This window comes from Hordeum vulgare, chromosome 2H (assembly GCF_904849725.1).
Source record: "Hordeum vulgare subsp. vulgare chromosome 2H, MorexV3_pseudomolecules_assembly, whole genome shotgun sequence".
NCBI lineage: Eukaryota > Viridiplantae > Streptophyta > Magnoliopsida > Poales > Poaceae > Hordeum > Hordeum vulgare.
Genome location: NC_058519.1, coordinates 75,548,968 through 75,693,146, shown reverse-complemented (window position 1 = coordinate 75,693,146; position 144,179 = coordinate 75,548,968). Strand labels below are relative to the sequence as shown.

Genomic DNA, 144,179 nt, shown 5'->3' with positions numbered 1-144,179 from the left:
TCAGGGAGCTACGACAATCATGAAATAGGGGACTACAGTAACACTAGCCATTATACTTGTAACTGTCCAGACAACTGGCTACTATAATGGACCTCACCCTGTGATGCGCTTCGACATCAGGCAAACGAGCTCCCCAGAGTAAGGACGTCCAATAGAGGAGTATCTCAATTTTTTCCTTGCCATTCTCCAGATCACACCCCTTCCTCACTCCAGCCGATCCTTCCAACCCGATGCCTAGATCCCCCATCCGTCAATGTCGAGGAAGATAACTCTGATCTTCAGGTATGATGTTGGATGTTCCGAAATCTATGCTACTATTGTGCGTTCTAGTTTTGATCCATCATACTCTTTATCTTAATTTTGTGAGATGTAGCTACTTCAGACTTCACATTTTTCACACGACGAGATGAAGGAGTCGGTTCGTTCAGTCTCCTTTAAATTGCTGACATGCCCAAGTGAAGGAATAGAAGCTTCAGACTTACATGTTTGAGAATACTATTATTAGGAAAAATGTCGGCATAAATCCATTGAATATCACTGGCTCACCATTTGGTAAGCTACATGTTACAATTTACTTTTTATTTCTGCAACAAGATCCTTTGTGTGGTCATATGTTGGTTTTGGATGATGAACAAATCCTTCAGTAATAGCATTTTCTATAAAAGTGAGCTTAAAAAAATTCAAAGACCCAAAGTGGATCTCACTTTTAGATCATTAGTACTACTTATATCAGGCTTGCCCCTAGAACAACATATTCTCATCCTCTGTGATAAACCCGAACAATAAAACCTGCATTACAAAAGAAACTATGATGAGAACAAATGACTACCAACTTGAGCACTAAAAAAGTTTGTGTCGCATCGAAACGTCAATTATATCAAGATATGAAGGATAGAGTTGCTATAGAATTTGTATTAGTAATCGCTTGTATGAATTTCACGTCAATCGTTTGTTCTAAGGAAACTCAACTCTGGACCCCATCCGATCATACACCTCTCATGAAAAAATAGTGATAGTAAAATTTCACCAACTTATGGCCTGATATTGTACGTGAGTTCCATGTTAGATTTGGTGAAGTGTCTCAACACCCATACATGGGTTCCCATAGGTTTTATATTGATATGGCGAGAGGACCTCTCAAGAGGTTACAGGGTTCGATAGAGATTACATGGAGATCAAGAGAGATAGAGGTAGAGAAGAAAAGATAGAAAGATAAAAGGAAATCTTAACTACCAACTCTATCCTATGCGTGATGCTCAAGGCATTCACGTCACGTTACAATATTTTCAACACTCCCCCTAAATCACAACTTTACTAAGTTGAGATTATGCCGAAATTCTTCAAACCCCTTTTTGGGCAATGCTTTGGTGAACCAATCTCTAATCTGGTCTTTGGAGGAGATAAATCTAACATCCAACTTCTTGTTTGCAACTCTTTCTCTCACAGAGTGAAACTCTATCTCAACATGTTTGGTCTTAACATGAAAACTACGTTAGCTGAAAGATAGGTAGCACCAAGGTTATCACACCATAAACATGGAGGATGTACTTCTGGAATTTTAAGTTCCTTCAACATGAACTGAATCGAGATAACCTCACCTCTTGCATTTGCTAATGCCTTGTATTCTACCTCTATACTTGGCCTTGCAACTATTGCATGTTTCTTTGAACACCATGATATTAAATTTGGACCATAAAATATAGCAAACGCACTAGTGGACCTTCTATCATCTAAGTGATCAGCCCAGTCCGCATGAGAGAATGCACTTATAAGGGTAGATGTTTACTTTCTGAATGTGAACCCAACAGTCAATGTATTTTTGATATACCTCAAAATTCTCTTGACTGCTGTCCAATGAGTGGTGGTGGGTGCATGAAGGAACTCACAAACCTTGTTGACAACAAAGGAAATATCAGGAAGAGTGAGGGTAAAGTACTGAAGATCACCAAGCATGCTCCTGTAACTGCTGATATCTTCTTGATGCAAAAGTTCTCTATCTGTTAATGATAAATGTGTTGAACTATACAATGGTGTAGGTGCGGATTTACAGTTTTGCATGCCAATTCTTGTTAAAAGCTCACTTGCATATTTAGCTTGAGATAAATGCAAAGTGTCATTATCTTTATTAGCCTCAATACCCAAGAAGAAATGTAAGTCCCCCAAGTCCTTGAGAGCAAACTCAGAACCCAAACTCTTTAGTAATTTTGTCACTTCATCATTGGAGGAGCTAGTAACAATAATATCATCAAAATATATAAGAACAAACACAAGAACCTTTGGCTTGGCAAAAATAATCAATGAGGTGTCAGACTTGGAGGGAGTGAAACAAAGTGCCTGAAGTTTCATACTTAGTCTTGAGTACCAAGCCCTTGGAGCGTGTTTGAGACCATATAGTGCTTTATCAAGTTTGCATACATGAAAAGGCTTCTTTTTGTCCTCAAATCCAGGAGGTTGTTTTATGTAAACATCTTCTTCCAGAATACCATTAAGAAACTCACTCTGCACATGTAGCTATCTCAAACACCATCCTCTAGAAACAACAATTGATAATACAAGTCAAATGGTGGCAGCTTTAACTATAGAGCTAAATGTATCCTCGTAATCCAACCCATACATTTGCTTAAAACCCTTTGCCACCAACCTGGCCTTGTAGCGATCTATAGTTCCATCGGACTTTCGTTTGATTCGGTACACCCACTTGCAATCTATCAAGTTTCTGCCTTGTTGAGGAGGGACCAAATGCGGGGTCTTATTTTCTGCAAGGCCATAAACTCATCATTCATGGCTGTTTTCCATATGTCATCACCAAGTGCATCCATGAGACTTTCAGGTTCTCCTGCCATGCAAGAAAAACCATATTTGGAGAAAATTTTGTAATTTATTCTGTTAGAAACTCCCTTTTGTAGGTGTGTACGTGGTTCTGCAGGGGTAACCACATGGCTGCTATCTGCCGTAGAAGATCCACCAGCCTATCCTCCCGTGGCTGCGGCAGGCCCGATGACAAGAGATCACAAGGGCGAGTTCATGGAGGTCCCGGGCGAATCAGTGGCGTCAGGGGATATTCTTGAGGGAGCGATGTCGGGGTCGTCGTGCGGAGGCGCAGAGGACGAGGCAGACCCGGCCTCATCCACACTGTCTGCACCAGGAGCTCCACGGGCGGATCCTGTTGTAGTCTGCGGCGGGCAGGATCTAGAGGCAGATCCTTCTTGGGTAGCGGTGTCACCCGGCGGGGGACACATAAAATGACCAACCACGGCGTGATTTTGAACCCTATTTTCGGTATCAATAATTGTTTCTACAGCAAATGACTTAGGCATAGTATGATGATTAGACATAAATAAGTCAGAACTACTGTTATTACCCTCATGATCAATACTAGAGAGAGAAGGTGGAAAAAGAAGGATTTCTTGGCGTAGAAGAGCACTGGCATTAGCATGAAGTTTAGCAAAGGGGAACCGAGTTTCAACGAAAACAACATCTCTGAAGATATAGACACGGCCAATAGCTACATCTAGAGACTTGAACCCTTGTGTCGAGCACTATAACCAAGAAAAACACATTGTTTCAAGCCGGACATGAGTTTACCATTATTATAAGGACGAAGGTTAGGCCAACACGCACAACATAAAACACGAAGGGGAGCATAATCTGGTTTTATGTGAAGAAGACGTTCTGTAGGTGTTTCATTGTCGATGACACGACTCGACGAATATTGATGAGATGAACGGCAGTTAAGAAAGCTTCATCCCAAAATTTTAATGGCATGTATGTAGTAGCAAGAAGAGCTAGGCCTCCTACAACGATATGACGATGCTTGCGTTCGACAGAGCCATTTTGTTGGTGAGCATGTGGGCAAGGAACATGATGAGAGATACCTCTCTTTTGTAAGAAAGAATTAAGTTTCTCATACTCACCACCCCAGTCTGATTGTATAGCAAGAATTTTACAATCAAATTGTCTTTCAACAAGAGCTTGAAAATTATGAAAGACTTGAAACACATCAGAACGCTTCTTTAGAAGGTAGATCCACATGTATTTACTATAGTCATCAATGAAGCTCACATAATAATTGTGTCTACCAACAGAAGAGGGTGCTGGACCCCAAACATTAGAAAAGATCAATTGCAAAGTTTTAACAGACATACTAGTAGAAACAGGGTAGGGTAATTGATGATTTTTTGCACGCTGGCATGAATCACAAATGGTTTCACAATTTTTCTCACCAACAAATGGGAGTTTATTCTTGCTAAGAATTTGATAAACAATGGAAAATGAGAGATGGCCTAAACGATTATGCCACCATTCTAAAGAAACTCTAAGAGCTCCGAAAGCTTGTTTATTGAACTTGCAAAGTGTGGGAATTAATGAGTAGAGACCGTCCACGCATCTACCGTGATAGAGAATCCTCCTCGTTGCCTAATCCTTGATCAAAAAGAAAACAAGTGAAATTCTATAAAGACACCATTATCAAGAGTAATTCTATGAACACATGTAAGGTTTTTTGATGCATGAGGCACAAGGAGGACATCATTGAGACGAATATCACGATGAAGGGTTTTAATAGTAGATTGACCAATATGGCTTATAAGCATACCTTGACCATTTGCTGCAGAGTTAACTTGGTCATGGCCATGATACTTCTCGTGCATGATTAACCTCTCCATGACGGAGATGATGTGTTCATTGGCACCGTTGTCGGCATACCAATTCGTGTCCACACCATAGGACACATCCACAGCGGCTGCAACCTTCTTTTTCTACTAATCTTCATAGCGCCACATACAATCTTTCGCTATGTGATTATTATTTTTTACAAATTTGGCACTTCCCTTCATACTCATCATAACCTTGGAAGTTATTGTTGCCACCGCCGGAGCCACGAACATAGACAACTTGGCGCCCCTGATTGTTGTTGTAGAAGGGGCGCCCATGATCGTTGTTGTTGTAGTGGTGACCACGACCACCATTGTTGTTGTAGTAGGCAGGGCCGCCACCATTGCTGCCGTTTTTGTTGGAGTTGTGGTAGCCGCCGTCGCCACCACAACACCCACCACCACCATTGGTGGGTTTAGGCGAGCCGCGGTTGTAGCTATTGCCGCCTTCCCCTCAATTCCTTGCAGCCATGTTGGCCGAGGATTTGAAGCCTCCCGCACCAGAGCCACGGAAGAGCTCGACCATCTGGTCAAAGTATGATACCATAGAAACAACTCATCAACGGAGACAGGCTCGACGCGAACATTCAGGGCCGATATGATGGATTGATAAACCATATCTAGCCCCACAATGATAAAGGATAGCAGCTTCAGTTCTTCAATGGGCTTACCTGCAACTTCAAGTTTATCCGACAATGATCTCATATAACCAGAATAGGCAGCAACCGATTGTGAGCCTTTGTGGGCATTGGAAAGAGAGATGCGGATGTTGTTCACTCAAGACTTGGAATGGTCTGCAAACATGTTGGAGAGGGCTGCCCAGATCACATGCGATGTCTCCATCGAGGCAACCTGGACTAGGATGTATTTGGAGAGGTTTCTGAGCAAATAGGCCACGATTTGCTGGTCTTAGATCACCCAAGGGGTATATGCATGACTGGGAACAATTTGTTCCTTCCCGTCAGAGTTTCTGGAGGAGATTATTTTGGTAGGCTCCGTAGTTGTCTGATCGATATACCCACAAAGACCGGCTCCCATGATCTGGGAATGAGCCTGGTCAGGCCATATGATGTAATTGGTGCGACTGAGTGGTTCAAAGGTGTTGTTTTTCAAGCCAGAGAAAAGGCTCGAGGTGGAGGAGGAGGCCGTGGATGCATGTTTTGGTTTGGATCTGAAGAGAGTTTTTGTCGCGTCTTGGTTTGATCTAATGGAGAGCTAGATGTGGAGGAAGAAGATGGCTGTGAATACCATGTTAGATTTGGTGAAGCGTCTCAACACCCATACATGGGTGCTCGCGGGTTTTATATTGATATGGCGAGAGGATCTTTCGAGAGGTTACACGGTTCGGCAGAGATTACATGGAGATCGAGAGAGATAGAGATAGAGAAGAAAAGATAGAAAGATAAAAGGAAATCTTAACTACCAACTCTATCCCATACGTGATGCTCAAGGCATTCACGTCAGTTACAATATTTACAACATTCCAAACAAATCCATCTACCTATTCAAGTACCTCGATGTGAAGTGTGTGTTGGGATAAGACCAAGATTCATCTATATGTCCCAATGTGTGTGACTTCACTAATTTCTCGGAGTCCCTATTTATTCGTTAGCACCAATTTTAGAACACTCTTTTCCTTAGTACATTTAAATGCATGTGCATTCGATTTTATTTTCTCTTCACTACTTTAGCATGAAATTATTTTTTAGGCTTAGTGCACCGCCGTTCTCATGAAAAGCCAAGTCTTAGTTGCTCGTGCATGGTAAATATAGCCAAGTCTTAGTCTTAGTGTACCGCCGCTCTCACGAAAAGCCAATTATTTTTTTAGGCTTAGTGTACCGCTGCTCTCATGAAATTATTTTTTTAGGCTTGGTGGACCGCCGCTCTCATGAAAGTATTGCTCTGAGTGCCGGGTAAACTACAACAATGTGACTTGGAGATGATGCCAACAAACTTCTCCATGGTATTTTCTTCATATATTTCTCATGTTCATATGTGCATGTCATGCGAATTCTGTAGTTAATCTTTGAATTTCTAATTACGTATGGGTCAACTTACGAGCCCGAGTGTGATGATAGCCTACAACCCTCAATTTTCATGCATTTTGATAGCTGGGAGGCGGGTTTGGTATTCTATAGAATCGTATGCCCATGAGGTTCGCTTCCCTGTATGCATATGGACACAACACAAAGGAGAGGGTGATGTAATAATTTGGAAGAAGTTTGTTTGCTTAAGAGAAGGTTGGAGGAAGGAAAAATCAGTGGAAATTTTCCAAGATACTCAAGAAATGCAGAGAAAAAAAGGTTAAAATAAATATCAAGATAACCAGATGCGCTTGTGAGGCTATGATCGGATTAAAAAGGCAAGATGACGTCAAGTATGAGGTTGTTCAGTTTGTTCAATCACACACACACACCAACTTATCTCGCCAAGTAAGAGACATCCCATTCGGTCCAATACAGAAGTAACTAGTGATTTGAGAAACAAACTATTTGTGAGACATCTCGCGTACCATCAAGAAATTGTACTCAGAAACATGCTCGTTGTTCAGCTCGGCATTGCATACAGCTAAAATTTGTGAGGAAAAGATGAAATACTTTAAAAAGTTTATTGGCGATGCTCTTGCACACTTGAGGCACACAGTGTCGTTTGACGAGCAAAGTGAAGTTCAAGAGTTCGAATCCTTCAATGGAACGACATTCCCAAGCATCATCAAAATTCATCCACCCGAGCAAACACAAAGGGCAGCGGTAAGAGATTGAAGAGGGGTTCAGAGGAGGCCATGAACAAAAGAAAAAGGTAAATGATATTTTATGTAGTTAGTATTTTTTTAGGTTTTGGTAGATTGCAGCTAAGGTTTTTTTTCCTTCTTTGCAGAGCAAGTAGCATCCAAAAAGATCTCTGATCTGTAGATTGTTCTAGGTACTAGGTTGGCCAAGACAGCTAAATGATTTATATATTTTGTTCCCTTTTAAATAAAGAATATTGAATGCTTCTATATTATATCTTGGAAAATCGCATAATACTACTACATGTATCATGTACCATGAGATTATATCCTGTACTCCCAAGCATGGAGTACTCCGATTCAATATCAACAAATTGTCCTAGTTACCTTCTAATTTGAATAGTATATCTTTTTTAATATTTCCCTAATTCGCTTTTCTTCTTATTTGCAGAGGAAGTAGCCTCTATGAAGATTCAACATCAACAGATTTTTCTATTTACCTCCTAATTTTACAAAGGTGATATGCTCCGCTATATGCTCCTGATGGTTGGCAACCACAGTGAAGTGCCTCTTCGTATCTGCAAGAATTGAAACCAGCAGGAGTCATTGATAGATTTGACTCTTGCGCATCTCTGCTTAACTATCTAAGTTGCTAGAATATATTGATCAACTAATAAGCTAATGTGCTTACCTTTATGGCTTGTGTGCCAATTGTCCTTCCTTGCTTAGTTGAATGTGGCACTATGTAAATGTGTTACTGGACACGTCAACTAATTCCGTTATGAAGTAAAACCTGGACCTATATATTTGCTACCAGTGATGTTCCATCTTAATGCCTGCTATGCTAAAGTTGCTCAATGTAATTAGTTTATCATGATGACACTTGAGTTTTTCAACATTTTGCTAAATTTTCACTCGGGTGTAGGTTATTTGGTAAACTTGTGGTCTGTGCAATGAGCATTTTGCTCCATCTGGAAGTGTTCTGAGATGATTCGTAATTTCAGATTTGGGAAAGAAATGTTGAATATAGTGTTGCCTTCTAATTTGACAAAGGTGGTTACTTGATGTTGTTGTCTTTGCATTTGTGCTGTTCTTTTTATCATTTCAAATCTTCGTTCATGGACTTACTAATTCTTTATATTCTTTAATCTTCGTTCATGGACTTACTAATTCCTTATATTCTTTGTGTTACATTTACCTTCTTAAAGTCAACTTGCTGAATGTTTGTGCTGAGCACCTCCTACGGAATATAGGTCTATTTTGCACATCATCTAAGACAATCCATGATACAATATGTACAATAGAGCCTCTATTGTTTATATTTATGTGTGTTCCATCAGCATGGAAGAACCAGCTAATGAGGTACATGATGTGCATGCTCTTTCTATTCTGAACCTCGGCCAACACATCTTTTGGAGCTACAATATGGGGCTGCTATTGTTATTTTTATATTTACATAGGGGTTTTCTGCAAAATTCACAATATGGGGACGCCCGTAGTCTATCATATACGTACATATTCCATTCAATGGCTGTGATGTTGTTGGTGCAGCCGAAGTACTCCATGATTGGGAGTAGAGGATATGCTCTCGGTGAGTGGTGAACGACTCCACATGTCTATGCTCAAACTAGAAAAAACACTATATAAATATTTTTTGAAAGTAACACTAGAGAATTTTTGTTTTTGGGATCACTGGAGAGTTTAGTAGAGTAGAGAACCCTTGTTTTTTGTTTTGGACATCACTAGACAGCGGCGCCGCACCCGCGTCTTGCGATGCGGCGGCTTAGTTAATCATTTTTCAATGCAAAAATTAAGACCCTATTAATCACTCATATAATGTAAAATTAGCGGTGTCATGGAGTATCTCTCTCATGCATGCATGCATGCAATGATATCATAATGTATAATAAAAACTCCTACATGCATGCAAGGATATCATCAAGATTCCCTTTCATGTTTGAAATTCAAAAAGTTTTATCTACAAAACCGTTAATTCTATCGATGATCCGCTTTCACCATTGACTTTCTCGCGACGAGTTCTTCAAAACTAGATCCCATGTTGACATGTTCCGTCAACTATTTTTTTTCGTTCATACTTGCCACATTTTTTGACCCACTTGTCATATTATTAACCACTTACTTGCCTGAGAAAAATAACTTAATTGACACTTTTTGATGTTGTTTCTTACAAAGTCTTGTAGCCGTTTTCATTATACGTGATACAAAAGCATGTCATAGGTTGTGTTTATCAATTTAAATGTGCTAACTTGTCATATTTACATACAACTTTACCAGAAAACTATTTTGTGTGTTTGTTAGTTTAGCTATGCCGAGTTGTCATATTTACAAATGATGACCAAAAACAATTTTTTGTGGTTACCGGTTTTAAATATGTTGAGTTGTCATATTTTTGCGCGTAATCGCCTAAAAAAAGTTGTTTGTGCTTGCCATTTTGATTATGTCGAGATGTCATATTTATACGTAATTTCTAAAATTTGATGATTAAGTTATTTTTTATCAGACAAGTAAGTACTTACTAATATGACAAATAAGTACAATAATTGTAGTAAGTATGAGAAAAAAAAAGTTGTCGAAACATATCGACATGGGATCTAGTTTTAAAGATTTCGTTGAAACAAAGTCAACAGCGAAAACGGATCATCGGTCGAATTAAGTTTTTAAAATCCAGTCATTTAGAACGAATTTAATGACATCATTGCATGCATGCATGCATGACGAAGAGAGCCGTTGCACGGGATGTCAATGATGCGGCTTTTCTCCATAGAATTTCACTTTTGTTTTTGAGAAGCACAAGAGTGAGCTTTTTTAGACACATCACAACAGTGAACTGATTGTAGGTTCTCCCATTTTGGGCTGCTATAGGGCCCGTTGACCTAAAGCCCACTCGCATCACACAGCCCTCTGCAGTAATTAGGTGACGCGCCGCCACCATCCGCCGTCGTCCTCCACGCCTCTCTTTCCCGCCGGCTGGCGCACTTTTCTTCCCAGGCGTCTCCTCCATCCGACGTCCTACTCCGGTGGCGCTGCTGCTTCTCCTCCACCCCCCTCCCCCGCCGTCGTTGCTCCTCTGCTGCTCCACCTCCGCAGGCCAAAACACTGAGAAGTCTCCCTGACGCAGCGATGCCCTAGCTCCCCGACTCTGACACCATTTCTCCGGTCAGCCACCACGACCTGACGCAAGAGCTGCCGGCACCCTGTGCGCTTTCTGCCGGCCCGCTCCATCCTGCAAAGCAGCCGTGCGTCCCGCGGCTGCAGCGTCGCCTGCGCGGCACCTCGTTTCCTGCTGGTGGTCAGCCCTTCCTCTGTTTATCTCCGTGTCTCCATTTACGATTGCATCAATTCGTTTCAACTGATCCTCATTTCTCAGGCGAATATGTTTTCATGTTGATGGCAGGTCAACACCCGAGAGAATAGGAGGCTGGGAGCATTGTAGCAATCAACTCGCGGCCTGTGGAAGGTGAATTTTCTCCTGATTTTTGTAACTGGACTAAATTAGTCTACACATTATTGCCATGGGTACAATTTGTTCTTTGATTGTCATTACCAAATTATTTTTTTATAACCGTAAAATCCTGCATCCAACAACATGTTTCTTTTATAATTTTAAATGGAAGTGTGTTAAATAGTTCGTTGTGCAGTTTCTGGGATAAAGCATGTATAAGTTTGTGCAGGACACACTCCATTTCTGGATCTGCCACTGGTAGATGGATGTAGACATTGTTGTGCATCTAGTATAATACAATCATAAAATGCTCTGTTAGCACTGAACTTTAACTTTACAATATACGGTGCTGATGTATGTCATGTTTAAGTACGTTTGAAGTTCTTTATATTATCCCATTATGGATTTTCTTGAATGTATTGTGTATGCTACATATTGAAGGTAGAAATAAGTGAAGGTTTGATTATGTTCCTGTTACATTTAATAGGTCTTCTTGTCAGTTGGCAGCACTCTGTTTGGTGCCAATGAGCAAGAAGAAGAACAAACCTGAGAAGTCAATCAAGTTGCTGAAAGATGCTGAACAAGCGTATGCTCTTTGCCTTGTTGTATTTTTAGTTATCTTTGTAGCTGTGTGTTTCTTGTTCTTCTTATTCAAGTTAAGCTACTTCAGTTCACTCATTGGTATTTCTCTCGAACAGAGTAACTTCAGATTACATCATAGGAGATTGTCTTGATGAACTATTGTCGAAACTTATCAGGTTAGTAGGTAAATTTCTTTACTGTCTCAACATTTCTTTGTGTTGCTTTATGCCAATATTGAAATGGGTTACCATTCTGTAGGAGTGTAGAGGTTGCCCAGGATTCAAGGGGAGGTTTGCCAGAAAAGATATGGATGAAGGTATTGCCATCCTTTCTTAATTTCATGGAGTTTATAGTTATTTACTACTCCCTCTGTAAACTAATATAAGAGCGTTTAGATTACTAAAGTAGTGTGCTAAATGCTCTTATATTAGTTTACGGAGGGAGTACAGGTCAAGTACTTCTGTTATCATGAGTGAATTCAGAATATTCTGATGTTCTTTTGCATTCATGATTTTCGCCCTTGTAGCAACAATTTTCCGTTGGGGTCAACGACGTGACAAGGGTTCTTGAGCGAATGCCTGTGGCCGCTGCTTCTCATTCTTGCTGTTCCAGTAAAGCACCGGCCAGCACAGCTAGGCGGAGAGCTCCTTTGGTGCCATTTCAGGTTACTTTTGTTTCTTAACTTGCTATAAGGCCTTAGAGTTTAGAGACTAGAGACAAGTGTTGTCTTCTTATGGACTTGGAGCTCCATTATGTACATCTGGTCTAACGATGTCTCTCTACATTTCAGTGTGCACCATGGATGTAAGGCATGGGCGCTTTACTGCTTATCTGGTCAAATACTCATGAAGGGCTAATATACTCTAGTCAGGATTACATACTGCGGAGAACACAAGTCCCCCTTTCCCTCCTGGGCCGCCCCCGCGCGGCGACCGGGGGGATCCCAGATCCGCCTCCCCCAGCCCCCTCCCCTCCCTCTCCTGCCTCCCCCGCTGCCGCCCCGTGGCTTGGCCGGGCAAAGCCCGACCGGAGCCGGCGGCGGCGGGGCCCTCATGTTCTCATGGTGGCAGGGGTCGGTGCGGTGTGACCCCTCCGCCCTGGGCGCGACGCGACGTTGCCTGGGGTTGTGGGCTTCGGGCGATGTGGTTGGTAGTGGGGTGTGCTGTGGCGCACGGGGGGGGGGGGGGGGGGGGGGATGGCGGCACCCAGATCTGCGTGACGGCAGTTGCTCGCAGCGAGGGCCGGGGGGCGGCCTGGCGCCTGGCTACAGAGGCTGTCCTGGCCGGCAGGCGGCACGAGCCTAGGTGGCGCGGGCTGGATGCCTCGGCTCGCGGGCGGGGAGGATGCGTCAGGGGGCTCTGCTAGGCCGGGACGTTGGTCTTGGTTGGGGCAGAGAGGCGGGGCACGCTTCGCACTGTGTGACTGTTGTGACGTTGCAGGCGGTGCAGGGTGGCGGTAGCGACCTCCTTCTCCTGGATCTGTGCCGGCGGCTCGTGCAAATCTAGGGTTTGTGCTCGAGCAGGCCAGGTCTAGGCCTAGGGCAGATCGAAGCGTGTGCTTCGGGTAGGAGAGGTTGGGCTTGTTCCGGGATGTGACCGCGGGTGGTGCTAATGCTCTCCTCGCGGGCACGGTGGTTAGTGGTGGTGGTCGGGTCTCCGCTATTCTGTCGGGCAGATTGGCACCGGTGACCATGATAGAGGCGTCGCGTGAGCGGGCTCGACGGCGACCATCGGTAGCCACGGGATTGTGTCCCTCCGGTCCACCGGGACTGGCTAGGGATGCAGGTGTGGACGCCCCCTGTTGTGGGGGCATCGACCCAGATCCCGTGGCTGATGCCGGGCAAGGAATGAAAGGAGAACCCTTTCTTTCTTCCTTCCATGGTTGGCGCTCCATGATGTGGATGGATGATGGTGGCTAGGACGTGGATGTTGGAGCGGCAACTCCGGCGGGCACCATGTTGGCGGTGGTGGCTCTCCCTCTTCTTTGTGTGGGCGATGGGACGGCAAAGGTGGGTGGCCCGTGCACTCTCCCTGTCTTTGGCAGTGGGTCGCCCCGATCCGGACCTGGGAAGCTGAACTTGTTACCCCGGTCCTAAGGACCTTGTGTGGCGCCCTTATCTTCATGAAGATGTCGCTGTGGTGCTCCTCTTCGCGCCAGGGTTCCGGGTAAAGACCCTAGTCCCTTCTGGACTCGGCAGCGGCGACACTTTGCGCCGTTTTCCCTCTTGGGGGTGTTGTCGTGGAGCTTGGGTGTTTAGGGCTTTGTGCGGCGTTGTACCCAGTTCTCCCAATGCTTTCTTTAGGTAGCGTCGTAGTGCCCAGCATGGGCCGATGATCTTGGGATCGGAATTGTATGAGGGCTACCTCACCATCTTGTATCGTTCGGCCGTGTACTTGGTTCGGTGTTTGCTTTATATATAAAACGGGGCGAAAGCCTGTTTCGAGGAGGATTACATACTGCAATGTAAGGCCTTAGTATCAAATCATGCTCTATAAGTCTATATATATGCGTCTTCTATAATAACACTAAGGTGAAAATAGACCGAGTTCTTAATTGACTTAGTTTTTAGGATATTTTACTGTCAGGTTTATTCGAGAGCAAAGAAAGAGAGGTGATTTTAAGTGTTAATTAAATACATTCCCTCAATACCTGTATGCCGAACACTAAATCTGACAAGCATTTCACATCTTGTTTCATGGTAGTGTAGGCCGTCATTATAGCCGCTGATTGCAATCCCAAATGGCTAACAAAGCACATTCCAACCCTGGCAAGCACAAGGCAAGTCCCCGTCCTGTGCCTGAAGGACAACAAAGGAAGCTCACTTAGGTTAGGTCAAGTGGTGAATGTCGGAACAGCGCTGGCCATCGGGATAAAGGTAACCTTTTTTTCTTCTCTTGCTGACCGCAGTGCTCTATACTGTCTCTCAAAGCCACTCATGAAATCTTTGTTTCAACTCATATCAGGCCAGAGACAGCATAATCAATAAGGCTATCGATGAAATACTGAAGGATTATAAGCCAGTGGCTGATGAACAGTAAATTAGTCCCCATTCCCAGTCCAGTAGCATGATGAGCTAGATCTTAATCTCTGTGTGCTGAACATTACAAGAACATCTCGAAGGGGGGAGGTTTCCTTTTTTTGCGGGGACACGATAGAGGTTTCCGAAGGTGATCAAGTGTGTTGTCGGATCGTAGCATATCAGTCTAATCTCTGACTTCTGGGTATCATTTTTCTTTTGCTGGAAAACTCATGGAGAATAGGCATGTGGTCTGTGGCTGGTCTGTCAGGTTGGTGCAATTCGGTTGAGAAGATGATGTTTTGCCTGGAACATCGTTTTCTATATCGCTGCACTCTGCCACAATGCTGGGGTCGTTGAAGCTGGGTTTTTCTTATGGATTACAGAAAAAACGCAAAAGGCCGACGTGGGCGGCGGACGAGCATACCCCGCAAAACGAACCCGTATTCTGCGAATATCCTTTTATACGGGTCATACGGTTCGTTTTGCGGGGTATAGAATATCCTTACGGGTCCGTTTTGCAAGGTCTGTTCGGCCGCCGCCCATGTCCGTAAAATCTGTTATTTGCATTACAATTTCAGGCATAAAACACATTTAGTTGCTTCTTTATTTTCTTCAAAGCATTGGATACATCATAATTTCTCAAATCTTTACAGCAAGACCAAAGAAAACAAGAATCACAATTAGGCATTTTATAAGATATCCAACTTTCATAACTGTTCTCACTAGTTGGATCAATATTTTTCTCCATGCATTCATTGTTGATCTGTGGATTCTTCATCTTGCATTCTTCATTTTTCGACTTTGGTTCTAAAAAGTTAGACGTTTCTTACCCTTTAATTTCTTATCTAATTGCACATGTAGCTGCATCGTTAGCCTCAATTATACTAAAGAGTGCACGAACATCTATTAAGTTTCTTTCTATCAATAAATTGATTTATTTTTCTTCTCAATACCAAAATGGACATCCATCTTCCTACACAGGTGAACACCTCAATAAACTATCGAAACTTAACCAAATAAATGACAAAGCCGAAGAGAAAGAAGAGCATACCCCGTCGTTATTGCATTTGAAGAATACCCATCCGAGGTGCTGCCGTGTGTTGGATGTGAGCCGCAGCACTGTCTCTAGGCAGTCGTCGCACTATATGAGCGGCATCGGCAAGCCGACGAAATGTTGCGTGACCACCAAGCCCGAGCGACATCCGGAAGAGTCCTTGCCGGCAAGCCGACGCCGGCGACTAGAGGATGAACCAGTACCTGCATGCGGCGTTGGCGCTTTGCCGGGGCTGTGCGAGGTGCTCCCCAACCAATCCATGGCTTTGGCGCAACCGTCGTTGGTCGGAAAAGCCAAATTCGGTGGCCGCGACAAAACAATCGTCGATCTGCAGCTTTTCGGCCAACCGAGGCACGAGGGCATGGGGGGAGGTCGATCTAGAGCGTGCGGCGGCCTGCTAGCGTGATCCCGGTGGCTAGTTTGGCCAGAATCGAAGGCGGGCCCGGAGGCGGTGGGTGGGGGAAAATGCGTGCTGAAATGTCCCACCAACCAACCGCTCTAGATATATACAAGGCGCCCATGTGGCCCCGCGGGGTGTGGGGTGTAGAAGTTAATCATGTTGTTCCTGTAGGATTAGGAAAGAAAGCCAAACCTAGTCCTAGTAGTATTAGGATACCTAGTCCTGGTCTATTTTCATAGTCCCCTGTGAACGTGTATAAAAGGCACATTAGAAGTGTTGATTATACCATCAGAAAAACGAAAAGCAATACAAAGTTAACACGCTCGATACGAGCTTGCGGCCACCGATTTGTTTGCTTCTGGCTGAGTTTCGTCGATACGTTTCGAGGTGCCGACGTACGTACGCATGCATGTACTCGCTAGACCATGCATCAATCATCCATCAACCTACTAGTTTGCTAGCTTGCTAGCTACACTGGATGTACAACTTTGGTGGTGATTTGATCTACGGTTCAAAAGCCAACAATTAGTATCTGGAGCCTCGACGATCTACAATCTATGATGACGGACAGCGACGTTGAGTCGGTCAAGTCCGGCAAAGGCGGTCCCAAGGCAAACAAGAACGGCGCCAAGGTGAAGAAGGATGGCAAGTCAGCAACCAATGGTGGAGGAACGGGCGGCGCCAACGTCCAGGCGCATCGCAACATCCCCATCCAGTATCCGATGCTCACCGACGCCAACTACGACGTGTGGGCGGTGAAGATGATTATTCTCCGATCTCTTCGAGTGTGGGAGGCCATCACGGACGACGACGTCGACGAGGAGCGCGACGAAGACGCCATGGCGCCATAGCCCAGTCTGTGTCGGATTCCGTGCTGATGACATTGGCGGAGTTGGAGACGGCAAGAGAGGCGTGGAACGTACTCAAGGAGATGAGGATCGGATAAGATCGCGTCACCAAGGCTCGGGCACAAGTGCTGAAGTGTCAATTTCACAAGTTGCAGATGAAGGAAACTGAACCTATGAACGACTATGCCATGCGTCTTACTACTTTGGTGGGAGAGATCCGCGCGCTTGGTGCAAAGCTCGATGAGACCGAGATTGTGGAGAAAATTTTCAGTTCGGTGACTGATAAATTCACGTCAACATCGGCACGCTCGAGGAGCTTTACGACATCGACGACATGACCATAACGGAGGCGATCGGACGCTTGCGGACATGGGAAGAGAATGCTCGTGGCTGTCGGAAAGGCAAAGGAGGAGGTAGTGACCAACTCATGTACTCGCGCGCAGATTGGGAGGCCCCAAGTAGCAAAGGAAGGCGTGATGGGGGCGAAGGCTCAAGCAACACGAAAGGCGATGGACAAACCAGAAAAGGCAAAGGAAAAGGCAAACCACAAGGTCGTGGTAAGGCAGGCCAATCTAAAGAGCAGAAGCCACGGAACTTGGACTTGTCCGAGGTCAAGTGCTACAACTGCAATAAGATGGGTCACTTTGCGAAGGATTGTCCAAAGCCTAACAAGCGGGAGATCAAGGAAAATTTGGCAAAGCAGGAAGGCGAAGGTCCAGGTCTTCTGATGGTCGTAGTTTGTGATCTCGGCGAAACGGTGGTTGTGAAACCAAGCCGGAAGGTGCTACTTCATGAGAAGAAAGTGACACCGAAGTTGTCCGGTGATCAGAACGTGTTGTGGTATCTCGACACGGGTGCCAGTAACCACATGACGGGGTGCCCCAAGTAGCAAAGGAAGGCGTGACGGGGGCGAAGGCTCAAGCAACACGAAAGGCGATGGACAAACCGGAAAAGGCAAAGGAAAAGGCAAACCACAAGGTCGTGATAAGGCGGGCCAATCTAAAGAGCAGAAGCCACGGAACTTGGACTTGTCTGAGGTCAAGTGCTATAACTGCAATAAGATGGGTCACTTTGCGAAGGATTGTCCGAAGCCTAACAAGCGGGAGATCAAGGCAAATTTGGCAAAGCAGGAAGGCGAAGGTCCAAGTCTTCTGATGGTCGAAGTTTGTGATCTCGCCGAAACGGTGGTTGTGAAACCAAGCTGGAAGGTGCTACTTCATGAGAAGAAAGTGACACCGAAGTTATCCGGTGATCAGAACGTGTCGTGGTATCTCAACACGGGTGCCGGTAACCACATGACCGTGTGCAAGGAGAAATTCCTCGAGCTGAAATACGATGTTGAAGGCTCGGTCAAGTTCGGTGATGGTTCAGCTGTGGAGATTTGCGGGAAAGGATCTGTCCTCTTCGAGGGTCTCACAGGCGAACATCGCATACTCACCGGAGTGTACTACATCCCATGGCTTTGCAAGAACATCATCTCTATTGGGAAGCTTGACGAGAATGGATGCAAGGTGAATATCGAGAACGGAGTGATGACGATCTTCGACAACCTCCGAAACGTGCTAGCTCGTGTTAATCGCACACGGAATAGGCTCTATATCCTCAACCTTGATCAATCTCAACCGGAGTGTTGGCTTGCTGATGACCCACAAGTATAGGGGATCAATCGTAGTCCTTTCGATAAGTAAGAGTGTCGAACCCAACGAGGAGCAGAAGGCTCTGATAAGCGGATTTCAGCAAGGTAATAACTGCAAGCACTGAAAGTAGCGGTAACAAGTGATTGTGTAGCGAGGTGAAACGTAGCGAGCAAAAAGTAACAAGTAACAAGTAGTAGCAACCGTGCAGCAAGTGGCCCAATCCCTTTTGTAGCAAGGGATAAGCCTGAACAAAGTCTTATAGGAGGAAAAACGCTCCCGAGGACACACGAGAATTTCTGTCATGCTAGTTTCATCATGTTCATATGATTCGCGTTCGTTACTTTGATAGTTTGATATGTGGGTGGACCGGCGCTTGGGTACTGCCCTTCCTTGGACAAGCATCCCACTTATGATTAACCTCTCTCGCAAGCATCCGCAACTACGAAAGAAGAATTAAGACAAAGTCTAACCATAGCATTAAACTAGTGGATCCAAATCAGCCCCTCACGAAGCAACGCATAGACTGGGGTTTAAGCTTCTGTCACTCCAGCAACCCATCATCTACTTACTACTTCCCAATGCCTTCCTCTAGGCCCAAATATGGTGAAGTGTTATGTAGTCGACGTTCACATAACACCACTAGAGGAAAAGACAACAATCAACATATCAAAATACCAACCGAATATCAAATTCACATGACTTATCCCATGTCCTCAGGAACAAAAGTAACTACTCACAAGACATAATCATAATCATGATCAAAGGTGTAATGAATAGCATCAAGGTTCTGAACATAAACTCTTCCACCAAGTAATCCAACTAGCATCAACTACAAAGAGTAATCAACACTACTAGCAACCTTACAAGTACCAATCGGAGTTGCGAGACGAAGATTGGTTACAAGAGATGAACTAGGGATTGAAGAGGACATGGTGCTGATGAAGATGTTGATGAAGATGCCTCCCCTCCGACGAGAGGAGTGTTGGTGATGACGATGGCGACGATTTCCCCCTCCGGGAGGGAAGTTTCCCCGACAGGATCGTCCTACCGGAGCTCTAGATTGGATCTGCTCAAGTTCCGCCTCATGGCGGCGGCGAAACCACGAAAAAGCTCCCACCTGGTTTTTTCCAGATCAAAACCCTTCATATAGCAAAAAAGGGGGGCTAGTGGGCCGCCAGGCAGCCCACAAGCTTGCCCTGCGCCACCAGGGGGTGGCGGCGGTGGCAGGGCTTGTGGAGTCCTTGTGGCCCCCCTCCGGTAATTCTTTCGCCCAATATTTTTTATATATTCCAGAAAAAATCCATGTAACTTTTCAGGGCATTTGGAGATGCGCAGAATAGTGGACTAGGATTTGCTCCTTTTCCAGTCCAGAATTCCAGCTGCGTGAATTCTCCCTCTTCAAATAAACCTTGCAAAACAAGAGAGAAAAGGCATAAATATGGTACCACAAGTAATATAACAGCCCAAAAAGCAATAAATATCAACATGAAAGCATGATGCAAAATGGACGTATCACTTGCCAAGAGTGATGATGATTTGTAGTTATGGCATGCTAGATTTGGACACGTTAACTTCTACGCCTTGAAGAAGATGTCAAAGATGGAGATGGTATCCGGGATGCCATTTATCGACCATGTTGATCGAGTATGTGATGGGTGCTTGGTTGGAAAACAACACCGCATGCCGTTCCCTGCTTAGTCTACCTATCGTGCAAGTGATGCACTCGAGCTGCTCCCTAGTGACCTATGTGGCCCTATCACCCCGGCAACTCACGCAGGAAAGAAGTACTTCTTCCTTGTAGTAGATGATTACTCGAGATATATGTGGGTCGTTCTCCTACGATCTAAAGATGAGGCGTTTGAAGCGTTCAAAAAGCTGAAGGCTGCAACAGAGATGGAACACAAGCTGAAGGTTCGCGCTCTACGGACAGATCGCGGCGGAGAGTTTACGTCGAATGAGTTCAACGACTACTGCAAGAAGATTGGCATAAAAAAGTTCCTCACGACACCTTACACGCCGTAGCAGAACGAGGTCGTTGAAAGGCGCAATCGAACCATCGTTGGCATGGCAAGGAGTTTACTGAAGAGCAAGAACCTACCGGGGACTTTTTGGGGAGAAGCTGTCTCGATGGCGGTCTATCTTCTCAACCGGGCTCCAACGAAGGCGGTGATCGGCAAGACTCCGTATGAAGCAATTTACGGACATAAGCCGATTGTGTCTCATCGACGGACGTTCGGGTGCGTGGAACATGTGAAGACGGCGGAGCCGCACCTCTCAAAGCTTGCCAATCGTAGCACCAAGATGGTGTTCATTGGATACGAGCGGAGTTCCGGCACCAAGGCATACCGCTTCTACGATCCACAAACCAAGCTTCTACGGATTTCACGTGATGTCGTGTTTGAAGAAAACCAAGCGTGCAATTGGAGCGCCGCAGCCGACGATGCTCCAAACGGTAACATATTCACGGTTGAATTTCCAACTGATGATGATGCAGGGGAGGATGTCCAGGTGGTTGGCAAGACGCCCAACCAAGGTGACCACAATGGTAGTGATCATGCTGCCGACACCAATGACGACGTGCATAGGTCGCAAGGAGATAGCAACAACGAAGCGCACGGCACAGGCGGAGATCTCGACGACAACATCGACAACAAGGCGCATAGTGACGACGGCAATCAAGATGATGGTCACGGTCACGACGACTACGCCGACGACGCGGATGTCGATGACACGCCCGAGACTCAGCCATCTTCCTCAAGTGCATCAACATCGACACAATTTGTGTCGCCTCCTTCGCAAGCCACAACGGACTCCTCAGGGCCTCGTCGCTACAAGACCCTCAAGAAAGTCTACAAGTACACAAAGCCAGTTACGCTCGAGTACTCCGGACTATGTCTGTTCGGAGTTGAGGAGCCAGCGAACTTCGTAGAGGCGAGCAAAAGCCGTAGTTGTACGCACGTCATGGATGAGGAGATGAAGGCGATTGAGAGCAATGACACGTGGACTTTGGTAACCCGACCTCCGAACCAAAAGGCGATTGGTTTGAAGTGGGTTTACAAGTTAAAGAAGGACACGGAGGGTGCCATTGTGAAGTACAAGGCAAGACTCGTTGCAAAGGGCTACGTACAACGTCAAGGAGTTGACTATGATGAGGTGTTTGCACCGGTAGCTCGACTTGAGACGGTGAGCGTGCTCCTAGCTTTGGCAGCACAAGAGGATTGGAAGGTTCATCATATGGATGTTAAATCCGCTTTCCTCAACGGTGATCTCACAGAAGAAGTGTACGTGGAACAACCCCTCGGCTACGAGAAGAAAGGCGAAGAAGGGAAAGTTTACAAGCTCAAGAAGGCACTTTACAGGTTGAAGCAAGCGCCAAGAGCTTGGAACTCAAAGTTAGACCGAAGTTTGGTCTCGCTCGGGTTCAAGAGATGTCCCCTCGAGCACGTAGTCTATACGAAGAACTCCAAAGGCTCAAACCTGCTAGTTGGAGTTTATGTCGACGATCTGATTATCACCGGAGATAGCGTACAAGAAATTGAACGTTTCAAGGCGCAAATGAAGAACAAGTTTAGCATGAGTGATCTGGGATTACTCAGCTATTATTTGGGCATCGAAGTGAAGCAAAGCTCCGGAGAGATTTCCCTATGTCATCGGCCTACGCGGTCAAGTAATTGGACAAGTGTGGCATCTCAGATTGCTACGAGACACAAGTTCCAATGGACCAACGTCACAAATTGAGCAAGCGTAGCTCAAATCCACCGGTGGACACCACAATGTATCGAAGCGTTGTGAGCAGCCTAAGATACTTGGTGCATACCTGACCTGACTTGGCTTATTCAGTCGGGATCGTGAGTCGTTTCATGGAGAATCCGACAACCGAGCACATGAGCGCGGTCAATCAAATCTTGCGCTATGTGAAAGGCACCATTAATCTTGGTTGCACGTACAGAAAGGGAAAGGAAGGATTGATCCTTCGTGGATATTCAGATAGTGACATGGCAGGTGATGTTGATGACCGAAAGAGCACAACGGGCATGGTTTTCTACCTTGGCCCGAATCCGATTAGCTGGAATTCTCAAAGGAAAAGGTGGTGGCACTGTCTTCATGCGAGGCAGAATACATAGCGGCAAGCACGGTGGCTTGTCAAGCAGTGTGGCCGAGAAGACTCCTGTGGCTGAGAAGACTCCTAGCTATTCTTGCAAAGCGGGAGGTGCAGAAGGTGTCACTGAAGATTGATAACCAAGCTGCAATCTCGTTGTGCAAAAATCCGGTTCATCACGAAAGGAGCAAGCACATAGATACCCGATTCCACCATATCCGGGAGTGCATTGAAGAAGGGTTGATCGAGGTTCAACATGTGAACACGAAAGACCAACTTGCCGATATTTTCACCAAGTCCCTCAGTCGACAGAAGTTCATCGAGATGAGGAAGAAAATCGGAGTGCAAGAAGTGAAGTCAAGCAACAAGATTAAGGAGGTGAATGTAGAAGTTAATCATGTTGTTTCTGTAGGATTAGAAAAGAAAGTCAAACCTAGTCCTAGTAGTATTAGGATACCTAGTCCTAGTCTATTTTCATAGTCTTCTGTGAACGTGTATAAAAGGCACCCTAGGGGTGTTGATTGTACCAGCAGAAAAACGAAAATGACTCGATACGAGCCTGCGGCCACCGATTCGTTTGCTTCGTTGAGTTTCGTCGATACGTTTCGAGTTGCCGACGTACCTATGCGTGCATGTATTGGCTAGACCATGCATCAATCATCCATCAACCTACTAGCTTGCTAGCTACACTGCGTGTACAACTTTGATGATGATTTGATCTACGGTTCAAAAGCCAACATGGGGAGGAAACCTGCGTTTTCGTGGGTTAGGATGGGCATTATACCACGCCCCGTTAAATTTTTTACAGATCAGACGTGGTTGCGAGGTCTGATCTAGCAGCATTTCCTGCCCCAACCCGTATTTTAACGATTATTTTATTGTTCAGGATATTATACGAGATGTGTGAGAGATGGTCTTATGCCATACCTAGCCAATCCCCTAAATTTCGTAAGGGAGGATAAAGTATCCTCCACCGACGAACCCCCTTCCCCTAAACTTCCTAAATATACTCACCACCATGCGCGGCAGGGAAAAACTCCTACCTTGTTTGTCCTGCTGCTGCATCCATCACGCCTCGCCATCCTTGCTGATGACCGTCCCTTCCCTCGGAATGGAGAGCCTGGACCATTCTGTCGCTGCCCGTGCCAAGAAGAGCTTGGGGACAAAAAGTCTGCCAGGTTCATGCTTCGGCTCCAACCGTGGCAAAGGCCGCCGAGGTGGCGAGCGCCTCTCCGGTGATGGCCCCCCGCCCTGATATATCAACACACCATTAGAATGTTCTAGCGATGAGGAAATGGTGATTCTGACTTCTGAGGTGAATGGGCTCAGTGTATTCCTCAGCAGGTGTGATTAGAGGATGGAGATGGACTATGGCATAGATGTCTAGTGTTTCATGACTTATATACGTAGACTATAGGTAGCTTAGGGTTATGATGCACGTGATCCACCTAGTTTGGACATACCATAGACACATATTTATACCAACTAGTAAAATGCCCGTGCTACGCTACGGAACCACATAAAAGTAGAGCCAAAAGTAATTTCTCCTTGCTCAGTTATTCGAAACATCCAATCAAGATCTTCTGAAGTTACATAAGAAATAACGGTTTATTTGTTTCCTTATCATATGTATTAATGGACATTATTGTACTTTGAAAGGTAAGCCAAAGCATTAACAATATGTTTTCTTTTGCATCATCATTTTATCGATACCCTATGTTCTGAACTTTAGTACATTCAATAGGTTACGAGAATCAGCATTTGATATTTCTTCACATTTTACTGCATCCCCATTTAAAATGGTATGCCACATTAACAACATTCCTTGAAAAAAACGCTTATAGATTTGAGAGGACTGAAAATCAACATGAGCCATGCTTACATACTATCAAAATGATGTCTGAATGTAGGTTAAATAATTCAAGGATGGATAGCATGAGATAATAACTGGAGTTCTATAAACGTATGAAGATTTGGTGTACGTGCTTGATGTCGCCACCCCATGCCCACTCGCCACCATGTCCCTCATCTACTCAATAGCCTTGTCAACCTTATTCACCGCACTATAATACCTCACAAACGAGTTGTATGTCACCCTGTTTGGCATGCACCCCTTCTTCACCATTCGTCAAACACCTCGTGCGCACGCTCCACGCGGTACGTCTTGCACAGACCATTGATATAGCAGTTGTAGGTCACAACGTCAGGCTCCAGCCCCTTCTCCCTCATCCTCCGGAATAGCCTGCCGGCCTCGTAGATCCTTCTCCTGGCGGCCTTCCGGCACCCGGTCCCCGCCCCGATCCGGCAGTACCAGGAAATGAGCACGGTGTAGGTGTAGGAGTCAGGCTTGCAGCGCGTGCCGGGCGATCCATCTGGTCGAGCAGGAACCTGGCAGCCTTGAACCGGCCGTTCTGGCACAGCGCGGCGAGCAACGTGTTGTAGCACTGCGCGTCCGGGGAGCACCGGAGCTGGCGCGCGCGGTGGAAGGCGGCGAGGGCCTGGTGTGGGAGGCCCTCCTCGCTGAGCGCGCGGATGACGTCGGTGAGCGCGGCGGTGGAGACGAGCGGGGCGTGCTCGCGGAGGAGGCCGAAGAGTGCGGGGAGCGCGTGGGCGCGGGCGAGGGAGAGCGCGGCGGCCCGGAGCGGGGCCTCGGTGAGCGGTACGGCGCGCGGGCTGGCGTCGAAGTGGGACCAGTTGAGGAAGGCGAGGGTGAGCGCGGCGGCGACTCGGCGGTGGTAGGAGGAGGACGGGGAGGGGAAGGGCCGCTGCGGGCAGAGGCGGCCCGCGGAGCGCGGGAGGATGAGGCGCGGGATGGCGGCTAGCAAGGAGGCGATGGAGGCCGGGGAGAAGCCGCGGAAGGTGGGGGACGGGCGGAGCTCGGAGTCGAAGCGGCGGCGCTGGAGGAGGGCGGACCGCGGGTTAGTTCGGATTAAATACAATTTTTTTCTTCATAAAAAGTAAAAAAAAAACGGTTCGACCCGACTTACAGAAGGACTGCGGGTTAATTACCTGAAACGACAATGACTTTTCTGCAAAAACGCCGCGACGGACGCCAGAAGCGCTCCGCGCTTTATTATTAGGGGAGATGTCATAACCATGACTAGCTGGATGGGGTCCGGGCACTACCATGGACACAAAAATATGCCCATATCTCACTCATATTAGTCGGGTATCCATGAATAAATTTAACATACTTTTACCAAATTACTCGAGTTGCTAACATGTGGGCCAGATAATAAGTGGTCCCACGTGTTAGCCACTCAAAGTCAACTAACATTTTAGGACAGTATATGTGCCTGGTAGCAGGGTTACCGGGTTAGAAACCCTCTATTGTTCGGGTACTCTCTGGGATTACCGGGTTACATACCACTATGGTTTGGGTGCTCCTTTCCTTCAAAATTAATTGATGTTATAGGTGTTTCAAGTTACAAAAAAAATATAGTAAAATATACAACATCAAATATAGATAATACAAAAATATATTTTTGTAAAGAATCAATGAAATTAACTCAGTTCTAGTTTTTTTCTACAAACTTGATCAAACTTAAGATATATTGCCTGGATTAAGAAATATGCATACCACAGTCGTAGTTGTAAAGGCACGAGTCAAGATATATTAATCATAAATTATTGTATATTTTATATATTAGTTGAATCGTATCTTGCTTTTCTTCTACATCTTGTTGCATATCATAGGCCGGATAAAAGCTACTTCTTCTACACGTAAGTAATTATAGTTAAAAAAGCTGGTCTAGATATTAGTGCGAAACATTTTATCCATCGTCGTTCCCGGCTAATTTAGACTTTTGATTAGACTTTTCAGTGGCTAGATGTTGCATCTCGTAGGCCTGAGAAGCAAGACATAAAGGAGGGGGGGGGGGGGGGGGAGTATCTGTGATATATACTATTCTATTCCCTCCGTTCATAAATAAATATAAGATATTTTTAATATTTTAATATATATTACATATAGGCTTAAATGAATGGACACACGCTAAAGCATATCTATATACATATGATGCAGAAAAATATTTAAACACGCTAAAGTGAACAGAGGCAGTAGTCGAACCAACCTGTGATTGAATTGTTGGAAGGGCAATGGTATTGCCAGCCATCAAGGTTCAATGTTTAGACTTGATATTTGTGCTTGTATTATTTCTGGATTTATCTCAGGTTTTCAACAATGTTCGTTCAATGAGAGAAGATGTTTCCGTCGACTGCGAGACACATATGATAACTTTGTAAAAACTCAAAATGGTATGTCGGATGTGCATGTGCTCACAGGTTAAATGGTCGTGTATGTGAGCGACTTCGATTGTATTGTCTTCTCAAAAAAGGAAGAAGGAAGTAGTATATATTGTCCGCTTTTTTCATCAGTTTGGCATATCAAACATAATAATAATAATAATAATAATAATAATAATAATAATAATAATACTCCATAAACAACAACAACACGACAATTTAAACTCTCATCGAACGATACAGAATTCAGATGCTCATGCATGCAAGAATTAAACATCGAATCAAACAACAATAATACAACAACTCCTTGCTACCACCAAGGGTTTATCACTTGACGTAGCACTCGTAGAGCTTGATGTCCATCTTGAGGCGGAAGCCCTCGGTGACGTCGGTGCGGATGGTGGCGATGCCCCGCGCCATGAAGAAGTCGCCGGTGCCCCCGACGACGGAAAAGTCACGCGTCTCCTCGTCCATGGGATAGGCGCCATGAGGTTGAGGGTGCCCCTCCATGCCTTTGAGTTGAACACGAGTGAGAAGGAGAACCATCCGCTGTACGATCGACTCCTTCTTGTCGTAGAAGTAGAAGCCCTGTGCGCGCGCCGCTGGCTCCTCGTACCCAACCGGCAGCGCCGGCCCCTCCGTCACCGGGTCGTCGAACACCATCAGCATGCCGAAGAAGGTGCCGTTGCTCCAGTGCGACGTGCTCAGGTCCGTCGGCTGTTGGATAATCTGCACACATTCATGCACACAAGTTCTCGGTTTTCAGTCTCTGAATAACACTGACTGTTAGCGTGTGGTTGTGCACGTAGGAGTTCAGGTTTTAGTCAGTTTCAGTTAGACTTCAGTTAGTTAGTTAGCTAGTCTTCAGCCCACTGTAGGAATCGCCATGGGATGGCATGGATCACGCATTCCTCGCCGCGGGCAGTAGGGATCATGCACGTCCGAGCGTCGTGGGATGGCACGGCCTGTAAGCTCGGCGAGCACGATCATTTCTTGCTTGTTTTCAGAAGCTCGTTATGAGTTCAGTCAAATAAAGATAGCACCGAAAAGCTGCAGCAGTTTTGGAGCAGCGCAAAACACTATCGTCTCCAACCTCTCGATCTCTCTACTCCTCTCGATCTCTCTACTCCTCTCTCTCTCTACTCCTCTCTCTCTCTCGAATCGTGCTTGCAAGCCTCTGCAACAACAATTGGCATCAGAGTCACGGTGGTGTACGATCAATCCTCGGCATCGGCGGTGTCTAATCCGTCGAAGAGATGGCCGGCGGCGACGAACAGAAGTTAAAGGAGCAGCAGGAGGAAGAGAAGGCAGCTTCAGAAGCGGCGGCTTTGGAGAAACCCCTGGCGTCTCTCTCCACAGAGGAGGAATCGGGGGTGCGTGTTGTCGAACGCGCCGTGCACGGCGGCGGCAGCGGCCCTCCGGTGATGCTCACACGAACAAACTACGTAGATTGGGCCATGTTTACCAAGCTGCAACTCCAGGCCGAAGAATTCTGGCGTGTGGTGGAAACCGGTCAAGGCACGGACCGCGATGACCGACGAGCCATGATCGCCATTCTCAGGGGAGTACCGCCGGAGCTGATGCGCGTCCTGGGCGCGAAGGCCACGACAAAGCAGGCCTGGGATACCCTGAAGACCATGAGGGTCGGGGTCGAGCGCGTGCGGGAGGCCAAGGCGCAAACTCGCCGTTCGTAGTACGAAGGGCCGCGGTACAAGGATGGTGAAGGCATCGAGTCGTATATCATGCGGCTCAGAACGATCATTGACGGCCTCGAGGCCCTCGGCGACCTTGTGGACGAACTGTAAGTGCATCTAGTGCCCCTTAGTGATTTTGGTGGTTTGAAGACTTATAGGTTAAGTATCTAATGTGTTCATGGGTGTACACAGGATCTATAAGTCGCCGAGGAGTTTGAAATATTCGATGAATATCGACCCCTAAAAATGTATATCTTCGGCTGAAGAAATTGGTCTGAAGCTGAAGAATTGAATCGCGAAGAAATTGCGATGAAATTGATATTCTTCATGAAGAAATTGAAAATGAGGAATTCGGTGTGTCCTGAAGAAATTCAATCTGAAGACTTTGAAGCATGAAGATTTATTCTGTCTGTTTTGTTTTCTTCACTTTTGAGTCATAGGAACACCGTACTGTTAAAGGGGGTCAAAGTAACACGTCGGAATGAATTTCCTCATGATGCTCAACCCAAGCCTAATCCTACCAAAAGCCTCAGGTGAGGAATATGAGAGACATGAGGACTCTCACAGTTGAGGGTCCCGACCGTTACCGCAAGTCACGCCACATCACTGATCTTATCCACACCAACAGTCATATTATTTAATGGCATTAATGTCAAATCATGTCAGGATGCTCCCAAGCTACAAATAGCCGCCCCTACAACCATTAGCGGTTGGCTGCTCCGTTGGAAACTGACACTTGTCATAAGAGCAACCCAAATTCCTCAAAGTCTTCGAGAGTAATTCATCAGTGAGGAAATACCCCAAACACCAAACCACAAACCGAAAACCAAGTGATTGAGCATCACTGAAGAAGTTGTTCCTGTGTGGGACTGAAGCCTTTTACCTTTGAGGAATGTGCATCCTCCAGACGGTTAGGCGTCATGGTCTAGAGCAATCCAGCAGTCAATTGTGGATAGCCAGGTAACCAAGTTTGTGAGGGTTTGGAAGTGTGCCCTGAAGACTTACCACGAGTGTTGGACGAGGACTATGTGTTCTTAGCCCAAGGAGAATACGGTAGGGACCGTGTGTCCCAGGATTGTGTGTCTTTTGGTTTCAATACCAAGCCGCTCCAAACCAGATGTACAACTGTCACAGCAGTTGGAACTGGGTCATCAACCACTGTCTTCACTGTGAAACGGGTTCTATTTCTTCAACTCTTTAAATTCCTCATATTGTATGTTGATGATTTTCACTGTCACTGTTTGAAGAATTTGCTGAAGACTTTCTCTGAAATTCCTCAACCCCAAATTCTTCACACGAGTTAATCCTCATCTGTTTTCTCCGTGCCTGCATACTATGCAAACTGATTTTTTATTCTTCACCTTGAAAACTGTTGTAGTGATACTTTGCACTCCTGATCCTTCGCTGTTTCCGCTGCAAGTTAGTCATCAGTGAGGAATTTCCTCAAAAGGATTTTCCTCAGTGATGAAATTCTAAAAATCTCCTATTCACCCCCCTCTAATCGATATAACGCACTTTCAATTGGTATTAGAGCAAGGTACTCCCTTGTTCTGTGTGATTTTGGTTTAACCATCTAGAGTTTTAGTTATTTCGACTGCAGGCATGATCAAGGTTACTGCAGGATGTCCTACTTTCGAAGGAAAGGACTTTCCCTTCTGGAGGACCAAGATGCAGATGCATCTACAAGCTATTGACAACGATCTCCGGTATATTGTGGAACATGGCGTCCCTATCGTCACTGCTACTGTCTCTGCCGCTGATGTGAAGAAATTCAAGCAACTTGACTCTCAAGCGAAGAATATCATCTGTGGCCATCTGAGCAAGGGCCAGTATGGCAGAGTGAGTGCTTTGGGCTCAGCAAAACTTATCTGGGAAAGTCTATCCAAAGTAAATGAAGGAGTATCAACCCAACGTGATTCTCGTGTTGATGTTCTTCGCAATCTCTTCAATCGCTTCAAGAGGCTTGACAATGAAAGCTGCCAAGATACCTTTGATCGCCTCACTAACATATCAAATGAACTGCAAGCACTGGGAGCTCGAGACATTACTGATCACGAAGTTGTGAAGAAACTGCTAAGATCTTTGGATTCTTCATTTGATACTTTAGTTCTAATGATTCAAGAGAGACCAGACTACAAGATGCTTGATCCAGCTGATATACTCGAAAGACTCAATACTCATGAATTCCAACAAGAAGAGAAGAAAGATCTATACGGACCAAGCTATTCTAGACCACGTGCACTAAAGGCCAAAGCAATTTCCTCATCTGAAGAAAAAGACTCGGATGGTAGCATTGGTGATCCTGAAGAATTTGGACAGGAGCTTGCAATGCTCGTGAGGAAATTCCAGAAGTTTACAAGACGTGGCCAGTTTGGTAAATCTTCAAAAAGAGATATGAGGAAATCAGAATCTTCATCTCAGGACTAGAAGAAAAGAACCTGCCACAAATGCAAGAAATCAGGTCACTACATTGCTGGCTGTCCTCGTTGGGGAAAGGAATCAAAGAAGAAGAAATACAAGGATGAAAGTTCTGACGACTCGAAGAAAAATAAGAAATCTTCAAAATCCTCATCCTCAAAGTCCTCATCGCACAAGAAGACTAGTTGCAGAAAGGCTCGGGCACTTATTGGCAAGGAAATGGATTCGGAGGCAGAATCCGAGGAATGTGATGAAGAGGAGGGTTCTGATGAAGACTCAGAATCTGGACAAGCTAGCTTTGCACTTGCAACCACATTCATCAGCAAGTCAATCTTCAACCTTGAATAAAATGATAGTACCATCCACACTGATGACTATGCCCGTGACTTCGCTCCAACCTATTGCTTCATGGCAAAAGGTTCAAAGGTACCGAATTATGCTTCCTCCTTTGATTCAAGTGACTGTGAACCTGATGATTATAAAAAGCCCAGTTACAGTAAACTTGCTATCATTGCCACTAAACAACAAACTGCCCTGGAAAAGCTTCAGAAACTGCTAGACAGAAGCGATGATCTGTTGAATGATGAAATGAATCTTACCCAAATCCTCACTCAAGATATGAAAAGTTTTTAGTCCATATTTGATAATCTTCAAGATCATCATGTTACACTCCTCGCTGATCATGAGAAACTTTTCTATGAATTTCTTCAAAGGGAGCTTGATCTAGAGAAGCTGATGATTTCTCATGATGATCTTCGTATGGAAAATGATTCATTACTAGCTCAACAGATAAGTACTCCTCAAGCTTAATTCATTAATCCATGTATTAAATGCATCGAACGTGAAACTGCTAATTCTTCACCAGAATCATCATATGCTTCTATTGCTACAAATTCTTCAACTGCTCATGTAGTGTAAAATTCCTCACTTGAGGAAACTACAAATGTCACTACTGAAAATGCAGGGCTGAAGGAATTGTATGTGACAGACATATACAAAAGTCTCAAAGGACACCAAACCCTTTGTGATGTGCTCAAAAAGCAAATCTTGAACAGGAACCCGAGGAAAGAAGGAATTGCCTTTGAGAGGAAATTGAATGTTGATGGATCATATTGGAAACATGAGCAGTATCCCAAAACCTCATGGGTTGCTGCTAAAGGGCCTCCTTTTGATCCATCCAATCTAACTGGATTTTCATGTGAATTATTCTATTCCTCAAATGAGTCATTTGACTCCAACTATAAACTGTTCAAAAATCAATCTGGTGAAGTATTTGCTCGATATGTTGGAACTAAATGCAGGAATGGGCCTCCCCTGAGGAAAATCTGGGTTCCCAAAAGTTGCCTTGAAAATCTTCAGGTGCATGCCCTCATGACACCACCTATGAAGAATTTGAATCCCAGATCAAATTCCTGAGGAGGACCAAAGTCTTCAAGAGGATCAAAATCCTCAACTGGTCAAAACTATGCTCGTACCCGTGCTAATGCTTCTAACATGCAGGGAAATTACAAGGAATATGAATATGAGCGTTATTCTTCAAATCATTATGTTCATAAATCCTCAAATAAGTTCTCTGCATATTCATTTGAGTACTTTAACCCCCCTACTGTTAAGAGAAGTGCATTAGCTTCAATGACCCCTTTCTCGTATGGTGCTCGTAGGATGATGAATGCTTTACCACGCCTTCACATGTGGGTGGTGAAGAAACTGAACTAATCACTTCTTCAGGTCAGGTCACCAGATGAAAATCATCATCTGAAGAATTTGCTGGAGACCTGAGGAAAACGCTTGATGGGACGCAAGCTTATATTGATGAAATAGAAATATTTCATACGTCCTTATAATTCTGTTTATGATGAAATTCCTATCTGATGAAATAGATATCATATTCTTCAAGTCTGAAGCATATGAGATGGTAAGTTGTACTAATTCATATGCAGGATGACAAACCCAAGAGTACTGAGTGGGTTCTTGATAGTTGCTGCACACACCACATGACTGGTGACAAAAGCTTGCTTATGAATATGCCACTAACTCCATCACCCCTGAAGCAAATCACATATGCTGACAAAGGTAAAAGCAAGGTATTGGGACTTGGCAAAGTGGCTATTTCCAAGGATAGGCACATGGACAAAGTAATGCTTGTTGAATCCCTTGGATTTAACCTGATGTTAGTCTCAATGCTTTGTGATCTTGATATGATTGTTATCTTTGGAAGATATAGATGTGTTGTCATCATGGAATCTGACAGATCCAAAGTCTTCGAAGGTGTTAGAAGAGGGGATTTTACATTGTTGATTTCTCTACAGGTCCTCAACCAACCACTTTCCTACTAACAAAAACCTCAGTAGGGTGGCTATGGCATTGAACACTTGGTCATGCAGGCATGGGGAATTTGCACATGCTCGCGAAGAAGAAGCATGTCATCAGCATCGAATCAGTCAAATTCCTCAAGGACCACCTCTGCTGTGCTTGTGAGTCTAGGAAAATGACCAGATCCAAGCACCCCTCGAAGACTATCATGACCACTACTCGTCCATTTGAATTGCTTCACATGGATCTATTTGGACCTACCCATTATGCCACTCTAACAAATCAACATCTTTATATGGCTTTGTCATAGTTGATGATTATTACAGAGACACATGGATGCATATCATTTTACATAAAACTGAAGCGGAGGAAGTCTTCAAATGATTTTCCTCAAGGGCCTCGACGAACTTCGGCGTCAAGATCAAACACATCAGGAGTGATAATGGAACATAGTTCAAAAACACTAGTCTTGATAATTATCTTGATGAACTTGGTATTACTCAAAAACACTAGTGCTCCGTATACTCCTCAACAGAATGGTGTCGTCGAAAGGAAGAACATGACTCTGGTTGAGATGGCAAGAACCATGCTTGAAGAATATCAGACTCCTCGTCGATTTTCGCCTGAAGCAATTAACACTGCATGCCATATCATCAACAGGGTATATCTTCACAAATTCCTCAAGAAAACCTCATATGAACTCCTCACAGACAAGAAACCCAATGTAAGTTATTTCAAAGTCTTCGGTGCAAAATGCTGGATTAGAGATCCTCACCATAGCTCAAAGTTTGCACCTAAGGCACATGAGGGTTTTATGCTCGGTTATGGAAAGGACTCGCACACCTACAGAGTCTTCAACACCTATCACAACAAAGTTGTCGAGACTGTAGATGTGCGGTTCGATGAAACTAATGGCTCGCAAAGAGAGCAATTGCCTCCTGATCCAGATAAGCTGTCTCCTGAGGAAGCAATAAAGCTCAAAGCTACTGAAGACGTTGTTCCCACTGAGGAAATTGATGAAGAAATCATTCCCAGCACTGATGAAAATCAAGAAGATGCTCCTGAGGAAATTGCTCCAGAACCAATTCCTCAGCCCAGACGAAATCCTCAACCAGCTCATCCGAGGATTGCAAATGAAGTAGAACTTGACAAAATCCTCAATGACATCAACGTGCCAGGTCCTCTCACTCGCTCAAAAGCTTCACACTTAGTTAACTTTTGTGGGCATTCTTCCTTTGTGTCTATCACAGAACCTTCAAAAGTTGTTGAGGCTTTCATGGAACTGGAGTGGATCCAAGCCATGCAAGACAAACTTCTTCAATTCAAGCTGAATGACGTATGTGAGCTCGTCAAACGACCAGATCCTTGTAAGCACAATATCATCGGCACCAAGTGGATTTTCCAAAACAAGCAAGATGAGTATGGTCAAGTGGTGAGAAATAAGGCATGACTTGTAGCCCAAGGCTACACACAGGTTGAAGGAATTGATTTCGATGAAACTTTTGCACCTGTTTCTAGACTTGAAGCTATTCGAATACTACTTGCTTATGCTAATCATCATAACATTATCTTATATCAAATGGATGTGAAAAGTGCATTCCTGAATGGTAAGCTTGAGGAAGAAGTATATGTTGCTCAGCCCCCACGTTTTGAGGATCCAAAGAATCCAGACAAAGTCTTCAGACTTAAAAAGGCGCTCTATGGTCTCAAGCAAGCCCCTCGGGCGTGGTATGATACATTGAAGGAATTCCTCAGGAAGAAAGGCTTCAAACCTAGTTCACTCGATCCAACTCTTTTCACTAAATCCTATGATAATGAACTATTTGTGTGCCAGATATATGTCGATGACATCATATTTTGCTGTACTCACAAACGTTACAGTGATGAATTTGCTTACATGATGAGTGAAGAATATCAGATATCTATGGTGGGAGAGCTGAAATTCTTCCTAGGTCTTCTAATTCGTCAACAACGCAATGGAATCTTCATATCACAGGATAAATACCTCAAGGATGTTCTGAGGAAATTCGACATGCATGATTGCAAAGGTGCCAAGACTCCAATGCCTACCAACGACCACCTCTGCACTGACGAAAATGGTAAAGAATTCGATCAGCAGGTATATCGCTCCATGATTGGCTCTTTACTGTATTTGTGTGCATCTAGGCCAGATATAATGCTTAGTGTTTGCATGTGTGCACATTTTCAAGAAAAACCGAAGGAATCACACCATAAGGCTGTGAAGCATATTCTTCGATACTTAGCTCACACACCAACACTAGGATTATGGTACCCCAAGGGCTCAAATCTTCATCTTGTGGGATATTCTGATTCTGACTATGCTGGTAACCGTGTCGATCGCAAGTCAACCTCTGGCACTTGTCATTTCCTCGGAAGATCACTAGTCTGCTGGTCCTCAAGGAAGCAGAACTGCGTTTCACTCTCCACTGCCGAAGCTGAGTACATTGCTGCTAGTTCATGCTGTGCTCAATTGCTATGGATGAAGAAAACCCTCAAGGACGACTGCATCAACATGAAGAATGTGCCTCTCTACTGCGACAATGAGAGCGCAATCAAGATAGCATACAACCCAGTACAACACTCGAAGACTAAGCACATCCAGATTCTTCATCATTATCTTCGGGACCATGTCCTCAAGGGCAATATCCTCATCGACCATGTGAAGACTGACGATCAACAAACAGATATCTTCACTAAGCCCTTGGATGAGAAAAGGTTTTGCAAGTTGCGGTGTGTTGATGTGCAACTATTCCTGACTTGATGCCTCCACGGCAACGGAGCCACAAAAGAGCTGCTCCCAATTGCTCAACAATTAGAAATTGTCTTGCCATAGCCCACCAGCGCGTGGGATCGAGGCAGTTTTCGAGGGTAGAGTATTCAACCCAAATTTGTTGGTTCGCACGACGGGAAGTGAAAGAATATTCTCAAGTGTTAGCAGCTGAATGTGTCAGATTCAACCACACCTGAAAGATTAGTATCTGCAAGAAAAGTGTCAACAGCAAAGTAGTATGATAACAATGGTGCCAGAAACGATTTGTTGACGGCAGACTATTCCTAACTGTTGTATCAATGGCGCCAGAAAAGTATTGTAGCAGGTAGCAGCAGTGTAACGAGTAACAGCAGTGGCAAGGAACAGCAGTAGTGACAGCAGTAGCAAGTAACGGCAGTAGCAAGTAGCAGCAGAGCAAAGCAAGTAACGGCAGCAGCAACAGTAGTAACAGCAGCAGAGCAAAACAAGTAACAACAGCAGCAGTGGGACAAACACGTAGGCAATGGGTCGGTGATTTGTTGGATGATATTCATCATGCAACAGTTATAACACGGAGAGATATGTGGCTAGCTCCCGTTCGTCAATGTGATGTAGGCATGCATTCCGTGTGTCGTCATACGTGCTTAGGGAAAATAACTTGCATGACATCTATTGTCCATCCCTCCCGTGGCAGCGGGGTCCAAAAGGATACTACGGGATATTAAGGTTCTCCTTTTAATAAAGAACCGGAACAACGCATTAGCACTTGGTGAACACATGAACTCCTCAAACTATGGTCATCACCGGGAGTGGTTCCGGTTATTGTCACTCCGGGGTTGCCGGATCATAACACATAGTAGGTAACTACAACTTGCAAGATCGGATCTAAAACACACATATATTGGTGACAACATAATAATTTCAGATCTGAAATCATGGCACTCGGGCCCTAGTGACAAGCATTAAGCATGGCAAAGTAGTAGCAACATCAATCTCAGAACATAGTGGATACTAGGGATCAAACCCCGTCAAAACTAACTCGATTACATGATAGATCTCATCCTACTCATCAGCGCCCAGCGAGCCTACGAATAGATTACTCAGGAACGATGAAGAGCTTCATGGAATTGGAGAGGGAAGAAGGTTGATGATGACGATGGCGACGATTTCCCCTCTCCGGAGCCCAAAACGGACTCCAGATCTGCCCTCCAGATGAAGAACAGGATGTGGCGGCGCCTCCATATCGCAAACGCGACGAAATCTTCTCTTCTGATTTTTTCTGTGACGAAAGGGAATAAATAGTGCTGGAATTGGGGGCGGCAGAGCCACGTGGGCCCCACAAGTTTGGTAGCCACCACCAAGGGGGAAGCTACAGGGCTTGTGGCCCACTGGCCCGTCCCCTCTCGTGGATCTTTGCACACGTATTTTTCATATTTTCCAGAAATATTCTCCATAAATTTTCAGGATGTTCCGAGAACTTTCATTTTTGCACAATAACAACACCATGGCAATTCTGCTGAAAACAGCGTCAGTCCGGGTTAGTTCTATTCAAATCATGCAAATTAGAGTCCAAAACAAGGGAAAAAGAGTTTGGAAATGTAGATACGATGGAGACGTATCACGGTGTGAGCTAAATATATCTTAGAATCTTCAAATGTTTTGTAAAAACATGCACACATCCTAACACTTATGCTACAGACGAAGAATCATTTTCTTCAACTAATGAAGAATATCACTCCTAGTGTGAAGAAATCAACGAAGAAATTGATTCTCAGGGCCCTACGACAATTGTACGCGGCGTCTGAAATCAACGTTCTTATATGGTTGGTCACACCACCACACAACTTGAATTCCTCAAGTTGAATTTCTTCAAAGTTGATTTTCTTCAAAATTGTTATTCTTCAAACTTGTCTTTCTTCAAAGCTGAAATTCATCATCATGACGCTTTGTCACAAAATCTTCATGTTAATCAAAATCTTCAAAAACACTTGATGATTTTCATTTGATATTTCATCTAAGTGAATGTGATCGGACCCTACTTTCCCTCTATGCTACACTCACCGAGTCTATTCAATTCTTCATATGCGTTCTACTTGAAACTTTGTCCAAAATCCTCACTGCGTCCTTGTCAGCTGATGATTTTGTAACAAAATCCTCAAATCTTCAAAAATGATTTTTATGTTGTTACACAGTAACTGAACCCCACTTCCCACAATCAGATAAGCATGATCTCCACCGCTTTAAACGGATGCTACACGTGTCATGCGGAGACGAAAGGACAGGGGTAGTTCGGTCCGAAAGAATCGGCCACACAGTTTTCACTTGGGCTATAAATATGTCCTTACCCCCTCCGGTCAAAATTCTTCTCTCTCTCGAACACCTCTCCGCTACAGCAAAGCCCTAGCGCCACCGCTAGAAGTGTCGTCGCCAATGAGGAAAAGCTTGACTACCTCGACCTCTCCATCGCCGAAATCACGCCGGAACTGGATCATCTTCGTCCGTCGCCGCCGTAGCTGTCCTCTGTTGCCGAGTTAGGGCGCAGTGAACTTGCACCGAAGAGCATGTACTGCTGCTTCCTTCTGTGTTCTTCGTGCGCACTATATAGGGTAAATAAAAACCCTATTTTTACAGCTCTTTCGATCTACTATTTCACCGTAGATTTGTGAAATCTATTTTTCCTCAAGTGTCTATCAATCTCTATTCTTCAAACACTGCTTATTCTTCAACTGTTGATGAATTTCACTAAGCATCTAAAAGTCTTCACGAGATTCCTCAATTGGGCAAATTTTCTAATATGTACAACTCTGGAACCCAAGATCAGAGTGCCTAGACAAATTCCTCAACCCACTGGTCAAATTTCTCAACTTTAATTTTTTTTTCAATTTCATCAAATCTGAGAATGCATATGACCTCTCCAAATTCCTCGCAACTATACTCTGTTCACAGGTACAAAAATGTTAGCTGATGACTCTCTAGGTTCTCATCAACTTAACTCATTTGCAGCGTTTCTTGAAGAAAATCTGCAAGTTTCTTCAGAATCCTCAAGAGTTCATTTTCCTCAGCAAAAGCCTCAGCTGAAGAAAATGGAGGATGAAAGGAAGCAAAAGGGTGGCAAGAAGCTTGAACAGAACACATCCATCGATAATCGTGAGGACATATACCTGGAATACTGCACACCTGATGAGCAAGACACAATGCCCAAGAGGAAGATAAGGCTTCAAAAGATAGAACGACGGTGGGCTAAGGAGTGGAAAGAATACAGATTCGTCACTCCCAAGTACGCGAAGAAATACGCTCTTAAGCGTCCTGGCAAACGGCCTCCTCTTGAGGATTATCAGGATGCACACCCCTCAAGCCTCAAGACAATTGATGACTATCCTGAGGAAAAGACAAAACATTTGTCAAAGCTTCAGAAGCAGGCATTAGCTACCGTAAGGAAATTTAATGAAGAATCTGCTACTGCTGCTACTGCCGCCACCTCCTCTGCAGCTGAAACTTCGGGCACAACTATTCCTCAAGTGAAGTCTGTGCCACCAAAACCAAAGACTTCAAAGCCTCAGGAGAAAATGCTTCAGAAAGCTGCACCAGCATCCGCACCAAAACCCTCAGCTCCACCAAAGGCTTCAAAGCCTGAACACAAATAGATTGTGAAGCAACTGCCTACTGTCTCCAGCTCCTTTGTTCCTTCTGCAACAAGCTCTGAGACAAAGTCTTCACCAACTCCAATGAAGACTAAGGTGACTGCTGGGAGAGGAACCAGACCAAGCCTTGGCAAAATCATTAAAGTCCCTTCCGCATCAGAAGGCAGTGATGAATATGATGATGAGACTCGGCAAGCCATCATCAGAAATAAGCACAAGAGGGTACCAAAAGCTTCAGGCAGCGCCATTCCTGTGGCCATGGACCCAAAAGTCCTCTTAGATTACATCAATATATGGTATGAGGACCCCAACACACCTATTGATGATTTAAAGCTTCTCCCAGGCATTAGCCACATGGTGGCCACTTTCATCAACGAGGCCAAGTGGAAGGAGACGCAAGCCAAACAAGCTAAGGCTGCGAAGCTCAAAAAGGAGAAATTCCTCAGACAGAATCTCCTCAGCTTGACGCCTGATGCACTTGTGTCCACTCATGTAGAATTGAAGACTTTGACTGACAAGTACACCAAACTCTCTGATCGTCAAAGTCTCAAGAACAATTTCATCAAATTTTCTACCGATGCAGTTGATGATTACAACAAGAAGGCTGCCCCTCCAGCAACAACACAGCAACCTGAGATTGAGGAACCACAAACTGCCCCTGCTGAGGAAAACCCTCAAGAAAGCCATGCTGATGAACCGGCTATTGAGGAAATAACCAAGGAAACTCCAGCTGATGAAACTGCCCCAGCTGATGTATCTAAGCTAGCCGATGACTTTGTTCCAGCTGAAGAAACTGCTTCAGCTGAGGAAACTGCCAGGACGGATGTGTCTCCGCCTCCTGAAGAGGAAATTTCTTCACCAAAATCTTCAAAGGTGAAGAAAATGACTCCGTCTGCCTCAGACGTGAAGAAGACAAGAGCTTCTGAAAAGGAAGCTAAGAAGAGAAAAGTTTCCTCAACAGAAGAATCAACTGAGGCCAAGCGCCTCAAATCTCTTGATGAAAATGCTCCTCTGGATCATGTGCCTCTCAACATTGCTCCATCTTATGAGATTACTCCCTTCGAAAGCGAGGACAAGGAGCACTTGACTGATGAGGAAATGAAGAATGCTGCATGTGAGGAAGACACTGATGAGGAAATTTAGATTGATGATAGTCCTCAGACCTTCATTCCTCCTGAAGAACCTGCTCAAGGATCAGCTGAACCAGCTGATGAATTTGACTCCTCCACCAAGCAAACCCCTCAAGCTGAGGAAAATCAAGGAGAAAATCCTCAGCCTGAAGAAAATCTAAATCGTGAGCAAAACCCTCAACCTGAGGCTCAGGATGAAGAGATTCCTCCTCCTGAGAAAAATCCTCAACCAGAGGCTCAAGTTGATGACATTCCTCAAACATAGCAAGATCCTCAACCTGAAGCACAAGCAGAAGAAATTCCTCATCCTGAGGAACATGGTGAAGAAAATGCCCTTGCACCAAATCTAGAGAATGCTCTAGTCGTCATCAATCCAGAAACTGCGATGATTGTCTCCCCTCTAGGGAAGAAGCAAAACGTTCAGCCGATGCAACATTAGCCGTTCTCCAAGCGGCCAAAGTTTCAAAAGGAATCCTTCTTTGAGGAACGCATGTACTTCATCGGAGAAAATCCTTATGACAAGCCTCACATCAGGCACCTAAAGTTTTGGACCAGGACTCAGCTCAACTACTATGCATCTGTGCTGTGTGGAAGAAACAAGATTTTCCAGCACATGCATATTCCTCATGTTGAGCTTGAAGAAATTCCATGCTTTGGCCCAGTCCTCAACGTTCTTCATGAAGCAGGCCTGCTCCCTATGTGCTCTGATATCTACGATTGGAACAACGACATTGTTCTTCAATTCTATGCAACTCTGCACATCTCTCGAGATCCATCAAATATCAACACTTGGGTGCTGGATTGGATGACGCAACACACACACTTCAAGGCCCCTGTAAATGAGCTGCTGCGAGAACTTCCTGTGTCAATTCCCTCAGAGCAGGCCGTGAAGTTGTACGATGAATGGGAGCTGCCGAATAAGCTGATGGATGTCCTCATGAAGCCTTTGGCCAAGGGCAACCACCAAGAACAACCTTCCTGGTCCATGAGCTGAAGTATGAACCCAGGAATGTTTACGGAATCCTCTGCAGTGTTCTTGCGCCAATCAAGGGTCATGATGATGAAGAAGACGTCGTTGGCATCATGAAGAATATCCTCTTCAACATCATCCATGGCATTCCCATCAACATTCATGATTTCTTCTTGAGGACTCTGGCGGAAAATGCTATGTCCCCTTTTGACCTGAAGATTTACGCTCCATGGATCATGAGATTCATCAGACGAAGGTCAGGCATCAACTATCACGCTGATTTCAATAATGACCAAGGATATATGCCTCCACTAAGGGTCAACAAGAAGACTTTCAAGCCTGTTGAAGGAAAAGGCAAGTCTGTGATTGATGAAGGCAGTAGGCCCCTTGATGGCCAGTTCCGAGAGCCACATGCATATTCCTCATGGGATGACACTGAAACCCATCCACCAAGTTCTGTTGCTCCAAGGGTGATGAATACCAGAGAGCTTCTTCTCAGTCTTCACCAAAAGGTTGATCGAAATCCCAAGTGGGTCAAACGCCAGTTCGGCGCCATTGTGAAAACCCTCAATCACTACTGAAATTCAGAAATTTGCCGTCTGCCATGGCAGACGGCAAAGGAGGGAACAACAGACAGCAAAGGCTTTGCCGTCGGTCAGCAGACGGCAAACTAGACGGTAAAAAAAATCCGGTGAAGAGGTTCTTTGCCGTCTGCTTTTGTAAAGCGGACGACAAAGAATCTTTGCCATGAGGGGGCAGACGGCAAACAAAATGGGACGACACATAGTGCAATGGCCCCGTTAAGTGTTAACGACAGGCCTCCTCTCTTTGCCGTCTGTCGTCCCCCCCTTTGCCATGCGGGGGCACACGACAAAGAGGGGAGAGAGAGGGGGCTGATTCCCCCCTTTGCCGTCTGCCCACCACCCTTTTCCATGTGGGGGCAGACGGGAAAGAGGGGAGAGAGAGGGGGCAGATTCCCCCCTTTGCCGTCTGCCTACCCCCCTTTGCCATGTGGGGGTAGACGGCAAACAGGGGAGAGAGAGGGGGCAGATTCCCCCCTTTGCCGTCTGCCATCCCCCCTTTGCCATGTGGGGGCAGACGGCAAAGGGGGGAACCAACCCCTTTTTAATTTATTTTTTATTATATCCATCATTTTTAACAATAATCAGGAAATATATATATATATATTTGACATAAATAAATTTCTTTCCGTACTCATAACCATATTAAAATAACTCTCATCCATAGTGCATACATATTATGCAAGTTGCATCCGTACCAAACCATATATTACACTAGTTTCATCCACATGCATACAAAGTTTCATATATATCCATATACTACAATAGTTTCAATACAAGCCATGGTACAAGAAATCATCTTCAAGCATTCCATCAATATAATCCAAGCTTCCTGTGAAGTGGAGGTAATCTGCAAAATGACAAATAAGAAAGTTAGAAGAATAATACTAGATGAAGAAGTGTATATATAGGTTATGTCAGAGAGAAATTAGCTAAGTATAGACCATTTAGGAGCTAACTAAGCTAATTATGTCATTTAGGTGGAACCCTAGCTAACTATAGGTCGTTTCGGAGCTAACTTGGGTAAAATAGGTCATTCCGGAGCAAACTATGCTTATTAAGCCATTTTGGATCTAGCTAGCCTAATTATAGGCCCTTTAATATCTAAGTTAGGGGGAATAGGTCATCTTGCAGCTACGTAAGCCTTATTATGTCATTTAGGAGATAACTTAGCTAACTATAGGTCATTTTTTATTAAATAGGTCATTTTGGAGCTAACTAAGCTAATTATGACATTTCATAGGATAATTAGCCAATTTAGCCTTTCTTAGATGAGTCTAAGCTACGTAGAAGAAGAGAAAGAGAAGGAGAAGTAAAAGAAGGAGGAGGAGGAGGAGGACGAGGAGGAGGAGAAGGAAGAGGAGAAGAAGAAGAAAAGAAGAAGGAGAAGGAGGAAGAAGGAGGAAGAAGAAGGAGAAGGAGGAGCTCCTTCTCCTTCTTCTCCTCCTTCTTCTCCTCCTTCTTCTCCTTCTTCTTATCCTCCTCCTTCTCCTTCTTCTTCTTCTCTTCTTATTCTTCTTCCTTCCTTTCGTTTTTCCTCTTTCTTCTCCTCTTGTCCCCTTCTTCGGGCTAAATTGGCTAAGAATGCCTTTTTGGAGCTAATTATGTCATTTCAAGGATAATTAGCTAAGTATAGGCCATGTTTTATTAAATAGACCATTTAGGAGCTAACTAAACTAATTATGTCATCTAGGTGGAACCCTAGCTAACTATAGGTCATTCCGGAGCTAACTTGGGTAAAATAGGTCATTCCGGAGGAAACTATGCTTATTAAGCAATTTCTGATCTAGCTAGGCTAATTATAGGCCATTTAATACCTAAGTTAGGGGGAATAGGTCATCTTGCAGCTACGTAAGCCTTATTATGTCATTTAGGAGAGAACTTAGCTAACTATATATCATTTTTTATTAAATAGGTCATTTTGGAGCTAACTAAGCTAATTATGTCATTTCGTAGGATAATTAGCCAATTTAGCCTTTCTTGGATGAGTCTAAGCTACGTAGAAGAAGAGAAAGAGAAGAAGAAGTAAAAGAAGGAGGAGGAGGAGGAGGAGGAGAAGGATAAGGAAGAGGAGAAGAAGAAGAAAAGAAGAAGGAGAAGGAGAAGGAGGAAGAAGGAGGAAGAAGGAGGAAGAAGAAGGAGAAGGAGGAGCTCCTTCTCCTTCTTCTCCTCCTTCTACTCCTTCTTCTTATCCTCCTCCTCCTCCTCCTTCTTCTTCTTCTCTTCTTCTTCTTCTCCCTTCCTTTAATTTTTCCTCTTTCTTCTCCTCTTGTCCCCTTCTTCGGGCTAAATTGGCTAAGAATGCCTTTTTGGAGCTAATTATGTCATTTCGAGTATAATTAGCTAAGTATAGGTCATGTTTTATTAAATAGACCATTTAAGAGCTAACTAAGCTAATTATGTCATTTAGGTGGAACCTTAGCTAACTATAGGTCGTTTCGGAGCTAACTTGGGTAAATAGGTCATTCCGTAGCAAACTATGCTTATTAAGCCATTTTGGATCTAGCTAGGCTAATTATAGGCCATTTAATACCTAAGTTAGGTTGAATAGGTCATCCTGGAGCTACGTAAGCCTTATTATGCCATTTAGGAGAGAAGTCAGCTAACTATAGGTCATTTTTTATTAAATAGGTCATTTTGGAGCTAACTAAGCTAATTATGTCATTTCGTAGGATAATTAGCCAATTTAGCCTTTCTTGGATGAGTCTAAGCTGCATAGAAGAAGAGAAAGAGAAGAAGAAGTAAAAGAAGGAGGAGGAGGAGGAGGAGAAGGAAGAGGAGAAGAAGAAGAAAGGAAGAAGGAGAAGGAGAAGGAGGAGCTCCTTCTCCTTCTTCTCCTCCTTCTTCTCCTCCTCCTTCTCCTTCTTCTTCTCTTCTTCTTCTTCTTCCTTCCTTTCATTTTTCCTCTTTCTTCTCCTCTTGTCCCCTTCTTCGGGCTAAATTGGCTTAGAATGCCTTTTGGAGCTAATTATGTCATTTCGACAATAATTAGCTAAGTATAGGTCATGTTTTATTAAATAGACCATTTAGGAGCTAACTAAGCTAATTATGTCATCTAGGTGGAACCTTAGCTAACTATAGGTCATTCCGGAGCTAACTTGGGTAAAATAGGTCATTCCGGAGCAAACTATGCTTATTAAGCCATTTTGGATCTAGCTAGGCTAATTATAGGCCATTTCATACCTAAGTTAGGGGGAATAGGTCATGTTGCAGCTACGTAAGCCAACTTAGCTAACTATAGGTCATTTTTTTATTAAATAGGTCATTTTTGAGCTAACTAAGCTAATTATGTCATTTCGTAGGATAATTAGCCAATTTAGCCTTTCTTGGATGAGTCTAAGCTACGTAGAAGAAGAGAAAGAGAAGAAGAAGTAAAAGAAGGAGGATGAGGAGGAGAAGGAGAAGGAAGAGGAGAAGAAGAAGAAAAGAACAAGGAGAAGGAGAAGGAGGAAGAAGAAGGAGAAGGAGGAGCTGCTTCTCCTTCTTCTTCTCCTTCTTCTCCTTCTTCTTATCCTCCTCCTTCTCCTTATTCTTCTTCTCTTCTTCTTCTTCTTCCTTCCTTTCATTTTTCCTCTTTCTTCTGCTCTTGTCCCCTTCTTCGGGCTAAATTGGCTTAGAATGCCTTTTTGGAGCTAATTATGTCATTTCGAGGATAATTAGCTAAGTATAGGTCATGTTTTATTAAATAGACCATTTAGGAGCTAATTAAGCTAATTATGCATCTAGGTGGATCCCTAGCTAACTATAGGTCGTTCCGGAGCTAACTTGGGTAAAATAGGTCATTCCGGAGCAAACTATGCTTATTAAGCCATTTTCGATCTAGCTAGGCTAATTATAGGCCATTTAATACCTAAGTTAGGGGGAATAGGTCATCTTGCAGCTACGTACGCCTTATTATGTCATTTAGGAGAGAACTTAGCTAACTATAGGTCATTTTTTATTAAATAGGTCATTTTGGAGCTAACTAAGCTAATTATGTCATTTCGTAGGATAATTAGCCAATTTAGCCTTTCTTGGATGAGTCTAAGCTACGTAGAAGAAGAGAAAGAGAAGAAGAAGTAAAATAAGGAGGAGGAGGAGGAGGAGGAGAAGGAGAAGGAAGAGGAGAAGAAGAAGAAAAGAAGAAGGAGAAGGAGAAGGAGGAAGAAGGAGGAAGAAGAAGGAGAAGGAGGAGCTCCTTCTCCTTCTTCTGCTCCTTCTTCTCCTTCTTCTTATGCTCCTCCTTCTCCTTCTTCTTCTTCTCTTCTTCTTCTTCTTCCTTCCTTTCATTTTTTCTCTTTCTTCTCCTCTTGTCCCCTTCTTCGGGCTAAATTGGCTAAGAATGCCTTTTTGGAGCTAATTATGTCATTTCGAGTATAATTAGCTAAGTATAGGCCATGTTTTATTAAATAGACCATTTAGGAGCTAACTAAGCTAAATATGTCATTTAGGTGGAACCTTAGCTAACTATAGGTCGTTTCGGAGCTAACTTGGGTAAATAGGTCATTCCGGAGCAAACTATGCTTATTAATCCATTTTGGGTCTAGCTAGGCTAATTATAGGCCATTTAATACCTAAGTTAGGTTGAATAGGTCATCCTGGAGCTACGTAAGCCTTATTATGTCATTTAGGAGAGAAGTCAGCTAACTATAGGTCATTTTTTATTAAATAGGTCATTTTGGAGCTAACTAAGCTAATTATGTCATTTCGTAGGATAATTAGCCAATTTAGCCTTTCTTGGATGAGTCTAAGCTGCGTAGAAGAAGAGAAAGAGAAGAAGAAGTAAAAGAAGGAGGAGGAGGAGGAGGAGGAGAAGGAAGAGGAGAAGAAGAAGAAAAGAAGAAGGAGAAGGAGAAGGAGGAGCTCCTTCTCCTTCTTCTCCTCCTTCTCCTTCTTCTTCTCTTCTTCTTCTTCATCCTTCATTTCATTTTTCCTCTTTCTTCTCCTCTTGTCCCCTTCTTCGGGCTAAATTGGCTTAGAATGCCTTTTTGGAGCTAATTATGTCATTTCGAGGATAATTAGCTAAGTATAGGTCATGTTTTATTAAATAGACCATTTAGGAGCTAACTAAGCTAATTATGTCATCTAGGTGGAACCTTAGCTAACTATAGGTCATTCCGGAGCTAACTTGGGTAAAATAGGTCATTCCGTAGCAAACTATGCTTATTAAGCCATTTTGGATCTAGCTAGGCTAATTATAGGCCATTTAATACCTAAGTTAGGGGGAATAGGTCATCTTGCAGCTACGTAAGCCTTATTATGTCATTTAGGAGAGAACTTAGCTAACTATATATCATTTTTTATTAAATAGGTCATTTTGGAGCTAACTAAGCTAATTATGTCATTTCGTAGGATAATTAGCCAATTTAGCCTTTCTTGGATGAGTCTAAGCTACGTAGAAGAAGAGAAAGAGAAGAAGAAGTAAAAGAAGGAGGAGGAGGAGGAGGAGGAGGAGGAGGAGGATAAGGAAGAGGAGAAGAAGAAGAAGAAAAGAAGAAGGAGAAGGAGAAGGAGGAAGAAGGAGGAAGAAGAAGGAGAAGGAGGAGCTCCTTCTCCTTCTTCTCCTCCTTCTTCTCCTTCTTCTTATGCTCCTCCTTCTCCTTTTTCTTCTTCTCTTCTTCTTCTTCTTCCTTCCTTTCATTTTTTCTCTTTCTTCTCCTCTTGTCCCCTTCTTCGGGCTAAATTGGCTAAGAATGCCTTTTTGGAGCTAATTATGTCATTTCGAGTATAATTAGCTAAGTATAGGTCATGTTTTATTAAATAGACCATTTAGGAGCTAACTAAGCTAATTATGTCATTTAGGTGGAACCTTAGCTAACTATAGGTCGTTTCGGAGCTAACTTGGGTAAAATAGGTCATTCCGGAGCAAACTATGCTTATTAAGCCATTTTGGGTCTATCTAGGCTAATTATAGGCCATTTAATACCTAAGTTAGGGGGAATAGGTCATCTTGCAGCTACGTAAGCCTTATTATGTCATTTAGGAGAGGACTTTGCTAACTATAGGTCATTTTTTATTAAATAGGTCATTTTGGAGCTAACTAAGCTAATTATGTCATTTCGTAGGATAATTAGCCAATTTTAGCCTTTCTTGGATGAGTCTAAGCTACGTAGAAGAAGAGAAAGAGAAGAAGAAGTAAAAGAAGGAGGAGGAGGAGGAGAAGGAGATGGAAGAGGAGAAGAAGAAGAAAAGAAGAAGGAGAAGGAGAAGGAGGAAGAAGGAGGAAGAAGAAGGAGGAAGAAGAAGGAGAAGGAGGAGCTCCTTCTCCTTCTTCTCCTCCTTCTTATCCTCCTCCCTCTCCTTCTTCTTCTTCTCCTCTTCTTCTTCTTCCTTTCTTTCATTTTTCCTCTTTCTTCTCCTCTTGTCCCCTTCTTCGGGCTAAATTGGCTAAGAATGCCTTTTTGGAGCTAATGTTGGAAATATGCCGTAGAGGCAATAATAAATTAGTTATTGTTATATTTCTTAGTTCATGATAATCGTTTATTATCCATGCTATAATTGTATTGATTGGAACCGCAGTACATGTGTGGATACATAGACAAAACACTGTCCCTAGTAAGTCTCTAGTTGACTAGCTCGTTGATCAAAGATGGTCAAGGTTTGCTGACCATAGGCAAGTGTTGTCACTTGATAACGGGATCACGTGAGTAGGAGAATCACGTGATGGACTAGACCCAAACTAATAGACGTAGCATGTTGATCGTGTCTTTTTATTGCTACTGTTTTCTGCGTGTCAAGTATTTGTTCCTATGACCATGAGATCATATAACTCACTAACACCGGAGGAATACTTTTTGTGTATCAAACGTCGCAACGTAACTGGGTGACTATAAAGATGCTCTACGGGTATCTCCGAAGGTGTTCGTTGAGTTAGTATGGATCGAGACTGAGATTTGTCACTCCGTGTGACGGAGAGGTATCTCGGGGCCCACTCGGTAATACAACATCACACACAAGCCTTCCAAGCAATGTGACTTAGTGTAAGTTGCGGGATCTTGTATTACGGAACGAGTAAAGAGACTTGCCGGTAAACGAGATTGAAATAGGTATGCGGATACTGACGATCGAATCTCACGCAAGTAACATACCGAAGGACAAAGGGAATGACATACGGGATTATATGAATCCTTGGCACTGAGGTTCAAACGATAAGATCTTCGTAGAATATGTAGGATCCAATATGAGCATCCAAGTCCCGCTATTGGATATTGACCGAGGAGTCTCTCGGGTCATGTCTACATAGTTCTCGAACCCACAGTGTATGCACACTTAAGGTTCGACGTTGTTTTATGCGTATTTGAGTTATATGATTGGTTACCGAATGTTGTTCGGAGTCCCGGATGAGATCACGGACGTCACGAGGGTTTCTGGAATGGTCCGGAAATGAAGATTGATATATAGGATGACCTCATTTGATTACCGGAAGATTTTTGGAGTTACCGGGAATGTACCGGGAATGACGAATGGGTTCCGGGAGTTCACCGGGGGGGGAGGGGGCAACCCACCCCGGAGTAGCCCATAGGCATTGGGGGTGGTGCACCAGCCCTTAGTGGGCTGGTGGGACAGCCCAAAAGAGCCCTATGCGCCATAGGAAGAAAAATCAAAGAGAAAAGAAAAAAAAAGAGGAGGTGGGAAAAGGGGGAAGGACTCCTCCTTCCAAACCTAGTTGGACTCGGTTTGGAAGGGGAGGGCTGCCCCCCTTGGCTCGGCGGAACTCCTTTGGGGTCCTTGGACCCCAAGGCAAGGCTCCCCCTCTTCCCCCTATATATACAGAGGTTTTAGGGCTGATTTGACACAAGTTTTCCACGGCAGCCCGACCACATATCTCCACGGTTTTACCTCTAGATCGCGTTTCTGCGGAGCTCGGGCGGAGCCCTGCTGAGACGAGATCATCACCAACCTCCGGAGCACCGTCACGCTGCCGAAGAACTCTTCCACCTCTCCGTCTCTCTTGCTGGATCAAGAAGGCCGAGATCATCGTCGAGCTGTACGTGTGCTGAACGCGGAGGTGCCGTCCGATTGGCACTAGATCGTGGGACTGATCGCGGGACGGTTCGCGGGGCGGATCGAGGGACGTGAGGACGTTCCACTACATCAACCGTGTTCACTAACGCTTCTGCTGTACGGTCTACAAGGGTACGTAGATCACACATCCCCTCTCGTAGATGGACATCACCATGATAGGTCTTCGTGCGCGTAGGAAATTTTTTGTTTCCCATGCGACGTTCCCCAATAGTGGCATCATGAGCTAGGTTCATGTGTAGATGTCTTCTCGAGTAGAACACAAAAGTTTTTGTGGGCGATGATGTGCGTTTTCCGGCCCTCCTTAGTCTTTTCTTGATTCCGCGGTATTGTTGGATCGAAGCGGCTCGGACCGACATTACTCGTACGCTTACGAGAGACTGGTTTCATCGCTACGAGTAACCCCGTTGCTCAAAGATGACTGGCGGGTGTCAGTTTCTCCAACTTTAGTTTAATCAGAATTGACCGAGGAGGTCCTTGGATGAGGTTAAATAGCAATTCATATATCTCCGTTGTGGTGTTTACGTAAGTAAGATGCGATCCTACTAGATACCCATGGTCGCCACGTAAAACATGCAACAACAAAATTAGAGGACGTCTAACTTGTTTTTGCACGGTATGCTTGTGATGTGATATGGCCAACGATGTGATGTGATATATTGGATGTATGAGATGATCATGTTGTAATAGTTAATATCGACTTGCACGTCGATGGTACGACAACCGGCAGGAGCCATAGGGTTGTCTTTAAACTAACGTTTGTGCTTGCAGATGCGTTTACTATATTGCTAGGACGCAGCTTTAGTAGTAATAGCATGAGTAGCACGACAACCCCTATGGCGACACGTTGATGGAGATCATGATGATGGAGATCATGGTGTGACGTCGGTGACAAGAAGATCGTGCCGGTGCTTTGGTGATGGAGATCAAGAAGCGCATGATGATGGCCATATCATGTCACTTATGAATTGCATGTGATGTTAATCCTTTTTGCACCTTATCTTGCTTAGAACGACGGTAGCATTATGAGGTGATCTCTCACTAAAATTTCAAGACGAAATTGTGTTCTCCCCGACTGTGCACCGTTGGGACAGTTCTTCGTTTCGAGACACCACGTGATGATCGGGTGTGATAGACTCAACGTTCACATACAACGGGTGCAAAACAGTTGCACACGCAGAACACTCGGGTTAAGCTTGACGAGCCTAGCATGTGCAGACATGGCCTCGGAACACATGAGACCGAAAGGTCGAGCATGAATCGTATAGTTGATATGATTAGCATAGAGATGCTTACCACTGAAACTATTCTCGACTCACGTGATGATCGGACTTGAGATAGTGGATTTGGATCATGTACCACTCAAATGACTAGAGAGATGTACTTTTTGAGTGGGAGTTCTTAAGTAATATGATTAATTGAACTAATTGTCATGAACATAGTCTAATGGTCTTTGGGAATTACGATGTAGCTTGCGCTATAGCTCTACTGTTTTTATATGTTCCTAGAGAAAATTTAGTTGAAAGTTGATAGTAGCAAACTTTGAAGAGGATTGTCCTCGTTGCTGCGCAGAAGGCTTATGTCCTTAATGCACCACTCGGTGTGCTGCACCTCGAGCGTCGTCTGTGGATGCTGTGAACATCCGACATACACGTTTCTGATGACTACACGATAATTCAGTGCAAAATACTTAATGGCTTAGAAGCAAGGCACCGAAGACGTTTTGAAACGTCACGGAACATAAGTGATGTTCTAAAGAGATAAAATTGTGATTTCATGCTCGTGCCCTTGTTGAGAGGTACGAGACCTCCGACAAGATTCTTTGTCCAGAAAGTAAAGGAGAAAAGCTCAATCGTTGAGCATGTGCTCAGATTGTCTGAGTACGACAATCACTTGAATCAAGTGGGAGTTAATCTTCCAGATGAGATAGTGATGGTTCTCCAAAGTCACTGCCACCAAGCTGTGAGAGCTTCGTGATGAACTATAACATATCAAGGATAGATACAATGATCCTTGAGCGATTCGCGATGTTTGACACTGCGAAAGTAGAAATCAAGAAGGAGCATCAATACTTGATGGTTTGTAAAACCACTAAGTTTCAAGAAAGGCAAGGGCTAGAAGGGATACTTCGTGAAACGGCAAAACAGTTGCTGCACTAATGAAGACACCCAAGATTAAACCCAAAACCCGAGACTAAGTGCTTCTGTAATGAGGGGAACAGTCACTAAGGCGGAGAAGCTCTAGATACTTGGTAGATAAGAAGGCTGGCAAAAGTCGAAAGAAGTATATTTTATATACATGATGTTGATGTGTACTTTACTAGTACTCCTAGTAGCATGAGGGTATTGGATACCGGTTCGGTTGCTAAGTGATTAGTAACACGAAATGAAAGCTACGGCATAAACGGAGACTAGCTAAAGGCGAGGTGACGATACGTGTTGGAAGTGTTTCCAAGGTTGATATGATCAAACGTCGCACGCTCCCTCTACCATCGGGATTGGTGTTAAACCTAAATAATTGTTATTTGGTGCTTGCGTTAAGCATGAACATGATTGGATCGTGTTTATTGCAATACGATTATTCATTTAAAGAGAATAATGGTTACTCTGTTTTCTTGAATAATCACCTTCAATGGTTTATTGAATCTCGATCGTAGTGTTACACATGTTCATGATATTGGTGCCAAAAGATACGAGGTAATGATGATAGTACCACTTACTTGTGGCACTGCCGCTTGAGTCATGTTGGTATAAATTGCATGAAGAGGCTCCATGCTGATGGATCTTTATACTCACTTGATTTTGAATCACTAGTGACATGCAAGTCATACCACATGAGCAAGGCCTTGTTTTCATTGAGATGAAATAAGATAGTAACTTGTTGGAAGTGATACATTTTGATGTATGCAGTCCAATGGGTGCTGAGGCACGCAGTGGATATCATTATGTTCTTACTACAATGACGATTTGAGTAGATACTAGAGTATTTTCTTAATGAATCACAAGTCTGAAATATTGAAAAGTTCAATTCTGTTTCAGAGTGAAGTTTGTCGTAACAAGAGGATAAACTGTCTACGATATGATCATAGAAATGAATGTCTGAGTTACGAGTTTTGGTACGCAGTTAAGACAATGTGGAAATTGTTTCGCAGTTCATGCCACCTAGAACATCATAGTGTGATGATGTGTCTGAACGTCATAGCCACACACTATTTGGTATGGTGCATGCTATGATGTCTCTTGTCGAATTACCACTATCGTTTATGGCTTAAGCATTAGAGACAACTGCATTCACTTTAAATAGGGCACCACGTATTTCCGTTGAGATGACACAGTATAGACTGAGGTTTAGAGAAATCTAAACTGTCGTTTCTTGAAAGTTTGGGGTTTCGACACTTATGTGAAAAAATTTCAGTCAGATAAGCTCGAACCCAAAGCGGATAAATGCATCTTCATAGGATATCCAAAACAGTTGGGTACATCTCCTATCTCAGATCCGAAAGCAAAGTGTTTGTTTCTAGAAACGGATCCTTTCTCGAGGAAAGGTTTCTCTCGAAAGAATTGAATGGGAGGGTGGTAGAATTTGATGAGGTTATTGAACCATCACTTCGACCAGTGTGTAGCAGGGCGCAGGAAGTTGTTCCTGTGGCGCTTACACCAATTGAAGTGAAAGCTGATGATGGTGATAATCGATCATCGGATCAAGTTACTACAAGCCTCGTAGGTTGACAAGGTCGCGTACTACTACAGAGTGGTACGGTAACCCTGTCTTGGAGGTCATGTTGTTGAGCAACAGTGAACCTACGAGTTATGGAGAAAGCAATGGTGGGCCCAGATTCCGACAAATGGCTGGAAGCCATGAAATCCGAGAGAGGATCCATGTATGAAAACAAAGTGTAGACTTTGGAAGAACTACTTGATGGTCATAGGACTATTGAGTAAAGATGGATCTTTAAAAGGAAGATAGACGATGATAGTGATAAGTCACTATTAAGAAAAGCTCGACTTGTCGCAAAGATGTTTCCGACAAGACCAAACAGTTGACTATGATGAGACTTTCTCACTCGTAGCGATGCTAAAAGTCTGTTAGAATTATGTTAGTAGTTGCTCCATTATTTATGAAATATCGCATGTAGGATGTCAAAACATTGTTTCCTCGACGGTTTCCTTGAGCAAACATTGTATGAGATACAACCATGAGGTTTTGTCGATCCTAAAGATACTAGCAAGTATGCAAGCTCCAGCGATCCATAAATGGACTGGTGCAAGCATCTCGGAGTTGGAATATACACTTTGATGAGATGATCAAGGATTTTGGTTTTGTACAAGGTTTATGAGAAACTTGTATTTCCAAAGAAGTGAGTGGGAGCACTATAGAATTTCTGATAAGTATATGTGGTTGACATATTGTGGATCAGAAGTAATGTATAATTTCTGTAAAGCATACAAGGTTGTTTGAAAGGAGTTTTCAAAGGAATACCTGGATTGAGCTACTTGAACATTGAGCATCAAAGATCTATGGAGATAGATCGAAAGCGCTTAATGGAAGTTTCAACAAGATGCATGCCTTGACAAGTTTTGAAGGAGTTCAAAATAGATCAGCAAAGAAGGAGTTCTTGGTTGCATTGTAAGGTGTGAATTTGAGTAAGACTCAAAACCCGACCACGGCAGAATAAAGAGAATAGACGAAGGTCGTCTTCTATGCCTTAGCCATAGACTCTAAAGTATGCCATGCTGAGTACCGCACCTGATGTGTGCCTTGGAGCAAGTTTGTTGAGAGGTACAGAGAGTGATCCATGATTGAATCACTAGCAGCGGTCAAAATTTATCCTTAGTAACTAATGGACTAAGGAATTTTTCTCGATTATGGAGGTGGTTAAAGAGTTCGTCGTAAAGGGTTACGCCGATGTAAGCTTTGACACTAATCCTAATAACTATGAGTAGTGAAACGAATTCGTATAGTTGAGTAGATATTTGGAGTATTTCCGAATAGCACATAGTAGCAGCATCTATAAGATGACATAAAGATTTGTAAAGAACACACGGATCTGAAAATTTCAGAACCGTTGACTAAAACCTCTCTCATGAGCAAGACGTGATCAGACCCCATAACTATATGGGTGTTGGATTCGTTGGAATCACATGGTGATGTGAACTAGATTATTGACTCTAGTGCAAGTGGGAGACTGTTGGAAATATGCCCTAGAGGCAATAATAAATTAGTTATTATTATATTTCTTAGTTCATGATAATCGTTTATTATCCATGCTATAATTGTATTGATTGGAAACGCAGAACATGTGTGGATACATATACAAAACACTGTCCCTAGTAAGCCTCTAGTTGACTAGCTCGTTGATCAAAGATGGTCAAGGTTTCCTGACCATAGGCAAGTGTTGTCACTTGATAACGGGATCACGTCATTAGGAGAATCACGTGATGGACTAGACCCAAACTAATAGACGTAGCATGTTGATCGTGTCTTTTTATTGCTACTGTTTTCTGCGTGTCAAGTATTTGTTCCTATGACCATGAGATCATATAACTCACTAACACCGGAGGAATACTTTGTGTGTATCAAACGTCGCAACGTAACTGGGTGACTATAAAGATGCTCTACGGGTATCTCCGAAGGTGTTCGTTGAGTTAGTATGGATCGAGACTGGGATTTGTCACTCCGTGTGACGGAGAGGTATCTTGGGGACCACTCGGTAATACAACATCACACACAAGCCTTGCAAGCAATGTGACTTAGTGTAAGTTGCGGGATCTTGTATTACGGAACGAGTAAAGAGACTTGCCGGTAAACGAGATTGAAATAGGTATGCGGATACTGACGATCGAATCTCACGCAAGTAACATACCGAAGGACAAAGGGAATGACATACGGGATTATATGAATCCTTGGCACTGAGGTTCAAACAATAAGATCTTCGTAGAATATGTAGGATCCAATATGGGCATCCAGGTCCCGCTATTGGATATTGACCGAGGAGTCTCTCGAGTCATGTCTACATAGTTCTCGAACCCGCAGGGTCTGCACACTTAAGGTTCGACGTTGTTTTATGCGTATTTGAGTTATATGGTTGCTTACCGAATGTTGTTTGGAGTCTCGGATGAGATCAAGGACATCACGAGGGTTTCCGGAATGGTCCGGAAACGAAGATTGATATATAGGATGACCTCATTTGATTACCGGAAGGTTTTCGGAGTTACCGGGAATGTACCGGGAATGACGAATGGGTTCCGGGAGTTCACCGGGGGGGGGGGGGGCAACCCACCCCGGGGAAGCCCATAGGTATTGGGGGTGGCGCACGAGCCCTTAGTGGACTAGTGGGACATCCCAAAAGAGCCCTATGCGCCATAGGAAGAAAAATCAAAGAGAAAAGAAAAAAAAGAGGAGGTGGGAAAAGGGGGAAGGACTCCTCCTTCCAAACCTAGTTGGACTCGGTTTGGAAGGGGAGGGCTGCCCCCCGTGGCTCGGCCGAACTCCTTTGGGGTCCTTGGACCCCAAGGCAAGGCTCCCCCTCTTCCCCCTATATATACGGAGGTTTTAGGGATGATTTGACACAACTTTGCCACGGCAGCCCGACCACATATCTCCACGGTTTTACCTCTAGATCGCGTTTCTGCGGAGCTCGGGCGGAGCCCTGCTGAGACGAGATCATCACCAACCTCCAGAGCGCCGTCACGCTGCCGGAGAACTCTTCTACCTCTCTGTCTCTCTTGCTGGATCAAGAAGGCCAAGATCATCATTGAGCTGTACGTGTGCTGAACGCGGAGGTGCCGTCCGCTCGGCACTAGATCGTGGGACGGTTCGCGGGGCGGATCGAGGGACGTGAAGACGTTCCACTACATCAACCGTGTTCACTAACTCTTCTGCTGTACGGTCTACATGGGTACGTAGATCACACATCCCCTCTCGTAGATGGACATCACCATGATAGGTCTTCGTGCGCGTAGGAATTTTTTTGTTTCCCATGCGACGTTCCCCAACAGCTAATTGTGTCATTTCGAGGATAATTAGCTGAGTATAGGTCATGTTTTATTAAATAGACCATTTAGGAGCTAACTAAGTTAATTATGTCATCTAGGTGGAACCCTAGCTAACTATAGGTCATTCCGGAGCTAACTTGGGTAAAATAGGTCATTGTGGAGCAAACTATGCTTATTAAGCCATTTTGGATCTAGCTAGGCTAATTATAGGCCATTTAATACCTAAGTTTGGGGGAATAGGTCATCTTGCATTTACGTAAGCCTTATTATGTCATTTAGGAGAGAACTTAGCTAACTATAGGTCATTTTTTTATTAAATAGGTCATTTTGGAGCTAACTAAGCTAATTATGTCATTTCGTAGGATAATTAGCCAATTTAGCCTTTCTTGGATGAGTCTAAGCTACGTAGAAGAAGAGAAAGAGAAGAAGGCTGCTCTTATCGTCATACCATTATCGTCATCACAACGGTGAAGCATGGTGGCTCTGGTTTGTTTCACCTGGAGAAGGCTGCCCTGGAGAAGGCTCGACTGTAGAAGGATCGTGCGATGCGTTTCGGGAGATATTCTGCACCAAACATCGTTTGCAATGTGTAGTTAGCATGAGGACTCTCTTAAGATCAATGCACTAAAATGAAACTCAACGTCCCCGCCACATTAATGACTGGCATTGGCGGAGGGACTTGGCCGCTCTTCTCGCACATAGACTATACATTTGGTTTCGATAAGTCAAACTTTTTATTTATTAATGAAACGGACATTCAAATGCAAGATTTGAAATAACACGAAGAATAAACTTACCACGAAGAGCTCGTATATGGCCCTGTTAGACGCATCATTCCGTGCCCTCTCCGCCTCCACCAATGCAGTCGTCCTCTCCTCCAACTCCCTAATTTCATTATCCTTCTCCGCCATAGCCGCCTGCATTGCCTCTCTCTCTTTCTGAATAGCAGCCTGCAACACAACTCATTGTTAGCAATGTAATCATATTGGTTCCAACGCACAACATAATGCGGAAAGATAGTTGAGTCCATTAAACTAACCTCGATGGCGAGCTCGACTGACCATGGACGACATGTTATCTCCGGACAAGAGCTCGTTTGGCGTGCCTTTATCTGCCGGAGAGTGCTAGGACAACGTATAAGGCCGTTTCCAATGGCGATCGAGCCATGGGGCCTCCCGTTGCCAGCTATCATCACCAGCTCTGGATCAATAGGCCCCTCGCTCGGGTTAAAGTCCTCCCCTTTCCTCGGCTTCCCGTGATCTCTATACTTCACGAGCTTGTGGTGGGAGGAGATGTTGGTGAAGTTTTCTGGATGCTCGAGGTCAGACTCAGAGAATGCATTGACCTTCTTGTACGAGGCAGTATGGGCCATCGCATACAGGTCGTACATCGGTGGCGCCTCCGTCTTATTGTGACGCGCCTAAAATAGAGAGAGAGGAAAATTGTATTAGTAAAGGGCTCAAGATAGCATTAAGAATGAATTGCATGAGGCATGAAGCAAACTACATACCCAGTTCTCGCCAAATTGGATTAAGTTGACGCTCCCTTGATGGTGTGGCACGCCAACCATTTTGCCACGCCTCTCCTTGGCGTTGTTGTGGCTGGCCTCCCACGTTTCGGAGCACCACCGATCCACCAAGGCCTCCCAACAATCCATCTTATCCACACACCATCTCGGGGGCACCTAAGTTAATAAAGAGAAATTTGAGCGCGTAAGAACCAAATCAAGGAAACTAACTACAAAGCCTTAATAATATGTAATTACCTTCATGTAATGCTCCTTCTCCATCTTAGCATCACGACACTTCGCCTTGTCAATCCTAATATGCCGCGTGGCATAGTAGTCTCGAACAGCCTGCACCCGAGCCTCGTACCGAAAGTTTTGAAGTAGGCGGCGACATTCGGTTTCGATAACCTTTGTCGCGTCCTCCTCGTATCCCTCCTCACACCTGTAGTAGGTCTCCAAACGAGACAACACCGATCAGTACAATAAATAGCTATGGTTGATTTATAATTGTGTGAAGGAGAAATTACCCAGAACTTTCGGATCACCATGTCCGCCCTCGTGTCGCACAAAACACCGTCGATCTCCACCTCCGGGGGGGGGGCACCCAAGTAGTGCTCCCAGGTCATTCCTACCTCTCGCTCCCGACCGGGCAACGTAACAAACCCTGGGAAGTTTTTACGGCAAAGAACACCAAGGACGCTGTTGGGCTTGCGGACACCCTTGGCAACAATCCAACCCCTACAATATGACAAATTAAAGCCAAAACATTAGATAGTTGAGAAAACGCAAAGGCAAAAGGTTAAATAAGAGTAAATTAACTTACTTGTCCCCATTTGGCCTAATCGACCACCTCTACTCGGGGGTCGCTGGCATGAGCGGGAGCCCCGAACTACCACGCTGGTAGACGGTAGCCCCCTCAGCCAGCTCCTCGTCGCTACCAGCATCCCACTGGGTCTCTTGGGACGTACCCTCATCCCTGCTTTGCTCCGGAGTCGCCTGGAAGGAAGCCTCTGGGACACGAGTCTCGTGGGTCGAAGGCTCGTCGACCTGAGGCTCGTCGACCTGAGGCTCGTCGACCCGAGGCTCGTGAACCGGAGACCGTGTAGCCTCCACCTCAGACGAATCCACCCTAGAAGTCCTGTGCTCAGGTGAATCAGCTTGGGGTGGTGGCGGAGACCGTTTAGCCGCCACCTCAGAAGGCGTGGTAGCCACCGCCCTACCTCTCCCGCGGCCACGTGTACCTTTAGTACAACATAAATACCAACATGAGTAATAAAATGTATATAAATACCAATATGCATACAACATGAGTACAACATAAATACCAACATGAATACAACGTGTACCTTTAGTGCCTCTCGTCTTCGCGGGGGGTCGACCTCCTCTCACGGGGGGTGCTCCTTGCATAGTAGAGAGCAACACTCTTCGAAGAGGCGAGGCGGGAATGGAAGTACCCATCCCATCACCCGCCGACGAAGAAGGAGCCGCGGAGTGCTTTTGACCCTTTCCCACCATCTTTCAACACCTGTCATGACAAAGAGTAAATGAAATTAGTACAACATAAATACCAACAGGAGTAATAAAATGTATATAATTTAAGTGTATCATCGTCATAAATACCAACATGACTAATAAAAATTGAATACCTAACATGAACTCAAAATTTATATATAGTATAATAGTTGAATACCTGACATGAACTAATAACAATCGTGCTCGTCTATATATGCTTCGGGGTCAATAAATGCATCATGATCATCACTATCATCAATAAATGCATCATCATCATCACTATCACGAAGAACATGTGGAAGGCCACCATTATGTAATCGGTCAAGAAGTGACAGGTCATCTGCAACAGTAACCTCTTCTTCTTCCAGCGCTTCCTGTTCGAGCTCAGGGGTTAAGACGGATTCACTGTCGCTGTCTACTTCAATGTTCTGGGCTCAAGTAGAGCGGTTCTTGAAACGTTTCTTGGACATACGTGTTTCTTGGAAGAATTCTCCTTCATATGTGTCTGGGTTAATGTGAGGTTCATAATCCTCTTCATTGAGGGTAGGTGGTCTAAAATGTGGTGGCACTTCATAAATGACATCCCAACCTTTGAGATTTGGATCAGTTTGGCAGGTCCACGGTAGATAGAAAACTTGTGTCCCCTGTTGAGCCGTAATATAGACATCGGGAACATCTAAGTGGGTGTTTTGCTGGATTTCGACTAGTCCTATATGTTCATGAGTCCTTCTAGTCTCCCTCGGCTCAAACCAATAACATTTGAAGACTACGACGGTCGGTGGGTTTTCACCATAGAATAGAAGTTCATAAATTGCTTCAACTCTTCCATAATACTCGGTGTCTCCTTCGCCGATAGCAGAGACAGAACAATTTGTACTCTTTAGGTCGGACATAGATAGCTCTTTGCCAAAGGTACAAAATTGATACCCGTTGATGTTGTATTTGTCAAATGAACGAACCTTATAGTTAAAACCATTAGCGACTTGTCTTAACTCGGCGTCCATAGACTCTGCATCAGCCTACAAATTTAATACGAACGAATGGATGCATTAGCCGCAAATTAGACCAAGAAATCAAATGGGCCCTTAATGGTAATTAATTACCCTTTGTTTGAACCAAGAGATGAAACCGGGATAGTCTCCTCCATGCTTTGCGAGAAGCTCAGACTCTTTGACGGAATCCTTTTCGATGACCGCTCCATCCGAGAATTCGGCGACGTATCGACTATATCAAATATCCGGGAATAAGAGTAGTTCAAAGCAATTAGAAGTTGCGGAATAATAAATTACCGAGAACTTACTCGATGTACGGCCGCACTTCTGTTAGGTTGGTGAAGATATACAATGAAATGGTTCGCCATTCTTCGACATCCAACAATTTCCCTTTCGAAGCACCGGATGGTGCGAGCTTACCTTTGAATAGGCTGAGGTTGGATCAAACTTTTTTTCGATCGCCATCATTGTACCGAGGCATCGGGTTATGCAAATGATGATTTTTGGCTTCGTAGTGTGCTGTCACGAAGTTTGCCGCCTCCTCAGTAATGAATGCCTCGGCCATCGATGCTTCAATTCTACGTTTATTTTTACACTTAGCTCGAAGCGTCTTCTGCATCCTCACAGTTGAGTAGCACCATCGATTTTGAACGCCCCCCCCCATTCTTGCCTCGGTCGGGAGATGAAAAATCAAATGTTGCATTGGATTAAAGAAGCCCGGTGGAAAGATCTTTTCTAATTTGCAGATCAACTCTGGCGCCAACTCTTCCATTTCATCTAGCACGGCAGGCGATAGTTCTTTCGCACAAAGAGAACGGAAGAAATAGCTCAGCTCTGCCAGTACTAGCCATTCATCCTCAGGGATAAAGCCACGCAACAACACCGGCATTACCCGCTCAATCCATATGTTCCAATCATGACTCTTGAGCCAAATATTTTCAATTTCTCAAGACTCGCTCCCCTCTTTAGATTCGAAGCATACCCATCGGGGAACATCAACTGCATTTTCACCCACAATAGCATTTCCCTCATAGCTGGCCTTTCAAGATTGAACCATGCCTTTGGCTTCGCTATACTTTGCTTTCCTTTTCGTTGTCGCAAGTTTTGCAACGGTCTATGACATAGAGCCTCCAGGTCGATTCTAGCCTTAGGATTATCTTTTGACTTCCCCTCTATGCCGAACAATGTACCCAAAATGGCCTCCGCAATATTCTTTTCAGTGTGCATCACGTCAATGTTGTGTGGGCAAAGGAGGTCTTTCAAGTAAGGCAGATCCCATAAGCATGACTTGTGAGTCCAGGCGTGTTCCGTATTATACCCTTTGAAGTATCCTGGACGCAAAGGATTAGGCTCGAGAGCGTTTAACTGATGAAGGGTATGTTGGCCTGTCAACGCAGCTGGTGCAGAGTTTTTGACAACTCTACCTTTGATGAAATTCTTCTTGTCTTTTCTGAACTTATGGTCAGGATCCAAGAATTGTCTATGCATGTCGAAGCAAGAATACTTGCGACCAGCCTGCAGCCAACGGAACTGAAGAGCTGCCTTGCATGTGGTGCACGGGAACCTTCCATGCACACACCAGCCAGTGAATAGCGCAAACGCCGGATAATCATGCGTCGAGTACATGTACCACACATGCATTTTGAAATTTGTTTTGGTAGCCGCGTCGTAGGTCGTTATCCCATTATCCTAGGCTTATTGCAACTCATCCTTAAGCGGCTGCATGTACACATTCATATTCTTCCCCGGATAGTTGGGCCCTGGAATTATCAACGTCAGGAAAATGTTCTTTCTTTTCATAATCTCTCCGGGTGGAAAATTTAGTGGAATGACAAATACAGGCCAACAACTGTATTGTGCTGCCGTCATACCATACACATTGAACCCATCCGTGCTGATGGAAACTCTAGGTTGCCTTGGATATTCCCATTTATCCTTATGTAATGCATCGAAGTGCCTCCATGCAAAACCATCTGAAGTGTGTACCAGCATCTTGTTCCCGTCCGCATCTAGTTTGGTTCTTTTGCCCAATTTGTGCCATGTCATATGTCTGGCCGTCTCTTCGACCATGAAAAGACGTTGAAGTCTTGGTACGATTGGCAGATACCGAAGAACACTAACGGGGATTTTGGTCTGATTCTTCTCACCCATGTCGTTGTCTACCACAATATACCTGGAAGAATTGCAAATGGGGCAATAGTTCAAGGCCGCATACTCAAGCCTAAATAAGGCACATCCATTCTCACATGCATGTATCTTCTCATAGGGCATCTTAAGTACATGAAGGATTTTCTCTGACTGGTACAGGTTTGCAGGCAGTACATGGCCTTTGGGTAGAAAGCGTCCAAATATCGTCATCATCGCGTCGTAGCATTCTCTGCCTAGGTTGAATTGAGCCTTCAGAGCCATTACTTGCGCCATGGCATCCAGCTGACAAAGCTCAGTCTGCTCGTGGAGAGGACGTTTTGAAGACTCCCAACATTTCATAGAAGGCCTTTGTAGATTCCTCCATCTCATCGTCCGAATCCCGAGCATCATCGAAGTCTTGCACCATGTCTACAATCCCGGTACCATGCTCGTCGGTGCGACAACGAATCACCTCAGCTCTGGCACGTTGGTCAGACTCACCATGAAAAGTCCACACCGTATAATTAGGCGTAAAACCCCACTTCTGCAGGTGTTTACCCATTTCAAACTCTGTCTGCTTTTTCTAGTTGTCGCAGTTGGGACAGGGGCACCATGTTTTTTGCTGGCCATTTGCAAGTGCGGCTCTCACAAACCCCCTGGTTTTTGTTAACCATTCATGGGTCATGTCTTTCTAACTAGGGTGACCAGTGTACATCCAAGCACGATCACTCATGTTGCCTAGCTACCTATGGGGGCACAAGAAATAAATATATAATTCATCATCTATATTCATACGCTAATCAAGTTTGTCAGTTATATTACGTCCATGCAACCGACACACTAATAGGTAAAGATAGGTCCTAATCCCACCCGAGTATGTGTAGATTGGGTTCATTTTCCCATGCTCTGCTCCAGATGCGACGCAGAATTTCGGCAGCACCTCCCCGCTGTTCTCCTGATACACGTCTCAGCAATAAGCAGAGAGGATGTGTATCCAGAGAACAACAGGGGAGGCACTGACGAAATTCCGCATCGGATCTGGAGCACAACATACGGGAAAACAAACCCAATCTACACATATTCGGGCTGTCCATGGATAATGTTGGACAATTCAAAAGGATGGCAGTTATAAATATGCAAAGAAATGCATATTTATATATGTCGCCCTTTCGAACGGGAGACACATACTGGTCACGCATACTCATGATTGAAGAAACCTATAGCTACAAATTTCATCGGCACGAAGACCGGGACATAGCAAATTAAGGGGGTAGGAGGAGAAGTCATTTGTGCTCACCAACAAATGCAAGGACGGAGCTCGTCCAACGCACGTGGAGGTCATCGAACAACTGCACATTGAAATTCACACGATCAACACAAATATGATGTTTTTATAATTAACATAATCGGAAAATATGTGACCTAACTCATAACTTACAAAACTATGACCCCCTCGATTTGTGGAAGGCCGGAAAGTACCTTCTCGTTCAACCGGAGGCAGAATAGTTGTCGGGGGTTAGTGGCGTTGGGACCCAGTGCCGTCGAGGGTCGGTGGTGTCGGGTGTCGGTGGCGTCGGGGTTCGGGGGTTAGTGGCGTTGGTGGTCGGGGGTCAGTGTCGTCGGGGGTCCAGGGTCAGTGGCGTCAGGGGTCGGTGGTTGGGGGACTTTTCGGTCAACAAGAGGCCCAAGAGGTGTCGGAGGTCGGGGGTTGGGGGTCAGTCGCGTCGGGGGCGGCGTATTCTGCCAGGGTGTCGTCAGGATGTCATGTCGGGGTTTCGGGCATCGTGTCGGGGTGTCGAGGTGTCAGGGTGTCATTTTCTTCTTCTTCATCTTCTTTTTTTCCTCCTCTTCCTTTTCTTCTTCTTCTTCTTATTCTTCCTTCCTTCCTTTTCTTCTTCTTCTTTTTCTTCTTCTTCTTCCTTCTTTTCCATTTCCCTCTTCTTCTTCTTCTTCCTTCTTTTCCTTTTTCGTCTTCTTTATTCTTCTCCTCTCTCCTATTTTTCTTCTTCTTCTTCTTCTTCTTCTTTTTATCCTCCTCCTCCTCTTCCTCTTCTTCTTCTTATTCTTCTTCCCTTATCTACTTATTCTTCTTTTATTCTTCATCTTTTTTCTACTTATTTCAATTATGACTATGTAGAATCTAAACCTATCACTAAACCTATCGCTAAACCTATATAGCACTAAACAGCAAAAAAATAACAAAAACAAAATCTACCAATCATTAACTAAAAAAGAATCTACCACTAATTAACAAAATAGAATCTACCTCTAAATTAACAAATCAAATAACTAACTAAACCTACTATTTAACTAAACCTACTATTCAAATCAAGTAACTAAATCTAATTAAAACAACTAACTAAATCAACTACCACTAAATCAAATAACTAAATCAACTAACTAAATCTAATTAAATAAAAAAACTCACCTAGCCAGGGAGGAGGGGGCGGGGAGGAGGGGCGGGAGGGGAGGCGGCCGGCAGGCGGGAGGGGAGGCGGCCGACGGGCGGGGAGGAGGGTCTGGGGAGGAGGGCGCGGGGAGGAGGGCACGGGGAGGAGGGGGCGGGGAGGAGGGGCGGGAGGGGAGGCGGCCGGCAGGCGGGAGGGAAGGCGGCCGACGGGCGGGGAGGAGGGTCTGGGAAGGAGGGCGCGGGGAGGAGGGCACGGGGAGGAGGGGGCGGGAGGGGAGGTGGCCGAGAGGCGGGAGGGGAGGCGGCTGGCAGGCGGGAGCAGAGACGGCCAGCGGGCGGGGAGGAGGGGTGCCGCGGGCGGGCGCGGGGAGGAGGGCGCGGGGAGGAGGCCGCGGGAGGGGAGGCGTGCGGGGGACGAGCGGCTGAGAGAAACTGTCGGAGCAGAGGAGACTGTCGGAGCGGGTGAGAGGGAGAGGGAGACGATCGTTAGGGGTGGGGGCTCGCTTTGCCGTCCACCCCCCGACGGCAAAGAGAAGGAGGGCAGACATCAAAGGGAGCGCCCGTTATGGGGTGGGAGGGGGTGTACGGTGGCACGCCCTTTGCCGTCCGCCTGTGGTTCCTTTGCCGTCCGCTGGCCGACGACATAGGGAAGGCCGACGGCAAAGATTTTTTTGCCTTAGGTGTTGTCTTTGCCGTCTGCTTTGCGCCAGCTGATGGCAAAGAAGCTCTTTGCCATGTGTCAGCAGACGGCAAAGGAAAGGCAGACGACAAATTTCTGAATTCCAGTAGTGAATGAGACTGAGAATGTCGTGAAGCTTAATCATCATTATCTTCATGAGGTTTTTGATCGCACCTGGACCACACTAGCTCATTTGAAGACTCCAACAGAATTTGAAGAATTGGAGTTTACACAGGACTTCGACCGGTCATGGACACCAAAGAAGAAATTTAGGCCAATTCCAGTTCCAGACCGTGAGGACAGTTCGTTTTCTTCATTCCGCACTGCTGAATCAGATGAAGACCAACAAGACACTGCCACTGGTCCAAGGAGGAAGTCTGCTCCCAAGAATCCTCATGCATTTTCCTCAACTGCCAAGAAGTGAAAGTCTTCACGGGGCGTTAGTGCTTAGTTTGTCCCTTTTTGTCACTTGACGACAAAGGGGGAGAAATCTGAGAGTTAGTCTTCACGCGGGATATATTTGGGGGGCTTATGAACTTTATTTAAGTTACAAACTCTTGGCTCTTCTGAAGTGTTTTACGTACTGAGTTGTACCTTAAGCCCGATGGTACTCTGACAGTTTTGAACATTTTTCGTCGCATGCTTATTCCTCAAAATATTAATGCACGCATGCTGGAATTCGTCAAATACCATTTTTCATCATGCGTTCACAATTTCTTCATACTATATGTCTTATGTATGCATGATTTACAAGACTAAGGGGGAGATCTCCATGATATAAATCATCAATGTGCATTTGCTGTGAAAATCAAAATCCTCAAGATATGCATATCTTCAGGGGGAGTCTCTCTAAATCTTGATTTCGAATTCCTCAAATGAGTATTTACACTTCATATTTTTATCCCCGTTGAAGACTTAACCTAATTGTCATCAACCACCAAAAATGGTGAGATTGTAAGTGCATCTAGTGCCCCTTAGTGATTTTGGTGGTTTGAAGACTTATAGGTTAAGTATCTAATGTGTTCATGAGTGTACACAAGATCTATAAGTCGCTGAGGAGTTTGAAATATTCGATGAATATCGACCCCTAAAAATGTATATCTTCGGCTGAAGAAATTGGTCTGAAGCTGAAGAATTGAATCGCGAAGAAATTGCGATGAAATTGATATTCCTCATGAAGAAATTGAAAATGAGGAATTCGGTGTGTCCTGAAGAAAATCAATCTGGAGACTTTGAAGCATGAAGATTTATTCTGTTTGTTTTATTTTCTTCACTTTTGAGTCATAGGAATACCGTACTGTTAAAGGGGGTGAAAGTAACACGTCGGAATGAATTTCCTCATGATGCTCAACCCAAGCCTAATCCTACCAAAAGCCTCAAGTGAGGAATATGAGAGACATTAGGACTCTCACAGTTGAGGGTCCCAACCGTTACCGCATGTTACGCCACATCACTGATCTTATCCACACCAACGGTCATATTATTTAAGGGCATTAATGTCAAATCATGTCGGGATGCTCCTAGGCTATAAATAGCCGCCCCCACAACCATTAGCGGTTGGCTGCTCCGTTGGAAACTAACACCTGTCATAAGAGCAACCCAAATTCCTCAAAGTCTTCGAGAGTAATTCATCAGTGAGGAAATATACCAAACACCAAACCACAAACCGAAAACCAAGTGATTCAGCATCACTGAAGAAGTTGTTCTTGTGCGGGACTGAAGCCTTTTACCTTTGAGGACTGTGCATCCTCCAGACGGTTAGGCGTCATGGTCTAGAGCAATCCAGCAGTCAATTGTGGATAGCCAGGTGAACAAGTTTGTGAGGGTTTGGAAGTCTGCCCTGAAGACTTACCACGAGTGTTGGGCGAGGACTATGTGTTCTTAGCCCAAGGAGAATACGGTAGGGACTGTGTGTCTCGGGATTGTGTGTCTTTTGGTTTCAATACCATGCCGCTCCAAACCAGATGTACAACTGTCACAGCAGTTGGAACTGGGTCATCAACCACTGTCTTCACTGTGAAACGGGTTCTATTTCTTCAACTCTTTAAATTCCTCATATTATATGTTGATGATTTTCACTATCACTGTTTGAAGAATTTGCTGAAGACTTTCTCTGAAATTCCTCAACCCCAAATTCTTCACGCGAGTTAATCCTCATTTGTTTTCTCCGCGCCTGCATACTGTGCAAACTGTTTTTTATACTTCACCTTGAAAACTGCTGTAGTGATACTTTGCACTCCTGATCCTTTGCTGTTTCCGCTGCAAGTTAGTCATCAGTGAGGAATTTCCTCAAAAGGAATTTCCTCAGTGATGAAATTCTAAAAATCTCCTATTCACCTCCCCTCTAGTCGATATAACACACTTTCACTAACACAAGGCGGTCCTCAAGGTGCAGTGCACGGTGCCACACCCGTACCGTGAGATGGCTGTGGCGATTGAATTGCTCGTCGATACCAAGAACCTCTCCCTCGAGGAACACTGCGGTCGGCTGCTCGTCATCGAGGAGCGCGAGCGCGAGGAATCGCCCGCGGCCGACGCACAACTGATGTTCACGGTAGAACAGTGGCTCACGCACCAGAAGCAGCAAGACGCTGGTGGCAGCTCGTCTGGCGGGGCGCGCGGTTGCGGCAATGGCAAGACGAAAGGAAATCAAGGCGGTGGTGGGTGCGGCCAAGGTGCAGGGCGTGTCAACGGTGGAACGTCGGCATCAAGGAGAAAGGGTGACTCCCATTACTGCGGGATCCCTGGCCACTGGGCGAAGGACTGACGCAAGAGGGCCAAGGACCGCGAGCAGCAGGAGCAACAGGCACACGTGGCGGAGGTCGACGTCGAGCAGCCCGACCTCCTTCTCGCAGCCTGCGACGAGATGATCGCCACAGATGCGGCGCCGACAACTGGAACACCGGGAGCGTAGGAGGAGATGCTCCTCAACGAGGCTCGTGTTGTGCCAATGCCCACCAACGACGACCGGTGGTACTTGGACACGTGCGCCAGCAACCACATGACTGGGCGACGTGACATGCTCACGCACCTGGACAAGTCAGTGTGCGGGGTGGTGCGTTTCAACGACGGCTCACCAATACAAATCTGTGGGCGTGGTGCGGTGATGTTCTCATGCAAGAACGGCGTGCACCGCGCGCTCTCGGGCGTCTACTACATCCCACAACTTCGAACCAGCATCGTCAGCCTGGGCCAGCTGGACGAGCACGGTTGCAAGTCTATGATCGAGGACGGCGCACTATGTCTCTATGACAGACAACACGTGCTCCTGGCGCGGGTGTGGCGTACGAGCAACAGGCTGTATGCCTTCTCTCTGAACCTGGCCAAGCCCGTGTGTCTTCTTGCGGGCGGCAACGACGATGCCTGGCAGTGGCACGCACGGTACGGCCATCTGCACTTCCGTGCACTGCATGACCTGGGAGCAAAGAACATGGTGCGTGGCATGCCAATGATCCGACACATCGAGCAGTTCCGCGAAGGATGCACACTCGGGAAGATGCACATGATGTCGTTCTCACGCGCATCGACGTACCGCGTGGAGCAGGGACTTGAGCTAGTCCACGGTGATCTCTGCGCCCCCATCACGCCGGCGACATGTCTGGTAACAAGTACTTTCTCCTTATTGTTGACGACCACAATAGATATATGTGGATGGAAGTACTCAGGAGCAAAGATGAGGCGTTCAAGTTCTTCAAAAAGATCAAGGCAGCATCGGAGACCCAGACCGGCACCAAGCTCAGAGCATTCCGCACTGACCATGGCGGTGAGTTCAACTCGAATGAGTTCACCACATACTGTGAAGAGCTTGGGATTCAGAGGAACACGACGACGTCGTACTCTCCGCAACAAAATGGTGTGGTTGAACGCCGCAACCAGTCGGTGGTGGAGATGGCCCGCAGCCTGATGAAGAGCATGGGTGTGCCCAGCGTGTTCTCGGGTGAGGCGGTGCGCACGGCGATGGTCAGTGCATCACATGGACGTGCAATCTGCATTTCTCAATGGAGAGCTGGAAGAAGAGGTGTATGTGCATCAACCCACATGATTCATTGATAGTGGCAACCCTGGCAAGGTTCTGAAGCTGCGGAAGGCGCTATATGGACTCAGGCAAGCGCCGCAAGCTTGGAATGCCAAGCTGGACACCTCACTGGTCTCCCTTGGTTTCAAGAGGTGTTAGCTGAATCATGCTCTGTACAAGCGAGGCGAAGGTGATGACTATCTGCTGGTTGGGGTCTACGTTGATGATCTAATCATCTCCGGCTGTTCTAACGACGCGATCAAATAGTTCAAGCAGAAGATGCAGGACCTGTTCCAGATGAGTGATCTTGGTCTTCCCACTTATTACCTGGGAATTGAAGTAAAACAGAAAGAGGGTGGAAATACAGTCTGCCAGTCCAGTTACACTAAGAAGATTCTCGAAGATGCTAGGATGGATCAGTGCAACCCCAGTCACACGCCCTTGGAAAATCGTTTGAAATTTACGAAGAATAAGGGAGCAGCAGTGGATGCAACAAAATACCGCAGCTTGATTGGCAGTTTGCAGTATCTGGTGAACACTCGACCAGATATTACGTATGTTGTGGGGGTCCTGAGCCGGTTCATGGAAGCACCAGGAAGGAACATTGGATTGCGATTAGACAAGTCTTGAGGCATATCAAAGGGACACTGAACCTTGGGTGTATCTATAGAGCAGAGGGGGATATTGTCCTCACTGGTTTCAGTGACAGTGATCATGCAGGAGATCTTGACGACAGGAAGAGCACCACAGGCCTTATTTTCTTCGTTGGATCCGGGGCTATTACTTGGTCTTCACGGAAACAGAAGGTGGTGGAAAAATCATCTTGTGAGGCAGAGTACATACCAGCAGCAACAGCAACAAGTCAGGATGTCTCGCTGAGCAGATTACTTACTGAAATACTGGGGGCAGAAGTCCAGAAAGTGAAACTACACGTTGATAATCAGTGTGCAATAGAGTTGAGCAAGAATCCGGTGCGCCATGAAAGAAGCAAACACATTGATCTCAGGTATCATTATATCAGAGAATGTGTTGAGCTGGGACGAGTGGATGTAGTCCATGTTAGAACTGGAGATCAAGTTGCAGATGCTCTCTAGTCCCTCGAAAGGAGCCGTTACACTGAGCTGCGGCACAAGCTAGGGATCGTTCAGTGTGTAGCAGAGTAGGGGGTGATTTGTTGGATAATCTGCACACATTCATGCACACAAGTTCTCGATTTTCAGTCTCTGAATAACACTGACCGTCAGCGTGTGGTTGTGCACGTACAGTCAGGTTTTAGTCAATTTCAGTTAGACTTCAGTTAGTTAGTTAGCTAGTCTTCAGCCCGCCGTAGGAATCGTCATGGGATGACATGGATCACGCATTCCTCGCCGTGGGTAGTAGGGATCATGCACGTCCGAGCGTCGTGGGATGGCACGGCCTGTAAGCTCGGCGAGCATGACCATTTCTTGCTTGTTTTCAGAAGCTCGTTATGGGTTCAGTCAAATAAAGATAGCACCGAAAAGATGCAGCAGTTTTCGAGCAGCGCAAAACACTATCGTGTCCAACCTCTCGATCTCTCTCTAGTGCTCTCTCTCTCTCGAGTCTTGCTTGCAAGCCTCTACAATGGCGCCGCGAAGTGTTGTTGACGGTGTTGTAGAGGATGTCGTGGAGGTAGAGTGTCATCTGCTGGCACGGCTCGTCGGAGCTACTGGAGACAAGCCTCCTCCGGCCGTCAGCGGCTTGGCGGGGACCGAGCAGGCACTACTGGGGACAGGGCCTATAGTCCCGGCCCGTAAGGGGCTTTAGTCCCGGTTCACCAACCGGGACTAAAGGGGCGGGACTAAAGGCCTAACCTTTAGTCCCGGCCCTGTTCCAAGCCGGGACCAAAGATGCTCCACGTGGGCGCCTCGGAGCGCCCTCAGGGGCAGGCCCTTTAGTCCCGGGTCTTAACACGGACCGAGACTAAAGGATCCGTCTGTTTATTTTGTTTGTTTGACCCAAAAAGGTACCTTTTTTTTATTTTTCAAATTTTATTTTTGAATATTCTTTGATTTGTTTTTATGTTTTATTTAAATTTTTAAATCTTTGATTTATTTGACAATTTAATCTCTAATCACCCATCCTCACTGCTCTAGCATAGATTACTCATTTCAAATCGTCCTACTTCTCGGCCAGTCACCCATCCTTTCATTGCTTTAGCCCGAGCACGCTTAACTTTCTGGTTCTATCGCCCCTAGTTGCCAAGTCTGCACTTGTTGTTCTCCTGACAATAGTAAGCTATCAATTCTAAACAACCTAGGGTTTGATGTCATGTCATATGATTTAACTTTTTGAATTCAAACAATTCTTAAAATAAACAAAATAAGTAATAATAATAGTGAATTTCAATGAAAACAACCTAAAGATTTTAAATAAAATTATTTTTTCTTATTTTTGTGGAAAAAACTTCTTTTTGCCATAACTTTTTTTACATTTGGAATTTGAGCATCTGAGAAAACTTCACTCGGCAAGCCCCGGTGAAATCGATTCCCAATTTTCTCTAGTTTTTTATATATTAAGCTTTTTTTTGACGTCGTATGCAAAAGTTATGGCCGTTTTACTTTTTTCCATTTTTTGAAAAAACGGTCAAAATTCATATCTCAAAATTTGTATACCAACTAGGCACTAAAACCTAACTTCAGACATTTTGTGCATTTTGTGCATTCAATATAAACCATTCAAAACCACACCCTAAATTTCGACCCTTTATAACTTCATTTGCTATTTTTCATGCATTTAATTATTTTTTGACCTAAATGACCTTGAAATTGAAAACCCCGACAAATGAACTCTGAAAAGGTTGAAACTTGGCATCGTATCATCATTTCTCCCACATAGCATGTGCTAAAAAGTTGAGAGGGTTACGTCAAAAACTGGATGCACTTCGTGTACAAAATGAACAATCTCTTTCGAAGTATCAGGGTTTCGAACGAAAACTCATCTATTGCAAAGGGATTTCATTTTTTTGAACTTATTTGAACTCCATACTTTTTGTGTGTTTAAAATACACCATTTAAAGCCACATCATAAATTTTCAATATTTTCTGACTTCATTTGGTATTTTTCATGCATTTACTTACTTTTTTGAGCTAATTGACCCTAAAATTGAAAAGCACTACAAATGAACTCTGAAAAGGTTGAAAGTTGGCATGGTATCATTGTTTCACCCACATGGCATGTGCTAAAAAGTTGAGAGAGTTACGATAAAAACTGGATGCACTTCGTGTACAAACTGGATCATCCTTTGAAGTATCAAGGTTTCAGACGAAAACCCATCTGCTACAAAGGCATTTTATTAAAATGATTTTAATTCCAGACTTTTTATGCATTCAATATGCACCATACTATAACATGTTAAAATCTACAGAAAGTACTAACTAAAAATAATAAAAAACAACAATTAAATGACTAAAACAACTATATAAGCAAAACAATATTGTTTTAATTAAAATCCAAATTTAAATTATTCTAAAAATAACCAAATAAATCTTATTGTGATAACATTCTAACAGATGACTAGAAGAAAAAAGAATTAACTTAAAAACTATTTGTAAACTCAAGTTATTCACAATTTGGGTTTGAAGCAAATTTGAACAAATTCAAATTAAACCATTCAAATTTAAAAACTAATTGCACAAACAGAAACTAGACAAAATTTTGAATCTAACGCAAAAAGAATCACTCAAAAAAATTAAATATCCTAAAAGATATAAGCAATTTAAAACAAAAACTACAGACAGAAATACAATTTTAAAACTGGAAAAAATAAAAATACAAAAACCCCTTTAGTCCCGGTTCGTGTCTCGAACCGGGACTAAAGGTCTACCCTTTAGTCCCGGTTCAAGACACGAACAAGGACTAAAGCCTCCAAACCCTTTAGTCCCGGTTCAAGACACGAACCGGACACGAACCGGGACTAAAGGTCCCTTTTAAACCGGAACTAATGACCGACCGGCGCCCTTACCGTTTGAATCGAGACTAATGCTAACATTAGCCTGGTTCGTAATGGAACCGGGACTAATGTATAAATTAAGCTCGGACAGAAGCCCCTTTTTCTACTAGTGAGGAGCATCACGAGCACCATCTTGGAAGATGCCGCCGGGACTTGCATTGTCGTCATTGCAACTCTCGCTGACCTTAAGATGCGGCTGGCGGAAGTGCACTATCGAGTGAGCAGCTCGTGACCTTTGTGTTCTTGTTGCTGTTGCGTTGAGATGGGACACGAGCATGCTATTTATAGAAGATGAGCTACGACAAGTGGTTTGATTATTCAGTGAAATTAACGCAAGTGGCGCCAGCGATCAGAAAAGCGTGCGTGCATCCATGGTGATGGTGGGTACAACGTCTGACTAACCGATCAGAGTAGTTTCTCTTGGTATGATATTATTGTTGCCTTGGGCCCAAGAGGCCAAGAGTGTTACTAATTAATTTGCCATGCGTTGCCATGCATGCAATTATAAACGATTTCCCCCAAAGCTGAAGATTATTGTGCATGGCCGTGGGACATGAACTTTATACACCAGAGCACGTGCATGTGATCAGTTTTTATTGTTTTTAAAATATACTGTATGAATGGAAATGTTGGCGCTCATCAATCAATAGGCATTTTGTCACGATCATCTTCGTAGGAATCAACTCCACCATTGTTCTTCCGATCCTATTCTTCGGATTCTTTTGCCCAGCATACCGAGAGCTAGCAGGGGAGACACCGTCATCGACTTCATCGTCAGCATCAATTGAGATGTTCAATCTTGACCTACTGACTGTTGTTTCACAATTTCTCCCAACTCACTTCTCATCTACTTGGAGCCACTTTGTAACAATGTTGCAAAATGAAAGTCTTCCTCCCAATCACGCCGCCCACCAGCCTGTGTCATCATGGTCGTCGCACCAGATTTTACCGTCGCACGGAGGCTTTCAACACGAGATCTGAAGGAAGGACGAGGAGATACCGGGCTCGGAGCAACCGCAACGCAGCCGAGCGGAGGGGACAACCTTCACCACCGACCGGACGTAGCTACAAGGATTTGCCCGCGTCGGATCCCATTGTTCATGCACGATGCTCAGAGATAGGCGACGGCGCGTCCGCGCGTGCACCACGCTCGACTCAGGACGCATGCTCATTTGCGTATCCATCCTTGTCCGTGCTCACCGAAAGGGAAGGTGTACTGGGGCGTGCAGGCCACATGATACGGCGGGACGGGGAACATGCACTCGTGAGTCGTGACTCACAACTCAACAATGACAAAGGACATGTAGGTGTGCATGACCTCCGTTGCCGTGGTGGCGAACACTCCCAGCCATGACACTCACTCGATGCCTCAGGGCGCTGCGAGCATCTCCAACAACGGTTTTAAAAATCGCATGCGGTAAGAAGTTATTTTAGGGCGAGCGGGACGATTTCGTGTGCTTCAGCGGAGGCGGGAAATTCTGGCAAGCGGGGAAAAAGTGGGCGGACGCGTGTTAGATTTGGGATGCGGCGTCCAGCGCGCCTATAAAATGCAGCGCCCGTCATACGCCCTTCCACCGAAACCGTCGCCCCCTCACCTCGCCACGCGCCTCTCTGCCTCTTTTCTCGCCTCACCACCGTCGCGCCACCCTGCCGTTGCGCCGCGGGGAACTTCGGGCTACCGCGGCATCGCGCGCGCCCCTCCGGTGCCTTCTCCGCTGAGATCCGACCCGACGATATGCGCCTCGGCCTCGGCACGTTCGAGATTGCCCATGAGGCCGCCCGCGCGTAAGACGCGGTGGCGTGGTGCCTCCGACGGCCTCATAGGGAGATGAACTTCCCCGACGTGCCGACGCGGGAGTTGGCGCAGGAGCTCGCGCCTCCCCCGCGGCTTATCACCGACGAGGACCGTCGCGACAACCGAAGGCGGGAGCGCCGTCTCGGCATCGCCGAGATGGACGAGGAGGCCATGGCGCAGTGGCACCAACGCTTCCCGCTGGACATTGCCAACGAAAACGCCTTCTGGGCGAAGAGAAGGGCAGCGCGACGCACGGAACAGGCGAACAGGCGGACATGCGTCGGCGGAAGGCATTGCGATATCGCAGTGTGATCTGGGACCGGCGTCGTTCTTCGACGAAGACGATCCTCGGTGGGAGGACGCATTTTTGTCGACTTTGGACGACACCACCGAGGAGGAGGAGGAGGACGTCTCGGAGTAGTTTCTAGGTTATTTGCATCGTAGTTTTATCTAGTTTGTGGTGTTTGCTTGAACTATGCTATCTACTTTTAATTTATATCGGACTAGTTTTTATCTATCAAATATTGTTCATATGTGTTCTGTTTGCTCGTGCGCGTTCATTTTTTGCAGTGCCTGCTGGAGTGGCTCGCACACCCAATATTTTGCGGTGGCTGCTGGAGCCAGCACACTTCGACACGTTATAATTTGCTATTTCGACGCTGTAAAATCATTTTAGCACGGGCGGCGGTTGAACGCTTGTTGGAGATGCTCTGAGCGTCAACGAGTAGGTGACCGACGATGCAATCGAGGTAGCCGACCGAAATGCGCGGTGACACCTGCTCTAAACAACAGGACAGTTCTCGAGAAATAGAGATAGAAAAATACGATTAGGAAAGACAAGATACATATGACACGTGGGGCCACATAGTCAGTTGCAGTAGAGAGTTATCCTGTCGGGATTGTTATCTTTCCAGCTCGGCAAACCAGTTTTTATGGGTCTAGGGTTGAGATAACCGGAATTAAAGAATATAGGTTGTTAATTTCAGGAATTAAAATGTTAAGTTTGATTCCAACCAGCTGTATAAATTTAAGGTTTAAAATAGACTCGATCCTTCGCTGAGGACGACAGTTCGAGGAATAGTTCAAAACTAAGACTAACTAGACTTCGAGACTAAGACACGTGACCCGGTGAAGCTTTGATCATGTGTCCGTGCATTTCGTAATCCATGCCAATAGCTAGTGGAAAACGATTGTATTCAACTGGATGAAAATTTTCTCGCGCCAACTGTCTCCGCAGGACGACGCGTGTCCCGTGTGAGGCTGCCAACTGTTGTCTCCATTCATCCCTTATCTCTTCCCCATGAAGCCCGTCTACAGATTTTCCTTGTCCGAGGTGCTTTTCCTCTTTCCTTCTTTCCTCTACTTCGCTCGCTTGCTCGCTTCCTCCAGACATCGCTTGTCGACATTAGTTCAGGCCACCAAACCATCACCGTTGTTGCTCCAACCCCGACAACATGCCATGAGGGTTTGCTGTCGCCACTACACCCGTCGCACAACTTGGTGTTTGCAGCAGCGGTCCCATTGCAAAACTGGTTTCCACGCCGATAGCATTGTCACATCCATCGTCGCCGCAAGCAGTGAAGCGTCCTCGTCGACGAAGCCTGCTTCAAAGCAACACATGGAAGGAGCCACATTTTGCATGCTGACGGTCCGCAAACGGCGCTGCAATAGGGGCGTGCAGGCTCTGTCGCAATGGAGACGGCCGACGCTCTGCCTTGTGCTTCAAGCAAGTGGAGGTGCTCCAGCCAATGGGCTCGCCAGCGTGTGCTGAAGCATCATCGGGGCTGTAATGGAGGGCCGTTGATGCTGCAATGAAGCTTCGCCGACGCTCGTCGGGGTCATTAGGCTGCAAAGGATCTTCGTCGGTGCTGCATAGGGCCCCGTTGGTGCTACAATGGAGTTTCGTCAGTGACGTGGCGCTGTATTGCAACTTTTGTCTTGCCGTCGGGGGTTGCAGTGGAGCTTCACCGGCGTCGTCGGTGTTGTGTTGCAGCTTTGTCTCACCGTCGGGGGTTGCAATGGAGCTTCGCCGACGCCGACGAGTCTCGCCGCCGAGGGTTGGAATGGAGCTTCGTCGCATCGTCCGTTCGGAGGTTGCAATGGAGCTTCGCTAGGGTCACCATGATGTTGTCGCCTGTTTTTTCTTTTTGCAGCATGCTGAATAGGGAAAAAAGGAGGAAGAAGACAAATACGTTCAGTCCGATCGAACGGCATATATGCACCTAATCAAACGGTTAGGCAGGCGACTGATCTTTCCCTAAGATCAGTTGGCTTATTCGTAGCAGACGTCATAGTTAGTTACTAATTTTGCCAGTTTTATTTTTCTATGCTAGGCATCTACTGTTCCAAGATCAAAGTCAAGTCTTAATCTAGACATATAAATTTGATTACCAAAAATCGTAAGGAAAAATAAGGAATCAGGGATTTTTACTCAAAGACTGAAAGGATGTGTTTATAGTATGGAAAAAGCTTACCATCATCCGACGGATTGCAGCGGCCACGTCTGTCACCTCCTGTGCATGACACGCGTCCTTCGTCACTGTGTTTCATTAACATATACCATATTGCAATGATCTACAATAAGACTATCTTTTGCAACAAAATATCTATAACGATTTTTTTTTTCGGAACAAGACATTAGTCACAAACAAATTCGCAACAAAACCTCGGTTACAATTCTTTTTTCCAACAAAGCAATTGTTGTAAAAAAATCTGCAAGAAAATCTATATTACAAAAATAATTCCACAACAAGACCTATGTTACAGTAATAGAGGCACGCTCGATTTGCTCAATCCGGCAAATCCGATGGCTCCCGATCCAACCGACCTGTTAAAAAGATCAGCCGACATACGTGTAGCACCCCTTTATACTATTTAAGAGTAGGAGTCCTCCAATACTTAGTCACTTCATCAAGATTCACAAGTATCCTCCAATAATCAATAACAAGTTCCAAGATTTAGTTTCAAAGAACACCAAAAAGAATGATATTGTATAAGTCAAAACTATGCAAGCAAGCGTTGAGATTCTTGAGATTTTCGTAACATATATAAAAATCATTATTCTACTTTTCTAGTAAGGTATGACTCAATTTAGAGTATAGCACACGCCCCTGATTTTGCCGGCTCGGTCCTGCAATGATTCTGTTTGGTATCGTACTACTAAAAATATAATTTATCTTACAGTGGTCCCTTTAGCCTTGTACTCTGTTTTATTATGACAAATATAGAACTCTGTTTATTATGAAAGTTTTTGTTGTTGTAAATCTCACCTCGTATCAAGAAGATATACAAGGAGTTTAACCCCGGTCTCTTCAAACGAAGGGGCACACAACGCCCATATATACATAAGTTTCAACATGCACAATGGAACAAAGAGTCCAGAATAACAAATGGGTAATAAGTACAACTTTTTGCATGTAATTGTACAAAATTGCTTGCATCGGCATTAAGTGATTTCTTAGGCGGATGCTGACAATAAAGTCATACCAAGCAAAGATAATCTGATCGATTAGGCTGGAACCAAAGCATATATTATGATACGCGGTCGTACCGACCATGTATGCAAGTTGTATAAAATTTGCATGCATGGCAAATTAAGAAGTACTCCCTCCGATCTAAAATGAATGTCGAGGCTTTGAACTAAGGCCGTGGCAAATTAAATATTAATTTCTCCTTCATCATAAATATAATATGTTTTGATTTTTTAATCAGATCTATATAGAAACATTTTTAGCATATCTGTTAACTCGTTTCAATTTGTATGTACATGAATCAGGAATTTTGCTCGCAGAAAAATACATACGACAATGGCTGAAATACAGCCAACAAACTATAAATCAACAATGAGATCTTTGTCGTCAGTTTTTTATCGGACAGATAACAAAGATTTTACGGTTAGCTAAACTACTGCTTTACCGTGAGCCATATTATATAACATACAACAAAGAAAATATCTTTGTCATGAGCCATATTCTTTGTTGTGTGTAGCATTTTGGCCGACGGAAAAATACTTAACGTCCCCCGTTAGGATGGCGGACCGTCAAGTGATTTTCTTTGCCATCAGGCTTTATACCGCTGACGACAAATGTGGTACACTGATGACAAACTCTTTGTAATCTGTGGAATAGAAAGCTGACGGCAAAGTGTGACTTTGCCGATTTTATCGTTTGCCGACACTCTTTGACATCAGTTGATTGACGGCAAACTCTTTGCCATCATGAAACCCCTCTTTGTCGCCTGCGTTTTCTATTAGAGACGGTAAAGTATGCTTTTGCTGTCTGTAATAAAAAATGCAGACAACAAAGGCATATTTTTCCATGTGTAATAAAAACGAACGTTAAAGTATGTTTTTGTCGTTACTCATTCTTTGGCGTCACCAATATTATATTCTGATCGTGAGTGCTACTTGTGTCCATTTCGCTGAACTAGCCATTTATTGACTATATATTCATCACCAAGTCTTTCTTTTCCCTCTCGCAAGGCGATTAGGGAAAAGCCTTGCTAGTTTTGATCTTCGTCAGCGAGCCGGTGTGTTCGCCTCCCCTCTGTTAACCGCTCCGACGACCAGCGACAGAGAGGGGAATTATGGTGCCTTAGCTCCGGATAATAGATATGATAGGTTTTTTAGTCCTCATAGGAGCAACGCTTGGACGGATGCCGGCACTTCTTTTTTAAACCAGCCTTCCTGGCTACGGTCCTCCTCAAGTTCATCCATCGGGATAGATTATACAGAGCTCCGATGTAGATTTCTGCCACCTCCTCAAGGAGAGGGGGAGGGGGGGGGGTAGTTATTGTCATCATGCGTACACGCCAACGATATTTGGTGTCAGATTCTTCGGATCGATCCATTAGTTCAGCGACGACGGTTGCGGATCGAAGGAAGTGATGTTGGGGAAAGTCGCATGGGAAACAAAAAATTTCCTACGCTCACATTAGATCTATCCATGGGGATGACCATCTACGAGAGGGGTGAGTGAATCTACATACCCTTGTAGATCGCTAAGCGGAAGCTTTTATAACGCGGTTGATGTAGTGGAGCATCTTCGCGATCCAAATCGCAGCCCGTCCCGCGATCTCATCACGATCTGTCCCGCGATCCCATCACGATCCATCCCGATCTAGTGCCGAACGGACGACACCTTTGCGTTCAACACACGTACAGCTCGATGATGATCACCGCCTTCTTGATCCAACAAAAAGGGCGGAGAGGTAGATGAGTTCCGCAGCACGACGGCGTGGCGGCGGTGGTGGTGAACTAATTCAGCAGGGCTTCGCCTAAGCACCGCCGAACTAGACTAGAGGAGAAAATGATCTAGATGAAGTAGAGGGAGCACGTGGCAATTAGGGTTGGCCCTCACCTCTAAAACCTCTAGTATATATAGGAGGAACAAGAGGGAGGGCTGCCTTGCCTCCTCCTCCAAGAGGAGAGGTTCGGCCGAGCATAAGGGGGAGAGTCCTCCTCCAATACAAATTTGTGGAGGACTCCTTCCCCACTTGTCCACCTCCTTCCTTTTTTTCCTTTTCCTTTTATTTCTTGCCTTTGGCCGAAATAGGCTTAGTGGGCTGGCCTCACGAGCCCACTAAGGGCTGGTGATCAACCTTTAGGCCTATTAGGTTCAATCCCGGGTGGGTGGCCCCTCCCGGTAAAACCCGGAACCCATTCGTCACTCCCGGTACCTTACCGGTAATGCCCGAAAACTTTTCGGAAGCCAAATGCAACTTTCCTAAATATCAATCTTTACCTCCGGACCATTCTAGAGCTCCTCGTGACGTCCTGGATCTCATCCAGGACTCCGAACAACTTTCGGTTACCAAACACACATAACTCAATAATACCGAAACATCACCGAACCTTAAGTGTGCATACCCTGCGGGTTCGAGAACTATGTAGACATGACCCGAGACATTATCCGGTCAATAACCAATAGTGGGACCTTGATGTAAATATTGGCTCCTACATATTCAACGAACATCTTTATCGGTTGAATCTCTATGTCAAGGACTCAGTAAATGCCATATGCTGTTCCCTTTGTCTTTGGGTATATTCCTTGCCCGAGATTCGATCATCAATATCTCTATACCTAGTTCAATCTCGTTACCGGTGATGTCTACTACGCAACCTTATCCTTGTAGACGTTGTTGGGCCTTCAAGTGTAGAGGGTTGTAGGACAGTAGCAATTTTCCCTCAAGTGGGTGACCTAAGGTTTATCAATCCGCGGGAGGCGTAGGATGAAGATGGTCTCTCTCAAGCAAACCTGCAACCAAATAACAAAGAGTCTCTTGTGTCCCCAGCACACCTAATACAATGGTAAGTTGTATAGGTGCACTAGTTCGGCGAAGAGATGGTGAAACAAGTGCAATAAGGATGGTAGATATAGGCTTTTGTAATCTGAAATTACAAAAACAGCAAGGTAACAAAAGTTAAAAGTGAGCACAAACGGTATTGCAATGCGTCAAAAGAAGGCCTAGGGTTCATACTTTCACTAGTGAAGTTCTCTCAACAATGATAAAATAATTGGATCATATAACTAGCCCTCAACATGCAACAAAGAGTCACTCCAAAGTCACTAATAGCGGGGAACAAACGAAGAGATTATTGTCGGGTACGAAACCACCACAAAGTTATTCTTTCTGATCGATCTATTCAAGAATTCGTACTAGAATAACAACTTAAGATACATATCAACCAAGACCCTAATGTCACCTAGATACTCCATTGTCACCTCAATTATCCGTGGGCATGATTATACGATATGCATCACATAATCTCAGAATCATCTATTCAACCAACACATAGAACTTCAAAGAGTGCCCCAAAGTTTCTACCAGAGAGTCAAAACGTGTGCCAACCCCTGTGCATAGGTTCCCAATGTCATGAACCCGCAAGTTGATCACCAAAACATACATCAAGTACTCACATGAATCCACGTGTGCCAACCCATATGCATAGGTTCCCAATTGTCACAAACCCGCAAGTTGATCACAACAGATAGACACGTGCAAGACATACATCAAGTGTTCTCAAAGACTCAATCCGATAAGATAACTCCAAAGGGGAAACTCAATTCATTACAAGAGGGAGAGGGGGAAGAACATCATAAGATCCAACTATAGTAGCAAAGCCCATGGTACATCGAGATCAAGACATCTCAAGAACACGAGAGAGAGAGAGAGATCAAACACATAGCTACTGGTACATACCCTCGGCCCCGAGGGAGAACTACTCCCTCCTCGTCATGGAGATCGCCGAGATGATGAACATGGCCACCGGAGATGGATTCGGAACGGGCTCCAGATTGGTTTTTGGTGGCTATACAGGCTTGCGGCGGCGGAACTCCCGATCTAGGTTTCTTTTTGGGGGTTTCTGAATTTATAGGAATTTATGGCAGTGGAATTACGTCGGTTTGGCCCACGAGGAGGTCATAAGCCTGGTCGCCACCATCGGGGGGGGGGGGGGTGGTGGCGGCGTCAGGGCTTGTGACTCCCTCGTGGCCCATCTGGCCTTCTTCCAAAGCTCCGGGGTCTCTTTTGGTCCAAAAAAAGCATTGTAAAGTTTTATTCCATTTGGACTCCGTATGAAAATGGGCCAAAAACACGGAAAAAACAGAAACTGGCACTTGGCACTGAGTTAATGGGTTAGTCCCAAAAAAGATATAAAATAGCATATTCATGCATATAAAACATCCAAAGTTGACAAGATAATAACATGGAACCATAAAAAATTATAGATATGTTGGAGACGTATCAAGCATCCCCAAGCTTAACTCCTGCTCGTCCTCGAGTAGGGAAGTGATAAAGAATTAATTTTTGATGTTGCATGCTACCTGACATAGTTGTCCTTTGTAACTTCTCTTATGTGACATGAATGTTCAGATCCGTTAGATTCAAAACAATAGTTTGCTATTGATGTGGAGACAATAATACTTCAAGCAAACTAGCAAGGTAATCATGAACTTTCAAAATAACAAGGCCAAAAGAAAGTTATCCCTACAAAAGCATATAGTCTGGCTATGCTCTATCATCATTGCACAACGAATTTAAATCATGCACAACCCCGGTATTGGCCAAGTAATTTTTTTCACACCTTTACTTTCTCAAACTTTTTTGACTCTCACGCAATACATGAGCGTGAGCCATGGTTTTAGGACTATAAGTGGTGTGGAGTGTGGTGGATGTTGCAAGGAAAACAAGGAGAAGATGGTCACATTGACTAGGCATATCAATGAGCTATGGAGATGCTCATCAATAGATATCACGTGAATGAGTAGGGATTGCCATAAAATGATGCACTAGAGCTAAGAGTATGTGAAAGCTCTTAAAGAAAACTAGTGGGTGTGCATCCAACTTGCTTGCTCACGAAGACCTAAGGCAATTTTGAGGAAGCCTATCATTGGAATATACAAGCCAAGTTATATAATGAAAATTTCCCACTAGCTATATGGTGGTGACAAAACGAGAGACTCTCAATCATGAAGATCATGGTGCTTAATATGCACAAGTGTGGAAAGGTGGTAGCATTGTCCCTTCTCTCTTTTTTCTCTCATTTTTTTGGTGGGCTCTTTGGCCTCTCTTTTTTTTTTTGGTGGGCATCTTTGGCCTCTTTTATTTCCTCACATGGGACAATATTCCATCAATGATGATCATCACACTTTCAACTCATAACTTAGAGCAACGATGACTCTATATGGAATGCCTTCGGTAGTGTGCCGTGACAATGATCTAGCATGGCATAGACATTAATGGAAACATCATGCTAGCTATCTTACGATCATGCAATGGCAATGTAGACGTGGTGGCACATGTCATGGTGGTAGTTGCATGGCAATATATCTCAGAATGACTTTGGAAAAGCCATAGTAGGTAGGTATGGTGGCTGTTTTGAGGGAGGCTAATGGTGGGTTTTGTGCACCGGCGAAAGTTGCACGGCACTAAGAAGATAGTGATGGTGGAAGGTGAAAGTGCATCTAAACCATGGACTCAACATTAGTCATGAAGAACTCATATACTTGTTGCAAAATTTTTATTAGTAATCAAAACAAAGCATTCAACGCATACTCCTAGGGGAAGGGTTGGTAGGTATAAACCATCGCGCGATCCCGACCGCCACACAAAGGATGACAATCAAAAGACTAATCATGCTCAGACTTCATCACATAGCGGTTCACCATACATGCATGCTACGGGAATCACTAACTTCAACACAAGTATTTCTAGATCCACAACACCTTACTAGTATAACTTCAATATTACCACAACCATATCTCAAAACTAATTGAGAGGAATCAAACTTCTCTAACTATTCAACGCACATGAAGGTGGAAGTTTTCGTATCCCTTTGGATAACTACCCCTTTTGAGACTACTTTCAAAGCATAGATCAACTACCAAGCCACGCACCGTTGTGCTCTAAAAGATATAAGTGAAGCACACAGAGCAAAAGTATCTAGCTCGAAAGATATAAGTGAAGCTCGACAAAATCACGGTGAGTGCATGTCTCTCTCTCTAGGTGTGCAGCAAGGATGATTGTGACACAACAAAAAAATAAAAGACTCCTACGATACAAGACGCTCCAAGCAAAAACACATAACATGTGGTGAATAAAAATATAGCCCCAAGTAACGTTACCGATGGATTGAAGATGAAAGAGGGGATGCCTTCCCGGGGTATCCCCAAGCTTAGGCTTTTATGACATCCTTGAATCTCTTGGGGTGCCTTGGGCATCCCCAAGCTTTAGCTCTTGCCACTCTTTATCTCTTTGTCCATAAGAACTTCACCCAAAACTTGAAAACTTCACAACACGAAACTTAAACAGAAACTCGTGATAACATTAGTATGAGAAAGCAAACCACCACTTCCTTAGGTACTTTAGGAAACTTAAATTCTACTTATGATGATGTTGGGTTACTGTATTTTCAATCTTCCATGGCTAATACCCCCCGATACTATCTATAGTTTCATCAAAATAATTAACCAACACAACAAAAACACAATCTGTTAATAGCAGACCAGTCTGTAGCAATCTGTATATTTCGTATACCTCTGGTACTTCAAAAGTTCTGAAAATTACGACAGTCTGAAGAATTTGCGTAGAAATCAGCAGCAAAAAGAATCAACTCAAAATCTCTTACAGAATAAAAATGAAAATTCTTTTCGTGAGCAGAAAGTTTCTGTCTTTTTCCAGCATGATAAAACAATCATCACCAAGACTAATCATAACGGTTTTGCTTGGCACAAACATAAAAAGAAACACAAAAAACACAATCATAACAGAATTATGATGGTGTGGAGAAAACAAAACATGAAGCAAAAAGAAAAGAAAAATTTATTCATTGGGTTGCCTCCCAACAAGCGCTATCGTTTAACGCCCTTAGCTAGGCATTGATTTCAATGATGCTCACATAAAAGGTAAGGATTGAAACACAACGAGAGCATCATGGAGCAAATGGCTAGCACATTTGAGTCTAACCCACTTCCTATGCATAGGGAGTTTTTGATAAAACAATTTATTGGAGCAAGAATCAACTAGCATAGGAAGGCAAAACAAGCATAGCTTCAAAATTTTCAACATATGGAGAGGAAGCTTGATACTATTGCAATAAGTAAAAGCATATGATCCTCTCTCATAGTAATTTTCAGTAGAATCATGAATGAATTCAACAATATAACCAGCACCTAAAGCATTCTTTTCATGATCTACAAGCATTGAAATTTTACTACTCTCCACGTAAGGAAATCTATTCTCAAGAATAGTAGTGGGAGTATCGTAAAAGACTTGAGCACTACAAATTGTGTCCATAATGGAAAAGCAAGGTTTAGCAAAAGGGTTCTCGAGAGTATGGCAAGTTTTATCATCCCTCTTCTTTAAAGCATAAGTATCCTCACAATAATCATCATAGATAGGGGGCATGCTTTCATCAAAATGATTTTGATCATTCAAAGCGTAAGAACTAAAAATATCATCTTTATCAAATATAGCATCCCCAAGCTTGTGGATTTTCATATCATTAGCATCATGGGTATTCAAAGAATTCATGCTAAGAACATTGCAATCATGCTCATCATTCACATATTCTATGCCAAGCATTCTATGTAATTCTTCTTTCAGCACTTGAGCACAATTTTCCTTCCCATCATGCTCACGAAAGACATTGAAAAGATGGAGCATATGAGGCATCCTCAATTCCTTTTTTTTGTAATTTTTAGCAAAAGAAAAAGAAACAAAAATATTTGATTGCAAGATCTAAAGATATACCTTCAAGCGCTAACCTCCCCGGCAACAGCGCCAGAAAAGAGCTTCGTTGACGGGATGTTAGCGCCGCTTACCTAGCCTCCCCGACAACGGCGCCAGAAAAGAGCTTGATGTCTACTACGCAACCTTCTCCTTGTAGACGTTGTTGGGCCTCCAAGTGCAGAGGGTTGTAGGACAGTAGCAATTTTCCCTCAAGTGGGTAACCTAAGGTTTATCAATCCGCGGGAGGCGTAGGATGAAGATGGTCTCTCTCAAGCAACCCTGCAACCAAATAACAAAGAGTCTCTTGTGTCCCCAACACACCTAATACAATGGTAATTTGTATAGGTGCACTAGTTCGGCGAAGAGATGGTGAAACAAGTGCAATAAGGATGGTAGATATAGGCTTTTGTAATCTGAAATTACAAAAACAGCAAGGTAACAAAAGTTAAAAGTGAGCACGAACGGTATTGCAATGCGTGGAAACAAGGCCTAGGGTTCATACTTTCACTAGTGAAGTTCTCTCAACAATGATAAAATAATTGGATCATATAACTAGCCCTCAACATGCAACAAAGAGTCACTCCAAAGTCACTAATAGCGGGGAACAAACGAAGAGATTATTGTCGGGTACGAAACAGTTGGAATTATGCCCTAGAGGCAATAATAAATATAGTTATTATTATAATTCCTGTATCAAGATAATCGTTTATTATCCATGCTATAATTGTATAGAATGAAGACTCATTTATATGTGTGGATACATAGACAAAACACCGTCCCTAGCAAGCCTCTAGTTGGCTAGCCAGTTGATCAAAGATAGTCAGTGTCTTCTGATTATGAACAAGGTGTTGTTGCTTGATAACTGGATCACGTCATTAGGAGAATCACGTGATGGACTAGACCCAAACTAATAGACGTAGCATGTTGATCGTGTCATTTTGTTGCTACTGTTTTCTGCGTGTCAAGTATTTATTCCTTTGACCATGAGATCATATAACTCACTGACACCGGAGGAATGCTTTGTGTGTATCAAACGTCGCAACGTAACTGGGTGACTATAAAGATGCTCTACAGGTATCTCCGAAGGTGTTAGTTGAGTTAGTATGGATCAAGACTGGGATTTGTCACTCCGTCTGAACGGAGAGGTATCTCGGGGCCCACTCAGTAATACAACATCACACACAAGCCTTGCAAGCAATGTAACTTAGTGTAAGTTGCGGGATCTTGTATTACAGAACGAGTAAAGAGACTTACCGGTAAACGAGATTGAAATAGGTATACGGATACTGACGATCGAATCTCGGGCAAGTAACATACCGAAGGACAAAGGGAATGACATACGGGATTATATGAATCCTTGGCACTGAGGTTCAAACGATAAGATCTTCGTAGAATATGTAGGATCCAATATGGGCATCCAGGTCCCGCTATTGGATATTGACGGAGAAGTCTCTCGTGTCATGTCTACATAGTTCTCGAACCCGCAGGGTCTGCACACTTAAGGTTCGACGTTGTTTTATGCGTATTTGAGTTATATGGTTGGTTACCGAATGTTGTTCGGAGTCCCGGATGAGATCACGGACGTCACGAGGGTTTCCGGAATAGTCCCGGATGATATATAGGATGAACTCATTTGATTACCGGAAGGTTTTCGGAGTTACCGGGAATGTACCGGGAATGACGAATGGGTTCCGGGAGTTCACGGGGGGGGGGGGGGGGCAACCCACCCCGGGGAAGCCCATAGGCCTTGAGGGTGGCACACCAGCCCTTAGTGGGCTGGTGGGACAGCCCAAAAGGGCTCTATGCGCCAAGAAGAGAAAATCAAGAGAAAAAAAAGAGGAGGAGGTGGGAAGGAAGGGGGACTCCCTCCCACCAAACCAAGTCCAACTCGGTTTGGGGGGGGTCCTCCCCCCTTGGAATCGGCCGACCCCCTTGGGGCTCCTTGAGCCCCAAGGCAAGGTCCCCTCCCTCCCACCTATATATATGGAGGTTTTAGGGCTGATTTGAGATGACTTTTCCACGGCAGCCCGACCACATACCTCCACGGTTTTTCCTCTAGATCGCGTTTCTGCGGAGCTCGGGCGGAGCCCTGCTGAGACAAGGTCATCACCAACCTCCGGAGCGCCGTCACGCTGCCGGAGAACTCTTCTACCTCTCCGTCTCTCTTGCTGGATCAAGAAGGACGAGATCATCGTCGAGCTGTACGTGTGCTGAACGCGGAGGTGCCGTCCGTTCGGTACTAGATCGTGGGACTGATCGCGGGATTGTTCGCGGGGCGGATCGAGGGACGTGAGGACGTTCCACTACATCAACCGCGTTCACTAACGCTTCTGCTGTACGATCTACAAGGGTACGTAGATCACTCATCCCCTCTCGTAGATGGACATCACCATGATAGGTCTTCGTGCGCGTAGGAAATTTTTTGTTTCCCATGCGACGTTCCCCAACAGTGGCATCATGAGCTAGGTTCATGCGTAGATGTCTTCTCGAGTAGAACACAAAAGTTTTTGTGGGCGGTGATGTGCGTTTTGCTGCGCTCCTTAGTCTTTTCTTGATTCCGCGGTATTGTTGGATTGAAGCGGCTTGGACCGACATTACTCGTACGCTTACGAGAGACTGGTTTCATCGTTACGAGTAACTCCGTTGCTCAAAGATGACTGACAAGTGTCGGTTTCTCCAACTTTAGTTGAATCGGATTTGACCGAGGAGGTCCTTGGATGAGGTTAAATAGCAACTCATATATCTCCGTTGTGGTGTTTGCGTAAGTAAGATGCGATCCTACTAGATACCCATGGTCACCACGTAAAACATGCAACAACAAAATTAGAGGACGTCTAACTTGCTTTTGCAGGGTATGCTTGTGATGTGATATGGCCAATGATGTGATGTGATATATTGGATGTATGAGATGATCACGTTGTAATAGAAATATCGACTTGCACGTCGATGGTACGGCAACCGACAGGAGCCATAGGGTTGTCTTTATACTAACGTGTGTGCTTGCAGATGCGTTTACTATTTTGCTAGGATGTAGCTTTAGTAGTAATAGCATGAGTAGCACGACAACCCCGAGGGCAACACGTTGATGGAGATCATGGTGTGGCGCTGGTGACAAGAAGATCGTGCCGGTGCTTTGGTGATGGAGATCAAGAAGCACGTGATGATGGCCATATCATGTCACTTATGAATTGCATGTGATGTTAATCCTTTTATGCACCTTATTTTGCTTAGAACGACGGTAGCATTATGAGGTGATCTCTAACTAAAATTTCAAGACGAAATTGTGTTCTCCCCGACTGTGCACCGTTGCTACAGTTCGTCGTTTCGAGACACCACGTGATGATCGGGTGTGATAGACTCAACGTTCACATACAACGGGTGCAAAACAGTTGCGCACGCGGAACACTCGGGTTAAGCTTGACGAGCCTAGCATGTGCAGACATGGCCTAGGAACACATGAGACCGAAAGGTCGATCATGAATCATATAGATGATATGATTAGCATAGGGATGCTTACCACTGAAACTATACTCAACTCACGTGATGATCGGACTTGAGCTAGTATAAGTGGATCATGAACCACTCAAATGACTAGAGAGATGTACTTTTTGAGTGGGAGTTTAGCGAATAATTTGATTAAGTTAAACTCTAATTATCTTGAACATAGTCTATGTCCACTTTGAATATATTTGTGTTGTAGATCATGGCTCACGCAACAGTCATCCTGAATTTTAATACGTTCCTAGAGAAAGCTAAGTTGAAAGATGATGGAAGCAACTTTGTAGACTGGGCTCGTAATCTTAAGCTAATCTTACAAGCTGGGAAGAAGGATTATGTCCTTAATGCTGCGTTAGGAGATGAACCACCCGCTACGGCTGATCAGGATGTTAAGAACGCTTGGTTAGCACGTAAGGAGGACTACTCAATAGTTCAATGTGCAGTCTTGTATGGCTTAGAACCGGGACTTGAACGTCGCTTTGAGCGTCATGGAGCATTTGAGATGTTCCAGGAGTTGGAGTTTATCTTTCAGAAGAACGCCCGGATCGAGAGGTATGAGACCTCCGATAAATTCTATGCTTGCAAGATGGAGGAAAACTCATCTGTCAGTGAACATGTGCTCAAAATGTCTGGGTACTCAAACCGTCTAGCTGAGCTGGGGATTGAACTCCCGCAAGAAGCTATCACTGACAGAATCCTTCAATCACTGCCGCCAAGCTATAAAGGCTTTGTGTTGAACTACAACATGCAAGGGATGAACAAGTCTCCTGGCGAGTTGTTTGCGATGCTGAAAGTCGCAGAGTCTGAACTCCGTAAAGAGGATCAAGTGTTGATGGTGAATAAGACCACTAGTTTCAAGAGAAACGGCAAAGGCAAGAAGGGCAATTCGAAGAAGAGTGGCAAGCCTGTTGCCAATCCGACGAAGAAACCCAAAGCTGGACCTAAGCCGGAAACGGAGTGTTACTATTGCAAGGGTATGGGTCACTGGAAGTGCAATTGCCCCAAGTATCTGGCAGATAAGAAGGCGGGCAAAGAAAAATCAGGTATATTTGATATACATGTTATTGATGTGTACTTAACCGGCTCTCGTAGTAGTGCCTGGGTATTCGATACCGGTTCTGTTGCTCATATTTGCAACTCGAAACAGGAACTGCGGAATAGGCGAAGGCTGGCGAAAGATGAAGTGACGATGCGCGTAGGAAATGGTTCCAAGGTTGATGCAATCGCCGTCGACACAGTGTCACTTCAGTTACCGTCAGGATTAGTGATGAACTTAAATCATTGCTATTTAGTGCCTGCGTTGAGCATGAACATTATATCTGGATCTTGTTTATTGTGAGACGGTTACTCTTTTAAGTCAGAGAATAATGGTTGTTCTATTTCTATGAGTAACATCTTTTATGGTCATGCACCGAATGTGAGAGGATTGTTCATATTGAATCTTGATAGCCATACGCATATACATAACATTGAGACCAAAAGAGTTAGAGTTAACAATGATAGCGCCATATTTTTGTGGCACTGCCGCTTAGGTCATATTGGTGTAAAGCGCATGAAGAAACTCCATGCTGATGGACTTTTGGAGTCACTTGACTTTGGTTCACTTGACACGTGCGAACCATGCCTCATGGGCAAGATGACTAAGACTCCATTCTCAGGAACAATGGAGCGTGCAAGTGACTTGTTGGAAATCATACATACCGATGTGTGTGGTCCGATGAGCGTGGAGGCACGCGGCGGATATCGTTATTTTCTCACCTTCACTGACGATTTAAGTAGATATGGTTATGCCTACTTGATGAAGCACAAGTCTGAAACATTTGAAAAGTTCAAGCAATTTCAGAGTGAAGTGGAAAATCATCGTAACAAGAAGATCAAGTTCCTACGGTCTGATCGTGGGGGTGAATATCTGATTTTCGAGTTTGGTGCTCACTTAAGACAATGTGGAATTGTTTCACAGTTAACACCGCGTGGAACACCACAGCGTAATGGTGTGTCCGAACGTCGTAATCGTACTCTATTAGAGAAGGTGCAATCTATGATGTCTCTTACTGATTTGCCGTTATCATTTTGGGGCTATGCATTAGAAACAGCTGCATTCACTTTAAATAGGGCACCATCAAAATCCGTTGAGACGACACCATACGAACTGTGGTATGGCAAAAGGCCAAAGTTGTCGTTTCTTAAAGTTTGGGGATGTGATGCTTATGTCAAAAAGCTTCAGCCTGAAAAGCTGGAACCCAAAGCGGAAAAGTGCGTCTTCATAGGTTACCCAAAAGAGACAGCTGGGTACACCTTCTATCTCAAATCCGAGGGCAAAGTGTTTGTTGCTAGAAACGGAGCTTTTCTCGAGAAGGAGTTTCTCTCTAGAGAATTGAGTGGGAGGAAGATAGAACTTGACGAGGTTGTCGAACCTCTCATCCCTCTGGATGGTGGCGCAGGGCAAGGGGAAACCTCTGTCATTGCGACGCTGGTTGAGGAGGAAGTTAATGATGATGATCATGAAACTCCAGTTCAAGTTTCTGTCGAACCACGCAGGTCGACGAGACCACGTGCTGCTCCAGAGTGGTACGGTAATCCTGTCTTATCAATCATGTTGTTAGACAACAATGAACCTGCAAATTATGAAGAAGCAATGGTGGGCCCAGATTCCAACAAATGGCTGGAAGCCATGAAGTCCGAGATAGGATCCATGTATGAGAATAAAGTGTGGACTTTGGAGGTACTGCCTGAGGGCCGCAAGGCCATTCAGAACAAATGGATCTTTAAGAGGAAGACGGACGCTGACGGTAATGTGACCGTTTATAAAGCTCGACTTTGGCAAAGGGTTTTTCACAAGTTCAAGGAGTTGACTACGATGAGACTTTCTCACCCGTAGCGATTCTTAAGTCCGTCAGAATCATGTTAGCAATAGCTGCATTTTTCGATTATGAAATCTGGCAAATGGATGTCAAAACGGCGTTCCTTAACGGTTTCCTTAAGGAAGAGTTGTATATAATACAACCCGAAGGTTTTGTCGATCCTAAGAATGCTAACAAGGTGTGCAAGCTCCAGCGATCCATTTATGGACTGGTGCAAGCATCTCGGAGTTGGAACAAACGCTTTGATGAGGTGATCAAAGCATTTGGGTTTATACAAGTGGTTGGAGAATCTTGTATTTACAAGAAAGTGAGTGGGAGCACTGTGGCGTTTCTAATATTATATGTGGATGACATATTACTGATTGGAAACAACGTAGAGTTTTTAGAGAGCATAAAGGATTACTTGAATAAAAGTTTCTCTATGAAGGACCTAGGAGAAGCTGCTTACATTCTAGGCATTAAGATCTATAGGGATAGATCAAAGCGCCTGATAGGACTTTCACAAAGCACATACCTTGATAAAGTTTTGAAGAGGTTCAAAATGGAACAGTCCAAGAAAGGGTTCTTGCCAGTTCTACAAGGTACGAGATTGAGTAAGACTCAGTGCCCAGCAACTGATGAAGATAGAGAGCATATGCGCTCCGTCCCCTATGCTTCAGCCATAGGTTCTATCATCTATGCGATGCTGTGCATTAGACCGGATGTTAGCCTGGCCATAAGTATGGCAGGTAGGTTCCAGAGTAATCCAGGAGTGGATCACTGGACAACGGTCAAGAATATCCTGAAGTACCTGAAAAGGACTAAGGAGATGTTTCTCGTGTATGGAGGTGACGAAGAGCTCGCCGTAAAAGGTTACGTCCATGCAAGCTTTCACACAGATCCGGACGACTCTAAGTTGCAAACCGGATACGTATTTATTCTTAATGGGGGTGCAGTAAGCTGGTGCAGTTCCAAGCAAAGCGTCGTAGCAGATTCTACATGTGAAGCGGAGTACATGGCTGCCTCGGAGGCGGCTAAGGAGGGTGTCTGGATGAAGCAGTTCATGACGGATCTTGGAGTAGTGCCAAGCGCACTGAATCCAATAACCTTGTTCTGTGACAACACTGGTGCCATTGCCTTAGCAAAGGAACCACGGTTTCACAAGAAGACCAGACACATCAAACGACGCTTCAACCTCATCCGCGACTACGTCGAGGGAGAGGACATGAATATATGCAAAGTGCACACGGATCTGAATGTAGCAGACCCGCTGACTAAACCTCTTCCACGGCCAAAGCATGATCAACACCAGAACTGTATGGGTGTTAGATTTATTGCAATGTAATTCACATGGTGATGTGACGGCTAGATTATTGACTCTAGTGCAAGTGGGAGACTGTTGGAACTATGCCCTAGAGGCAATAATAAATATAGTTATTATTATAATTCCTGTATCAAGATAATCGTTTATTATCCATGCTATAATTGTATTGAATGAAGACTCATTTACATGTGTGGATACATAGACAAAACACCGTCCCTAGCAAGCCTCTAGTTGGCTAGCCAGTTGATCAAAGATAGTCAGTGTCTTCTGATTATGAACAAGGTGTTGTTGCTTGATAACTGGATCACGTCATTAGGAGAATCACGTGATGGACTAGACCCAAACTAATAGACGTAGCATGTTGATCGTGTCATTTTGTTGCTACTGTTTTCTGCGTGTCAAGTAATTATTACTATGACCATGAGATCATATAACTCACTGACACCGGAGGAATGCTTTGTGTGTATCAAACGTCGCAACGTAACTGGGTGACTATAAAGATGCTCTACAGGTATCTCCGAAGGTGTTAGTTGAGTTAGTATGGATCAAGACTGGGTTTGTCACTCCGTGTGAACGGAGAGGTATCTCGGGGCCCACTCGGTAATACAACATCACACACAAGCCTTGCAATCAATGTGACTTAGTGTAAGTTGCGGGATCTTGTATTACAGAACGAGTAAAGAGACTTGCCGGTAAACGAGATTGAAATAGGTATACGGATACTGACGATCGAATCTCGGGCAAGTAACATACCGAAGGACAAAGGGAATGACATACGGGATTATATGAATCCTGGCACTGAGGTTCAAACGATAAGATCTTCGTAGAATATGTAGGATCCAATATGGGCATCCAGGTCCCTCTACTGGATATTGACCGAGAAGTCTCTCGGGTCATGTCTACATAGTTCTCGAACCCGCAGGGTCTGCACACTTAAGGTTCGACGTTGTTTTATGCGTATTTGAGTTATATGGTTGGTTACCGAATGTTGTTCGGAGTCCCGGATGAGATCACGGACGTCACGAGGGTTTCCGGAATAATCCGGAAACGAAGATTGATATATAGGATGACCTCATTTGATTACCGGAAGGTTTTCGGAGTTACCGGGAATGTACCCGGAATGACGAATGGGTTTCGGGAGTTCACCGGGGGGGGGGGGGGGGGGGCAACCCACCCAGGGGAAGCCCATAGGCCTTGAGGGTGGCACACCAGCCCTTAGTGGGCTGGTGGGACAGCCCAAAAGGGCTCTATGCGCCAAGAAGAGAAAATCAAGAGAAAAGAAAAAAAAGAGGAGGAGGTGGGAAGGAAGGGGGACTCCCTCCCACCAAACCAAGTCCAACTCGGTTTGGGGGGGGGGGGAGTCCTCCCCCCTTGGACTCGGCCGACCCCCTTGGGGCTCCTTGAGCCCCAAGGCAAGGTCCCATCCCTCCCACCTATATATACGGAGGTTTTAGGGCTGATTTGAGACGACTTTTCCACGGCAGCCCGACCACATACCTCCACGGTTTTTCCTCTAGATCGCGTTTCTGCGGAGCTCGGGCGGAGCCCTGCTAAGACAAGGTCATCACCAACCTCCAGAGCGCCGTCACACTGCCGGAGAACTCTTCTACCTCTCCGTCTCTCTTGCTGGATCAAGAAGGCCGAGATCATCGTCGAGTTGTACGTGTGCTGAACGCGGAGGTGCCATCCGTTCGGTACTAGATCGTGGGACTGATCGCGGGATTGTTCGCGGGGCGGATCGAGGGACGTGAGGACATTCCACTACATCAACCGCGTTCACTAACGCTTCTGCTGTACGATCTACAAGGGTACGTAGATCACTCATCCCCTCTCGTAGATGGACATCACCATGATAGGTCTTCGTGCGCGTAGGAAATTTTTTGTTCCGATGCGACATTCCCCAACAGAAACCACCACAAAGTTATTCTTTCTGATCGATCAATTTAAGAGTTCATACTAGAATAACACCTTAAGATATATATCAACCAAGACCCTAATGTCACCTAGATACTCCATTGTCACCTCAAGTATCTGTGGGCATGATTATACGATATGCATCACATAATCTCAGAATCATCTATTCAACCAACACACAGAACTTCAAAGAGTGCCCCAAAGTTTCTACCAGAGAGTCAAAGCGTGTGCCAACCCTTGTGCATAGGTTCCTAATGTCACGAACCCGCAAGTTGATCACCAAAACATACATCAAGTACTCACATGAATCCACGTGTGCCAACCCATATGCATAGGTTCCCAATTGTCACAAACCCGCAAGTTGATCACAACAGATAGACACGTGCAAGACATACATCAAGTGTTCTCAAACACTCAATCCGATAAGATAACTCCAAAGGGGACACTCAATTCATTACAAGAGGGTGAGTAGGAAGAACATCGTAAGATCCAACTATAGTAGCAAAGCCCATGGTACATCGAGATCAAGACATCTCAAGAACACGAGAGAGAGAGAGATCAAACACATAGCTACTAGTACATACCCTCAGCCCCGAGGGAGAACTACTCCCTCCTCGTCATGGTGATCGCCGGGATGATGAAGATGGCCACCGGAGATGGATTCCCTCTCCGGCAGGGTGCTGGAACGGGCTCCAGATTGGTTTTTGGTGGCTACAGAGGCTTACGGCGGCGGAACTGCCGATCTAGGTTTCTTTTTGGGGGTTTCTGAATTTATAGGAATTTATGGCGGTGGAATTACGTTGGTTGGGCCCACGAGGAGGTCACAGGCCTGGTCGCCACCACGGGGGGGGGGGGGGTGGCGGCGTCAGGGCTTGTGACTCCCTCGTGGCCCATCTGGCCTTCTTCCAAAGCTTCGGGGGTCTCTTTTGGTCCAAAAAAAGCATCGTAAAGTTTTATTCCATTTGGACTCCGTATGAAAATGGGCCAAAAACACGGAAAAAACAGAAACTGGCACTTGGCATTGAGTTAATAGGTTAGTACCAAAAGAGATATAAAATAGCATATTCATGCATATAAAACATCCAAAGTTGACAAGATAATAGCATGGAACCATAAAAAATTATAGATACGTTGGGGACGTATCAACCGGCAAGTCTCTTTACTCGTTCCGTAATACAAGTTCCCGTAACTAACTCCTTATTCACAATGCTTGCAAGGCTTGTTGTGATGTTGTATTACCGAGTGGGCCCTCAGATACCTCTCCGTCAAACAGAGTGACAAATCCCAGTCTTAATCCATGCCTACCCAACATACACCTTCGGAGATGCCTGTAGAGCACCTTTATAGTCACCCAGTTATGTTGCGACATTTGATACGCACAAGGTATTCCTCCGGTGTCCGGGAGTTGCATGATCTCATGGTCAAAGGAACAGATACATTGACATGCAGAAAACAGTAACAATAAACTGACACGATCATATGCTATGTTTATAGTTTGGGTCTTGTCCATCACATCATTCTCCTAATGATGTCATCCCGTTATCAAACGACATCTCATGCCTATGGCGAGGAAACCTTGACCATCTTTGATCAAGGAGCTAGTCCTCTAGAGGCTTACTAGGGACAGTGTGTTTTCTATGTATCCACAGATGTATTTGAGTTTCCAATCAATACAATTCTAGCATGGATAATAAATGATTATCATAAACTAGGAAATATGATAATAAGTAATTTATTATTGCCTCTAGGGCATATTTCCAAGAGTCTCTCACTTGCACTAGAGTCAATAATCTAGTTCACATCACTATGTGATTGTAATGAATCTAACACCCATAAAGTTATGGAGTTTGATCATATCTTGCTTGTGAGAGAGGTTTTTAGTCAACGGGTGTGAAACATTCAGATCTATGTGTACTTTACAAATCTCTACGTCATATTGTAGATGTTGCTACTACGCTCCACTTAGAACTATTCTAATTGGCTGCTCCACTATACAAATCCGGTTTACTACTCAAAGTCATTCGGATTAGTGTGACTCTTTATGACGAACTCTTTTATCACCTCCATAATCGAGAAAATTTCCCGAGTTCACTAGTCAGTAAGGATAACTTTTGACCGCTGCCCAGTGATTCATTCCTGGATCATTCTTTGTACCCCTTGACTGATTCATGGCAAGACACACATCAGGTGCGGTACACATCATAGCGTACTATAGAGCCTAGGGCTAAGGCATAGGGACGACCTTCGTCCTTTCTCTTTCTTCTGACGTGGTCGGGCTTTGAGTCTCACTCAAATTCGCAACCTACAATAGAGTCAATAACTCTTTCTTGGACTTGATACATTCTGAACTCCTTCAAAATCGTGTCAAGGTATGTATTCATTGAAAGTTTTATCAAGCGTCTTGATCTATCTCTATAGATCTTGATCCTCAATGTTCAAGTAGCTCAATCCAGGTTTTCCTTTGAAAAACTCCTTTCAAACAACCCTTTATGCTTTCCAGAGATTCTACATTATTTTCGATCAATAATATGTCAACTACATATACTCATCAGAAATTCTATAATGCTCCCACTCACTTTCTTGGAAATACAAGTTTCTCATAAACTTTGTATAAATCCAAAAACTTTGATCACTCATCAAAGTACTTATTCCAACTCCGAGATGCTTGCTCCAGTCTGTAGAAGGATCACTAGAGCTTGCATACTTGTTAGCATCCTTAGGATCAACAAAACCTTCTGGTTGTATCCCATACAACTTTTCCTCAAGGAAACCGTCGAGGAAACAATGTTTTGACATCCATCTGCAAGATTTCATAATTAAAAAATGCAGCAACTTCTAACATAATTCAAACAGACTTTAGCATCGCTACGGGTGATAAAGTCTCATCATAGTCAACTCTTTTTCGGAATCATCTTTGCGACAAGTTGAGCAATCTTAATGGTGACATTTACCATCAGCTCTGTCTTCCGTTTTAAATACCCATATGTACCTAACAACCTTATGACCATCTGATGACGAGTTGATGGATATACTTCTGGCCCCTCGTTGGTTACCCCAAGTGGAAGGTGGAGATGTAGTCAGCAGCAAATTTCCCTTACACGGGGACTGTAAGGTTTATCGAACCTGGAGGACTTCGAGGATCAACAAGTAGGTGTCCGCTGCTCTGGCGCTAGCAGAAGACGTGACCTGCACACACAACAAATAACTTTTCTCCCAACGAGTTCAGAGAGGTTGTCAATCTCTCCGGCCTTGTAGTTTGCAAAGGATCAAAACACAAGCGGGAATAGCGATAGTGATTGCAACAGAAAAGTAAATAAAAACAATAAATGATCGAGGTGTAATCAATGGTGGAAATATGGACCAGAGTCTCATGGTGTTCACTAGTGATGTCTCTCTCCCAAAAGATCATAAACAACTATGCTGGGTAAACAAATTACAGCTCGGCAATTGAGAGAATTATAAATGCACCACAATGCTAATCATGCTACTAGAAAGTTAGAGGCTCAAAAGTTATGGGCAGTACGCCAAGACAAGTAGACCGTTTATCCATCAGTATCTACTCTCTAATCATCCACCTTGAGATATCTATCCAGAACATATCGCTAGTATTAAGTTGCGAGCCCCACCCAAAGTGTAAACTCAAAGCAACGGACAACTGCATTAGCAAACTTTGCGTAAGGTAAACAATCCTTGCAACCATGGTTGCAAGCACCGTTGTTTTCTCCCTGGTGGCAACAGCACATCCCCTAGGCTCATGTTTTTGTCACTCAAGCTAGACATCAGGGGGCATGAACCCACAATCATGCATAACGCTCCCTCTTGGAGTTACAATCTACTACTCGTCCAAAGCAATAAAAAGCAACGGAGATCATGCATGAATTACTCAAGAACATAATATAAAAGGAGAACCAAATATATAACTCATCACAATCTGAACATAATCTCATAATCCATCAGATCCCAGCAAACTTAGCATAGCAACAATAGGTAAATTACATAGATGCCTTGATCATGTAGGGAAGCTCACAAGGGCTAAGCATTAAAGCACAAAATTGGAGAGAAGACATCACATAGCTAATGGTCATGGACTTATGGTCCAAGGAGGACTACTCACTGCATGTCCGATACGCGTCCATGGTGGTGGATAAGCTCCCGGAGGTCAATCCTCCCTTCGACAGGGTGCCGAGAAGAGGTCCTCTTGTGCTCCCGATCTCGAAAGCGCTACGGCGGCGGAACGATGGAGAAATTCACGATTCTGGATATATCTTTAGGATTTTCCGTCCGAGGGGTAAATATATGCCAAAGGAGGGCCCCGGCGGGTGGACCCTCCACCCAGGCGGCCTGGTGGTATGGCCAGGAGTGGACCCGCGCAGGGTGGCCGCCTGGGCGGCTGGCTCCCCTCTAGCCCACCTTTGTGCTTCGTGAAGCTTCCGTCATGCTGATTTTTATATATTTTTCTCGGGATTTTTGGGGCTGTGAAAATTGGGTTAAAGTCCCTGCAATTAAAAAACATCAGCACACAAAAACTGGCACTGGGTGCACTGAGTTAGTAGGTTAGTCCAAATATGTGTAAAAAGGTATGAATGTGTAGCAAAACATATCACCATATCACCCCAAAGAGCATGGAACAAACAAAAATTATAGATACGTTTGGGACGTATCACCATCAAGTAGTTCCTCCAAAGTCCACACTTTGTATTCATTCATGGATCCTATCTCGTATTTCATGGCCTCCAGCCATTCGCTGGAATCCGGGCCCACCATTGCTTCTCCATAGCTCTTAGGTTCATCATTGTCCAACAACATGACCTCCAAGAGAGGATTACCGTACCACTCTATGGTAGTACGTGATCTTTTCGACCTACGAGGTTTGTAGTAACTTGATCTGAAGCATCATGATCACTATCATCGGCTTCCACTTCAGTTGGTGTAGGCGCCACATGAACAACTTCCTGCGCCCTGCTACACGCTGGTTGAAGTGACGGTTCAGTAACCTCATCAAGATCCACCACCCTCCCACTCAATTATTTTGAGAGAAACCTTTTCTCGAGAAAACGACCCGTTCTTAGGAACAAACACTTTGCCTTTGGATCTGAGATAGGAGGAACACCCAATTGTCTCCTTTGGGTATCCTGTGAAGATGCATTTATCCGCTTTTGGTTCGAGCTTATCATGATGAAACTTTTTCACATAAGCATCGCAGTGTTGGAATTATGCCCTAGAGGCAATGATAAATAAGTTATTATTATAATTCATGTATCAAGATAATCGTTTATTATCCATGCTATAATTGTATTGAATGAAGACTTAGATACATGTGTGGATACATAGACAAAACACTGTCCCTAGCAAGCCTCTAGTTGGCTAGCCAGTTGATCAAGGATAGTCAGGGTCTTCTGACTATGTACAAGGTGTTGTTGCTTGATAACTGGATCACATCATTGGGTGAATCATGTGATGGACTAGACCCAAACTAATAGACATAGCATGTTGATCGTGTCATTTTGTTGCTACTGTTTTCTGCGTGTCAAGTATTTATTCCTATCACCATGAGATCATATAACTCACTGACACCGGAGGAATGCTTTGTGAGTATCAAACGTCGCAACGTAACTCGGTGACTATAAAGATGCTCTACACGTATCTCCGAAGGTGTCCGTTGAGTTAGTATGGATCAAGACTGGGATTTGTCACTCCGTGTGACGGAGAGGTATCTCGGGGCCCACTCGGTAATACAACATCACACACAAGCCTTGCAAGCAATGTGACTTAGTGTAAGTCACGGGATCTTGTATTACGGAACGAGTAAAGAGACTTGCTCGTAAACAAGATTTAAATAGGTATGCGGATACTGACGATCGAATCTCGGGCAAGTAACATACCGAAGGACAATGGGAATGACATACGGGATTATATGAATCCTTGGCACTGAGATTCAAACGATAAGATCTTCGTAGAATATGTAGGATCCAATATGGGCATCCAGGTACCGCTATTGGATATTGACCGAGGAGTCCCTCGGGTCATGTCTACATAGTTCTCGAACCCGCAGGGTGTCCACACTTAAGGTTCGGCGTTGTTTTATGCGTATTTGAGTTATATGGTTGGTTACCGAATGTTGTTCGGAGTCCCGGATGAGATCACGGATGTCACGAGGGTTTTCGGAATGGTCCGGAGACGAAGATTGATATATAGGATGACCTCATTTTATTACCGGAAAATTTTCAGAATTACCGGGAATGTACCGAGAGTGACAAATGGGTTCCGGATGTTCACCGGGGTGGGGGGCAGCCCACCCCGGGGAAGCCCATAGGCCTTAGGGGTGCCGCACTAGCCCTTAGTGGGATGGTGGGCAAGCCCAAGAAGGCCCCTGCGCAGGTTAAAGGAAAATCAAAGAGAAAAAAAGGGGAATTGGGAAGGAAGGGAAGGACTCCACCTTCCAATCCTAGTTGGACTAGGATTGGAGGAGGATTCCTCCTCGCCCCCTTCGTCCGACCCCCTTGGGGATCCTTGAGCCTCAAGGCAAGGCCCCTCCCCTCCCACCTATATATACAGAGGTATTAGGACTGATTTGAGACAACTTTTTCACGGCAGCCCGACCACATACCTCCATGGTTTTTCCTTTAGATCGCGTTTCTGCGGAGCTCGGGCGGAGCCCTGCTGAGATTAGATCACCACCAACCTCTGGAGCGCCATCACGCTGCCGGAGAACTCATCTACCTCTCCGTCTCTCATGCTGGATCAAGAAGGCCGAGATCATCGTCGAGCTATACGTGTTCTTAACGCGGAGGTGCCGTCTGTTCGGCACTAGATCGGAGCGGATCATGGGACGGATCGCGGGACGGTTTGTGGGACGGTTCGCGGGGCGGATCGAGGGACGTGAGGACGTTCCACTACATCAACTGCATTTATTAACGCTTCTGCTGTGTGATCTACAAGGGTACGTAGATCTGAAATCCCCCTCGTAGATGGACATCACCATGATAGGTCATCGTGCGCGTAGGAAATTTTTTGTTTCCCATGCGACGTTCCCCAACAGTGGCATCATGAGCTAGGTTCATGCGTAGATGTCTTCTCGAGTAGAACACAAAAGTTTTTGTGGGCGGCGATGTGCGATTTACTACCCTCCTTAGTCTTTTCTTGATTCCGCGGTATTGTTGGATCGAAGCGGCTCAGACCGACATTACTCGTACACTTACGAGAGACTGGTTTCATCGCTACGACCAATCCCGTTGCTCAAAGATGACTGGCGAGTGTCGGTTTCTCCAACTTTAGTTGAATCGGATTTGATCGAGGAGGTCCTTGGATGAGGTTAAATAGCAATTCATATATCTCCGTTGTGGTGTTTGCGTAAGTAAGATGCGATCCTACTAGATACCCATGGTCACCACGTAAAACATGCAAGAACAATTACAGGACGTCTAACTTGTTTTTGCAGGGTATGCTTGTGATGTGATATGTGGTGTTTGCGTAAGTAAGATGCGATCCTACTAGATACCCATGGTCACCACGTAAAACATGCAAGAACAATTACAGGACGTCTAACTTGTTTTTGTAGGGTATGCTTGTGATGTGATATGGCCGACGATGTGATGTGATATACTGGATGTATGAGACGATCATGTTGTAATACTTAATATCGACTTGCACGTCGATGGTACGGCAACTAGCAGGAGCCATAGGGTTGTCTTTAAACTAATGTTTGTGCTTGCAGATGCGTTTACTATATTGCTAGGATGTAGCTTTAGTAGTAATAGCATGAGTAGCACGACAACCCCTATGGCGACACATTGATGGAGATCATGGTGTGGCGCCGGTGCCAAGAAGATCGTGCCGGTGCTTTGGTGATGGAGATCAAGAAGCACGTGATGATGGCCATATCATGTCACTTATGAATTGCATGTGATGTTAATCCTTTTATGCACCTTATTTTGCTTAGAACGACGGTAGCATTATGAGGTGATCTCTCACTAAAATTTCAAAACGAAATTGTGTTCTCCCCGACTGTGCACCGTTGCTACAGTTCATCGTTTCGAGACACCACGTGATGATCGGGTGTGATAGACTCAATGTTCACATACAACGGGTGAAAAACAGTTGCACACGCGGAACACTCGGGTTAAGCTTGACGAGCCTAGCATGTGCAGACATGGCCTCGAAACACATGAGACCGAAAGGTCGATCATGAATCATATAGTTGATATGATTAGCATAGGGATGCTTACCACTGAAACTGTCCTCAACTCACGTGATGATCGGACTTGAGCTAGTGGAATTGGATCATGAACCACTCAAATGACTAGAGAGATGTACTTTTTGAGTGGGAGTTTAGCAAGCAATTTGATTAAGTTAAACTCTAATTATCTTGAACATAGTCTAAGTCCACTTTGAATATATTTGTGTTGTAGATCATGGCTCACGCGACAGTCACCCTGAATTTTAATACGTTACTGGAGAAAGCTAAGTTGAAAGATGATGGAAGCAACTTTGTATACTGGGCTCTGATGACCCACAAGTATAGGGGATCAATCGTAGTCCTTTCAATAAGTAAGAGTGTCGAACCCAACGAGGAGGAGAAGGCTCTGATAAACGGTTCTCAGCAAGGTAATAACTACAAGCACTGAAAATAGCGGTAACAAGTGATGGTGTAGTGAGGTGAAACGTAGCAAGCGAAAAGTAACAAGTGACAAGTAGTAACACGGTGCAGCAAAGTGTCCCAATCCCTTTTGTAGCAAGGGAAAAGCCTGAGCAAAGTCTTATAAGAGGAAAAACGCTCCCGAGGACACACGGGAATTTCTGTCATGCTAGTTTCATCATGTTCATATGATTCGTGTTCGTTACTTTGATAGTTTGATATGTGGGTGGACCGGCGCTTGGGTACTGCCCGTACTTGGACAAGCATACCAATTATGATTAGACCCTCTCGCAAGCATCCGCAACTACGAAAGAAGAATTAAGACAACGTCTAACCATAGCATTAAACTAGTGGATCCAAATCAGCCCCTTACGAAGCAACGCATAGACTGGGGTTTAAGCTTCTGTCACTCTAGAAACCCATCATCTACTTACTACTCCCCAATGCCTTCCTCTAGGCCCAAATATGGTGAAGTGTTATGTAGTCGATGTTCACATAACACCACTAGAGGAAAAACAACATACATCATATCAAAATACCGAACGAATACCAAATTCACATGACTATTATTAGCATGACTTATCCCATGTCCTCAGGAACAAAAGTAACTACTCACAAAGGATAACCATAATCATGATCAGAGGTGTAATGAATAGCATCAAGGATCTGAACATAAACTCTTCCACCAAGTAATCCAACTAGCATCAACTACAAAGAGTAATCAACACTACTAGCAACCTTACAAGTACCAATCGGAGTCGCGAGATGGAGATTGGTTACAAGAGATGAACTAGGGTTTAGAGAGGAGATGGTGCTGATGAAGATGTTGATGGAGATGACTCCCCTCCGATGAGAGGAGTGTTGGTGATGACAAAGGCGACGATTTCCCCCTCAGGGAGGGAAGTTTCCCCGGCAGGATCGTCCTGCCGAAGCCCTAGATGGGTTCTGCTCAAGTTCCGCCTCGTGGCGGCGGCGAATCCACGAAAAGGCTCCACCCTGATTTTTTCTTGGACGAAACCCTTCATATAGCAAAAGGGGGGGGCAGTGGGCCACTAGGGTACCCACAAGCCCTGTTGCCGCGGCCAGGGGGTAGGCCGCGACAATCAGGCTTGTGGGCCCCTGGCTGCTCCCCTCTGACACTTCTTTCGCCCAGTATTTTTTATATATTCCCAAAAAAATCCACGTTGATTTCAGGGCATTTGTAGTTGCGCAGAATAGAGGACTCAGACTTGCTCCTTTTCCAGTCCAGAATTCCAGTTGTCGGTATTCTCCCTCTTCAAATAAACCTTGGAAAATAAGAGAGAAAAGGCATAAGTATAGTTCCACAAAGTATAATAACAATCCATAAAGCGATAAATATCAACATGAAAGCATGATGCAAAATGGACGTATCAACTCCCCCAAGCTTAGACCTCGCTTGTCCTCAAGCGAAAACCAAGATCCATAAGCATGTCCACATGTTTAGGGATGAAGGTGTCGATAAAACATAATACGGACATGAGGGCATCATGATCACACATAGAACAACAGTACATCATAGAGATTCTTATGGGAAAGTAACAATTCCTTCACAAAGCAAAGTATGAAACAAAAACCTTACCGAGAAGTAGCCAACAACAGTCCATAGTCATTGAAGCAATTGCAATTTATCATATTATCAGAAAGAGTCAAATAAGAGCTTGCAAAGCAAATCCACATACTCAATCATCTCTTTTGTTTTCCACAATTGTTACAACTCACGTGGTACTCATGGTATCAAAGTTTTAGTTGGACACATAGAAAGATAGGGGCTTATAATTTTGCCTCCCAACCATTTACCTCAAGGGTAAAGTCAACAATAATAAAACATAAGTACTGAGCTCCAAGTTGATATATGAATATAGATCTTTCCCAAGCATATTACATTCACCAAGAAAAAGGCTAAATAAGGAATTGGTGAAGATCACCATGACTCTTACAAAGGTAAAAAGTAAAGGTACAAGATAGGCCCTTCGCAGAGGGAAGCAGAGGTTGCCATGCGCTTTTGAGGTTTGGATGTGTGTCCTCTTAGTGTGGAGGAATGTCTTCCTCATCACAGGTTCATACAAAGCTTATTTTCCACACACTAATAGATCATACATATTAGAGAGCAATTTTTATTGCTTGCACCGATGACAACTTACTTGAGAGATCTTATTCAATCCATAGGTAGGTATGGTGGACACTCATGGCAAAATTGGGTTGAAGGTTTATGGATGCACAAGTAGTATCTCTACTTGGTGCGGGAGTTTTGGCTAATATGAGGTGGAAGCAATCGTCACATGCTAAGGGATATCTAATCATATAACATTGTTTGGAACTAAGCAAACACAATTCATTATGCTGTCTTCCTTGTCCAACATCTACTTCTAAGCATGTAATAGTTTGGTGAGTGCTCACAATTATAGAAAGTGTCTAAGATGGTATATTTATATGTGAACCTATCTTTCCTTATTACTTCTTATTAATTGCAACAATGACTGAGGTCTATGTTGTTCTACTCTCAACAAGTTTCAATCATCATACTTGTTATATGTGAAGCTATCACTTTCCATAAGATCATCTCATGATCTTTCATGCTATCGTTCTTTTCATACTTTTGATCATGGCACAAAGCAAAGCCCTTGACTAAGATACTCTTTATTATATAGCTCGCAAGCTCGAATACATCGGGGGAGACACAAGGGAAAATACTCAAACCAAAACACTAAAGACTTATTCCACTAAGAGAAGAAATAAAACTGAAAAGGAAAGAACTAAAACAAAGGTAAAAGCAAAAGATATAGAGGTGATACGATACCAGGGCAACTCCCCCAAGCTTGGCAAAAGCCAAGGGGATTGCCCATACCAATTCTTAATTGTCTTCCTTTGGTGGTGATGGTGGTGGAGTTGCAACACGAGTTTGATCCTCTGTCTTCCAAGGCATAGGTGCTCCATCATGGCAGGATGAACGAGTCGCCGGAATCCTCAAATCTACAGCCAACCTTATTGATTTAAATCTATACTCATACTCACAGTTTTGGTTGTGCAGGTCATAGATCTGGCCCTGGAGTTGATCAACTCTATCATAGAGCCTGGAGAGGTGCTTCCCAATATCAATGACATCCATCTTGTGATTGTTGGTGAACTCCGTGATCATCATGTGGTTGGCATTGAGTCCACGCTCCACCATCCCTTGGCACTTGAAGACTTGTTGCTCCATTGCCTCGAGCCTTGTCTCCACGCTTCCGGTCTTCTTAGGCCCCTCAACATCACGTATCTGCAACATCCCCTCGCTCATCTTGATAGATTGAGGGTGATGCAATACCTCCGTGAGGTAGGGATTGATGACCCTCTCGAAGATCTTGTCCTTAGGAGCTTTTGAGGAAGTCATGACGATCTAGATCTGCAACAGAAACAGGCTCGAAATGAAAACAGAGGAAAACTGCACGATACGGAGATCAAAACCCTCGGGCGTATATATAATGATTTTTTTGGACCAGAAGGAGTGCTCCGCAAGAAAACGGAGTCCGGGAGGCACACGAGGTGCCCACAAGCCCTCTTGCCGCGGCCAGGGGGACCGCGGCAACCAAGCTTGTGGCAGCCTTGTGCGCTCTCCATACTGCTTTTTATTTTTATAATTTTCCAAAAATTCCAAAACGGAGAAAATTTCCTATTGGAAAAGTTTCGGAGTCCAATTACTTACCGAAACGGATACCTCTTTGTTTTCAGGGTCTGAAACTGGCTGATAAACATCCCTTATGTACTCCTCTGGAGTTATGATATTGATGATATTGGTCTCAACATTTATGGGAGTACCAGAGATGTAATGCTTGATTCTTTGCCCGTTTACCACCCTAGGAAAAGTACCTTCCGTGTTATTGATTTTGATGGCACCGGAACAATATACTTCCTCGACAACGTAGGGACCTTCCCATTTAGAGAGAAGCTTGCCTACGAAGAATCTTATACGAGAATTGTATAGCAGGACATAATCACCTACATTAAACTCTCGTTTTTGTATTCTTTTATCGTGCCATCTCTTAACCTTTTCCTTGAACAACTTGGCATTCTCATATGCCTGGGCCCTCCATTCATCTGATGAGCTGATATCAACCAACCGCTTCTCACCGGCAAGTTTGAAATCGAAGTTGAGCTCTTTGATTGCCCAATAAGCTTTGTGCTCCAGCTCAAGAGGTAAATGACAGGCCTTACCGTAAACCATTTTATACGGCGACATGCCCATGGGATTCTTATAAGCAGTCCTATAAGCCCATAGTGCATTGTCAAGTTTGCTAGACCAATTCTTTCGAGATCTATTGACGGTCTTTTGTAACATCAATTTGATCTCCCTATTACTCAACTCCACTTGACCACTAGACTGAGGATGATAAGGAGATGCAACTCTATGGTTGACATCATACTTAGCGAGCATCTTGCGGAAAACACCATGTATGAAGTGTGAACCCCCATTAGTCATCAGATATCTAGGGACTCCAAATCTTGGGAAAATGACTTCTTTAAGCATCTTAATAGAGGTGTGGTGATCAGCATTTCTAATGGGGATAGCTTCTACCCACTTAGTGACATAATCCACATCAACTAAGATGTGAGTATACCCATTGGAACTCGAGAAAGGTCCCATATAATCAAAGCCCCATACATCAAATGCTTCAATGACAAGTGAATAGTTCATAGGCATTTCCTGACGCTTGCTGATATTCCCTATTCTTTGGCATTCGTCACAAGACAAGACAAACTTACGGGCATCCTTGAAGAGAGTGGGCCAATAGAAACCTAATTGCAATACCTTATGAGCAGTTCTATCTCCAGCATGGTGTCCTCCGTAGGTTTCAGAATGACACTTCTGCAGGATCTGTCCCTGTTCATGTTCAGGCACACAACGCCTAATAACACCATCTACTCCTTCCTTATAAAGGTGAGGATCATCCCAAAAGTAGTGTCTCAAATCAAAGAAGAATTTCTTCTTTTGCTGGTAGGTGAAACTGGGTGGTATGTATTTGGCTATGATATAGTTTGCGTCATCAGCATACCACGATGCACTATGTGAAGTGCGGATGACATTCAGTTGCTCATCAGGAAAGCTGTCATGAATAGGTCGTGGGTCATCAAGGATATTCTCTAGCCTAGACAAGTTATCTGCTACAGGGTTATCAGCACCCTTTCGGTCAACAACATGCAAATCAAATTCCTGTAGCAGGAGAACCCATCTGATTAGCCTAGGCTTAGCGTCCTTCTTCTCCATAAGGTACTTAATAGCAGCATGATCATAGTGAATAGTGACTTTGGAGTCAACTATATAAGATCTGAAGTTTTTACATGCAAACACGACTGCTAAAAACTCCTTCTCCGTAGTGGCATAGTTTCTTTCGGCACTGTCTAGAGTTTTACTAGCGTAGTGAATGACATTCAACTTCTTGTCAACTCTTTGTCCTAGAACAACACCAACAACATAATCACTAGCATCGCACATGATTTCAAAGGGCAAGTTCCAATCAGGTGGTTGAACAATAGGTGCGGTTATCAAGGCCTTCTTAAGTATTTCGAAAGCTTCCTCACAATACTCATAAAAACAAAAGGAACATCCTTCTGCAAGAGGTTGGTAAGAGGCCTAGAAATCTTAGAGAAGTCTTTAATGAACCTTCTATAGAAACCATCATGACCTAGGAAACTTCGTATACCTCTGATATCTGTGGGGCAAGGCATTTTCTCAATTGCATCAACCTTAGCCTTATCAACTTCAATGCCTCTCTCAGAGATTTTGTGTCCTAAGACGATGCCTTCATTAACCACGAAGTGGCACTTCTCCCAGTTCAAGACGAGGTTGGTATCTTTGCATCTCCGTAAGACTCGATCAAGGTTGCTGAGGCAATCGTCAAAGGAAGAACCGTAAACGGAGAAATCATCCATGAAAACCTCAACAATCTTTTCACAAAAGTCAGAGAATATAGCCATCATACACCTTTGAAAGGTGGCAGGTGCATTGCACAAACCAAAAGGCATACGTCTATAAGCAAAGGTACCGAAGGGGCAGGTGAAAGTGGTTTTCTCCTGATCACATTGTGCAACAGGTATTTGCGAGAAACCTGAATAACCGTCTAGAAAGCAGAAGTGTGTGTGTTTAGATAGCCTTTCTAGCATTTGGTCGATAAACGACAAAGGATAGTGGTCTTTCCTGGTTGCCTTGTTCATTTTCCGGAAGTCTATCACCATCCTATAGCGAGTAATAATCCTCTCTGGGATTAGTTCATTCTTGTCATTAGGAACGACGGTGATACCTCCCTTCTTTGGTACGCAATGTACTGGACTTACCCAATCACTGTGAGCAACAGGATCAATGATTCCTGCTTCCAGAAGCTTTAATATTTCTTTTCTAATGACCTCTTTCATCCTCGGATTTAATCGCCGTTGATGATTAGCAATTGGCTTAGAATCAGGATCGGTTTTAATCTTGTGCTGACATAGAGTGGGACTAATACCCTTAAGATCTTCAAGAGTATATCCAATAGCCGCAAAGTGCTTCCTCAAAGTTTTTAGTAACTTCTTCTCTTCGTGATTCGAGAGGTGAGCACTAATAATAACATGATATATCTCCTTCTCATCAAGATAGGCATACTTAAGAGTATGTGGTAACTGTTTTAGCTCGAACACATGATCACCCTTTGGTGGGGGAGGATCCCCAAGCAGTTCAACAAGCAGATTATTCTTGAGAATAGGATATTGTTCTAAAACAATTTTATCTATCTCATCTCTTTCATCTATATGCATATCATTTTCATGCTCAAGCAGATATTGCTCTACAGGATCCGTAGGACGTACGACAATAGAGGCAAGAGCAATGATTTCATCCCTACCAGACGACTCTTTTTCACGGGGTTGTCTTCCAAACTTGGAGAAGTTAAATTCATGAGACACACCCTCGAAACTAACAGTGAGAGTCTGTTTAATGCAATCAATGTGAGCATTGACAGTGTTGAGAAAGGGTCTACCAAATATGATGGGACAAAAGCTATCTTGTGTAGTAGCAAGGATGAGGAAATCAGTAGGATACTTCGTCTTACCACACCGGACTTCTACGTCTCTCACAATTCCCAGAGGGCAAATACTGTCTCTATTAGCTAGCGTAATAGTGACGTCAATGGGTTCTAACTCAGCAGGTGCAATCTCATCTTTGATTTCATCATATAGGGACCGGGGTATTACACTAACACTAGCACCCATATCACATAAACCATGATAACAGTGATCTCCTATCTTGACAGAAACAACGGGCAGGCCAACTATAGGTCTGTATTTGTCTTTCGCGTGAGGTTTAGAAATTCTAGCGGAGTCCTCACATAATTTGATAACATGCCCGTCTATGTCTTCGGCTAAGAGATCTTTGATAATAGCAACACTAGGTTCAACTCTAATCTCCTCAGGGGGTGCAAGTGGTCTAATGTAACCCCTACGTAGCACAGTTGGAGCTTTAGAATAATCATTTTTCCTAGCAGGGTAAGGTGGTTTCGCAGCGTAGGCACAAGGAACAATAGGATCACTAAAAGCAATGACTTTCTCCTCAACTAGATTGGGTTTAACTATGTTGATTTCTACAGGGGGATGATACTTAAATGACTTCTCTTTGGGAAGATCAACATGAGCAGCAAAATATTCACACAGAGAAGCTACTATCTCAGAGTCAAGTCCATACTTAGCGCTAAAATCTCTAGAAGTGTTTGTTTCAACAAAAGATTTTACGCAATCAAACTGGAAATTCATACCTCACTCCTTACCTTCTTCAAGCTCCCAATCTTCAGAATTACGTTTGATTCTTTCCAATAAATTCCACTTGTGGTCAATATCCTTCTTCATAAAATAACCGGTACAAGAAGTGTCAAGCATGGTACGATCTTCATGATAAAGCCGAGCATAAAAGTTTTGAGTGATAATTTCTCTCGAGAGCTCATGATTGAGGCATGAATATAGCATTGATTTAAGCCTCCCCCAAGCTTGAGCTATGCTTTCCCTGTCACGAGGCCAAAAGTTATAAATATAATTCCGATCACGATGTACTAAATGCATAGGATAGAACTTTTGATGAAATTCCAATTTCAACCGATTGTAGTCCTATGATCCAGTATCATCACATAGCCTACACCATGTCAACGCCTTATCCTTCAAAGATAAAGGAAAGACTTTCTTCTTTACCTCATCCTCGGGCAAACCTCCAAGCTTAAATAAACCACAAACTTCATCTACATAGATTAGTTGCAAGTCTGGATGTGAAGATCCGTCTCCTGTAAAAGGATTAGCCAGCAATTTCTCAAGCATACCTGAAGGAATTTCATAAAAGATATTTTCAGTAGGTACCTCAGGTTGAGGAACAACTCCTCGTGCTTCCGTTCGTGGTGAAGATACCCCGAACAAACTCCTCAAAGGAACAGTTTCCACAGTGACAAGTGACAATAAATTTCAGCACAGTATATAAATGTTTCCTTTGTGTTTTTAAAAAATAATGTGCCAAGTAAAGCCTTTACGATTAGTTTGGGTGATAGTTGTTTATCACGCTGAGAAAAGACAGAAACTTCCTGCTCACGAAATTAATTTTCATTTTTATTCTGGAAGAGCTTTTGAGTTGATTCATTTTTCTGCTGATTGATATGAAAATTTTACACACGTTCGTAATTTTTCAGATTTTTTGAGATATCATAAGTATACGGAATATACAGATTGCTACAGACTATTCTGTGTTGACAGATTCTGTTTTCTATGCATTGTTCTCTTATTTTGATGAATCTATGGGTAGTATCGGTGGGTATGAACCATGCTGAAGTTGGATTACAGTAGATATAACGCTAATATGAATTTAGAATGAGTTCACAACAGTACTTGAAGTTGTGATTTATTTTATTATACTAACGGATCTCACGAAGTTTTGTTGAGTTTTGTGTGATTGAAGTTTTCAAGTTTTGGGTGAGAGCACGATGGATGAAGGTATAAGGAGAGGCAAGAGCCTAAGCTTGGGGATGCCCGAGGCACCCGAAGATAATATTCAAGGAAGACTCAAGCGTCTAAGCTTGGGGATGCCCCGGAAGGCATCCCCTCTTTCGTCTACAATCTATCGGTAATTTTACTCGGAGCTATATTTTAATTCGTCACATGATATGTGCAAATGCTTGGAGCCTCTTTTGTGTTTATTTTTCCTTTTTTTCTTTTATGCACCATGCTGGTATGATATAGTCCTTGGTTGGCTTTACAAAATGCTTCTTGTGCTTCACTTATATCTTTTGAAGTTTGGATTGCCTGTTTCCCTACACATAGAAAACCGCCATTTGAAGAATGCTCTTTTGCTTCACTTATATTTGTTAGAGCGGGGCATATCTTTTGTAGAAAGAATTAAACTCTCATGCTTCACTTATACCTATTTAGAGAGTTAACGGGAGTTGGCCATTCACATGGTTAGTCATAAAATCCTAAATAAAACTTGTAGATCACTGAATATGATATGTTTGATTCCTTGCAATAGTCTTGCGACATGAATATGTGATATTAGAGTCATGCTAGTGAGTAATTGTGTATTCGTAGAAATACTTGTGTTAAGGTTTGTGATTCCCGTAGCATGCACGTATGGTGAACCGTTATGTGATGAAGTCGGAGCATGATTTATTTATTGATTGTCATCCTTTGTGTGGAGGTCGGGATCGCGCGATGGTTAACTGCTACCAACCTTTCCCCTAGGAGCATGCGTGTAGTACCTTGTTTCGATGACTAATAGACTTTTGCAATAAGTATGTGAGTTCTTTATGACTAATGTTGAGTCCATGGATTATACGCACTCTCACCCTTCCACCATTGCTAGCCTCTCTAGTACCGCGCAACTTTCGCCGGTGCATTACACCCACCATATAGCCTTCCTCAAAACAGCCACCATACCTACCTATTATGGCATTTTCATAGCCATTCCAAGATATATTGCCATGCAACTACCACCGTTCCGTCTCATGACATGTGCCACCACTTCCATATTGCCATTGCATGATCGTAAGATAGCTAGAATGATGTTTCCATGGCTTGTCCGTTTTTTGATGTCATTGCTATGCTCGATCATTGTCACGGTACACTACCGAAGGCATTTCATATAGAGTCATCATTGCTCTAAGTATTGAGTTGTAAGTGTGATGATCATTATTAATAAAGCATTGTCCCATGTGAGGAAATAAAAGAGGCCAGCGAAGCCCATTTACAAAAAAGAGCCCAAAGATGCCCACCAAAATAAAAATAAAAATATGTAAAAAAAGAGTCCAAAGAGCCCAAAAAAAACGAGAGAAAAGAGAGAAGGGACAATTGCTACTATCCTCTTTCCACACTTGTGCTTCAAATAGCACTATGATCTTCATGACAGAGAGTCTCCTATGTTGTCACTTCCATATACTAGTGGGAAATTTTCATTATATAACTTGGCTTGTATATTCCAATGACGGGCTTCCTCAAAATGGCCCTAGGTCTTCTTGAGCAAGCAAGTTGGGTGCACACACACTAGTTTCTTTTGTGAGCTTTCATACACTTATAAGCTCTAGAGCATCCGTTGTGTGGCAATCCCTAGTCACTCGTATTGATATCTATTGATGGGCATCTCCATAGCCCGTTGATACGCCTAGTTGATGTGAGACTATCTCCTCCTTTTTGTCTTCTCCACGACCATCATATTCTATTCCACCTATAGTGCTATGTCCATGGCTCACGCTCATGTATTGCGTGAAAGTTTAAAAGGTTTGAGAACACTAAAGTATGAAACAATTGCTTGGCTAAAACCGGGGTTGTGCATGATTTAAATACGTTATGTGGGGAAGATGGAGCATAGCCACACTATATGATTTTGTAGGGATAACTTTCTTTGGCCATGATATTTTGAGAAGACATGATTGCTTTGTTAGTATGCTTGAAATATTATTGTCTTTATGTCAAATGATAGACTATTGCTTCGAATCACTCGTGTTTTAGTATTCATGCCATGATTAGATTATATGATCAAGATTATGCTAGGTATCATTTGATTGCAATCTCTGGCGTTAGCTACACGAATGTTCATGACAACAATCATTCCCTTGCAACGGCACCAGAAGAATGCTGCTAGCACTCCCTGGCAACGTAACTAAAAGAATGTTGTTGATGGCCCACTAGCGCGTGGGTTCGCAGCAGTTTTCGAGGGTAGAGTATTCGTCCCAATTTGTTGATAAGCCACAGGAGGTGAGAGGATACTCTCGAGTATTAGCAGCTGAATTTGTCAGATCCAACCAGACCTAAAAGATTAGTATCTGCAAGCACAGTAGTAACAGCAAAGTAATTTGATAACAACGGTGTCAGAAACGATCTGTTGACGGCGGACTATTCCTAACGATTGTATCAATGGCGCCTCCGTTGCCGCGTTGACGGAAGTTGTCAGTTCCCGTCAATGACCAGCGAATCAATAGTGTAGCAGGTAGTAGAAGTGTAACGAGCAATAGAAGTGGCAAGGAACAACAGTAGTGACAGTAGTAGCAAGTAGCAACAGTAGCAAGCGACAGTAGTAGCAACAGTAGCAGCAGAGTAAGACAAGTAATAGCAGTAGCAACACTAGTAGCAGCAGCAGCAGAGCAAAACAAGTAACAGCAGTAGCAACAGTAGTAGCAGCAGCAGCAGAGCAAGACAAGTAACAACAGTGGCAACAGTAGGACAAACTCGTAGGCAATGGGTCGGTGATTTGTTTGGATGATATTCATCACGCAACAGCTATAACACGGAGAGATATGTGGCTAGCTCCCGTTCGTCAATGTGATGTAGGCATGCATTCCATGTGTCATCATACATGCTTAGGGAAAAGAACTTGCATGACATCTATTGTCCATCCCTCCCGTGGCAGCGGGGTCCAAAAGGAAACTACGGGATATTAAGGTTCTCCTTTTAATAAAGAACCGGACCAACGCATTATTACTTGGTGAACACATGAACTCCTCAAACTATGGTCATCACCGGGAGTGATTCCTGTTATTGTCACTCCGGGGTTGCTGGATCATAACACATAGTAGGTAACTACAACTTGCAAGATCGGATCTAAAACACACATATATTGGTGACAACATAATAATTTCAGATCTGAAATCATGGCACTCGGGCCCTAGTGACAAGCATTAAGCATGGCAAAGTAGTAGCAACATCAATCTCAGAACATAGTGGATACTAGGGATCAATCCCCATCAAAACTAACAGTATTACATGATAGATCTCATCCTACTCATCACCGCCCAGCGAGCCTACGAATAGATTACTCACGAACGATGAAGAGCTTCATGGAATTGGAGAGGGAAGAAGGTTGATGATGACGATGGCGACGATTTCCCCTCTCCGGAGCCCAAGACGGACTCCATATCTGCCCTCCAGATGAAGAACAGGTGGTGGCGGCGCCTCCGTATCGAAAACGCGACGAAAACTTCTCTTTTTATTTTTTCTGGGATGAATGGGATCTTATAGGCCTGAGATTGGGGGCGGCAGAGCCGTGTGGGCCCCACAAGCCTGCACCACGCCACCAGTGGGGTGGTGGCGGAGCAGGGGCTTGTGGCCCATTGGCCCACCCCCTGAGGTGGAACTTGGCGCATATATTTTTGATATTTTTCAAAACTGCTCCCCGTAAATTTTTAGGACGTTTGGAGAACTTTGATTTCTGCACAAAAATAACACCAAGGCAATTCAGCTGAAAACAGCGTCAATCCAGGTTAGTTCCATTCAAATCATGCAAATTAGAGTCCAAAACAAGGGCAAAAGAGTTTGGAAAAGTAGATGCGATGGAGACGTATCAACTCCCCCAAGCTTATAACCTTGCTTGTCCTCAAGCAACTCACTTGACAAACTGAGAGAGAAAGAAAAGCTTTGACAAACTCTGTTTGATCTTGTTGTTGCAACTATGTCTAACTTATAACCAGAATTTCAGCAAGATCACAAGTTAACCACATAAGTAAGTGACACAAAGGTCCCACGGTAAACTAATATGAATGGCATAATCAGCTAACGAGCAAATAATAATGAGTTTCAAATACCAACACTTCAATCAAAACAAGCATGAAGCAATATGAATAGGTGGTATCTCGCTAGCTCTTTCTGAGACCGCAAAACATAAATGGAGAGCACTTTCAAAGATCAAGGGCTGACTAAACATTGTAATTCATAGCAACGAAGATCCAGTCATAGTCATACTCAATATCAATCAAAAGAAAAGCATAAAAAAGACAGATGTGCTCTCTAATTGGTGCTCATATAAGAGGAGGATGACTCGACAGGAAAATAAATAGACAGGCCCTTGGCAGAGGGTAGCATTGATTTGTAGAGGTGCCAGAGCTCAAGCTTTGAAAACAGAGATAATAATTTTGGGTGGCATGCTTTCATTGTCAATGCAATGACCAAGAGTTCTCAATATCTTCCATGCTACTCATGCTATAGGCGGTTCCCAAACAGAAAAGTAAAGTTTTAACTCCCCCACCACCAATCAATCACACTCCACGGCTAGCCGAATCCTCGAGTACCGTCCATACTAACATCATTCCGGGGGGAGTCTTGTTTTACAGTTATGTTTTCGATTTAAGCATGGAACTGAGCATTCCAATTACCGGCCCCTTTCTCGTGAATGAATTTGAATAAACACATGTCGAGGATAACACTCCTAGCATGGAAGATACCAATAGCCCTCTGTCACCACATGAGCGGTTCGGGCATGCAAAACAGATTATTTCTTGAAGGTTTAGAGAATGACACATGCAAATTTACTTGGAACGGCAGGTAGATACCGCAAATAGGTAGGTATGGTGGACTCTCATGGAAAACTTTTGGGTTTATGGAACTGGATGCACAAGCAGTATTCCGCTTAGTACAAGTGAAGGCTAGCAAAAGACTGGGAAGCGACCAACTAGAGAGCGATAACAGTCATCAAGATGCAATGAGTTTGACTAACATTAAATGCAAGCATGAAGAGGATATAAATCACCATGAACACGAACATCATAGAGGCTATGTTGATTTTGTTTCAACTATATGCATGAACATGCGCCAAGTCAAGCCACTTGAAACATTCAAAGGAGAATACCATCCTATCATACTACATCATAGTCATCTCAAAATCTATGTTGGCATCAGAAACTATGATCTCTAAGTTGTCATTGCAAACATGGTTCTCTCACAACAAAGCTAAATCTGGGTCGACAAGCTAGTCATATTTACAAAAACAAAATAGATAGAGTTCATACCAGCTTTTCAGTCTCAGTCACTTCATCATATATCATCATTGTTCCCTTTCATTTGCACGATCGAACGATGAGAACAATAATAAGCGCATTGGACTATGCTGAATCTGCAGGCAAACACAAAGGAGAAGACAAAGTAATATGGCTCTTTGAAAGCTAAACAGGTAAGCATGTAAGAACCACTAAACATTGTAACCAATATCTTCTACCTTAACACAAAGAAAAAGAAATCTATTTACAAGGGAAAGCTCCCAACAAGCAAAAGAAGAAATAAAATTCTTTTTGGGTTTTCTCAAAAGGACACAAAACAAGAAAGCAAGAAAACAAAAAGAAACTAACATGGATAATACAGTGGCAAAGTGAAACACCGGCTAACAGAGTGAAAGCGTAAGCATGAATGTAAAGTCGGTGAGAACACGTACTCCCCCAAGCTTAGGCTTTTGGCCTAGCTTGGTCTACTCCCATGGATGATCCTGGCGAAACCCAAAGTCATAATGGGTGTTATACGGGAGTGCTGCAGCCACTGCCTGAATACCTGCCTCACGAAGTCGAGCAGCGGTCGCCTCCCTCTCATACTCCTCTGCCTCTCCTATGGTTATGTAGTATCTTCATTTTACGTGAAAGTCAAAGAAAGCAGGAGCAGGAAGGGTAATACAGAAAACACGCTGCCGGTTAAATATCAAGCGGTATAGGAGGGATCCAGGATCTCTCTCAAGGAGCTGGTAGCGTGTTAGAGCGACACGATCAAGGTAGGCTGTATGGAGAGGAGGGTCTTCTGGACGGATGGATACCCCAAGCAAATTTGCTAAGCGTGCAGCATAAACTCCACCAAAGAAATCCCCCTCACTGGCATTTTTATTCAGCCTCCTGCTATAATAGCTCCCATATTGAAGCTCCTGTCACCTGTTACTGCGCTCTTAAGGATACTAAGGTCGGAAGCGCATAGGTGACAATGTGCACCCTTGCCGTTAATGCACCTACCTATGAAGAGGGCAAGGTAGTGCAAGGCAGGGAAATGGATGCTTCCTATGGTGGCTTGCGTGATATCTCTGGTTTCTCCAACAGTTATATTGGAGACAAAGTCTCTGACCGAAGACTTAGGAGGATCATTAACACTACCCCAATCGGGTATCTTGCATATCCTATTGAAATCCTCCAGATCCACGGTATAGGATTTATCGTACAGGTCAAACAGTATGGATGATTCACGGCCAGCTAAAAATTTAAATCTACTCACGAAAGAGGCAGTGAGCATAGCATACTGTTCACATTTATCTGAGAGGAATTCTTCTAACCCGGCATTGCGGACAAGTGCATCAAACTCATCCTTGAAACCTGCTTCGATCATGAACTCATCGGAAGGCCATTCACATGGTCGTACCGGTGCGTCCCTTAGTTTAAAAGGTTCGGGCTCCCGAAAGGAGAGACGAGGACCCTTCTTACTTGAGGAACCACCATGAAACTTCCTCCTGAACATAATTTCCTTATGCTGAAATTTTTGAAGTTCAAGAGAAAAGTGAATAAAGACCCACCACACCTTGTAGAAACTACTCCTACTAGTGCCTAGAGACCGTATCACGCGCTAAAACTACTTGGGGCCAGCTAAAATCAACATTTCTAGCTCAGGAACAGGGTCACCAAGGTAGCAGGAATTCGCGAAGGATAAAGCACTAGAGAAAAAACTAATCGGACCAATGGAGGAGTCACTTACCAAGGAGTAATTTCCCCCAAAATGGTTTGGAGAAAGGTGCTTTGAGCAAGGAGATCGAAAATCACAGCCAAATGAGCAAGAACACGGGTTTGAGCTGCGAAACAATTTTTTTTGGAGGTGGAAGAAGAGGCTGGGAGCTGGAATGAGTGGAGGGGGTGCTTGTGGGCCCCACAATCTTGCACCACGCCACCAGGGGGGTTGTGGCGGAGCAAGGGCTTGTGGCCCACTGGTCAGGCCCCCAGGCCAGCTCTGAGGCCCAGAAATTTTCAAAAATTCCAGAAAAAATCATACTAAATTTTCAGGACCATCGAAGAACTTTTACTCTCGAGGTATTTTTCTCCGGGATGCTAAAACAGAAAACAGGAAAAGCTAAACTAATTCTATCATTTTTCTTCTAAGCAAAAAGAAAAGGAAAACTCAAAACAGAGGTAAGTGACTCTTTGATTCATCCGTCTCATGGTCATCGAAAGAAATCCGTCAATGGGATTGATCAAGTCCTTATGACAAAACCTTCTCGAATCGCAAGAGAGAATGGAGAATTTTCGAATAGCCACTAAGTCACCTCAATGGGGATACATATCTCCCCAACAAGCAAATCATGCTTCATCTTGACACGAGGAATAGGGCATTCAAAGCTCCCAATGAGAATCGATGAAGTGTTTTCGATAGCATTGATGCAATGTACTCGATATCATTTCTTCGGAAAGTGCACTATGTGCTCATTACCATTGACGTGGAAAGTGACATTGCCTTTGTTGCAATCTATAACAGCCCCTGTAGTGTTTAAAAAGGGTCTTCCGAGGATGATAGCCATGGCATCGTCCTCGGGAATATCCAAGATAACAAAGTCTGTTAAGATAGTGGTATTAGCAACCACAACAGGCACATCCTCGCAAATGCCGATAGGGCAAGCAGTTGATTTGTCGGCCATTTGCAGAGAAATTTTAGTGGGTGTCAACTTATCCAACTCAAGTCTACGATAAAGAGAGAGCGGCATAACACTAACACCGGCTCCAAGGTCACATAAGGCAGTTCTTATGTAATTTCCTTTAATGGAGCAAGGTATAGTGGGCACTCCGGGATCACCAAGTTTCTTAGGAGTTCCACCTTTAAAAGTGTAGTTGGCAAGCATGGTGGAGACCTCAAGATCTGGTATCTTCCGTTTATTAGTCACGATATCTTTCATGTACTTGGCATACAGAGACATCTTGAGCATATGAGTTAACCGCATCTGCAGAAAGACGGGTCTTATCATCTCAACGAAGCGCTCAAAATCCTCTTCATCCTTTTTCTTGGATGGCTTAGGAGGAAAGGGCATAGGTCTCTGAACCCATGGCTCTCTTTATTTACCATGCTTCCTAGCAGTGAAGTCATTCTTATCGTACTTCTTAGGTTGTGGGTTATCAGGATTAACCGTAGGTTCAATCTCCACATCCTCATCATTGCTAGGTTGAGCATTATCATGAACATCATTGTCCATATTGTCACCAGGTTCATGTTCATCACCAGATTGTTTTTCTGCATCAGACGCAGAAATATCATTAGGTTCTTCAGGTGTGACAGTTTTTGGTGAACTGGCATGCAGGTTTCTATCATCCTTCTTCTTCTCCTTAGGATGACTAGGTGTATCAGCATTGATTCCTTGGGAATCTTGATCAATTCTCTTAGGATGACCTTCAGGATACAAAGGTTCCTGAGTCATTTTGCCTCCTCTAGTAATGACTCTGACAGAGTTGTCATTTAGTTCATTGAGCAAGTCATTCTGAGCTTTAAGTACTTGTTCTACCTGAGTAGTAATCATAGAGGCACGTTTACTCAGAAGCTTCTGAGCATTGACATTTCTGTCTACACAAGCACATAGATGGCTAAGCATACGAGTACTTTGTTCCAAATGTCTGCTAACATAATCATTGAAACTCTGTTGTTTGGCAACAAAGTTGTCAAATTCATCAAAGCATAGGCTAGCAGGTTTATCAAAAGGAATATCACTCTCGTCAAACGTACGCATAGAATTCACTTCTACTACCTGTATTGGGTTACCGAGACCGTGGATCTCTTCGATAGGTGGTAGATTTTTGACATCTTCAGATGTAATGCCTTTCTCTTGCATAGATTTCTTGTCTTCTTGCATATCTTCGGGACTGAGGAATAGAATACCTCTTTTCTTAGGAGTTGGCTTAGGAGGTATGGTTCGGGAATAGTCCAAGCATTATCATTGATCAAGAGGTTATTCAGTAGGGTCTCAGCTTGTTCTACAGTTCGTTCCCTAAAAACACAACCGACACAACTATCTAGGTGGTCTCTAGAGGCATCGGTAAGTCCATTATAGAGGATATCAAGCATCTCGTTCTTCTTAAGAGGGTGATCAGGCAAAGCATTCTGTAGCTGGACGAGCCTCCCCCAAGCTTGTGGAAGACTCTCTTCTTGGTGTTGAGCAAAGTTGTATATTTCCTACAAGGCAGCTTGCTTCTAATGGACAGGGAAATATTTCTCACAGAAGTAATACACCATCTCCTGGGGACTACGCACACATCCAGGAGCAAGAAAGGTGAACCAGACTTTAGCGTCATCCTTTAGAGAGAAAGGAAACAGCTTAAGGATATAGTAGTGGTGGATCTTATCCTCATTAGTGAAAAGGTTGGCTATTTCGGATAGTTTGGCAAGATGGGCTATGACCATCTCAGACTCATAACCGTGAAAAGGATAAGATTCGACTAGAGAGATTATCTCAGGGTCGACAGAGAATTCATAATCCTTATCGGTGACAAAGATAGGCGAAGTGGCAAACTTCGGGTCATTTTTCATCCTAGCTTCCCGAGATTTTACTTCCACTTGAGAAGTAATTTCTCAGCGTCATAGGCATCCTTACACGCAAGAAAATCCTCAGCTATCTCTCCCTCCATAACGTAACCCTCAGGTATATCAGGCAATTCATATCTAGGAGAGCTAGATCTAGCAGGAGCAAAAGCAGGTTCTATCTCAATAGTATCGGTAGTTTCAGAAGCATCACGAGCATTGGCAGTAACTCTAGCAATATGAGCATCAAGGAACACTCCTAGTGGAACATCAGGCAAAGGAGTATCTCTAGCAGTATCAAGCATAGCATCATCAGGCAAAATAGCATCTCTAGCATCATCAGGCAAAGCAGTATCAAGCATAGCATCACTAGCAGTAATATCAAGCATAGCATCATCAGGCATAGTACCAAGCATAGCATCATCAGGCATAGTATCAAGCATAGCATCTCTAGCAGTAGCATCACAAGCATCATAAAGCACGGGCGACATATTAAGATTTCTAGCAGGAGGTGATGTCGCAAACTTACTCATAACTGAAGGTGAATCAAGTGCAGACCTAGATGGCAATTCCTTACCTCCCCTCATCGTTGAGGGCAAGACTTTGGTTTTCGGATCCTTCAGATTCTTCATAATGATCAGCACATATAAATCCCAAGTGACTCAGAGAATATAGCAATACCTCCCGGGAAACAGCGCCAGAAAAATGCTGATTGCAATCTCTGGCATTAGCTAGACGGATGCTAATGACAACAATCCTTCCCTTGCAACGACACCAGAAGAATGCTGCTAGCACTCCCCGGCAACGTAACTAGAAGAATGTTGTTGATGGCCCACCAGCGCGTGGGTTCGCAGCAGTTTTCGAGGGTAGAGTATTCGACCCAATTTGTTGATAAGCCATAGGAGGTGAGAGGATACTCTCGAGTATTAGCAGCTGAATTTGTCAGATTCAACCACACCTGAAAGATTAGTATCTGCAAGCATAGTAGTAACAGCAAAGTAATTTGATAACAACGGTGTCAGAAACGATCTGTTGACGGCGGACTATTCCTAACGATTGTATCAATGGCGCCTCCGTTGCCGCGTTGACGGAAGTTGTCAGTTCCTGTCAATGACCAGCGAATCAATAGTGTAGCAGGTAGTAGAAGTGTAACGAGCAATAGCAGTGGCAAGGAACAACAGTAGTGACAGTAGTAGCAAGTAGCAATAGTAGCAAGCGACAGTAGTAGCAACAGTAGCAGCAGAGCAAGACAAGTAACATCAGTAGCAACAGTAGTAGCAGTAGCAGCAGAGCAAAACAAGTAACAGCAGTAGCAACAGTAGTAGCAGCAGCAGCACAACAAGACAAGTAACATGAGTGGCAACAGTAGGACAAACTCGTAGGCAATGGGTCGGTGATTTGTTTGGATGATATTCATCATGCAACAACTATAACACGGAGAGATATGTGGCTAGCTCCCATTCGTCAAAGTGATGTAGGCATGCATTCCGTGTGTCGTCATACGTGCTCAGGGAAAATAACTTGCATGACATCTATTGTCCATCCCTCCCGTGGCAGCGGGGTCCAAAAGGAAACTACGAGATATTAAGGTTCTCCTTTTAATAAAGAACCGGACCAACGCATTATTACTTGGTGAACACATGAACTCCTCAAACTATGGTCATCACCGGGAGTGATTCCTGTTATTGTCACTCCGGGGTTGCTGGATCATAACACATAGTAGGTAACTACAACTTGCAAGATCGGATCTAAAACACACATATATTGGTGACAACATAATAATTTCAGATCTGAAATCATGGCACTCGGGCCCTAGTGACAAGCATTAAGCATGGCAAAGTAGTAGCAACATCAATCTCAGAACATAGTGGATACTAGGGATCAATCCCCATCAAAACTAACTCGATTACATGATAGATCTCATCCTACTCATCACCGCCCAGCGAGCCTACGAATAGATTACTCACGAACGACGAAGAGCTTCATGGAATTGGAGAGGGAAGAAGGTTGATGATGACGATGGCGACGATTCCCCTCTCCGGAGCCCAAGACGGACTCCATATCTGCCCTCCAGATGAAGAACAGGTGGTGGCGGCGCCTCCGTATCGAAAACGTGACGAAAACTTCTCTTTTTATTTTTTCTGGGACGAAAGGGATCTTATAGGCCTGAGATTGGGGGCGGCAGAGCCGTGTGGGCCCCACAAGCCTGCACCATGCCACCAGTGGGGGTGGTGGCGGAGCAGGGGCTTGTGGCCCACTAGCCCACCCCCTGAGGTGGAACTTGGCACAGATTTTTTTGATATTTTCCAAAACTGCTCCCCGTAAATTTTCAGGACATTTGGAGAACTTTGATTTCTGCACAAAAATAACACCAAGGCAATTCTGATAAAAACAGCGTCAGTCCAGGTTAGTTCCATTCAAATCATGCAAATTAGAGTCCAAAACAAGGGCAAAAGAGTTTGGAAAATTAGATACGATGGAGACGTATCAGCATTCCACATCAAAAAATTTCTTTTTCTCATTTACCTACTTGAGGACGAACAGGAATTAAGCTTGGGGATGTTGATACGTCTCCGTCGTATCTATAATTTTTGATTGTTTCATGCCAATATTCTGCAACTTTCATATACTTTTGGCAACTTTTTATACTATTTTTGGGACTAACATATTGAACCAGTGCCCAGTGCCAGTTCTTGTTTGTTGCATGTTTTTTGTTTGGCAGAATAATCATACCAAACAAAGTCCAACCATAATAAAAACTTACGGGGATTTTTTTTGAAATATTTATGATTTTTGGGAAGAAGAATCAACGCGAGGCGATGCACGGAGGGCCCACAAGCCCTGTAGCCGCCACCAGGAGGTACGGTGGCGGTTGGCAGGCTTGTGTCCACTCTTTAAAGCGGTTGGAGCACTTCTTTCGCCGCAAGAAAGATAATATCCAGGAGAAAATCGTGTTAAAATTTCAGCCCAATCGGTGTTACGGATCTCCCGGAATTTAAGAAACGGTTAAACGCAGAATGTGGGAGCGCAGAAACAGAAGGACAGAGAGAGAGAGAGAGAGAGATCCAATCTCGGAGGGGCTCTCGCCCCTCCGCCGCCATGGATACCATGGACCAGAGGGGAAACCCTTCTCCCATCTAGGGAGGAGGTCAAGGAAGAATAAGAAGGAGGGGGCTCTCTCCCCCTCTCTCCCGGCGGCACCGGAACGCCGCCCGGGACATCATCATGTGACGGCGATCTACACCAACACCTCCGTCATCTTCACCAACATCTCCATCATCTTCCCTCATCTATATTCAGCGGTTCACTCTCCCACAAGCCGCTGTACCCTCTACTTGAACATGGTGCTTTATGCTACATATTATTATCCAATGATGTGTTGCTATCCTATGATGTCTGAGTAGATTATCGTTGTCCTATCGGTGATTGATGAATTGCTATGATTGGTTTAATTTGCTTGGGGTTATGTTGTCGTCCTTTGGTGCCCATCATATGATCGTGCGCGTGGATCACACCATAGGGTTAGTTGTATGTTGATAGGACTATGTATTGGCAGGCTAGAGTGACACAAGCTTCAAACCTAGCATAGAAATTGATGCATATGGGATTGAAGGGGAACCAATATATCTTATTGCTATGGTTGGGTTTTACCTTAATGAACGTTAATAGTTGCAGACACTTGCTAATAGTTCCAATCATAAGTGCATAGAATTCCAAGTAAGGGATGACATGCTAGTAGAGGCCTCTCCCACATGATACTTGTTATCGATCTAGTAACGTAGTCAATTGCTTAGGGACACTTCGCAACTCCTACCACCACTTTTCCACACTCGTTAGACACTCGTAGTTGTTTCTTTATCTAACCAGCCCCTAGTTTTATTTACGTGTTCTTTACTTTCTTGCAAGCCTTTCCTATCATTCCTACAAAGTACTTCTAGTTTCATACTTGTTCTAGGTAACGCGAACGTAAAGTGTGCGTAGAGTTGTATCGGTAGTCGATAGAACTTGAGGGAATATTTGTCCTACCTTTAGCTCCTTGTTGGGTTCGACACTCTTACTTATCGAGAAAGGCTACAATTGATCCCCTATACTTGTGGGTTATCAGTGACGAAGAGCTCGACGTAAAAGGTTACGTCGATGCAAGCTTTGACATAGATCCGAACGACTCTAAGTCGCAGACTAGATACGTATTTATTCTTAATGGGGGTGCGATAAGCTGGTGCAGTTCCAAGCAAAGCGTCGTAGCTGATTCTACATGTGAAGCGGAGTACATGGCTGCCTCAGAGGCGGCTAAGGAGGGTGTATGGATGAAGCAGTTCATGATGGATCTTGGAGTGGTACCGAGCGCACTGAATCCAATAACCCTATTTTGTGACAACACGGGTGCCATTGCCTTAGCAAAGGAACCACAGTTTCACAAGAAAACCAGACACATCAAACGACGCTTCAACCTCATCCGGGACTACGTCGAAGGGGAGGACGTAAATATATGCAAAGTGCACACGGATCTGAATGTGGCAGACCCGCTGACTAAACCTCTTCCATGGGCAAAGCATGATCATCACTAGAACTGTATGGGTGTTAGATTTATTACAATGTAATTTGCATGGCGATGTGAGGGCTAGATTATTGACTCTAGTGCAAGTGGGAGACTGTTGGAATTATGCCCTAGAGGCAATGATAAATAAGTTATTATTATAATTCATGTATCAAGATAATCGTTTATTATCCATGCTATAATTGTATTGAATGAAGACTTAGATACATGTGTGGATACATAGACAAAACACTGTCCTTAGCAAGCCTCTAGTTGGCTAGCCAGTTGATCAAGGATAGTCAGGGTCTTCTGACTATGTACAAGGTGTTGTTGCTTGATAACTGGATCACATCATTGGGTGAATCATGTGATGGACTAGCATGTTGATCATGTCATTTTGTTGCTACTGTTTTCTGCGTGTCAAGTATTTATTCCTATGACCATGAGATCACATAACTCACTGACACCGGAGGAATTCTTTGTGAGTATGAAACGTCGCAACATAAATGGGTGACTATAAAGATGCCCTACAGGTATCTCCGAAGGTGTCCGTTGAGTTAGTATGGATCAAGACTCAGATTTGTCACTCCGTGTGACGGAGAGGTATCTCGGGGCCCACTCGGTAATACAACATCACACACAAGCCTTGCAAGCAATGTGACTTAGTATAATTCACGGGATCTTGTATTACGGAACGAGTAAATAGACTTGTTGGTAAACGAGATTGAAATAGGTATGCGGATACTCACGAACGAATCTCGGGCAAGTACCATACCGAAGAACAAAGGGAATGACATACGGGATTATATGAATCCTTGGCACTAAGGTTCAAACGAGAAGATCTTCGAAGAATATGTAGGATCCAATATGGGCATCCAGGTCCCGCTATTGAATATTGACCAAGGAGTCCCTCGGGTCATGTCTACATAGTTCTCGAACCCGCAGGGTGTGCACACTTAAGGTTTGGCGTTGTTTTATGCGTATTTGAGTTATATGGTTGGTTACCGAATGTTGTTCGGAGTCCCGGATGAGATCACAGATGTCACGAGGGTCTCCGGAATGGTCCGAAGACGAAGATTGATATATAGGATGACCTCATTTGATTACCGGAAAGTTTTCGGAATTACCGGGAATGTACCGGGAGTGACGAATGGGTTCCGGATGTTCAATAGGGGGGGGGGCAGCCCACCCCGGGGAAGCCCATAGGCCTTAGGGGTGCCGCACCAGCCCTTAGTGGGCTGATGGGAAAGCCCAAGAAGGCCCCTGCACAAGTTAAAGGAAAATCAAAGAGAAAACAAAGGGTAAGTGGGAAGGAAGGCAAGGACTCCACCTTAGGATTGGAGGAGGATTCCTCCTCCCCCCCTTCGGCCGACCCCCTTGGGTCTCCTTGAGCCTCAAGGCAAGGCCCCTCCCCTCCCACCTATATATACGGAGGTATTAGGGTCGATTTGAGACAACTTTTCCACGGCAGCCCGACCACATACCTCCATGGTTTTTTCCTCTAGATCGCGTTTCTGCGGAGCTCGGGCGGAGCCCTGCTGAGATTAGATCACCACCAACCTCCGGAGCGCCGTCACGCTGCCGAAGAACTCATCTACCTCTCCGTCTCTCTTGCTGGATCAAGAAGGCCGAGATCATCATTGAGTTGTACGTGTGCTGAACGCGGAGGTGCCGTTCGTTCGGCACTAGATCGGAGCGGATCGTGGGACGGATCGAGGGACGTGAGGACGTTCCACTACATCAACCGCGTTTATTAACGCTTCTGTTGTGCGATCTACAAGGGTACGTAGATCTGAAATTCCCCTCGTAGATTGACATCACCATGATAGGTCTTCGTGCGCGTAGGAAATTTTTTGTTTCCCATGCGACGTTCCCCAACACGCAGCCCCAAACTTTAAGAAACAACATCTTAGGTTTGTTGCGAAACCATAGTTCATATGGAGTCATCTCAAGGGAAATTGATGGTGCCCTATTTAAAGTGAATGTGGTTATCTCTAATGCATAACCCCCAAACTATAATGGCAAATCGGTAAGAAACATTATAGTACGCTCCACATCCAGTAGGGCATGACTACAACGTACGGACACACCATCACACTATGGTGTTCCAAGTGACAAGAGTTGTGAAACAATTTCCACAATGTCTTAAATGAGTGCCGAACTCATAACTCACACATTCACCTCCATGATCACATCGTAGAAACTTTATCTTCTTGTTATGACGACTATCAACTTCACTCTGAAATTTGCATTGAACTTTTCAAACGTTTTCCAGATTTGTAATTCATTAAGTAAATATCCTCATATTTACTCAAATCATTAGTGAAAGTTAGAAAACAATGATATCCACTGCGTGCTACAACACTCATTGGACTGCATACATCAACATGTATTACTTCCAGTTAGTCACTCGCCCGTTCCATCTTACTGAAGAAATGAGGCTTTCAATTATCTTGCCCGTGAGGCACGGTTTGCATGTCTCAAGTGATTCAAAAATCAAGTGAGTCGAAAGATATGGAGTTTCTTCATGTGTTTTACACCAATAGGCATGATCCACATGTCTCACGTGATTAAAATGGAGTGAGTCTAAAGATCCATCAGCATGGAACTTCTTCATGCGCTTTACACCACTATGACCTTTTAGCGGCAGTGCCACAAGTATATGGTACTATCATTATTAACTTCGTATCCTTTGGCATCAATATTATAAACATGTGTATCACTACGATCGAGATTCAATGAACCATTCATATTGGGTGCATGACCATTGAAGGTATTATTCTTGTAATTAGAATAACCTTTTTTCTCTGATTTAAATGAATAACCTCATTGCAATAAACATGAACTAATCACGTTCATGCTGAACGCAAACACCAAATAACATTTATTCAGGTTCAACACTAATCCCGATGGTAGAGGGAGCGTGCGATGTTGATCATATCAACCTTTGAATCACTTCCAACACTCATCATCACCTCACCTTAGCTAGTACCCGTTCATTTCATAGCTTTTATTTCGAGTTACTAACACTTAGCAACTGAACCGGTACCTAATACCCAAGTGCTACTAGGAGTACTAGTAAGGTACACATCAATAACATGTATATCAAATATATTGCTATCGACATTGCCAGCTTTCTTATCTACCAAGTATCGAGGGTAGTTCTGCTTCAGTGACCGTCCCCTTCAAAATAGAAGCACTTAGTCTCGGGTTTGGGTTCAACCTTGGGTTTCTTCACTAGAGCAGCAACTGATTTGCTATTCATAAAGTATTCCTTCTTACCCTTGTCCTTCTTGAAACTAGTGGTTTAACTAACCATCAAAAATTGATGCTCCTACTTGATTTCTACTTTCAAAGTGTCAAACATCGCGAATAACTCATGGATCATCATATTCATCCCTGATATGCTATAGTTCATCATGAAGCTCCAGTAGCTTGGTGGCAGTGACTTTGGAGAAGCATCACTATCTAATCTGGAATATTAACTCCCACTCGATTCAAGCGATTGTAGTATTCACACAATTTGAGTACATGCTCAACGATTGAGCTATTCTCGTTCATATTGTAGGCAAAGAACTTGTCAAAGGTATCATACCTCTCAACACGGGCACGAGCCTGAAATCCCAAATTTAGCTCTTGGAACATCTCATATGTTCCGTGACGTTTCAAAAATGTTTTTGAGCCTCAAATCTAAGCCGTGAAGCATGACGCACTGAAATGTCATGTAGTCATCAAAACGTGTGTGTCAGATGTTCGGAACATTCACAGTCGACGCTTGGGGTAGCACACCGAGTGGTGCATCAAAGAGATAAGCCTTCTATGCAGCAATGAGGACAATCCTCAATATACGGACCTAGTCCGCATAATTGCTACTATCATCTTTCAACTTAGTTTCTCTAGGAACATATTAAAAACAGGGAGCTACATAGCGAGCTAGTGATCTACAACATGCTATTGTAAAGACAACTTAGACTATGTTCATGATAATAAGTTCAATTAATCATATTACTTAATAACTCCCACTCAAATTGACATCCCTCTAGTCATTCGAGTGACACATGATCCAAATTCACAAACTCAAGTCCGATCATCATGTGAGTTGAGTTATTCAATGGTGAACATCTCCATGTTGATCATATCTACTCATGTTCGACCTTTCGGTCTCTTGTGTTCCAAGGCCATTTCTGTACATGATAGGCTTGTCAAGTTTAACACGAGTGCTCTGCGTGTGCAACTGTTTTGCACCTGTTGTATGTGAACATAGAGTCTATCACACCCGATCATCACGTGGTGTCTCAAAACGACGAACTATGACAACGGAGCACACTCGGGGAGAACACAATTTATCTTGAAATTTTAGTGAGGGATCACCTTATAATGCTATCATCGTACTAAGCAAAACAAGGTGCATAAAAGGATTAACATCACATGCAATTCATAAGTGACATGATATGGCCATGATCTTGTTCTCTTGATCTCAATCACGAAGCACCAGCATGATATCCATCGCCACCGGCACAACACCATGATCTCCATCATCTTGCTTCCACCGATGTTGTCGCGCCAACTATGCTCATACTACTATTGCTACCTCTTAGCGATAAAGCAAAGCATCTCCAAACGCAAAATAATTAAAGACAACCCTATGGCTCCTGCCGGTTGCCGTAGCATAGACATGCAAGTCGATATTTAACTATTACAACATGATCATCTCATACATCAAATATATCACATCATGTCGTTGACCATATCACATCACAAGCATACCCTGCAAAAACAAGTTAGACGTCCTCTAACTTGTTGTTGCAAATTTTACGTGGCTGCTATGGGTATCTAGTATGATCGCATCTTACTTACGCAAAGCCACAACGGTGATATGATAGTTGCTATTTAACCTTCTCCAAGGACTACCTCGGTCAAATTTGATTCAACTAAAGTTGAAGAAACATGCACCCGCCAGTCATCTTTATGCAACAAGTTGCAAGTTAGTCGATCAAACCGGTCTCTCGTAAGTGTACGAGTAATGTTGGTCCGGGCCGCATCAATCCAACAATAGCATAGAATCAACAAAAGACTAAGGAGGGAAGCAATCTGAACATCAACGCCCACAAAATCCTTTGTGTTCTACCCGAGATGTCATGTACGCACAGACCTAGCTCATGATGCCACTCTTGGGGAACAAAAATTTTCCTACGCTCACATAAGATCTATCCATGGTGATGACCATCTACGAGAGGGGAGAGTGAATCTATATACCCTTGTAGATCACTAAGCAGAAGCGTATATAACGCGGTTGATGTAGTGGAACATCTTCGCGATCCAAATCGCAGCCCGTCCCGCGATCTCATTACGATGTGTTCCGCGATCCCATCACGATCCACCCTGATCTAGTGCCGAACGGACGACACCTCCGAGTTCACCACATGTACAACTCGTTGACAATCACCGCCTTCTTGATCCAGCAAGAGGGGCAGAGAGGTAGATGAGTTATCCAACACGACGGCGTGGTGGTGGTGGTGGTGAACTAATTCAGCAGGGCTTCACCTAAGCACCGCCAAACTAGACTAGAGGACAAAACGATCTAGATGAAGTAGAGGGAGCACGTGGCAATTAGGGTTGGCCCTCGCCTCTAAAACCCCTAGTATATATAGGAGGAACAAGAGGTAGGGCTACCTTGACTCCTCCTCCAAGAGGATAGGTTCGGCCGAGCCTAAGGGGGAGAGTCCTCCTCCAATACAATTTGGTGGAGGACTCCTTCCCCACTTTTCCACCTCCTCCCTTTTTTCCTTTTCCTTTTATTTCTTGCCTTGGTCAAAATAAGCTTAGTGGGGGATGGTGAGCCACCTTTAGGCCTATTAGGTTCTCTCCCAGGTGGGTGGCCCCTCCTGGTAAAACCACGGAACCCATTCGTCACTCCCGGTACCTTATCGGTAATGCCTGAAAACTTTCCGAAAGCCAAATGAAACTTTCCTATATATAAATATTTACCTCCAGACCATTCCGGAGTCCTCGTGACGCCCGAGATTTCATCCGGGACTCCGAACAACTTTCGGTTACCAAACACACATAACTCAATAATACTGAAACAACACCGAACCTTAAGTGTGTAGACCCTGCGGTTTCGAGAACTATGTAGACATGACCTACGACATTCTCGTGTCAATAACCAATAGCGGGACCTGGATGTCCGTATTGGCTCCTCCATATTCTACGAAGATCTTTATCGGTTGAACCTCTATGTCAAGGATTCAGTTAATCCCGTATGTTGTTCCCTTTGTCCTTCAGTATGTTACTTGCCTGAGATTCGATCATCGGTATCTCTATACCTAATTCAATCTCATTACCAGCAAGTCTCTTTACTCGTTCCGTAATACAAGATCCCGTAACTAACTCCTTAGTCACAATGCTTGCAAGGCTTGTTGTGATGTTGTATTACTCAGAGGGCCCCGAGATACCTCTCTGTCACATAGAGTGAAAATTCCCAGTCTTGATCCATGCCAACCCAACAGACACCTTCGGACATACATGTGGAGCACCTTTACAGTCACCCAGTTACATTGCGACGTTTGATACACACAAGGTATTCCTTCGGTATCCGGGAGTTGCATGATCTCATGGTCAAAGGAACACATACATTGACATGCAGAAAATAGTAGCAATAAACTGACACGATCATATGCTATGTTTATAGTTTGGGTCTTGTCCATCACATCATTCTCCTAATGATGTGATCCCGTTATCAAACGACATCTCATGTCTATGGCCATGAAACCTTGACCATCTTTGATCAACGAGCTAGTCCTCCAGAGGCTTACTATGGATAGTGTGTTGTCTATGTATCCACACATATATTTGAGTTTCCAATCAATACAATTCTAGCATGGATAATAAACGATTATCATAAACTAGGAAATATAATAATAACTAATTTACTATTGCCTCTGGGGCATATTTCCAACAAGTGATCCTTAGGGGCACATGCATCAAGAGTTCCCTATTGTCATCGACAAGGTGAGACGAACTCTGGAATGGGAGCGACGACATCGGCGCATCGGTGGCTCGTTCTGACGATGACATTAGTTGTTCGGTGGTCTAGATACCTTGATATAATGTTTATTATGTTTGGGTTTTATAAGAATATTACTTTTCTCCATGATCTTCATTTCTTTTCTTGATATTTATTGCATTTTTCTAGGAGCACATGTAGAGATAAACTATTTGTGGGAGTCCAGTTTACTTACATTCTTGATATTCCCTGCATTCCAGAATATAGTGGGTCCACACTTTTTGAGGTTTAACTTTGACTATAAATTTAATCAACGTAAGTGACTGCGACGGGAGCAAAAATTGTATCATTAAAAACAATGATATAATTTTTGCTCCCACAAGAGTCATCCGTGTTAATTAAATTTATGATCAAATTTAAATCTTGATAATAAAAAATACCGCATGATATCACATATACAAACGTTATTTTTCTTCTAAATCCTAGTACCTCTGTTCAAAAATAGTAATTCACGAGTACTATGTACCGCCAACATTTAGTGACTTATTTTGTGAGGGGTTTTATGGTATCTTATATTGCTACTCATGAGGGAGTGCCCACCGTTGATCTTAAGGGTAGTACATACGTTTCTGATTCAAAAGACATACGGGAATACACATTAGTGCGTGCTGGACCGCTGGGTCCCACGTGCATACATGTGCAAAAAATTTTGTCTGCTGATGCATGTATACTATGACATTCAATGCGTTTACATTTGTTGCTTTTAAAAAACAGGTCACATGCATTTATTTTATTTTTTATTTAAAAAAAGTTGTATCTTTTGAACAGTGTGTACGAATTAAGATTCGATTTCGTCTTTGGAATCCTTACGACGATATCTTTGAAACTAAAGCCCGTATGGGTATATTTCGACGAATTTCTTTTATACCGACTTTAGTGCTATATGGTGCAATTCTATTACTACATGGTGCAACTTCAGTACTGGTTGGTGCAATTTTTTTCAAAACCAATTTTTTGAGCTACATGATCCAACTTCTTATAAGGTTGTAACCTAGCAACCATGACAACGAACCTGTTTTGATGTGTAAGTAGTCCACCGACCCCGCCTACTACCTGGTAGTTGATGTGCAGCCCCTTCTCTACTCATGACTGTGTAATTCTTCATGCACACTCAACTCCACCTACCTTACCAGCAATATGGGCAACTTAGTCTATTGTTCCAGCCAACTGTCTAGTTGTCGATGTACAACTCCGTTCTTTTTATACATGTGAATGTGCAATTTGAGTTGGCAGGGGTAACATATGGAGTTGCACATAGTATGCTAGGCAGTTGGAAGGGGCAACAGACGAAGTAACACATCTCACTGGGAGGAATAGTTAGATGGTGAAACTGGACATCTCTAGGGGTACCAAAAAGATGTATATGAAAGGGGGCACTAAAGTGGCCCATCTCACTAGTAGGGGTGGTTCGAACGGGGTCCTAGCCAGGAAAACTACACATCCATGGGGTACAGGGGAAAATTGCACATCACTGTTAGACAGTTGGCCGAGGAAGCATCCGAAGTTGCACATCCACTATTAGGCACTTGGGCGAGCCAACAGATATTGAAATCCACATATCCACGAACAGAGGGAAGTTGCGCATCAACTACTAAGCAGTTGGTTTGGGCAATAGATGAAGTTGCAAATCACACTGTTAGGGGGTAGGTTGCGGGTGGGCATGCCATCAGCGAAACAGCACATCCATAGGGATGGAGAAAGTTGCACATCAACTCTTAGATAGTTGCACATTAACTACTAGGTAGTTGCACCCGACGGGGATTAAATTGCACACTTAAAAATCTGTCAAAACATATCCATGCACGATCTAGTTTCAAAGAGCATGCAGCGTAGGTTCCGACGATGAAAGTGGATCTTAGTTTCGATGTTCGACTCAAAAGTTATGACATTTTAGAAAAATGAAAACCCGAATTAAATGTGTTCACATCTGTCCGCATGAGTGAAATGTACACGTTCACAAGTAGGGGAAAAGTTGTACATAGACTATCATGTAGTTGCACATTGACTCCTAAACAGTTGCATCAAACGAAGATTAAGTTGCATATAAAAAAGTTCGTAGAAATATATCCATACGTGATCTTATTTCGAAGAGCACGTCACAAGGGTTCTAACACTGAAAATAAATCGTAATTTCGACGTGTGGTTTAGAAACTATAATTTTTTTAAATATCTAAAATCTAAATTAAATGCATTATTTTAAGAACGTGGTTTCCTTTTAAGGACGAGCGGACCAGGTAATATCCTTTTGTCAGCTGCTCGTTAACTCTTCCACACGACTGAGCGCTCTCTAGACACGTCCACTAGATTCTAATATATCTCTCTTGTACTCCAAGTGACTATTCTCGTTTATTTAATTCGGCTGCGCGGTAGAGCTGTGATATAACAAAGTAAAACAAACCATAAAAACGGATTAATCATTTTTGCTATTGGGCAGTCGATCGACTCCTTTGCCTTGTTGGAGTCAGGCGTCAGCCTCATGATGACCCATGTTAGGTGCGCTTCCAAAAGCTCCACACATGAACTACGGTTTCTTAATTTGGAATAAAGAATATTCATCGAATAAATTAGTTGGTTAATTGGAAGTGACGCACCACTCAGAAAGTCTTAAGTTTTTAATTTGAACAGTCAGGAAGGCGTAAGTGGTACGCCAGAGTAATGGATGCCCATTATTTTAATTCAGCCCACAACCTTATATGCACGAGCCATTATATATGTCTTGTATTCCACCAAAGATTTGTGCCTGACATCCTTTTGCCATTTTAGACAACTAAAGATGATAGCCCATGCGTTGCGAAGGAAATTTGATGCAAATGTTTCAATGAGACTCGATGGTATAAACAAGAGTTGTGTGGGTTTTTTTTTCAATTTTTTCACTATATTTTAGAAGAATGTTAATACCTTTTTTTTCCACATCAGTGAAGTGAAACTGACTTTGCCTTTATGTAGAACTCATTTTGAAAATTATTAAAATAGTTATATTTGAAGTTAGTGAAATAATTAAAATCATACTTTATGAAAAGTTATAACTAAAACTTAGCCCAGAAAACAAGGTTCTATTAGACTTGCAGGCCTTAAAAGAATGAGTTAGATCAAAGATATTTGGATATGAGGTAGTAGTGTGTCTAGTCAGCTCGCGGAGAAAGCTTCTTCATTCGTAGCATTGATTTGTCCAGGTTTAGAAAAGATAATAATTTGACCAATATTGTGGGGTCCATGTCGGAGATAGGGGGGGTGTCTTTTTCACCATTCATGCAGGTCGGTGCTTATGCGACTTCAATGATGAAGTAGTGTGAGAGGAAGAGTCTTGTGAGGATGGTCTCGCGGTTTCACAATAGGATGCAAGTTTTCAGCTAGAACACTTTCTATGCATCCATTTCATTCAACAAGTGAAAAGAAAGAGATTAGAGCAACTCCAACCGCGCGACCTAAACGGACGCGCGTTTTGTCCGTCTTTTGTTCGTTTGGATCGACATGTCCGCCCCTTTTTCATTTGGATCGATCGTGCGTCCAACGCTACGATTCACTTTTCGTCCGCGTGGCAGGCTTGCGGTCATTTTTGATCTTTTTTGTTACATATGTTCAAATAAAAGTACAACTAAACATTAAATTGTTCCAAATACATTTAATAGTTTAAGCCAAATAATCTCATAGTTTACAAGCCAAATAAACATTAAATTGTCTTAAATACATCTAAAAGGAAAGGTTGCCGATACATCTATCGGTTGCCGACATGAATCTATGTATGATCAACAAAATCATTTTGATGTGAGTTTCCAATCATGCATCTTATGATGAAACTCGACAAACTATGCAAATGTTGTCTCTTCAACATGCTCAAGCACACCGTTGTGTCCCTAAAACTGGAATCCTTAATCACACAGACATTCCAGGCGCTCAGCCTCTACGATCATGTTGTGCATGATCACGCAAGCTGTCATCACCTCCCACAAATTTTTGGTGCTCCAAGTTCTGACGGGATACCGAACGATGCACCATCGAGATTGAAGAATGCCAAAAGGACGCTTAACAACTTTATGAAAACTCTCTTGCTTTTGGGCAAATCTCTTTCTCTGCTCTCCTATAGGGTTGGAGATTGTCTTCATAAGAGTAGACCACTTCGGATAGATACCATTAGCTAGATAGTATCCATTGGTGTATTGGTGGTCATTGATCTCAACATTGACCTCCAGGAAATTGCCTTCTGCCATCCTAGAAAACACTGGAGAGCACTCGAGCACATTGATATCATTGTGAGATCTTGCCATGCCAAAGAAAGAGTACCAAATCCAGAGATCTCCGGAAGCCACGGCCTCAAGTATAACAGTGCAAGCTCGGACATGGCCCTTATACTGGACCTGCCAAGTAGAAGGGCAGTTCTCCATTTCCAGTGCATACAATCTATGCTACCAAGATTCCCCGGGAACCCCCTGCTAGCATTCATCACCACCAACCGTGCTGTATGAGCAGCAACTGACTCTCTCAAGTACTTCGGCCCACACACGACTATGACAACTTTGCAAAACCTATTCATGGACTCAAGGCATGTGGACTCACTCATTCGGACGTACTCATCAATGAGATCACCGGGAACACAGTATGCAAGCATCCGAATGGCAATATTGCATTTTTGATAAGAGGATAAACCAATCTTTCCAAGGCCATCCCTCTTGCACTCGAAATAGTTATCGCACTTGACCACCCCTCCCAAATACGGTTGAATACATGCCTAGCCATAAAAAACGGCATAGAAACCTGTGATGTTTGAAGAGCGGGTTTGGGGTCTCGAAGTAGTCCTTCCAAAGTAGGAAATGATTACTCTCCCGGTTACGATTCAGCACCGCGTGTGCCCCGATATGAAGCCCCTAAACTGTGGCCGCTCCATACTAAGGTGTTCATGGACGACCAATGGAGCTGCCACAATCTCCTTATTGTCGAATGAAGAATCATCTGAATCACAGATAACATTGTAGAAGAAAAACTCATCCTCAGAGTCCATTTGTACCTTGCGGGCAATGCGTCGAACAACTTACGAGCGGCTTGGGCAAATCCGGCCGATGAGGAGCCTCGTGCCCCACCGACACAAAGTAGCAGAGCTTTACGGCGGGGACGGCGGGGACAGGAGATGAGGCTGCGGGGAGGAGTGAGTTGGCTGGCGGCGACGACGGAAGTGGATGGCGGGAGTGGGAGGCGAGGCGGGCCAGACTGTTGAAGGGGAAGGAAAAAGAGGAGAATGGCGTATGTTTCACCGACGGGCGGGCAAGGGGAAGAGAAGGATGGGCAACGCGGGCGTCCGTCCCGTGTCCGTGATGACGCAAATACGACCCAAATTGGAGCCTCAAATGTGTCGCGGTTGGATAAAAGATGGACGCGCGACCATTTGAATCGATGCGTTGGGTCGTGTTTTCTATCCGTGGCGATCCAAACACACACGCGCGGACGTAATGGATCGCGCGGTTGGAGTTGCTCTTTTTGTATCCATTTACGCCTTTTGTTGTTTTAAAAGGCAGGAGCATAGTTAACTCTCCCTCGCACACGAGCCCTCTCATGCTACATTGGCCTTTTTCGCCACATCACTCATAAGGGGAATCAACCCTCCCTTTCCAATAGTGACTAGATTTCGTAGTAAATGAAATCATTTTTATGGGAAAAAACTAAAATTCACACTTGTGAAATAGTTGAAATATATGATATATTTTGAATAAGTAAAACCAAAATACATACTAAAATTACTGAGACGTATGTTTCAGAAATGTACCAAATACATAAGTGAAATATATGACATATGTGAGACATTTCAAGTGAGAGAAAGTTGAAAAAGGTATTGAAATTACTGAAATGTATGTTTTGAAACATTTCAAATTGTAAAGTGGAAACATGGAAATCATTGTTCGGGTATAATAAAAATTACTTTTTCCAAAAATTAATAGTTTTTTTTAAAATAAGTCAACTTGATATATTAAATCAATTTCATAGTTGCAATTAATTACGATCATTTTTTAAAATAATATAAAATCTTTGTTTTGGTATTAATTAAGATCATTTTTAATATATTTTAATGAATCATTTTTAATAGTGGTTATCACTTGCGAGTTTTATTTCAATCAATTTGGGAAACAAATGCACTATGAAGGAGTGTGAAATATATCCAATATCGCTCTTATTTGAAAGGTTTTTTCAATAGGATTTCAAATATATAAAAAACCAAAATAAAATTCTAGTATAAGGATATGAAGCATCTAAATCACAAATCAAATTAAAATGAGAGCTTTTATACTTAAGACATAGATATGAGAGAGAATGGAATGTCAATGCATATACTTTAATTACACGATCGTCCTTTTTCATCAGCTTGTCAACATTTTGTGCATATCATTAAGTCAAGGCGTTGATGTAGTTCTCGTTACGCACATCTCTATGAAAAATGGAGATAGTGGTTCCTTCCTCGATATTGAGAATTGTGTTCCTCATTTGTGTGAATCTGAGGACGAAATCACTTAGGCCCTCCCCGTGCCTTACTAGATAAGCAAATTCAAACTATTTGGTTGATCAAGCGAAGGAACTTTGGAAGTTCTTCCAAACATATCACCTAGTTGGATCCAACTCCAAACAAAACCCTAAGGAAGATTCATGAGACATAGCCTTGTTTGTCCTATTAAATAGTCGTCATGGAGTGTTTGTCAATTTCACAAGAGCCGCTACTTGGGGCGTTAGTATGTGTGTATGCGCGGGTGGGGGGGGTGTTGGGGGTCGGGGGTAGATAGCTAGGAACTTATCATTCCAATCATCCCATCATAACTCTCAATGAAGAAACGTCACATGTGGGGAGATCATGGCGTGCGCACGAGCTCCCAAGACAAGGTGGGATGGGGGGGGGGGGGGGTACTCAAATGGACCCAATAAGGCCACGTAATCGTTGTCAAATTTTTATCTTCTTCGTAATCGGGCAAAAAGTGAGGATCATGTTGGATGTTATCACAATCATGCCCTTCCCTACCCTAATGACATTGCTCTACTTATGCCACGTAAGGTATCATTTCCTTATCGGTAGGAGGACTAGTGGTTAGGAGTCCAATCATCTACTTGGTGTGTAATATGTCTCCTACCTTGGTGATTGTCCTGATTACACTCACTTTCTCCATCACTTTTTGCTAGATGGCTATTCTAAGGACAGCCATCGAAGCACACAACTTCAACAAACAATGCTGGGGGCCTCTCAAAATGCCTCCACTATCGACAACGCGCACCTCCGTTGAGCGGAGCCATTCCTCTTCGAGTAGCACGTCGGTCCACTGGTTGTGCATGCCCCAACAAGTAGACCATAATGAATCCCCTATCATACGATGGCCATCTCTCTATATGTTCTTCATTGTCAAGGTTACTGTGAATCCCATGGTGGTCTACCTTATGAGATCACTCTTTTGCGGTGTGTTTGTTGGGATCCGATGAATTGTTGGTTTACCTTCAGATTATTTATGGAAATATATTGAGTCTTTCCCGGTCTTTCATATATGCATGATTATGATAGCTTCACATTTCTCCCCGATCTATTGGTTTGGTTTGGCCAACTAGATTGATTTATCTTCAGTGGGAGTGGTGTGTTGTAATGGGTTCAATCCTGCGGTGATCAATCCCAGTGACAGAAAGGGACATGCCACGTATTTGTATTGCTGACACTAAGGGTAAAACGATGGGGTTTATTCATATTAGTTGGATTTACTTTGTCTACATCATGTCATCTTGCTTCAAGCATTACTCTGTTATTTTACTTAATACTCTAGATGCATGTTGGATAGCGGTCGATGTGTGAAGTAATGATAGTATATGTAGGCAGGATTTAGTCTACTGGCTTACAAATGTGATTCTTATATGTGTAATCATTGCCATGAATAAATATTGAGTAGCTATGCACTTTTCTAGCAATTGCCCAACAGTAATTTTTTTACCAATCGTATGCTTTCTACGAGAGAGAATCCTCTAGCGGAAACCATGCCCCGGGTCTCCATAAGTCATATTCCAAAAACACTAAAAATATTTCTGTTGTTCATATTTTTTAATTTTATTTTCTATTTTTATTATCTATCTATCACTAGTTATCGCTTGCAAGTAACGAGTTGAAGA

General features: G+C 44.0%; 1 protein-coding gene and 3 pseudogenes across 4 annotated transcripts; 2 read left to right on the top strand and 2 right to left on the bottom strand.

Moving 5' to 3' along the window:
* The first annotated feature begins 10,321 nt into the window (after positions 1–10,321).
* LOC123425126 lies at positions 10,322–14,817 on the top strand. 4 transcript variants are annotated; one of them, XM_045108801.1, is made up of 8 exons: positions 10,322–10,687; positions 10,796–10,858; positions 11,344–11,429; positions 11,542–11,601; positions 11,684–11,741; positions 11,952–12,089; positions 14,133–14,300; positions 14,389–14,817. In XM_045108801.1, the coding sequence occupies exons 3-8, from the start codon at positions 11,368–11,370 to the stop codon at positions 14,461–14,463; spliced, it is 561 nt and encodes a 186-aa protein (XP_044964736.1). In that variant the 5' UTR covers positions 10,322–10,687; positions 10,796–10,858; positions 11,344–11,367; the 3' UTR covers positions 14,464–14,817. The 4 variants fall into 4 exon arrangements, with proteins under 4 accessions (XP_044964736.1, XP_044964734.1, XP_044964735.1 ...); XM_045108799.1 differs by having other exon boundaries at positions 11,331–11,429; XM_045108800.1 differs by having other exon boundaries at positions 10,322–10,690.
* Positions 14,818–24,370: 9,553 nt separating this feature from the next.
* On the bottom strand, positions 24,371–25,580 carry LOC123425551 (annotated as a pseudogene).
* Positions 25,581–27,054: 1,474 nt separating this feature from the next.
* LOC123425550 lies at positions 27,055–75,624 on the bottom strand (annotated as a pseudogene).
* A 375-nt stretch (positions 75,625–75,999) lies between these two features.
* LOC123425548 lies at positions 76,000–76,559 on the top strand (annotated as a pseudogene).
* The last annotated feature ends 67,620 nt before the right edge of the window (positions 76,560–144,179 follow it).

Coding starts and splice junctions, on each gene's coding strand:
- LOC123425126 (XM_045108801.1), top strand. CDS start 11,368: ATGAGCAAGAAGAAGAACAAACCTGAGAAGTCAATCAAGTTGCTGAAA. Junction 12,090..14,132: donor CTCCTTTGGTGCCATTTCAG/GTTACTTTTGTT, acceptor ATGGTAGTGTAG/GCCGTCATTATAGCCGCTGA. Junction 14,301..14,388: donor CGCTGGCCATCGGGATAAAG/GTAACCTTTTTT, acceptor AACTCATATCAG/GCCAGAGACAGCATAATCAA.